Here is a 104,889-nt window from a genome sequence, read left to right as displayed (position 1 = left end):
TTTTAAGCTTTATTGAAGTAAAAATAAAATACTAAGAAAAACTAGGCATAGTAGGAAAATACCTTAAAATTGTAAAAGCTAGCTATGCTAAACCCAAGGCCAACATCAAGGCCACTAAATGGATAAAAATGGGAAGCATTCCCTCTAGAAACTGGAACAAGACAAGGATGCCCTCTTTCACCACTTCTATTCAACATTGTCCTTGAAGCTCTAGCCAGAGCAATTAGATAGAATAAAGAGATTAAATGGATACAAATAGGAAAAGAAGAACTCAAACTATCCCTATTTGCTGATGACAAGACTCTACATTTGGAAGTCCCAAAAACTCTACTGGAAAACTTCTTGAACTCATAAATGAGTTCAGCAAAATAGCAGGCTATAAAATGAAAACACTTAAATCAATTGCATTCCTATAATCAGTGATGAATCAACTGAAAAAGAAATTAGGAAAACTATTCCATTTACAATAACCTCAAACAAAATAAAATATTTGGAAATCAAACAAACAAAAGAAGTTTAAAAATCCTCTATAATAAAAACTACAGAATACTAAAGAAAGAAATTGAAGAACACCTTAGAAGATGAAAAGATCTCCCATGTTCTTGGATAGGCAGAATTAATACTGTCAAAATGGTCATACTACCAAAAGTGTTATCCAGATTTAATTCAATTCTTATTAAGGTTCCAATGATGTTCTTTATAGAAATAGAGAGGGCATTCATGAAATTCATTTGGAAAAATAAGAGGCTCAAAATAGCCAAAGCAAGTTTTAGCAAGAAAAATGAAGGAGGCATAACAATATCAGACCTTAAATTATACTACAGATCTATAGTAACAAAAACAGCATGCTATTGGCACTAAATCAGACATGTAGACCAATGGTACAGAATAGAAGACTTAGAGACAAATCCACATACATTAATTTCATACTAGATAAAGGTGCCATAAATCTACATTGGAGAAATGATAGCCTCTTCAATAAATGGTGCTGGGAAAACTGGAAATCCATATAAAGTGAAATAAATTTGAACCCCTATCTCTCACCCTGCACAAGACTCAACTCAAAATGGATCAAGGACCTAAGCATTAGACCAGAGACCCTATGCTTACTAGAAGAAAAAGTAAGCCCAACCCTCCATCATGTTGGCTTAGGAACCAACTTGATTCTTTCTCAACAAGAATCCTAAAGTGCAAGAAGTAACATCAAGAATCAATAAATGGTATGGAATCAAACTAAAAAGTTTCTTCACAGCAAAGGAAATAAGAACATGAAAAGAGAGCCTACAGAATGGGAGAAAATCCTTACCACCCTCAGTTAGAGCATTAATCTCCAGGATATAAAAAAATTCAAAAAACTTAACACCAGATAACCCAATCAATAAATGGGCAAAGGAACTAAAAAGGCACTTCTCAGAAGAAGATATACTATTGATCAACAAATATATGAAAAAATGTTCAACATCTCTAGCAATTAGAGAAATGCAAATTAAAACTACACTGATATTCCATCTTACTCCAGACAGAATGGCAATTATCAAGAATACAAGTAACAAGAAATGTTGGTAAGAATGTGGGGGAAAAGGTTCACTCAGACATTGCTGGTAAGACTGCAAATTTGTGCAACCACCCTCCACCCTCTAAAGCTATATGGAGATTTCTTAGAAAACTTGGAATGTAACCACCATTTGACCCAGTTATCCCACTCCTCGGCATATACTCAAAGGATTTAAAATAAACATGCTTTTAGTGACATGCCCATATCAATATTCATTACAGCTCAATTCACAAAAGCTAAGCTACACAATCAACCTAGATGCACTTGCAACAGATGAATGGATAAAGAGAATGTGGTACATATACAAAATTAAATATTACTCAGCCTTAAAGAAGAATGAAATTTTGGCATTTGCTAGTAAATAGGTGAAACTGGATACTGTCTAAGTGAAATGAGCCAAATCCAAAAAAACCAAAGGCCAAATGTTCTCTTTGACTCACAGGGTTGGGGTGTGAGATGGGGGTGGGTGGTGAAGGTTCACCCAATGGACAGGGGGTAAGAGGAGAAAAGAAGGGGCTATGGGAATGGGAAAGACAGTAGAATGAACCAGACATAACTTTCCTATGTTCATACATGAATACACAACCAATGTAACTCCACATCATGTACAACCACAGGAGTGGGAAGTGATACTCTATGCATTTGTATGTCAAAATACATTTTACTGTCATGTATAACTAAAAAGAAGAAATTAAAAAATAAAATACTAAATAAAGTCAAATAAAAGTAGCATGTATTCAAGGTATAAAACATGATGTTTTGATAAATATATGCATTGTACTATGATTACCACAATCAAGCTTATTAGCATATTAATCACATTATATAGTTACTTTTTGTACGTGTGTGTGGTGAGGATACTGAAGATCTACTTTCTTAGTAAATTTTAAGTTTGAGTACATTATTATTAACTGTAGTCAACATGTTGCACATTAGACCTTCAGAACTCATTTGTCTTATAACTACAAACCTGCAATATTTTTTAATCAATTATTTTCTACTTAAACTACTTGGAATGGTTGTCTGTAACCAAGAAACCTCAAACCATACAGCTCCTTCTTATTTTCTGATTAAGACCAAATTTACTACCCATTGGGCAGGTAGTTGGGAAGGGCTACTTAAGTCATTCTTGTACTATCTCTGCTGCTCTCAAGCCCAGGGATTGGATTACACATTCAGGGTCTTTCACATTCTTTAGGTATCTGACATAGGAGATGCCTCCCATCTTTCTAGGTAATCAGCTCTCAGAGTTTCCCACTGTCTACAGAGCCCTTATGGAGCTAGAGGCTATTTGCAGCTTTTATTTCTTGTTTGAGGTACACAAATCTTTAACAAGTCCATCACTGCTAGTTAGATTCAGAGGTTGACAATGGGTAGAATTAAGCCTAGGGATGTGTTTATTTGACTAACATAAAACAAAATTAATGCACATGGGACTTAGGGCTTACAACCTCAGGCAGACACAGTCTCTACTACCCCCTTTTGTTTCTCCAGCAGTATTCAGTCTGTCACATCTTGGGAGGATCCTCCATTCTCCTCAATGCTTTGCTCCACACACTCAGGCTATCCAGAGAATCCTTTTTCCCCTTAATCTCCTATGTTAGGTTAAAGATCCTCCAATGTTAGGACTTTAGGTCTAAAAGGATATTAGATTTTAGAAAACAATGGCTAGAGATTTTACTGACTAATCCATGTTTTCTTCCATGCCACATACTTTTCTTGAAGAAATAATTGTGGGAGAAGAAAGAAACCATGAATTGTTGTAGCAAATTAGCCAAGCACATCATCCAGAACAGAGAAGAACCAAAACATAAGAAATTTGGAACACAAAAGGAAAGAAAAAGAAACCATTACAAGCTCAAAGGGTTGGGGACCCTTCAGGTCTTATAGCAGCAACCCTGCCTCACATGATGCAGGCTGCTTTGCCTTTTATCTGTGTGCCCCATCCCAAGGACCCTGACCTTTCCTGGATGTGCCTAATTCCAAAAAAACCCTTCTTTCTACCAACACCATCCACATACTCCCCCCACCCCACCCCAGCAGCTATTAGACATCTGGAGACAGGGCGCGACCTGCTCATTTTCTGAATAAGTAGCAATACTTTAACCTGCCATGACTTTCCCCCAAGTGCCTGTCTGGAAAGGATGATGTCATTAGACATGTAAAGGAAAAAAGAGCCTTTTCATCTTCTAGCTACAAAGCAGAAGGAGGATGCATCTAGGAGAGGGTGTAATGGGGAAGGAGCCCTGAGTGAGAAAGGCCCACTTACTTAGGGTAGCTGGACAGAATGTCTGGGAGTCCCATGAGACACCACTGGGGGAAAAGAGATAGGAGGAAGCTGGGGAAAAGATTGATGCTTTGGCCTGAAAAAAAAATCAGTCTCTTGCTCATGAGAAAATCAAGCAGTTTCCAGCTCTCAATCCTACTGAGCACCGCAGTAAATACAAAGAAGGATAAAGCGCAGCAGCTCCTGCTCCCAGGGAGTTTATTGTTCGATGGAGGAGGCCAGACACATGGTTCAAGCCAGGGGATACCTGGTGTAGTACTGGAGTAGTAAATGGTCACTGAGGGAAGGGAGAGGGAACTGGGATCTGAGAAGGCTTTTTGGAGAAGGGGTAATCTGAGCCAAAGCTTAAGGAATGGGGAGGATTTGGAATAAGCAGGGGAGAGGCATTTTAGTGTGAGGCACCCTGTGGACAAGGTGTGACACAATCAAGGGAAGTGAGCAGGGTCCTGCCTGGCTGAGTAGTGCAGAAGTGGTAAAGAAAAGGTTGGGAAAGAGTAGTGGGTGTGACCTTATATGACGGAGCACCTGGTTTCTTTATCCCCATGGGCCATAAAAACCTTTTAATGCTGTTCATCACAAAGTTAAATGGGATACATGATACACAAACTTGGCATTGCCTAGTCTCCCCACCCCCACCCCAAAATGCTGGTTCTTCCTTCCTGGGCTCAGTTGGTTGGAGACGATCTAGAAGGCTATATGGATTCACCAGAGTTTGTGAGCAGAAAACGGAACTTCAAACCCCGGCAAAGAAGAAAGGACAGAGAAAGATGTGAGAGGAGCTTGAGGAAGGTAACCCAAGTCTGCTGTGACCCGTCTGGTAAGGACTGGGTGTGCTAATGGGGTAAGCTGAGGTCCCTGGTACAGGGCAAGTTCCCAGGATGGGAAGCCTTTTAGTAATCTCTCGGACCCAGCTCAAGGCAGTGAGGTCATGTCTAGAATCTTTTCCTGAAAAGCTCTCCAAAGCCAGCAGGCAGTTGGGTGCCATCCCCTTGGTCCCCCAAGCAGAGGCAGAATGTGTGGGATGGGGATGACTCTTCCTTCCTCCTTACCAATCATCACTGCCAGCCGTTCTTTCAGTCCAGGTGAAATTTAGTAGGTATATTAAAAATGCATCCAGGCACAATAAAATCTAGTTTGAGGTTTAAAATATAGCTTGTCAGATGAGTATTTAGTGGTGTGTTTTAATATGCATAAGTGCAAACCAGAATTTAATGTGTAGGCTAAAGTACACATTAGCAATTTCATAAGTGATTTAAAATTGCAGTGTACAAGAGCAACTTGAGGGGAGGGTGGGTTGAGGGGGGAAAGAGGGAAAAAAAATACCATTAAACTTTGGAATTTTTTTTCTTTACTCCCCTAAATAGGTCCTTTAATAATTCTCAGGAAAATTTGTTATGGATTTTAAAATTATTTATTTATTATTTTGGTTTATGTTTTATTGAGATAGAACTCTCACAACATTAAAATTAACCATTTTACAGTGTACAATCCAGTGGCATTTAGTACATTCAGGGCTCTGCCATCATCAACTCTAATCCAAAGCATTTTCACCATTCCAAAAGGAAACCTGCACCCATTAAGAGGTTAATCCCCCGTTAAGTATTTACTCCCAATTTTCCTTTCCCTCAAAATATTTTGATCACTAATCTACTGTCTATCTCTGTGGATTTAGCTATTCTGTATCTCCCTCTCTCTCATGATTGTCCATGATGTGGAGTTACCCTGGCCATGTATTCATAACAAGGATAGGAGATGTCCAATTCATTCTACTGTCTTCCCTATTCCCCTCCCCGATCCCTTCCCTTCATTCCCCTTTGTCTGATCCAATGGATTTTCTATTCTTCCTCTTCCTACCCTCCCTTGTTGTGGGTTAGCATCCACATATCAGAGAGAACATTCAGCCTTTGGTTTTTGAGACTGGCTTATTTCACTTAGCATGATATTCTCCAGTTTCATCCATTTACTGGCAAATGCCATAATTTCATTCTTCTTTAAGGCTGAGTAATATTCCATTATATATATGTACCACATTTTCTTTATCCATTCATCTGTTGAAGGATATTTAGGTTGGCTCCATAGCTTGGCTATTGTGAATTGAGCTGTTATAACCATTGATGTGGCTGTATCAATAAAGTATGCTGATTTTAAGTTTTTTTTTTTTTTGTATAAATCATGGAGTGGGATAACTGGGTCGAATGGTGGTTCCATTCCAAGTTTTCTGAGAAATCTACCTACTGTTTTCCATGGTGGTTGCACCAACTTGCAGTCCTACCATCAATGTATGAGTGAAACTTTTCCCCCACATTCTTACCAACATTTCTTGTTACTTGTATTCTTGATAATTGCCATTCTGTCTGGAGTAAGATGGAATATCAGTGTAGTTTTAATTTGCATTTCTCTAATTGCTAGAGATGTTGAACATTTTTTCATATATTTGTTGATCAATAGTATATCTTCTTCTGAGAAGTGCCTTTTTAGTTCCTTTGCCCATTTATTGATTGGGTTATCTGGTGTTAAGTTTTTTGAATTTTTTTATATCCTGGAGATTAATGCTCTAACTGAGGGTGGTAAGGATTTTCTCCCATTCTGTAGGCTCTCTTTTCATGTTCTTATTTCCTTTGCTGTGAAGAAACTTTTTAGTTTGATTCCATACCATTTATTGATTCTTGATGTTACTTCTTGCACTTTAGGATTCTTGTTGAGAAAGAATCAAGTTGGTTCCTAAGCCAACATGATGGAGGGTTGGGCCTACTTTTTCTTCTAGTAAGCATAGGGTCTCTGGTCTAATGCTTAGGTCTTTGATCCATTTTGAGTTGAGTCTTGTGCAGGGTGAGAGATAGGGGTTCAAATTCATTCTACTTTATATGGATTTCCAGTTTTCCCAGCACCATTTATTGAAGAGGCTATCATTTCTTCAATGTATGGGTGTCTAGTATGAGATAACTGTATTTATGTGGGTATGTCTCCATGTCTTCTGTTCCTTTGGTTTTCATGTCTGTTTTTGTGTCAATAGCATACCATTTTTGTTACTATAGCTCTGTAGTATAATTTAAGGTCTGGTGTTGTGATGCCTTCTGCTTTGCCTTTCTTGCTAAGGATGCTTTGGCTATTCTCTTATTTTTCCAAATGAATTTCATGACTGATGTTTCTATTTCTATGAAGAGTATCATTGGAATTTTAATAGGAATTGCATTTAAATCTGTATAGTGCTTTTGGTAGTATGGCTTATTTTCCCTGTCATATGGTGTATATGTTTATTAGGTAATGCCTGCTGCTTGGAAAGAATCCAGAGGTTCCAATGTTAGGAGTAAAAATGATAGGTAGTTGAAGGAGAGAAACCACCAGATAGACCCTAACTTTGTAAAATCAATATTGGAAGGGTTAAGGAATGTAGTCCTACCAAGATTTTCTTGAAGGGGCCTTTAACCTTTTCATGTTGTGGGTCCTCTGGCAGTCTGACCGAGCTCTCAGACCTCCTCTCTGTGTAATGTTTTGAACAGAATGAAGCATACATATTACAAAGGAAACCAATTATCTTGAGATGTGGTTTTAAAATAGTCAAGTATCTGGTGATCATTAATAGATATGCTTCTTTATTAACATGTTGAATAATAAGATCTAGCTGTGGTTCTAATAATAATGTAATTTTAAAGTAGTAAGAGGTGAAAATTATACTTTGAGATATCTGCAGCACCATAATGTGATATGAAAATATCTAATTTCTCTTAGTGGCAGATTCACAGGAATTGCTAATAATACCGTGATTCATGGCCTACATTCATAATTAACGGAACATGAATGGAAGCTAGTGAAAACAGCAATAATGTTTTTCCCCATCCAGGCTCATCCACAGACCATGGTTAAGAACTTTGACTCTGAAGTCATATTTCAGCCATGGACCTCTTTGAGAATCTGAGATCATCTCATCAGAAAAATTCACTTATCTACACCTATAAAACTGTATCATGTCTGGCAACTCTCTGGGACCATTTTCTAGTCCATGGACTCAGGCTAAGGGTTCCAGTTCTAGGTGTACCAACAGCCAATGGCACCATCCTTCTTAGGATTCAATGTTCGAATGTCTGAGTGACCTAGCTTGGGTCAGGTGTCTGTTATTTCATGAAAGGAAAGCTGGGCACCCTGATGACACACCCAGTAGATTTCATTTAATAAGGAAGATTGATTTCCCAAAAAGAATTTGAGGAGCTATTATTGAAAAATATGTGTAGGCGCATGGAGTAGAAGAAAAAACAATTTCTTTTAAGTCTCATGGAAAATGGCGATGAGTAATAACTTTTTCTTAATATTTGACACATTTTAGTGTTTCTGAAATTAGGATATGGCTCTCAATGCAGATGTTCTTGATTTACAATATTCAACTTACATAATTTTTTTTGACTTTACAATTGTGTGAAATTGATACGCATTCAGTAGAAACTGTAATTTGGATATTGAATTGGAATCGTTTTCCAGGATAGCCATTGCATACAATACTCACTTTTTTTTTTGTACCAGAGATTTAACTCAGGGAAACTCAGCCACTGAACCACATCCCCAGCCCTATTTTGTATTTTTATTTAGAGACAGGGTCTCACTGAGTTGATAATTGCCTCACCATTGCTGAGGCTGGCTTTGAACTCATGATACTCCTGTCTAAGCCTCCCAAGCACTGGAATTATAGGCATGGGCCACCGTGCCCAGCTATAATACTCAGTTTTGATGCTGGGCAACTGCAGTGAGCTACTGTTCCCAGTCAGCCATGTGATCAGATCACTGATACTCTGCAATGTACTATGTTTCTAAACTGTGATGTGCATTAGGTAAGTTGTATTAAATGCCTTTTTTTTACTTATTACATAAATTATTTTATTCTTTTTAGTTATATGTGACAGTAGAATGTATTTTGACATACATACGTGGAGTATAACTTTCCATTCTTTTGGTTGTACACAATATGAAATTACAATGGTTGTGTATTCATATATGAACACAAAAAAGTTATGCCAGATTCATTCTACTGTCTTTCCCATTCCCATTCCCCTTCCCTTCCCCCACTCCCCATTGCCTCCTGTCTAATCTGGTGAAATCTCCCCTACCCTCTTCTGTTGTGAATCAGCATCCACATATCAGAGAGAATATTTGGCCTTTGGTTTTTTGGAATTAGCTTATTTCACCTAACATGACAGTTTCTTGTTCCATATGTTTACCAGAAAATGCCAAAATTTCATTCTTCTTTATGGCTGACTAATATTACTCTCTCTCTCTCTCTCTCTCTCTCTCTCTCTCTCTCTCTCTCTCTATATATATATATATATATATATATATATATATATATATATATCACATTTTCTTTATCCATTCATCTACTGAAGGACATTTATTTTGGTTCCATAGCTTAGCTATTATGAATGGAGATGCTATAAACATTGATGTAACTGCAACACTAAAGTATGCTGATTTAAAGTCCTTTGGGTATATGCTGAGGAGTGGGATAAAACTGGGTCAAATGGTAGTTCCATTCCAAGTTTTCTGAGGAATCTCCATATTGCTTTCCATACTGACTGACCAATTTGCAGTCCCACCATCATTGTCTGAGTAAAACTTTCCTCTCACGTCCTTGCCAACATTAAAAGCATTTTGATTTACAATATTTTTAATGTACAATGGATATATCAGGATATAACTCCATCATATGTCAAGGAGAATTTGTTTATGTTTATAGTTAAAGAGCCCTTCCTCACCATCTCCAAAAGTACATGTTGCACCTTAGAGTTGAGGATACTCAGAACTGAGAACTAGGGCCTTCACTAGTCAAAGTCATACAAGTTGAATTCCTTGAAGCTGCAGGGAGTATACCTACATCAGTGCCCTTCATGCCATTTTCTTTACATTAATGTGACTCTAGTGAAGTGGCACCCCTTTATTCACAGAAAAGTTTTAACTGGGCTTCTCCAGAAATCTTTACGATGGCTGATTTTAGGACTGTCAGCGAAAGAGTCTATGCAAAAGAGTTCAATGTAGATATTTTCTTTTTTTTTTTTTAAGAGAGAGAGAGAGAGACAGAGAGAGAGAGAATTTTTTAATATTTATTTTTTAGTTATCGGTGGACACAACATCTTTGTTTGTATGTGGTGCTGAGGATTGAACCCGGGCCGCACGCATGCCAGGCGCGTGAGCTACCACTTGAGCCACATCCCCAGCCCCAATGTAGATATTTTCATGTTGCCCTGTTTTACTTGGCCACTGGCTGAGAAGTTACCAGGTCTCCAGGTGCTGGACACCCCCTTATTAGTTTTTCACAAACATTTCCAGTATAGTAGTTTGTAGAAATGTGCAAACAAGGCCTCTGGCCTTGAGCTGGGGCTTCACAGAGATGTCCACATTTTTAAGATAAATTACAAATGGGCTCCATGGTAACAACTGGCAGGGGGAGGAAAGAAAGGGGAGAAGAAGCTCTCCCCTTCTCAGGTGTTGTTCTTGAAGGGTTAACTTGCCCAAACAGTGAAAGAAAAAGCTGCTTTTATATGAACTTCTGCAGACTGTGAACTTCTGAGCCCCTCCCCTTACATGCTGGGTATAAAACTCTGAAACTACTTGAACTCTGGGTTCAGGGGATTGATTGATTATAGCAAAAGCTGTGCCCTCTGAGCCTGGCTGCAGCTAAATAAAACTGTTTCCTGGGGTCTTTGATGCCTTGCCTCGTTTGTCCCTACAACACTAAAGCAAACTTCCTTGTCTAATTTGGCTTTTACTTCATATCCAGTGTTGGATGCACTATTTCATGTTGAGATAAAATTCAATTTCATTAAACATGTGTTTATTGAACAGTGGCTAGGAGTTAGGCTGTCTTCAAGGCCTCCTGAGCATTATAAAAGGAGAATGAGAGTCACCTGCTTTCCAGGAGCTTACAGGCTAGGTGTGGATACTGCACATCACAGGAACCAGTAAAACACCTGGAGTACTAACACAATTGATACTCACTTGGAGTGCTGATTTAAGTGCTGCAGCTGAAGGGAGTAAAGGGTCACAGGGAGCACAGTGTGGGTTGGTAGAGAAGGAAGCCCTGGGGAGCTCCTGTTTCTGTACCTGTGGGAAGGCAAGCCCTAGACCTCCACTCTGATGCACCTAGAAGCTGCATTTCTTATCCTGAACAAGATTCTCCAAGAGATACAGAAGGCTGGGGAGGAGGACCATGTGCCCAGCAGCCTCTTCTCTGGGTCAATACCTGTTTGTTTCTTTGTCCTTGCTTTGTGATCACTTCTAGAAAGGTCTTTCATGATCTCTTGATTTAAAACTAGTTTCCTTTATTAAACTATTCTGTAAAACCTTGCTCTTTTTCTTCAGCACAACTAACATAATTTGGAATTATATGTTTATTTTTCCCTTCACTGGTCTGTGAGCATCTCTAGGGAGGGCAAGGATTGTCTTTTATGCTCCCTTCTGTATCCATAAACCTCAATTTCCTGCATGTATTAAGTGCTCAGTGAATATGTGTGCAGTGATTGACAAGCTAAGCACAGACTGGAAATCTTATCATTGCTTTCTTTTTTTTTTTAAAGAATTTTTTTTATTGTTGGTTGTTCAAAACATTACATAGTTCTTGATATATCATATTTCACACTTTGATTCAAGTGGGTTATGAACTCCCATTTTTACCCCGTATACAGATTGCAGAATCACATCAGTTACACTTCCATTGATTTACATATTGCCATACTCATGTCTGTTGTATTCTGCTGCCTTTCCTATTATCATTGCTTTCTGATGATGATGAAGCTCAGTTGGGGATAAGGCCCTGATTGTTAGGAAACATCTTTTGATGTGCAAAGTGTGACAGACTAACAGGGACAGCAAGTAGCTGAGTCACTAATGAAGATTTTGTGTGTTGCGCATTTGAAAGTTAAGATAATTAAGAAGTATTAATTTTTTTTAGTTTGGAAATATTTTAGTTGGAAATTTAAAAACAGTAACAGAGTATTTACAACCTCTGGAAGAAAGATGGAACTCCCCTGTTCTATTCTAAGCATGCTCACCGTTCTACTTCTAATAGGGCTCTGGGGAGTTGTCACGTTGGCATGGTTCTACTTTCTCAAGTAAAAACCTCTGAAATCCTGAAAGGAGTTAGACGGGCATGAAGACAGACAAGTTAGTCGCACTCTTCCTCCTCCTGAAATAGAAACTTAACATTTACTAGCAGGGAGAACATTGTGAAGAAATTAAGTTTAAAGAGTCCACTGGTGTTCTTAGCTTGAGAACAGGCGTGGCTGTTGGCAGCATGAATTGGGTAGGAATTGCTTCCTCTTTTAGCTGAAGACTTAAATTTCAGGAAGCCAGAGTCAGTGAGCATGAAGATCTTGGTTGAACTTTTCATTAATGCCTTTGTACAAACAAAACCAGAGATCTTAAAACTTCCTTATATGGAATTTCACAGCTTTGTGAAAATCGGTGAGCTCACCTTTACTGTAAAATGAAAAAGGTCTAATTTTATTCAAAGTCTTTCTTAAAAATGTGTATAATATTACTACGGGTGAGAAAAAGACATTTTTATTATACTAGTTGATTTTTATGCAGTGGTTTTCTTCATGAAACTCAGATTCTACCTAAGCATATGAAGTGCATAGGCCAGCTTCTGGGGGAATGGTTAAGTGTGTAGGGCTTAAAACCACACTACTATTCAAATATAAGAAGCTGGAGAGTTTCCTCTCTCAGCCTGGAGCAGACTCACTTCTAGACCAGACTTTCATAATGTTGGCGTCTGGGAATTTGCTGCCATCAAAAGCGGTCAATTTAGAATTTAAACTTTGCATTCAGCCAGGCTTTGATGCGAATTACTGAAGTGTTCTAGGTCACAGTTTCCCTCTTTGTAAAACAGGGTTAAAACAAAACATCCTCTTAGAGTTAGGTAACTCCCCTATAGTTGGTGATCTAAGGACTCTCTAAGTGTACTCACAGGCATGTATGTGTACCCGCACACACTTTGGTCACTGACCAGACCTCAAGTCCAGGTCTTACGGAAAGAGCCAAGGGCCTGACTGTTCCTGACCCACAGACCAGGATGTGGGTTGTGAGAAAGAAATTCTGGTGGTTCATTTTCAAAATCTATTTTAGCCTCAACTGGATCCAATTGTAGCCCTTCCCTTTTGCTTCTCCTAATTCGAAAATTAGCCAATCATGTAGATTGCAAACCTCCCCTGCCCCCTGCCCCAACTTCTCCAATCAGAGTGAAGGGCAACTCTGCTTTAGGTTCCAGATATAAGCAGGTGGACTGCCTACCTAGTTGGCTTGCTAACTGGGTTCCCAGCTCGCCTTTCTGCCAGAAGTAAAGGTTTGCTTTGCCCACCCACTTTGGAGCACTGTGTTTGATTTCTTGAGGCACTTCATTATTTCTTACAGACCGAGGCCTCTTAGCCTAATGTGAGGGCCAAGTAGGTGTGAGGCAGGAAAGGAAACAGGCTGGGGCTATGTAATTGCCATCACAATGACAAAAGCAACAACAATGGCTGATATACTGATGTTTACTGCTTCAAAAGTTGATTTTCTGATGGGCTTGACGCCCTTGCAGGGGGTGCCTGGGTCTCTGAGATTGTAATTTCTGAAGCTTTTAGGTTTTGTGGACCAGAAACATTAAAAACAAACAACCACAAAAAAAAAAAAAAAAACATTTTTCCCCCCAGGGTACACTGGGATTGTCAAATTTTTATTTTGTGAAAAAATGACTAAAACAAAAAACCCAATACACAAGCTATCATGACTACAATACTTATTGATTTCCAAAGTGAACATATTTAGCTTTACTGCTTATTACTCTCATCTGGCCCAAATAGTGAAGACATCTTCAAGGACCTGCAGCCATCAGCAGATGAACCTGGGGACTCTGCTATCGAGAATGGACCACCAGGCCTAAATGGAGGGAGCAGGTTTATGAACTTACACTGCTGATCTCAGCCCGTGGCAGTTGCAGCCAGGCCATGAACCCCATTTCAGTTTTGAGGGTTTCTCCTTCTGCAAACATTCTAGGCACTAAGACTTCACCACTGTAGGTCTCCTCTGCTCTTACTTAAACTGCTTATACAACTTAGACCTCAAGAATAGCACAGCACAGCATGATGTGGCTCATTTCTGATGCACAGGTGATCTTTCCTTATTTTCCTGGGTGTGGGTCCTTGTCCTTTCCACAACACCATACAGGGCAGAGCAAATGACAACCTATACTTATCATATTCTCTTTGTCTTTTTCTCATTCATTCTTACAAAGTTAATGTCACATGGACCGGGTCAGAAGTATCATAAGTTCTGTATTATTTATTCATTTGCTCACTTGTTGGTCTGTTTATTTATTCTATAAATATTCATTGAGAGTCTGTTATGCACCAGGCTCTGTGCTAGGTAGTGAGGATGTAGTGTACAACAGACTAACAGTCCCTTCTCTAAGGGAAGAAGAATATGAGACCAACCAACTAACACACAAGTATGTAACTAGAAAATGTGTTGAGAAACCTTGAAACAATGAGTGTGACAGATGGAGTGGTTCAGAAAAGATTCCCTGAGAAGGTGACATTTAAGATAAGGCCCAAGAGGTTATGATGTGGACATTTCCTGCTTTTGTCATCCTCGGTCAACTTTCCTTTGGCCTGGTAGCAACACCCTAACAATCATCTTGGGGGCTTTCATTCAAGTTATCCCATTCTCCTTTGGCTGATGGAGGGCTTGTGACTGAGGTAGGTCAAGCTGATTTCCTTCCAGGGCTTGAAATCTGCAGCAGAGTGATGCAAGATCAAAAAACTGGAACAGGTTGTTTCCGTGACAGAGGCTTGACAAGGTGTTTGTCTGTTCTTCTTAGATTCTGGAGCCATCCTGATTCTTGACCTTCCTAAAACTTGGCTGAAGACATTGTGAATTACCTGTTTTCCAATATTTTTTTTTCCTGTTTATACTATTCCCTGAATTACTTTCTATTGCTTGTAACCACAGAACTACAGTGGGTTAGCAAAGTGAAGCGTTTGGGAAGGCATATCAATATGTGCAAAAGGCTTGAAGTGGAGAAGAGCTTGTTAGTTTGAGGAACAGAAAGAAGGCAGCAGGGCAGAGCTATAGAGTGGAACGAACGCCTCTGTGGGAGCAAACTTCACCAGAACTCACCAGGTTATGAGGACATATTGAGTTTGGATTTTATCCTAAATGCAAAGGAAAGTTGTAAACAAATTTTGGGTACGGGAAAAATATTTTAATAGCAAAAATGTCAAAAAGGTAAACAGAATGGTTCAACAGTATAAAGACCCTGTTCTGCTCTGAGCTAGATCCAGAACCCTGGGAATCTGTAAGGCTCTTATCTCTCTTTACCCCAGTTTTCTCATCTATAAAATGAGGTGATAGGTTGGATGATTTCATACTTCCCTTCCTTTTCTGATGTTTTGTGATCTATGATGAAACCTTGTTAATAATCTTAATTGTCATCATGGAGTTGACAATAAAGTGGGATAAACACATCCAACCTCCATGTTACTTATTATTTGCGTTCTAAGCAGGTATGTTTAAAGCTTCTGGTAGCTTATAAGCTGATTTTGCCAACCCACTGTCATGTTGGCTGCAAAAGGATTTTGAACAGTTCTAGGCTCAATAACCCATTCAATAAAGAACTCTGAGAGAGTGCATTTACATAAAATGTGATGCTCTTCTAAGCTTAGATGTAGTGACTTCTAACTGAATGCTTCATGACAGAAAAACACTATCAAGAGTACTAATTCTTAGATGAATTTCGCCAAGACTGTAAGTATAGAAATGTCTATGAGTGATGTTATGTATTGGTTATCTGTTGTTGTATAACAAACCACCCCAAAACTTAGTGACTTAAAACAAAAAAATTTTTTTTCTTGAAATTCTGGGGTTGGCTGGGTTATTGTTGGCTGGCCTTGCCTGGGCTCAGTCATGTGGCTGAATTTAGCTGGCAGGTTGCACAGCTGTGATAGTGAGTCTTTCTTTCCTTGGGATCTTCCATTTTTAAGGTGGTTGGACCAGGTTTCTTCACTGCATCCTTAGGGCAGCATTCCAAGAGAGCAAGGAGCAAGACACAAGTGCTTAATTTATCAAATATCATATCTGCCCATGTCTCAGTGGCCAAAGCAAATCACAAGGTCAACATAGGCAGAGACCACACAAGGGCACCTTGACAGGTGTGCTTCATTAGAAGCCATTATTGTAATAAAGTGTGAACTTTCTAAGACTTGCATTGCAAGATATGCAAATTTAAGTTGTAAATTATGGCACTTTCACAAAGATAATGTGTAAATTATTAGGAGTATTTGGAGTCACCTTACTAAGGTATGGAATCCTCCATTAATGGCTCTGCTTTCCTCATAAAATCATTAATTTTTACCAGTGGCCTTGGGAAGTTTTGTACATAACACTTAGAGAAAAATAGCATTAAAATGACAATGGATTAAGGCAATCCACACTGTGATGCTTACTAATTTCACATTAGCCACATCCCATGTTCTTGCATTCCTTCTATTCTAGTATGGAGTAAATTTATATGCATGCCTGTCTCATCTACTAGAGCTCAAACTTCTTTGAGGGCAAAGGCTTAACCTCACTCATGACTGTTTCCCTCAACTTTCTTCCACCTACAACACTAAATAGATACTCCTTAAATACTTGCTGAATAAACTAATCCATAACTGGATTAAACCTCTATCTGTTCTGGGGATTTCCCTCAGAGGTCTCATTTTTTTCCTGGGATCATTTCTTTTTTCAGTGTGACAGATGATGGGATTGAGGTGTAGAAAGCCTGAATGAATGCCCTGGGATTGCAGCCAGGGTCCCTCTGAGGAATGTCACTGCACTTCTGTGTGGACCAGGAAGACAACTTCTTGTAAAACTGTGTTTGAGAGAATGTTTGAAAGAAGGGCAGGAAGAAATTAGGAAGGGGCAGTACACAGCAAGGGCCCTCAATCTGTTTACTGGCTCTGACATCCATAAATTAAGCACTTGTTGATGAAGAGATTGACCACAGAAGCCCAAGTGGAAAATCTGTAGAAGAGAGGGTTCTACAGCTCTTATAAACACCAAGACCTGTTCCTAAGTGTGTAGGGGAGGAGGGGCAAAGGCTTGCTTCCAGGGCTGACCTTGCTGGGAAGGTGATTGTCCACAGGTGAAAAGGCAGCTATTATTATAATACATGTTGCATTTTTTAAAAATCATTGTTAGATCATTAATAATACAAGTAACCTCCATTTGCATACTATCATATACATCAAGAGGAGTGTGTACATCCCTTTACAATGAACGATCTCAATTCTCACAATAACCTTACGAAGTAGGTTTTTTATTCTTAATTTATAGGTGAGATAATTGCCCAGCTTCTAAGTGGTTGATTTGAAACCTAAGTGTGTTTCACTAAAGTTCTGAATAACATTTAGCTCTGGGCCTTGTGCAGCTTTGGTGCTGGTCTGAGGCGAGGAACTGTGAGAGTCCCATTTATTTATGTTAAATTTATGTTAAATTGAGCACACATGTGCACGTGTAATTTACAAAAAAACAACTCTAGGCCAGCATTTCTGACCGCTGGTGGCATAAAACCGAGTTGGGTAGAGAGCAGTAAAAATCTCTACTCCTTTGCTTCCTCCACAAGTATTTATTGCGCACTTCGGAATTCCAGGCAGGACTCTGACCTAGCCTTAGGAGAGAGAGCGGTGAGCACGCTACATGTGGTGTTGCTCCCTTACCCACCCCGCTCAGCGATTTTGTTATCTCGTGGGGGAGGCATCCAAAGAAGCAGAAAATACGTCTGCGGGGTGGGGGGTGGGGTGGGTTGACTTCTGCACCAGCTGCGCGGCGCGGGAGGAAGGGCGCGGAGCCGGCTGGGGTTGTCAGGGCAGACTCCCCGGAGGCAGCGGCGGGCCGGACGGTTCGCGGGTCAGTTTTCCGGGCCCCGAGGACCCCGCTCAGCATTAGCGTTGGGGGCGCGGTGGGGCTGGCGGAGCCGGTTGGGCCGGAGGGCTAGCGGGGCCGAGGCCCGGGTGGCTTGGGCGAGCGTTAGGGTTAGGGCGGGAGGATTCGGCTTCCCGGCGGCAGAGGGCGCCTGGCGCTGCGGTCCGGCGCGCCGGAGCCGCCCGCGCGGGCGCCGAGAGGAGAGGCGAGGCGGGGAGCGCGAGCGGCGGCCACTGCCACGTATTCCCGGCAGTGGCGGCGGAGGTGGCGGCGCCCGCGGCAGGTGGGCAAGGGGTGGCCCGCGAGGGCGCGGGCACGGCGTGAGGCGGACGGGCTGCGCGGGGCACCCTGCACCCGGCGGGGTGCGGCGCCGGGACAGCGCGGTTCCCGCCACGCCGGCTCCGCCTCCGCGGCGGGCTGCCGACCGAGGCCCGGGAGCCGAGCGGGTCCCGAGCGCAACTCGTGCCGGCGGGGCGGGCGGCGGCGGGGGAAGCGTGCTGGGGCGCTCTGCGCACCTCCGGACGCGGCATCCCAGCTGCTTCGGGGCCAAGGCCGGAAAAGTTGGGGCGGACCGGGAGCCCGTGTTGGCCGGGCGGGAAGTGCCGGTGCGGAGCGGTCGGGAGGGCCCCGTTTGGGGAGGCGGGAGACTTGGGGCCCGCGCCCGCAGGGATTGCGGCAGGTGTCCGGCTGGGGGCCCAGCAGGTCTCGGGGACTGTGCGAGGCCCCAGAGCGTGGCGAGCCCCGGAGCTGAGGGACCTGCGACGAACTGGTAGCGCGGAGGGAGCTTTATCCCCTCCCTGCCTTGGCCCGGGGATGACTCGAGGGAGGTGTCAGGCCCAGAGTTAGGGACGACTGTGGAGTGTGAAGACCCGAGAGTTCCAGTAAGGGTGGGCAGGGAGGGAGCTGAGCTTGGCTCCCTCTGCGGCCGGGATCAAGTGCCGCCCTTCCCATCTGCCAGATTCACCTCTGAGACTGCACAGTGTTTTTGTCCTGGGGAAGTTGAGGAGGAACAGCCTGGTGGATGATATACTTAGGGGTGTTCCAAGGTGAGTAGGATTAGGATTAAGCAGCATGAAATCATAACTATCCGAAAAAAGCTCCCATCTCTTCGCATACCCTCCCACTCCATTCCCTGTCCAGTTTCTGCCCACACCCAGGCGCCAGGGTTGGGGTAGAAGCTGCCAAACTGCAGGGCACATCTGCTTATGGGCTTGTGGGTAGAAGACATGGCGTTTATTCTCTAGCTGAGGCTGATTATTTCAGAAACAGGTGGTTCTGAAGAGGCTGAATGCCTTATTAGAACAACCTGTGTGGTGCCCCTTGACAAGGGAGATGACTCATGTTGGTTGTTTTTTCCTCTCAAATAAACTTTGTATTCAAGACACCAGTATACCAGGTCATTTGCAGCAGTGATGCAGCTGGAGACTCAGACTGTGGGCCTCTTGAGCTCTTGTTCTAGCCTAGATGTGTTTCTAAGCAGTATGACCTTGGATGAGCCACTTGCCCTGTCTGAGCCTCAATTTTATCAGTGAAATGGGGTATAAAAAGATACTCTGATGGAATCTTTTTGCTTGTGAGACCAGAGTAGTCACACAAAATAAGCCTGTTCTTACAAGGAAATTAGGAAACATTTAAACGAAAACAGACGAGAAGCAATATTCAAAAAGCAAAACAAAAAGCTGATAATAATTGCATACTAGTTTTACATTGTGATACTGTTCTTATGCAGGTAGTTGGTGCAGTTGGCTGTTTGTCTTTATTATAAAGTTGCTTTGTTTAGAAAATATTACCTGTGGACCTGAATTTTTTTTTCTTTTTTTAAACCTTCAAGACTGGAGTGGATGCTCAGTTGGATTGGTCTCTGTAGGCCAAGAACACCTGTAGGACCTCTCATTCCCATAATATAAATTTTCTGTTTGTTTGATGCTGGGATCCTTATGTCACCACAATTCTGCATCTTTTCCTTTCTGACTTGGGAAATGAGCTGATTCCCACTGCATGTGGCATTTCTGAATTAACCTGGTTTCTTTTCAAGTGAGTATAGTAAATAGGCAAGCCTCAGTGCTAGATGCAGCACGTTAAAAATAACTTGAACCAACAATATGTATCTTTTCCACTCCACCCCTATTCCCCATAGTCCCTGAGCAACCTCTCCTAAGAAATGCTTTGGATGTTAAGGACCATCACAGAATTAAAATAACTGCAGTTAAATAGCACATTAATGGTCAAGTCATGATGCTGGAAGATAGGGAGGATTTTTTGTATTCTATCAACTGAATGCTCTTCTCCTGTTAGTAACTTTCAAAATCCATATTGGGTTTGACCACACTTTTTTTTTTTTTTTTAAATTGTGGTGGCGGGTACTGGGCTTTGAAGCCAGGGATGTTTTACTGCTGAGCTACATCTCCAGCCTTTTTTATTTTATATTTTGAGAAAGGGCCTTGCTCAGTTGCTTAAGGCCTTGCTAAGTTGCTGAGGATGGCCTGGAACTTAATGATTATGATCCTCCTGCCTCAGCCTCCTGAGTTGCTGGGATTATAGGCACCTACCACTGTACCAGGCAACCACATCATTTTCATTTTTTTTTTTCCCCTTGGAAGCTGTGTTAGTGGCTATCCCTGAATTTGAGGTAGTGATAAAATGAAATGATGTCTTCTCCAAGTAAAGACTAATTATGTTGGGTCTTTAAAATATCTATAGTGTGAATGTGTATAATTTACTTTAACTGATAAAAATCATGTTGCTAATAATAGTCACCATTTGAGCCCCTGCCATATATTAGGCACTGTGAAGTAAGAAGGAACATCAGTTTATAGGTAAAAAAAAAGCCAAGTGAGGGCACAACTCTGTATTGTAGCAGGTTTGTACAAGTTACTGATGATCTTTGAGTCCAAGCAAAATTTTGTAATGGTGGAAAAGGAATTCTTAGCTTTCCTACAGGGATGTGGTAATTAAATGAAATCATGTATGTGAAAAGAAACATGTAAACTGTAAAGTACGCTAATGTAGGACATTGTAACATAAGCACAGGAAGTCAAGTGAGAAGTGGTCTAGGGAGTCTGGTAGACCAGAATGAAAATCCTGATCCCATTGCCTTGACCTCTTTGAGTCTGGTTTCTTCATATGAAAAATCAGGGCAATGCCATCTGCCTTATGTGAGATGTATGTGTGAATTACAGTGGGTGTTCAGTAAAGGTTGGCTACTCCTTTGTCTCAGTGGCTTTCACACACTCCGGATAATGGGATTGATCAAGTCTTCCAGTAGGAATTGTCCTCAGGGAAAAAAGGCTTTTAAAGTACATTTTTGTTCTTATAAATAATTCTTCTAGCTTTTGCCCTCACCCCAGTGTATTAAGTAAATATTCTAGTGATCATCTAGTCCAAAAAGAAATTGAATGAAACCAGAAGCCAGAATGAATAGGTCTTTGGCAGGAAGTTGATGAATTTAGCTAGTTTCTTTTTGTTCATGGACTTCTCTTTTTCTTTGTGGACTTCTCTTCTTTTTTTTTTTTTCATTGGACATGGAAAATGCACTGAATTTGGGGGGCTTGGGCTGAAGGAGGGCACTGGAACGGCTATAGTGGGTCGGAGAGAGGCAGGAAGGAGATGTAAGAGTTTAATGTGGCTGATGGTAGAAGCTGAAAAGTTTGACATGGAGAAAATTTCTGTTGTATGTACTATTTGACCAAATATAAGGCTAGTTTCCACCTAGTCCTAAGTAAGATTCTCTTCTGGGACTTTGAAGATTTTTGTGCTCTAGGCAGATTTTGACTGGTTGTGGTGGCATCATAAATGAATTTCCATAGTAAGTTGTATGCAGAAGAGGAAATTAAATTCCAAGAGGGTGTTTGTTGTGACTGATGCCAGAATTTCTCTGAGAATTAATAAGATTCAGTCAGCCTATAAAAGTACTCTTAGTTCTCTGAAGATATTAATTAAGAAATAGTTTTTAAAAAATAGAAGTCTCCTTTGTGAGCCTTTGAGATGTCATCTTCCTAAATCTTTGGAACAAATGAAGTCCAAAACATCATAAAGATATATATTTTAAAATCATTTTCTCCCAAAAGTAATGTTTTCTTATTTTCCTCCTCTTACATGGTTTTGAAAATGAATTAATTTTGGTCTCATTCACATTTTGATAGCCTCTTTTAGATTGAGCATGTGCCTTCTTCTGTGTTAATTCTTGTTCATTCATTATAAAGAGGTGGTTCAGCATGGTGGTGGGGAAGGAGCGGACACGCTGAGCAGCTGGGGACTGACTGGTAGGATTGATCACTCTTGGAGAGCTAGGCTCTTCACAACTTAGACTTAACCTTATAGCAGTTATGAGAAGGTGCTTGTGTTATTCCCTATGTACAGATGTAGAAATGGGACAGAAACACATGCCCAGGAAGTGGTTAATGTTAGAGTTGGCTGTGATCTGTGGGATGCCATAGCCTATGCTTCCATCGAGGCTGGAAAGGCTGGCAAGGCTTTCCTCTGCCCACGATATAGGCCTTGTGTCCTGTAGGTTGGGAGTTTCATTAAGAGAGAAGGTCAGATCTATATTCTGGAAAAATTGCTCAGTGGGCTTGGGGACTATGAAGTGAAGCAGGTGGAAAGTAGAAGAGGGAGGAGTGTATTATTCAGCTTGAGACACCATGAGGTCCTGAATGTAAGACACGAAGACCCTGCCAGTGGTGATGGAACACAGGAGACATGTTGGAATGAGAATGGCTCAGTCCCTTTGGATATTGGGTCTGAGAGAGGGAGGAATCATATCCGAGCTTTTCCTTGTCTGACCTTTCTCATTGCAAAACAATGTCTTCAGCAACTAGAATCTCCTCCTCTGGTCTCTGCTAACAGCTAGAAACAGATGTCTGAGTCAATCCTGAAAGGGCCTTGCCCTCTCTGTGCCTACCCCATGGCCTTATCATTCTTGCCATTCCAAAAGCATCACAGAGGTTGAAATTCAGGCTCCTGGTACCCCATTTAGGGATATGCTGTTTTGCTCATTCAGATTTCATGTAAAAAATGTCAAAGGTAAGAAGCTACCAAAGAATGAAGGCTCCCTGGAATGTGGTCTGCACCCCATTTTTGCCTTTTGACCCAGGGACCCACCACAGTGTTTAGTCCTCAGTTCTGACTATTCCTAAGAGCTGATCTGGCCTAGGTGGGGTTGACTGGGAAAGAAGTGATGGTAGGTGAGTTCATAGGGGTGAGTGGTAGTCTCAGAAGAGGAGTTGAGATCACCCTCTTCCAAAGACTGCAGTGTAGCCGGGTGGACTCAGGTGGACCAGCACCAGAGCACAGGGAGATGGTTGACTGGTATTCTCATTATAGGTGGACTGTCACCATGTCATGGATATATTGTTTTTGTGCCCTTTCCTCCTGTCAGTGCCAGATCCAATAGTAAACTTGCTTTTGGGATTCCTTTTCCAGATTGCATAATACCCCTGCCCTTCATATAGTCTGTTCTGGCTCTGGTCTGGTTGGAGATCAGTTGATCAGGTTCTGACTTTATCAGGGCTGCATTCTTTGGAAGGAGACGGCCGTAACCTGAGTTACCTGTGTTGGACCTGACTGCTTTTCACTATCATTAGTCACAGCCTGTCTCTGCAGGTGAGTCCCTACACAGACTGTACACCCACTTTCTGCTTGATGCTTACTTATTCTTTTCCCTGGAAAGGCGACTTCTCTTCCTTCTTTTAAGGTCACCTAGACTTCTCGCTGTGGACTATTGGGGCATCCATCCAGTTTGTCTGGTAGGAGGGCTTGCCAGACAGGACACATGTTTTAATGGAATAAGAATGTTCTTGCCTCTGGATATTTGCTGTCAGGCTTGTCTCTTGAATTTTATGTTTTAGGCAAAGCCTCTTTGCTGTTTTTCTTTTGTGCCTAATAGTGTGTATGTGTGTGTTGGGGGTATGTGTTTGTTGTAATTATTACTGGAAAGCAAAAAAGATACTTATCAAATGTTCTAATCTACCGCAGTGCTACTGCTCTGGCAAGCAGAAAGAATAAATATATATTTAGACAGGATACCATTGATTTATCTTTCTTTTTTTCCATGTTGTTGCTGTTTTGTTGGCAGAACCATCTGATTTGTATACTGGTGCAGTTTGGATTTCAGTAGTCAGTGTGAAAAGATTCCCGGGCTGCTTGCCGAAGTGGAATGACTCGGATGAGTGGGCTTGGGGGCTGCCAGTCTAGGCTTTCCCTGCCATCCCAGGAGCCTGGCACACAGTGCCTTTGTTGGGCAAGTGGAGTTTGACCAGGCCTTCTCTTTGGCTCTGCCTTGGAGCAGCTCTGTTGGTGGCAATGGGAGGCCTTTCTCTGTTGTGGGGAAAGAGAATTCTCTTTAATGCTGGTTTTGGCTCTTATATAATCCTGTGGGGGTGAGAGGGAGGAAGGCCCCAGACTGGTGAGTTTAGGGGATGACAGGTTCAGGGTAGCACAGGCCTGCAGCTCCTCTAGAACTTTTGCCAAAGTTTTCTTTGCATCCCCTGTTTCCCTCCTTCCCTGTTGATCCCCATCTAGTCTGCTATCAGTGGCATAGAAACTGGATTTTGATAGCCTTGAGTCAGTGCTATAGTATGGCATGGCAGCCTGTTTATGTTGATGGTGCTGCAGTTTCATGTCAGTAAAACTGTTTTGGTGGTGGTGTTTATGATTAGCTCAGTTGCTGTTTTCTTAAATGATATAGACAATACCTGATATATTCTGCTTCATACCCCACCCTCTCAGCCATGTAGTGTAGAATTACATAGAGACATGTCAAGCCCCCTTCACCCTGCATGCTTCCCTGCCAGGTCCTTGGAGATAAACAGCTTCAGTAGTTTCATGCATATCCTACAACTGTTTGTCATGTTTGTCAGCCTGGGTAGACACACACACACACACACACACACACGTGGTTTTTTTTTTATAAGCCTAAATCCAATCACATATATTTTCCCACTATTTGATTTTTTTTCACATAATGTATATATTATATATTAATGTATAATGTATATGTTGGAGATTTTTTATGCATGTAACTCTCCTCTGTTCTCTATTTTGTCTTTTATTTGTCTATAATTCATATGTATATCATAGTTAATGAATTGACTTCCTAGGAATGGACATTAAACTAATTCATGTTGCTATTATAGCTTTATACACACATATCTGAGTGCATGTGTTTCTCTAGGAGTAGATTTCATTTAAAATGTTGCAGCAGTATCCATGCTGTGCTCTGCAGGGCTGTACTGGTTTAAACTACCAAGAGTGTATGAGGTTACCCATTGGTTGCCATTATACTCAGTGAAAGAAATAATCCCGTTCAGTAGCCATGTTAGTGATCACTGGTGAAGTTGTAGCACTCATTGTTAAGCCTCTGGAGCTTGGTGATGAGATTTCAGACCTGAGTGGGCAGGTCCATAGTAACTGTGGAACTGAGCTCACCAGGACCTTGGCTATGCTCAGCATGGTGTAAGCATCATGCTGCCAGGAGCAGTGTGGCACCTAGAAACAAGTGCTGCTGGTTGCATGGTCTCTCCACTTTCCCTGGAGGTTAGGTACAGTAATAGGACTGTTAAATTTTGGTATAATATGCCACAGTGCTCTGAACCTGTCCTGTGGGGACTTCAGGTTTAAGTATCAACTAAGACCAGTCTGTCCTATACTGCTGAAGTAGGAATTTAGATGGGGATCTGAACTGGGAGAGGTTGTGCTAGAAAATCAGATGCTTTGGCTTCTGAGAAAGACTCTGGGAATGTGGTGAGGCAAGATTCCCTGTGGAGCAGGTCTTTCCTTCCAGCTATGCAGTCCTCATTTCCCCCTACTCCTGGCTTGCTGTGGGAACATCCTGACAGTTTGCCCCTTATCTGGATGCTTTGGGAAGAAGTAGTGGTTTCTCAGAAGGCATTTGGGGACCTAACAGTGTCAGTGGAGGAAGCCTGCACAGATAGGCCTATTCTAGAGCCCTCGATGCAGGCCAAGTTGCCCAGTGTGTTTGGCTTACAGGACAACAATATCATTCACCTGTCACCAAATGGGGATAAGAGAGGAGTGTGGTGGAGGCCACCTGGGTTGGAGAGGAGGCTCCAGAGTTTAGCTGTGTTGGAACCCAGCTCCTACCCACCCCATATCGCTATGAGACTTGAGCAAAATTATTTTATTTCTGTGGGCCTCGGTCTCCTCACCTGGAATCTAGGAATACTACTAGTGCCTACCTCACAGGGTGATTGTGAGATTAGAGTAATGCTTATAAAGCTCTTGGCATATTATGTAATTAGTACTCAGTAATTTTAAGTAACTACTTAAAATTAATTATGTTTATGTTCCTTTTTCCTTTTAAAAAAATTGTGTGTGTGTGTGTGTGTGTGTGTGTGTATTTTGTTGTTGTTGTTTTTGATGATACTGGGAACTGAACTCGGGGGTGTTTTAGCAGTGACTTACATCCCCAGACTTTAAAAAAAAAAAAAATCTATTTGAGTCAGGGCCTCACTAAGTTGCCCAAGCTGACTTCAAACTTACAATCTCCCTGTGTCAGCCTCTCAGGTAACTGGAATTATAGGCATGTGCCACCCAGCTAATAAATGTTTTAAATGGATGACTACAGGTTATATTTGCTAAGTATAAAAATAGGCATAGTCAGGGTAACATTGAGGAGGGGAGGTCAGGAGATTAGTAGCCACCTGGAGACAGATGAGGGTTGGAGTTATTAAAGGGGTGAAGGTGGGAGGTTAGGGAGCCTTTGGTGGGACAGGAGAGTAAGTTTGGATATCCCCTCACATACCACTCCTGGTGTGAACCTCCTTCTCAGTGCATACCAAGGCCCCAATGCAAAGGACTTGTCACTGTTTTTAGGTGGATTCTATGCTGGGAGATGCTAGTAGGGTGTCTTCCCTTTGTTTGAAGCAACGGAGTGAGACCTTAAATGGGCAAGTGGCTGCCTCAAACCATAATCTGTGGGACAGGGTGGAAGTGAATCCAGGTCTGGGACTCTAGGGAGTTGAGACTCCTTTTTCTTCCCAATGCTGCCACCCATTACCCATTTTCAGATGTGACAAAGGAGAGCCATAAGGTATTAGGTGTGCTATTTACTCCTCCTGAGGCTTTTTGAAATGAAGTCACTTAAGTGCAGGGAGGGAAGTAGGTGATTGTCCAGCGTGAGACAGCTTTGGGATTCCGACTCGGGCCTGCCTGTCTCCAACCACACTCATGTTCTTTTGCTTCAACAGGGCAGGCCTCAAGTCAATGTCCACAATTGGTTTCGTTCTCCTGGTCACCTGTATTCACGCTGTTCTGAATGTGCATGCATGTATATGATGGCAAATTTATTTGAAGTTCTAATTTGTTTGCTTATGGTTTACTCAAACCAGCTTTTTGAGGTTTGCAAGTTGAATGTGGAGAAGGCTGTACCTAAGGGTGGCAGAGGAACCCAGCGTTTTGGGGACCAGATAGAGAAAAGACCTTGCTCTCAGGAGCTGAGTTTTGTAGCTGAACTTGTGGTCTGCGGGCCTAGGGGAAGTAGAGCACCCAGTAAGGCCTCAACAGAACCTGAACAGAATGTGTGACCTGTGGATAGGTCTGCGACATGAATCTGGATAATATATGTGAAGATTGACTATGCAAATGGGATAATAGTGGCCTGTGGTGTGAAAGGTATTCAATATGGTATGTGATAGGCGCTGAAGGTGCTGCCTTGAATGGCAATCAGCAGAATGGAGACTTCACCTTGGCTCTGGAGGTCTGAAAGGGTTCTCAGAAGAAGTGTAAATAAAAATGAACCTTAGGAGGTAGATTTGATTTAGCCTTTAATCCATGCTGCACTTTAGCAGATAAGGATACCAAGACCCCAGAGGTGAGGTACTGTTCTCTAGTTACTTGCTCGTCGAGAGCCAAGCCTGGATTCTGCCCCTGTCCCACCACACAATTCCTATGTGTTTAGTTCTGATATGGCACTCAACACCTGGTTGGAGTTCAGTATTAAGTATCAAGTGAAAGAACCAGGTCTCAATTCAGTTCTTGACCTGGCTCTTCTGTGAGTGCAGTTAGAACATTAGCCTCTCCATTTTGCCCTGTGTAGGTTGAGTGTTGCTTCCCTGCCTGCCTTCTTTTTTTTTCAGAGAGAGAATTTTTTAACATTTATTTTTTAGTTTTTGGTGGACACAACATCTTTGTTTGTATGTGGTGCTGAGGATCGAACCCGGGCCGCACGCATGCCAGGCGAGCGCGCTACCGCTTGAGCCACATCCCCAGCCCACCCTGCCTTCCTTCTAAGCTTATCTTTATTTGCCCAGAATTCATTTAGCCATTATTTCCTGAGCATCTACCAGGTGACAGTTACCATTCATGTGCTGGGAATTTTGTACTGAGTGAAAGAAGCCAAAATCCTATTTTTGTGGAGCCTGAATTCTGGTGAGGCTGATGGACACTGAGTAATCACAATACATGATATGTATATAAGTTTCCTCCAGCTGCTATAAAAAGAACCAGAAACAATGGCTCCAACAACAGAAATTTATTCTACCACAGTTCTAGAGGTTGAGGGAAATCTCTTCCATGCTTCTGTCTTGGCTTCTGTGGTTACTGGCACCCATGCTGTACCAGTCAGTGGCAACAGCTCTTGTTTCTGCCTCTGCCCTCACATAACATTACATGGGGTTCCTCCACATCTGTGTATTACGGTTTTCCAGAGATACAGAACTAGTAGGAGATTACTGCAACAATATGACCTTATTGTACTGGGGTTCTCCAGAGAAGCAGAACCAATTGAGGTATGCAAATATATAGAGAGATTAAGTATGTTGGCCCACATGATTGTGGTGGCTGAGAAGTAACAAGAGCTGCAGTTAGCAAGTTGCCAACACAGCAGTGCTAATGGTATAAGTTCCAATCCATGTCCAAAGGCCTGAAATTGGGAGAGGAAATGGTGTAAGTTCTAGTCTGAAATCTGGCAGGCTTAAGATCCTAGAAAAGCCAATTTTTCAGTTCAAATCCAAAGGCAGGAAATGACCAATGTACCAGCTCAAGCAGTCAGTTAATAGGGTTCCTTCTTACCTAGCCTGTTGGTTCTGTTCAGATCTTTATTTGATTAATGAGGCAGTTGGGAAGGCAATCTACTTTACTCAAGTCTACGAATTCAGATAGCCACGTCATCCAGAAACATCCTCACAAACACAGAATAATGTTTGGCCAAATGTCTGGGCACTCATAGGCTAGTCAAGTTGACATAAAATTCATCACACTCAACAAACTATGTTTGCACAGACCCTGTTTCCAAATAGGGCCCCATTCTAAAGTTCCAGGTAGGTGTGAGTGTTTTGGACACTCAACCCCAGTGGTGTATGAGAGGGTGTGATTGCTGGAGAGCAGTGCGAGTGCCTGAGCAGAGGGGAGGTGGGTTGCTGAAGGGTGGCCAGGGAAGCCCCTGGGAGAAGGCTGTGTTTGTTTTCAGTCTGGAGGTGGGAGCTGGTGTATGGAGAAAGAGGAACAGCAAATGCAGAGGCCTGGGACCTCCAGATTGCTTAGGGACAGTGCAGTGGAAGTGCAGTGTGGGTGTGCTATGGGGAGGCCATGAGGATATAAGGTCCAAGAGGTCGGGGTTATAGGAGGGGACTGAAGATCAAGGAGGTCCTTGCCTGTGTTTGTTTGCTCTAGAGGGGTGGGAGCCACTCTTGTGGCTGTGAGCACATATAAAGGCAGGATAGAGTGGATCAGCTCATAGTAACTGTTTCTAGGTTTATAAAAATGGTTGGTACTCTGTTGACCCTTGATCCACACTTACTGCCCTTGTTCTTTCTGGATGCCTTTTTACTCCTCTCCTCACACATAAACCAGATGCATGAAAAGTGTGAACAGATGTTAGACAGGCTGCAAGGTGGAGGGCTGCCTGGGGTGTCTTGTGGACACCCTGCCATGAGCTGCAAAGCCTCACTACCGGTGGTGGTGGTGGTGGTGGTGGTGGTGGTGCTCTTTCTCCTCCAGCCCCAGGCCTGCCTGTTGAACACAGTGCTTATGGTTCATGTGCTCATCACTCTGGGCAGATTTAGAAAATGCTGAGGTCAGTGTGTAAGCTCAGTGTGTTCTGCTTCTAGTATGCTTTTGTGTGTAAAGTCACTGAGCTGTGGAAAGAGTTGAGTCAGCTTCCTTGGTCAGTGGGCCACATTTGGCCTTGAAAATACAGGGCAGGGAGTAGAGGCCACAAGGACATGAGGGGAAAGGTAGTGAAGTGTGGTACATGGGCCTGGGACCCTCTCCACCACCCACTTTGTAACTGGCCTCCAGAGTCTTCGCACTTTGTTCTTGGTTGTTCTGGAAACACTTCAGCCTGCTAACAGACATTATCAAGAAGGAACTCCAGATGGAGGTTTGCCCTCAGTGTACCTAGTTTAGGGACTGAAGTTGCTGGGTCAGTTTGATTGCTGAGGGAATCATAACTTCAGATTCCTTGGCCTAGAGCTGAAAGGAAATTGCCTTATCTGTTTGACATGGAATTTCCTCTTTGAGCCTCCAAAGGAAAGGGCCTGGAGCTGAGTGATGAAGGCTCCAACGAATTGGGCCAAAGGTGGGCCTGCTTTTCCACCTCCTGAGTACTGAGTGCCAGGAGCAGCCCACGTTGGGAGGTTATTGGGTGGCATTGTCACTGTGGCCCCTCTGGAGAGCATCGCTTTAGAAGATAATCATGTGTAAGCAGAGATGGAAATAGAATTGCCCTGTGCCAGGAGCAGCTGCTCTTCTGTAGTATTTTGGGAGTTGCCTTTGGGTCAACACGCAGTCTTTTTCCTTCTCTCTCCCAAGCAAAACACCCATACAAAGCCAAAGTTGTGAAGGCTATTCCTAGCTAGAGGGGAACATTACAGATTCATTCTGTGAAAGAGTGATTCCTTCTGCACAGTTATTTTTGGGGTGCTTCCCCTAACACATCAAAAGAGCTTCCGTGGAGGAACTGCATTTAAATTGCACAGCCTTTCGCTGCCAGAGCTGCTCGGGAAGTTCTGACACGGGTGACATCCATCAAGATCTATGGGGTCTTGCTTTGTTTTTTTGTTACAATTAGAACAGAGAGGCCTTGCCCAAGAGTAGGGGCCAGATGAAGCTGCAGGTATTCCCACAAAACAGCTTCTTTATCCCCTGCCCAGGGGTGGCTTTTGTCTCTGTAGGTGTATCCCAAGCACTTAGTATATGAATACTTGTTGACAGGCAAGATCATATTGGATGTGGGCCCTGACATCTTTGTTGGGCTCTGAGCTTGCTGCATGGTGTGATTTAGCTTCTAGTCTTCAGATTGGGGATGGAATGTTAAATTATGGCCTCATCATTGCTGCCTTGGGGGGAAGTCACTTGGCTCTCTGGGCCTCAAGTTATCTCATCATTAACCTGGAGGTGGAAGAATGGATGGAATGAGTAACTCCTTTCTTTGTCTTTCCCACCCACTCTGTGCAGCCCCTTTGCTCTGGCTCTCTGGTCAGTGGGAACTCCTTGAAGACAGGGCTTTTCAAGGCAGAGGGAAGCATAAACTCTTGTTTTGGGCAGCTTGACACAAGCTCATGGCCTTCAGCTACAGTGCTTCTTGATGGGCTTCTTCCTGTTTGGCCAGACATCCAGAGTTCTTTATGGGTAAAAGATGATGGGGAAAAGAGGAGCAGGTGCAGAGGATTAGGCTAAATCTCCACTCCAACCCTGGAGGCTGGTGTCTCCAGTTGCTCAACGTGATCTCCTTGTTCTTAGGTTTCACATAACTTTCTATCCTTTCTTTGAACAAAGGCCCTTTATTTCTAAATGTTTTTATGAGCATTGTTTTTGCAATTACAAGTAAGTCAGAAAAGAATGGATCCTGATTATAAGATTGTATGTACATTAGGGTCTAAATTTGTTAAAAATATCTACATAGGAAAAACACTACAAAAATCATATTTGGTTATCCCTGGATTTGGTATTTTAGGAAATTGTATCTATATTTTTTGGCATTTTCTAGATAGAACATGTATTTTCTTTATAGTAAAAATGATTAAAATTACTGTTAATAACAAATAGCTACTTATTGGAATTTAGTATGTGCCTGACACCATAAGAATGTATCATTACAGTCTTATTTAATCTTGTTATTAATGGGTGAGATAATTTTTAAAAATACAAATGTTAACTAATTTTTGTTATCATGGAAAATATACACAACATAAAACTTAACCTTCTAACCATTTTCAAGTGTACAGCTCTGTGGCATTAAGTATATAGGTTGTAAGATACTGTTTAAAAATTCCTTATTTTATAAACTGAGATTTAGAAAAACAAGTTCCTTGCTGCATTGGCATCCGGTCATTGTGACAAAATACCTGTGTTAAATCAACTTAAGAGGAGGAAAGATTTTTTTAGCTCATGGTTTTGGAGGTTTCAGTTCATGGTCCTTTGGGCCTGTGCTGAGGCAGTCCATCATGGTGGGAGGGTATGGTGGAGCAACTGGAAAGTAAAAAGATAAGCAGGGTCTTTGGTCTCAGTACCTCCTTCAAGGGCATGCCCCAGTGCCCTAATTTCCTTCACTTGGCCACCTCCCAACAGTGCCAAGGACTGGGACCCAAACCTGCAACACACAAGCCTTTGGGACACATTCAGGATTCAAGCTATAACATGAGCCTGAGTTCACAGAGCTAGTAAGTTCCAGAGACTGAATTTGGATGCAAGACAGATACTCAGAAGAAGGACCTCTAGGCTGTCTGGTTTGTGGCTGTTGGAATCCATGATTTTTTTCCTTCCCCTGCTTGCCACTGAGCATAGAAAGACACTCATTGATATCTGTCTCCCCTGAAACTTCTAGGGGTTGAGTTTTGTGTATCTGTCAGGGATGTGTGGCTGACAGGTGCCACCTGTTGATGGATACCAAGGTTAATGCTTTGTGTGCTTCTGTCTTTGTGAAGAAGGTTGAAGTGCGTGGGCTGCTGTGCTGGGAAGGGTATGTGCTAGAAGGTGTCCTGAGTGGGTAGAGAGCAGTGGCTTAGAGCTCAGATACATGACTTGGTCGGGTCTGGGTGCGCCGTGCTGGGTAATTCTGGAGAATGAGCCTTTAACTTGGAGTTAGGAGGTCTGTGCTTCAGTCTTGATTTTACCGGGTGATAGATGTGCTTTGGACTCAATTTCCTCATGTCTAAGAGGGTGATAAAAGTGCCTCTTCTGCTTGCCTCCTGTGATGGTGGTGATGATTAAATGCCCTTATGTTGGGGAAGACTGCTAAGTAAATGACAGGGCATTCAAGGAAGTTTTTGTGATGGGAGTTTTTAGTGTGTAATGGAGATGGGGTTGTCTGGGGCTGACCCCAGAGATCTAAGAAGGGTGGATTTGGATGTGAAGAGTGGCAGTTTGTTTTGCTGTCAGCTTGCTTCTTCTGCTGTTGTGTGGCTGGTGATGTAGTGTCCACTGTCTACCTAGTGTTGTTCTACTTAGTACCGAATGCTCTGAACTTTACTGAAATTTGTCCGAGCCAAATTCCTTGGATTCACTCTGCCCATGGCTCACATTTCCCTTACCGAAACAAACTTTAATTTAGATCATTTTGTAGCTCCACATTGGTTGAACGCATACAGTGACTTTCCCTGGCCTTGTCTGTCTGCTTTGTCTTTACAGCGAATACCTGTCTGCTCTTTTCTCAAATCTCAAGTATCTAAGCATGTGAGTGGGTCAGAAGAAGCTCAGCTTTTTATTGGATCCATTTTGTGCAAGACACTGTAGAACATTAAGATAATGAACTGTCAAAGACAACTACGCTCCCCGTTTCATAGGGAAGATGTGCAGTTTTGAGGATTAGGGATAGGTAACTATAGTCCTTGGTCCTCATGGATAGAGGTACATGTTAGGAATAGTCAGAGTTGAGCTCTTAGCAAGACCTCTGTGACTTTTTGCTTTTTAACAAAGGTTTGAATCAGCTATCCTCAAGTGGAGTTTCTGTCTAGCTAACCTGAGACAGTTTTCAAGTCATTGCTGTTGCAGGGCATGGTTCAACTAACAGGAAGGCTGGGGTTCGTGCAGGGCTCTGCTGAAGTAAACATCTGTCTCTCACTCTCCCCTAGTTTTTGGCTTTGAGAATGGTACTCAAAGACTAATTAGGTCACAGATATCTATTTTGAAACTGATTGAGGCTAGGCTGCATGGACATTTAATTTCCGGATCAAATTCTGATGGCCTGGTTTGCCCAGGGGTTTGGCCGCAAGCACCCTCTGGTTGGCAGTGAGTGTATTTATAAAGTGTGAAGAGTCAGGTGAACAGACACTCCAGTTCTGTAGGCATCCAGGGCAGCAGTAGCCGAGAGGCATTAACACTGCAGGAAGTGGGAGTGTAGTTTTTCCACTCTGCTTTCTTGAGTTTTCTTAAAGTTGTTGATCCTCATTAATTGCATGAAACCATTTCCTTTTAAGGAATCAAGTTTAGTGTTTATCTAACATTAGTTTGTCTCTGCTATAAGTCAGAGTTGTTGATTTACTGTGTGCTGAGCCTTTTGTGCCATTTTTTTCTACCTTACAGAAGAAGAAACCGAGGATCAAAGTGGTGAGTGTCAGTAGCAGGACCTGAGATTGGAACCTGTGCTTCTGAACAGTTTGGCCTTTGCACTATAGCCTGGGGAATAGAAGACATCTTGTCTGGAAATGAGGAGCTCAGCTGAGTTCCTTGGCCTTCCTCTCTGGAGAGGCCTGCTGTGGGTGTTGGGGACACAAGACCCCCAGGGGTGGGGGCAGATGAACCTCTGTGTGGAACTAAAGTCATGTTTCAGTCTGTCACTCTGGAGTGACTGGATTACAAAATTCTCAGTTTTCACTCTTTGTTGGATTTTCTCCTGTTTCACTGTTTTTCTCTCTGTTATGCCCAAGACCCTAGGTGGGTGCAGGGAGGTGGTGAGGCCCCATGAGACCACACAGGTGGTGACAGCATCAAATAGCCACCTCCTGTGTGCATAGCTGTTGACCTGAGCATTCCCCCTCTTCCACTTTCCCTACACTTTTGAGGAGTAAATACGAGTCTATGGAATCGGCATGTGCTTAGTCCTCCACAGCTTTCCCCCACGATGACAGGAATGCTGCTGCTTAAGGTCATTATATTTGTTGATGTGCCTGAGTCTTGGGTAGTTTGCAAGTATCCTCTCATCTAGTACTCCCTGAGAGCCACCACTATCCCCAATTTACAGACAGGGATTTTTAATGGAAGCCATGGACGTGACACTCTTCAGTAGCATAATTTTGTTCATGTTATAGTTTCCTCTGGAAGTTTCCTGAAAAACATCTGAGAAGGTGTTTAAGTCGGCTTGTGGAGAGGGTGAAAGAACGCCTCTTCAGAGTTGTCTGCCGCCTGAGGGGTTCTCTGTCAGGAGTGTCTGGACTCATCCTGGGTCCTCTCTGAGCATTTCTTAACTGTGAGCCAGGCATGGCTACTTAACCTTGCTGAGTCTGCATTCCATAAAGTGCAGATAGAAATAATATCTAAAAGAGGCTGTGGTAAGATATAAATGAGAGAGCATATGTAAGATCACCCAGGGCTTAATTAATGGGTTACTATTTGTCATTTAGTTTTTTAGTCATCATGACTTAGAAAAAGCACAGATCTCAATACTAAAGTTGAGGCCTGAGAAACTCCCCATTCCTAGGATCAAAGGCAACTGACCTTCCCTGCAAACCTTCGCCCAAAACAAGAAGGAGGATAAAGCATAAAGAACCCTTAGTTCAGGTAGAATCTTTCTGAGCCTTCCCATTCATTTTGGTCTTGGGAGTTGCTGCTCTAAACAAATCCATGTTAACCACCTGGCTTCTCAGAAATGCCTGGGCCAGTGGTTTAAAAATGAATTTCCAAAATAGGATTTTGGAAATATTCTAATTGTGCATATTGGATATATCTCGCCTTCAGTGCATGCAGCTTCACTGATTATATAGCTGTCTTGAGGTAACTTTTTCTGCTTGAGGTGACTTTTAAAGGCCCCCTGGCCTCACCTCTCAAAGACCCCCCACTCAAGCATCTGATTCAGACTTTCAACCACCCAATGCGAATTCTTTCTCCCCCTGATTTCCCTCCTTAGTTAAAGTTTGAGTTAGAGAAGTATGGGGGAAATTCCAGAAGAGCCAGGAGAGGGACCTGTGAGTTTGATCATTAGGGATTCCAATTTTGTGTATATTTGCGGTGTGATCTTGAGCAATTCTCTTTACTTCAGGCATTGAGGAACTTGCAGACTGTGGGGGATGTTGGCTTGCAGATGTGCTTGTGCAAATATTGCTGTGGGTACAGACGATTATTCTTTTCTTCAGAGGTTGAGTCTTGGCATGGTGGTGGTGGTAATGGTGGCTTTTAAGTCGTAATGCATTATGAACTAGAAATTTGCAAACCAAGTTTTCTACTGCTAATGGGATTGCAAACAGGATTAAGGACTGGGCCCCCCAGTGTGAGATGTTTCTCCTTGGTCTCCCAGATTTACACCACCTGGGGTAGTTTATTTCAGTTATGTGCATATCATTCTCCTGCCTAGCTTGATAGCAAGCTCTGCAGTGGCAGGGACTTGGCCTGTCCCTGTTGTATCTTAGGCATCTTGTATCAGACTTCTATGTAGAATACAACTGACATCTACTTGAACGATTTGGGATCACTTCAGATGGCAGAAAGAAGGCAGATTAGATTGTCTTGGCAGCTGCAGCTATTTATTTTGCAGAATTGCCTTTCAGTCTTTGAGCGGGCGGAGGTGGTGGTGGTGGGTGTACTGGAAGTCCCTTGGGGCCAGGGATGCTGACTGTGCTCGTCTTGCCTACTGCTGCCACATAGCCAGACTTGTCTCCCTTCCCTGCACCAAGTCCACAGCCTTTCCATTGAGAAACATGGAACCCATCTGTCTTTCTTTACCATTCCCTTTGTCCTTAGCCCAGTACTAAGTACTCAGCTGCTTGGTTGGTCTGTTGAGAACTCATTATTGTTTCCTGTACAGACTTAGAAGAACAGACAGAACCATGTTAAGGACTGTTTGCAGAATATGCTTCTCACAAGGAAATGCGAGTGTGGTCTTGCCCTTGCGTTATGGATGAGGAAAGCAAATTTACAAAATACCACCCCCAAATTGTGTCAATTTGGACTTTAAACTGAGGATACTGGGGAAATAGCAAAGGCAGGGAGGGGCTTTCTCTGAACCTGCCTTATCTGCCTGAAGACAGATCAACCAAAAGGAACTCAAATGTTATGAATCCCCTCCCCTTGGGTCTCAGCAACCAGGGAAGATTAAACTTGTATCACAGGAGAGGAGACCCACAGAAAGGGAACTGGAGAGTGACACCATACCTAGGCATTCAGTTTTTCTAGAAATTATTGGCTCTAAGTTGCCTGCATCTTCCTATGAAGAGGGACTATAAGCTTCTATATCTTCCTGGGTTTTCAAGTATGTACTATTCTTTCTTTTTTAAAAAAATATCTATTTTTTAGTTGGAGTTGGACACAAAACTTCTATTTTATTATTTTTATGTGGTGCTGAGGATCGAACCTAGGCAAATGCTATACCGCCGAGCTACAACCCCAGCTCCTGCACTATTCTATGCATTTATTCCTATGCAGTAAATAAATGTATAATTTTTCTTCTATTAATCTAGCTATGGAAGGTTATTTCATAGACTCAAAGCCTTAAAGATTAGAGGGAGAGTTTTTATTTCCCTACAATACAAAGCATTTGATAGTGAAGAACTGGAATTATGAAGTCCAAGAGTCCTGGGTTTGAATTCTGTGTGTGCAGTGTCTCAGTGGTGTAACTTTGGGTAACTTCCTCCGTCTTTCAGCTAGATATACAAATGGCACCTACCTTAGAGGTATTGTGAGCATCAGGTGAGAAAAATTCTTCAGTGTGGTGATGGACATCTGATAAGCAGCAAGTAAGTGTTATGTGCTGCTCTTGGTGTTATGATTAATATTTAGGATTACGTGACTCACGTTGGGTCCCAGCTGGAGCCAGAACCCCTGCAGGAGTTCTAGAGCTCTAGCTCTGTGATGCTTGTGGATCTTGAACTGAACTTGTAGCTGGAAACTGTGGCTTGGTTTTGGCAGTAAAATGAAGTGGATGATGCAGCTGTGCATGCAAGGAGATGTCCTGAGTTTGTAATTTAGAGAGAACAAAGACTTCCATCAATAGGGAAGTGGAGCTAAGCACAGTGGAATGGAGAATGTGAGGCTTTTCTTGGGAAAGCCAGATGCTCTTTATTTCATCAAAATCAACAGTTTCTGAAAACTGAAGGTAGCAATGTATGTGCTTAGCTTAAACAGGTAGTTTTACATATAGCCCAGTGATATTTTAGTGGACGCTCCAAGATATGGAAAATGCTGACTTCTGCAGTCATCTACTGGGCCTACCAGCACCACTGTGCACTCAGAATTAATCACTTAAAAATATGTGACTTGTTAAAGGTGTATGACTCTGGACAAAAATCCCAAAGGGACTGGATTTTAGAATTGGCCCCTGATTTTCAAGTCTGGGTCTTCTTATTTCTGTTGTTCAGGCTAGAGAATAATCTTTCTTTTCCCCCAAAGTTAATGATTTTGTTCTTTATATCCTTAAGGCTGATTGTTTTTGTTGTTTGGGGAGAATATGATTTTAGATACTGAAAATTACTTAATGGTAATTTTCTGGCTTATACTTTAGTTGGAAATATGAGCCTTCTCCCTTGTTTGGAAGCAGCATAGTTTAGGTCAAGTGTAATGGTTAAGAGCATATATTTTTAGCCAAACTTAGGTTCCTATCTTGTCTGTGCTTCCAACAAGCTGTGTGACTTTGGGCAAGGTCCTTAACCTCTCTATGTTCTATCTGTAAAATGAGCTAAAAATATTATTATTACCTTATAGGTTGTTGAGAGGAGTAAACTGGGTAACATATGTAAAACTCTCCATATAGCATCTTCTAATGAAGTAAATAGATGCTATTACTGTCATTATTGTCAGTATCAATGGAAGGCCTTCCAGGAGATCATGAGTCTGGACCTGGCTTTGCCATTGTTAACAGTTGTCCTGGGTGTGTTGCAGAATCTCTCTGGATCTCAGTATTATTTGAAACAAGGGAGTTGCCCAGACACTACAGATGTGGTCTATTTCAACTTTCTGCCCTCCATGTTGGTTGCCTTGTTCCTTGTCAGCCCTCTAGAGGGGATGCTCCCTGCTAGGATTGAGGAACTCTTTTTTTTAATAGCTACTCTGCTAGCTGTTGGCCCTGAAAACCCTTTTTTTTCCCCCCTTGATTTTATATTCTTAATGTCTTTCCCTCTTCCTGGCTCTGCCACATGACTCTCATGTTTTATCTTTTTTTCTAGTGTATTTCAGATTGAGGGTCTGTCCTCCTGTTGGATTAGAATCAAGGCTCAGCATGGCTGGGCCACCACGTGGGATGTTCCCATCACTTTGTTCTTGGCTTTCAGATGGTTTCTGTTCTATGCTCCCTGGCCTCAGCCCCAGCTCCACCTGCCTCTGAGGCTGAACAGGAACACCCTGTCAGGAGGAAGGAGTGGCTTTTGTGATCCGTAATAAACTGCCTTCTTGCTAGGTTTACTTCCTGGCCTTTGGTTTAGCTTGAACTTTAAAGAGCTTACCAGAGCTAATCTCGGTGTCATTTTATATTTTGTGCAGACTTTTTTGTTAGCTCTGACTTTTGCCAAAAGTGGAGCTGTGATATTAGTCTCTGGCCAGCTGTTGATGTTTCAGGCTTATCTTCAGGTTCTCCCAGACAGAATGCACAATGAATTAATTGAGCTATTTTTCAGTCCACTTCCTTCTAATTGAACACCTGCCCAGTGAGTGCTGCAGCTCACCTCCCATTACCTGATTTGCCAGCTACCCCTGCCCGGTCAGTGTCTTGCTCCTATCAGCAGACTCAGTCTTGTCATTTATAGTTGGTTACTGTGTTCTTCAGAGAGCTTTTTCTCCTTGGCTGAATTTAAAGGTGCCAATGCATCCTCTTTAGGTATAGTCCCTCTGCATTGCCATCTTGCTGCTGCCAGTCAGAATTATTGGTGACTCTAAGCTTCATGAAAACTGCTGAAAGACCAGGTGCATAATGAGGGCACATGTTTCCTGGGTTGGTGTTCTCTCACTTTTCTTTCCTTGATCTCATACTGTTTCTAGCCAGTCGATCTTAAAGTGCTGATGATGGTTTAGACCCAATTAGAAATGATCTTTTAAGGCATAGGACACAAAATGGTGTGTTTTTTAAAAACTGCTGACATTTTTTACTTTAGGGACTTACAGTCTCTAAAGAGAAAAATGAGAAGGAGGGCAAGGGAATCCAGTCATCCCTGATCACAGAATGTGGTCCTTGTTCATGGCCTCTGTTTGTCCTCTGACTGTTTTCTTTGGTTGAAAAGTCTTACCACCAACCATGTAGCTCCTAGTAGAGTCCTGTCTAGGTGTGATTTTGTTGTTAAAAATATCCTGGGGACATAGCAACCCTTTGTTAATTATTCCAAGGAATTGCTTGCTTTAAATTTCTTTTTGTGGTATTCCTGGCCTTTTAAAAAAGTGGTGTACTGTTTGTGTTCCTTCTGCCCAGATTTGAATATATTAAAAAATGGAATGAGAGTAGAAAAAAAATGTTTTTAACTTCTTTGACTTCACTGTGGTTTTGTATTTTGCTTTCAGTTTCCTTTTGACTTTTCCTGGTGGAATTAGAAATTTTCAAGATATTTTAAAGGGGCATGGTTCCTCAAAAAGTTAAACATAGAATTACCACAGGACCCAACAATTCCATCCTAGCTATGTACTCAAAAGAATTTAAAAGAGGGACCCAAATCTTCATAAATGAATGTTCTTTATAATAGCCAAAGGTAGAAGCAACACAAGTTTCCATTGTTGAATGCATAGATATACAAAATGTGATGTATTCATATTTATAGCCATAAAAAGGAATGAAGTACAGACGTGTGCCGCAGTGTGGTAAACCTTGGAAACATGATATAGGGGAGAGAAACCAAACACAAGAGGCTACATACATGTAATTCCATTTTATTATAAGAGATATCCAGAATAGGTACATCATGCCATAGAGACAGAGGGAAGGGGGGGCACTGACTGCTTAGTGGCTGTTGTTTTTCTTTTGAGGTGATGAACATGATAGAATGACACGTTCAACACAGTTGTACAGCCTTGTGAATATCTAAATGTCCCTGAAGTGTACTTTTCAAGAGGGTTTACATGTTATATGAGTTTTGCCTCAGTTCCAACAACTCAAAGGTGCAGCCATATATGTTCTTGCCATGAAAGGCTTTTAAAGTGACACCACATAGAAATTATTCTCTGGTGAGGCCCTTGAATATGGGTATGAGAAAGGAGTGCGGAGTCTGTTGGCCAGGGCTGGGATCTTGGCTTGTCACTCAGCCACCAGGTAAGTGAGCCCTGCATGTGGCCTCATCACTCTGTCTGCTTTTGTCTTCTGTAAAGAGGGCTTAGAAGTAGGTCTTTCCTTTGAGGGTTGCTATGAGAATCAGATGAGATAATGGATATAAAATGCTGAGCGCACTGGCAATGCTTAATAAATATTAACCTTTATCTCAGGGCTGTGGAAAGAGAAGGAAGTGGATTCAGGGATGGAAGCAAAATTTTAGAACTGGAGAAGAAATGGGGATTGATATCAGCCTCTAGGTTTAGGTTAGATCTTTGAGAAAAGGACAAAATCATCCTGTTCTCTAGACTCCTTTCAGAAGTCACCATAACCACTTGTGGCCAGTGCAACTCATGAGGGCTGACTTCTCCCAACTACAACAGAGTATGCAGACACACTGAGGACAGTGCCTGGTGGATGGCAAAGGTTCTGGAAGTGAATGAACCAAAGAAGGAAAAGCTGGCGCGTTCTGGCAGTCTCAGTAAGGCGCCTGGGATGGTGGCCCTGCACACTTCTCTCTGAGCTGCCTGCTCTGCACCAGGTGGTCTTGTCATCTGGAGCTGTCCAAGTCGGCATTGGGCACACCCTAAGATGTGCCCACTTCTTCACTTAGCCTACTGATACTTGCAGGGTTTTGAGATACTGGCTTCGCCTTCATGGGCCTGTTGTGTGTTTCTGATTCCTGCTTTTGTCCTTGGAAGAAACGACCTTATCCCCTGGGCCCAGGTGGACGCTGCAGCTAAGTAGAGGACTGAGGCAACCTGGACCTCAAATGCAGCTTCCATCCTTCAGCCGCAGGGGAGGAGGGCAAGTGGAGTGGCGGGAAGGCTAGACTGACCCTAATGTAAATAAATAGTTTTTATTGCTTCTTATCACACAGTTGTGGAGTAGGGATCTCTAATTTTGGGATACTACTTGATGTAAATAGCTTGTTGATCTCTTTCCTAATTCTGTTTGCACTAAACATCTTTACTGCAAAGTTAGCGCCTTGTCACATATTGGTGGTTCTTCACTGTGGATGTTTTTCAGTTTAATGCCCAAATAACATTGACTGTTGTAGAAAGATCACTGGACTTGAGGTCTGAAGAGCAGAGCTTAGCAGTTACAGGATTTCATTTACTTAATTTGCCCAACCCCCTTCTTCTTTGGGGACTGGCAGATCCCCCCACTTCTTTAGAGGCACTTCCTGTACTCCTTCTTCAACTCTTGGGGCCTACCTAGTGTGGGTTTTGGTCCCTGTGTTCTAGGTCCACTGTGCTAGCCAGGGCTCTTCCTGAAAAAAAAATTAAGTGAAAGGAAGAATGTATTATGAAGACCTGGTGTCTGAAGAGAATCCAAGGCAGTAATTGCGACCATGTAATAAATAGGATGTTAAAATAGGGCCTTTCCCTACTTCTGTTTCTATAGAGACAGCAGGACATGGAGATTCTATACCAAAGTGAATGTGAAGCAGCCTCTGTTTATGTAGAAATTGCAGTGACAAAGCACAGAGCCAGATTTGGACCCTGCACCAGAACAAAAGTATTAAAATGGAGGCCTGAGGATTGATGCAGAGAACTTCTGTCTGTCCTGTTGTTCCCACCATCCTACCAGCCCAGGGTGGGACTGGGGAGAGGCTCAGAGGCCTGTATTTCAAGCCTTGTCTCTGGACTGTTGACCTTGAGGCCAAGAGCCTCTCTGGAGTAGAGATCCTGGAATGTTGCCTGTGGGGAAAGCTGGTCTGCCTGGGTTGGAGGAAGCTGCAGGCAGAGAGGGGACACTTTGACCTGAGAGACCCTGACAGCCTTTGTCATCAAGAGTTCCTCTTTTGCCTCAGCTAAGCAGAAGTGATTTCTTCCTGTAACTTATAGCCACAGGTCCAAAGTGATAAGCATCCTGACCTTCAGTGACTCCCTGAATTTTCTTACTTGTGGCTTTTCTCATGTGCACAGTGAGGTACCTGTAATTGTCTCACAGGTACATGATCAAATAAGTAATGTACTCGAAAGCATAGGGGGCCTATAACATAGGAGACAGGGAGGCTGTCACAGGTTTTGTGATTATTTCATCAATCACCTGATACCAAAGATTTGATAATCCTGCACACCATTGGTTTTCTTACTGCAAATTAAACATTCCTTCAGAAACAAATGATGCTGTTAGCATCTTTTTTTTTTTTTTTAATCGCAGAGTTGCTTGAATTGACTTATGTATTTTTAGGAAATGAATGAATGGCTTTTGATAAATTATGGCCTTTCCAAGCCTAAAAAAGGCTTTTTCTGAGTTCAGTCTTAATTATGTCCTGGGGAGCAGAGAGTGCTGCCTCTGCATCAGATGGGCTGTTCTTCATGTTTCTGTGACAGGGATAATGGTGCTAAAATTTTACAATAATTGTGCATTTATCTGGCTTTGGAGTTCAGTAGCTTTGGATTTGAATGCCGAAGTTGCCACCTACTAAACTGTGCTGTCTCTGAGTCTTGTACTGTCGCCTATAAAGTGGGAATGACTGGGGATTACAGGAGATGATGTACTTGAAGTCCTTAGCTATGTCTGGTAGGGGATAGGTGCTGAACCAATGCACTATTACTATAAAAAATGGTAGTTTCAGAAATAGTTGCAACTAAAGGGTGTAAGTCTAGAAATTATGAATCCAAGTTTAACATTTAATGCCAAAGTGCATTAATATAAAAACAAATGAATCAGCTACTGATGAGTGCCTCCTCAGTGCAAGGGGTGAGGGTAGAACAAATACTGCAGTTGGGCATTGGAGGTAGCCAAGGATTGGGAGCTGGGAGGCTTCCTGGAGATCTGGAGCTGATGGAAAATGTAGCAAGGGAAGCAATGTGAAGAAGGAAACATTGAGTGTGTTCTGTGGAAGGCACCACGTTTTATTTATGTGTGTGTATGTATGGCCTAATTTTTTTCTTTGGTTTTGTCTTTATCTTCTTGATTCCATACCAAGTCTTCTTAGTGTTTCTGATTATTATGACGAAAATCCATTCCCATTATAGATCCCAGAGTGTATTTTCTTTGTTGACTCATTTTCCTCATGCACCATTGGCTTTTTGTTGACCCACAGCTTTAAGTGATCAGAATTCTCCTAACAGATTCTACTTATTTTTGCCTTATTTTAATTTTTCTGCACTGGTAATGGCCTTCTGGAGAGTTTTGTCTTGTTGATTCTCAGCCATTCATCCAGCAGACGTTTATTGAGCACCTGTTACAGGCAATGTACTGGACATTATGCTGGGGAAGTCTGGGGAATGGAAAGATCAGTGAGACAGTGGTCCCCGCCCTGAAGCTGCTTGGTAAGTAGAGGAACAGATGGGCAGACAGACTCTAATTAAAGTATGATTAGTGCTTTATGTTGGTCAGATAAGGAAAGACATTCGGTGGGAGCCCCAAGTCCCTGAGTTCTCTGTGGGCTACTTGCCACTGTTTTTGGTTCATGAGGTTCTCACCTGATAAAGCATTCTGGACATAAGCATTTTGTTGTTAGTAACTAGAGTTGTGATGTGAAATCTCTGCATAGTAGCCTGCTTGGGAGAATGCTGAAGGTTCCTTTTGTCACCTACACCAAATGCTCCTCTAGGCAGAAAGTCTAGATTGAAAGAGAAAGTCTAATCTTCCTTTCCTCCTACAAACTAAAACCTGTTCCTCCTCCCAGGATCCCCATCTCAGAAATGTCATTGTCATCAACCCAGAGGCCTGAGAGCCTTTTCTGCTTTCTCTCCCTCACCCTCATATCCAGGTGTTCAGGAGTCCTGTCAGCATGGGCATGGGTGATGGCGGTGTCTGCCTTCTGCTGCCTCCTCCTTTACCATCACCCAGCTATAGGGACAGATCCTCATTACTGGATTCTGAAATTAATTTAGAGGCTCTTTTCCAGCATTTTAAAAATAAAGAAAAAGAAACAGATTGAAAAACATGAGAGTATGCATAAGGTTTAGTTTTGTTACTTGTGTATAATAGTTTTTTTAAAAAAGGGTTTTTGATATATTGACTTATTTATCTCCCACAACAGTGTATACAGTAAGTTCCATTATTATCACTATTTTACAGATAAGGTAACTGAGACTCAGGGAGGTTGAAAAGCTGGCTCCAGGATGCAGAGAATGCCAGTGTTCCCTGCCAGGCTGCTGCCTGCCTGCCTGCCTGCCATAGACTGTGTCTGCAAGTACTTGTGGCAAGTACTTGTGTGTACATATCCAGCGTTGCAAAGTAAAGCTTCTTACAGGTTGTGGCTTAAAAAAAAAAAAAAAAAAGTTTCTATTTGATAGACCTTTGTGTATGCATTTTATGCCCTCCATGACTCTACACTGTAGCTACAGTAAACTTTTAACATGCAAATCAAATGGTGCCTTCTTCCAATGAGATCTTCAAAGACTCTGTGCTCTTAGAAGTATGAAAGTATGAAATTGGGGTTTCCAAGGCCCTATGCAGTCTGGTCCCTGCCTGCCTCTCAACAATTCTGTTGATTGCCTTTTTGCACCCTGGCCTTTTAGCTCCTCAAATCTGCCAGACTTTGAAAGACCTCAGGACTTTTGCCTATGCTCCTATGGCCTCTCAGACATAAGCTTCCAGAGTACCCTGTACTGCATTCTTGGTAGCCACAAGACATGGTTTCCAGTTAATGTCTGAGGACAGAAAGGGCAGGAGAGCACAGTTCAGCTCCCATCTCTACCCTCAAGGGCAGCATCTGGAGTATCAGTATTTACTAGGTGTTCCATTAGCTATGGGAAATGAAAAAAGAAAAAAAAATCTTATTTTTGGCCAAATTGATTATCCTTGTCAAAATATTCCTTACTCTTTTTCTTCCTGTCTCATCTTTCTCTCAATGGCTACCTTTATTTCTTTGAATGGATCACAATCTTTTGATTTTTTTTTTTTTTCTATTGGATTTTTTTTTCTTTTAATCTATTGGATTCCCAATCTTCCACCTGAATGTAGAACTGCTGACCTACATTTGTTGAGCATGCCCTGGATCACTGTGGGTGGGCAATATGGTCTAGTCCTGGGGCCTCAGATCAAGAGAGCAATTCAGTCAGACAAGCTTCCTGGTAACTGTGTAGGCCTCTGTCATGGCTAACGGTGACAGGGCAGATTATGTGTGAGAGGCACTTGGCGTAGCAATGTTGGCAGTTCAGGAAGCTGGTTGTTTTTTTGACCTTCGTTGGGTCTCCTTGTGCTTGACAGTGTGCCCATGTGATACATGCTGCTTGTACCAGAGAGGCCAAGAAGACTGGCCCAGGCCTTGTTGGATCCATGGCAGTTTTTTACCAGCTGAGCATGTGTAGTTCCAGGACAAAGCCATTCAAATTCCTTTTCCAATTTAAAGTTCAAGTATTGGTGACTTTCAAAACCTTGATATTTGACTTTGGGGAGCTTTCTGGGCTAGGTTCTTTGCTCTTAGAACTCTGCTTTGACCCTGAAGTGGTAATTTATAGTGATATTAGTAACAGCCTCTGTTTATTGAGCATCTGCCCCATGCCAGTCCTGTGCTCATTATCCAGGATGCAGTGGCTCTGCTTCCACCAACCTGTGAAGTACGTGGGGGACTCCAGCCCCCACCATTTTGCAGACGAGGAAACTCAGGCCATATGAGTTTGAGAAAATTGCCAAGGGTTTCTGTTTAGAATTCCCTATAGGACACCTTTCTCAATTTAGTAACAACTATCCTATTAATGGCTTTTTTGATTTAAAAAATAATGACTGTAAGCTCATTGAGAGCCAGTTTTAATAATTGTCTCTTGTCTCCCCTGTGTGATCCATGTTCTTGATTGGTGTAATCAGACTTTTCCTGGTGAGATACTGGCTCAGGAGGTCCACTTCGCTCTGGAGGGGTTTCTTGCTTGGTCTTTCCACCTTCAGTGGTGGGAATACATGTGGCTAGAATCCAGGACATTGCTGATTTTCTCTCCTTGCTACTGTTTATTTCTAAATGCTTCTGTTTGTCTTCTCTGGCTACATTCATCTTCACTCTTTACTGCTGTTGTTTATTGCTCTTTGCTCGCTCCTATATTTTTATTTTCCAGACTTGCCTGAAATGCATCTTGATTTTGTCATCTTTATGTTTTTAAAGCCCTGCACTTTGTTACTGATGGTTTCCCTCATTTTGCAGAATTTTATTTGGTTGCAAGTCATTGTGCAACACCCTGCTTTTCTTCTTTTTCCACCATTAAATTTTAATATTTTGTGCTCCTTTATAGAAATTTGTATTTCATTTCTAAGGTTGTAATAATGGACCTTAAGTGCCCTATGATTTGACTTATCATCGTACTTACTTGTTTTTAGACTTATGTTCACAAAGCAGAAGGCACTTTTATAGAATCCTCACTTTTTTGAAAAGAAAATCCATGCATAGCATTTTGGTAGTCTGCACTGTTTTGGCTTTTATAAGATCATATCGGAGCACCCTATCATGGTGTCAAAGACCACTGGGGTCCCTTTCCCTCCTGCTTCTTACCTCACCTCCATTACTCCCTGCCTCCCAGCATACTACACCAGTGGTTCTTGACACTGGGTTTTACAACTCCTATACTTAAGCTCTTTGGTCTGATTTTTAAGACTTTCATTTATGTGAATTATATATTCACATAATACTACATTAGAAAGTAAATTTGAAAAGATTTTAAATTTTTATTAAATTAGTTTAACTATAAGAATAATAAACCCATTAACATGATAATGTGAATAACATTTTTTAATGAAAAGTAACTTATTTTCAAACTACATTTAGTAAGAAGAGTGAAACTGTTCCTTTTTTTTTTTTTTTTAGATCTCTTTACTGTCTGCCTTAATGGAAGACAGCTGGGGTCTCATAAATGACTTTGTTTTCATTCTGCTGCAGTGTGCAGTGTTGAAGTATGTGCAAAAAAAATCCAGCCTTACCCAGATAGGTAGTTGGAAAAGGGAAGATTTTTTTTTTTTAAATAATCTTTTCAGTTAATTGAGGGCAGTCTTTGAAACTACATCAGAACTTGACAGTAGCAGTTTCTCAGTTTTGTCACAGTGTGAAATCTGAAACCATACGTATAGATTCTTTCTCTCGTAAATTGAAGTCCACTGGTCCATATTGCACTTTGAAGTATCTTTTATGCCTTATTTTGTCATAGAATATGTTAGTCATTTGGAAAATATTAAAATATCACATTTAATATCAATATAGAAATATATCAGAATATCACATTTGCTTATTTTACTACCATTCTTACCTAAACACTTTTAAGTATTGGGATGCTCTGAAACTCATAATACAAAGTTTTCTACATTTTACTCTCTTTGAAAATTCACATTTTACTTTTAACAACAGATGTCATCAGTTTTCCTAGAAGTAGTAGGCTCGCTTTATTCATTTGTTGAGATTGCCTATAAATACTCAAATCTGAATAACCATCCTTTTTCTGTCAGTCATCTTTCATGTAAAGATGGTGTTCCTTGAGAAACGGTGGCATCTGCATCCTGTGGCTGAATCACAGCAGTACTCTTTCTTCCCGGCAACCTACAGCTGAAAAGCTTGATGAATGCTTGCCATTTGTCATGTGGGATACCGAGAGAACGTGAACTAGAGAATAGTTATTTAATAAAATTAAGATTTTTTTTACAAAACTAATAATTTTTGCTGCTCCGTAGAAGACATTCTTAACTGAAATTGACATTAAAAACAAATAAAAAATGAACTTCAAGTGTGTAATAGTGGAAAATACAAGTACTAATATGGTCAGATGCCACTATTTTGATTTATGCTAAGATACCAGCAATTTTACCCACCATTGTTTTTGCACCTTTAGTTCAAATGTCAACACACTTGAAGATAGTTTGACCTTTCAGGATTCCCAGAAAGGGTTGTGGACCATATTTTGAAAACCACTGGGTAAGACCCAGACGTATGTATACACAGTGTTCTTGTTTCTCCTGCCTAGGCTCCATGCCAATTGAACGCACATCTTCACTACCACCTCCTGTGTGTACACATATGCATATATACATAAGTATGTGTTTATATACATGTATGAATCTGTGTTTTTGTGTATGTACCAACTAATATTGGTTATAATCCTGTCTGCAATGGTCTCTTCTAATAGACTGAGCCAAGTTTCATATTTATCTTGGGGGGAGGAACACTGAGTACTATGACTGGTACGGGTAATCACTTGTTCCATGTTAGTTATCTTTATTATCATCATTTTCATCATTATATGGGCTTAATAAAGACTTAAATACTTTTGAAACAGACGAAGAGGTTGGGTTAGTATTCCCATCATTTCTTTAGAACTGGTTTTCTGTGATATCAGCAAGTGAAAGCACAAAAGGATTTGGGGAATGCTCAAATAGGTTCCTAATTGAAGGAGTTTCCAGATTCTTTATTGTATAATGTACATTGTAAATCCTTAAGAGGGGTAGGAGGCAACAAAACAAAGCATTTCTCAAGCTGAATCATTTGTGAACCCTCTTTTCATATCATCACTCAGAGGATTAGTCTTTAGCATTTTCTTGGGAAGTAATCATGCCTCCTGGCTTTTCCATTTTAACAGATGAGGAAGTTAACTCTCCACATTCATTCTTGCATTAAATTTATATTTCAGCTATTTGATGAGTACCTCTTAAGGTAGACACTGCTAAGTGTGGAAATACAATGGTAAGTGGAAAAAAATAGGAAAGTGTTAACACTCTTTGTATGAAGTGGGTGCTTAAGTGGGAGATTCCAATATTCGTTAACTAATCACTGAAATTACCAGTGTTCTGAGAATGGTTTGTAGGAAGAACACATTGCTACATAATTTGGTTTTTGATTGACTTGAGTCTTCCTCTCAACATTAATGCTGGTATCCTTGTGGTTCACATGACTGAAGATCAGTGAGAGGGTCACCTGTTGCCCAACTCCTCCATCCTTGAGTAGCATTGGAGATATGTTTTAAAATGTGAGACAACCTCCATATAGTGCGTGACACATAGTAGGTGCTGTATATGTTGATTATCAAAGTGAAGAATACATAAATGTGTTTAGGAAACCTGGGGCTGCAGGACATACCCTGTACTGTAGTCTTATCACCTCTAACTCCCTGTGTTGTACTGGGTGGACTGAAACCACACAGTGTGTGTTTCATGCTCCTTTGTTCTGACCTGGCCCCATCTTAGAAGGAACCAGTGACCTTCATATAAAGAAATACCACACATGTGCTGTTTTCTATTTTGGTCTAGTATTACCCACATTTAGGGGAAGATGTTAACATTATTTATATGAACAGATTTAATCAGAGGATGTGTTGTTAACATAGTGAAATTGGCCTTTGGACTTATGACTGCCTGGACAGATGATAGCAGAAGAGTTTTGCAATAGAATAGCCCCGGAGTCAGGAATTTTGTAAGGTTAGGGTCATGTGTAATTTGATGTTTCATTCCATGAAGTCACCTACAGAGAAATCGAACATTTACATATTTATTCACTGGTGCTTTTGGTTCTTTGTGTGTAGCTACAGACTGTGGGCTGGATGAACTCTGGGAATACGTAAGATTCTTCTCTCTCCACTACCACATGCAGTCAGGTAGGCAGGAAGACATTTACCATCTCAGGTTATCTTCTTGCTTTAAAGCGTGAAACTCCTTCAGCCTCATTATGCGCTGCCAGAGTCTGAAAACTAATAGGCTTTTGAGAGAAGGGGTGAGTGGAGTCACTTAGAGAAAAACATGCATCTGGGTTGCTGATTATTTCAGGTGTTGCTTGAGATTGAATTAAAACAATTATTAGGGAGTTTTGGATCTCTTGATTTCTAATCTTTGTGATTGAGTTAGAGTTCCAGAAATGTCTTGAATTGCTAATTTTAAAAAAGATAACTTTTTTCTTTGTAAAATAATTCACACTAATTATAGAAATTTGGAAAAATATCAAAACGCATAATGCTGAAAATTACCCATAATTTGACTATTCAAAGATAATCACTACAAACATTTTTGTTGTATTTGCATATATTTTTACAGCATAATTAAGATCATTGTGTATAAATTCTGATTTCTACTTTTTCCATTTAACTTATGAATATTTTCTCCTGTATTGAGAGTAGTGTAGCACAGGAGCTTGTATGAATTGCCTGTCGCGGCTGCAACAAATTTTTGTAAACGGAGTGTCTTAAAACAACAGAAATTTATTCCCTCACAATCCTAGAAGTCAGACATCCCAAATCAAGGTGCAGGCACTCTGCTCTCTTCAGAGGCTCTAGGAGAGAATCCATTCTTTTCCCTGCCAGCTTCGGATAGTTGCTGGCATTCCTTGGCATGTCACCCAGCACTCCAGTCTCCTCTTCTGTGTTCATAGCCACTTTTGTGTACATGAGTGAAGGGAGGATGGGGTTAAAAAAATACAAAACTTACCTTTCTTATGAGGACCCTTGCACTTAGAACCCAACTAGAAAATGAAGGGTATCTCTGTTTCAATGTAACTGACTTAATCATGTCTTCAAAGTACATTTTTCCATATAAAGTAATTGTTACAGGTTTCAGGGTTAGGACCTGATGGCTCTGGGATCATTATTCAGCCTACCACAAAGTGTAAGAGCACACACTCTGGAGTTGACTGTGTGGGCTCAAATTCTAGTGCCAGTTGTGTGTAGTGGCACACACCTGTAATCCCAGCAGTTTGGTAGGTTGAGGCAAGAGGATTGCAAGTTCAAAGCCAGCCTCAGCAACTTAGCAAGGCCCTAAGCAACTTAGTGAGACCCTGTTTCAAAATAAAAACAATAAAGGGCTAGGAATATAGCTCAGTAGTTCCTTGGTACCTACCCTACCTCAAAAAAAAAAAAAAAATTCCAGTGCCATCTCTTAGGAGTAGGATGACCTTGAACAAGTGTCACAACTCTTGGTGCTTCCAATTTTTCAGATCTGTGAAGTGGGAGTAAAAACACCTACTTCCCTGAATTGATATAAGGATTAATTTAATCATTTTCTATTTTTGACAAAATCTGTTTTCAGCTTTTTATGTCATATATGAGGCTGCTATGGATATCTTTGAGCATTCCGTTTTGTTCCATTTCAGATTCATTCCCTAGTGTAGAATTCTGGAAATGGAATCAGTGTCCAAGGGTGTGTACAACTTGAAGCCACTTAATAAGATTGTGCTAAGTCAGTTCCAGCAGGACTGTGCCTATTTCACTCCTATCAGCAGTTAGTGAAGAGAGGGCTGGTTTCACTGTGGCCATGGCTATTATTGAATATTATCATTTAAACATTCCCAGGTACTTGACATAGTCTTTCCTGTAAGGCTGAAGTGTAACATGGCAAAGGGACTTGAAACACAGTGGCTTCTTTAGCAAGGAGGATTCTGAAAGGCTGGAAAACTTGTAATGAGAAATGAAATCCTTCCTTTGTCAAGTTTCCAAATGCCTTCTCCATTCTGTTCTGAAGGTGGAAACTTCCTGAGTGTTTTTGAGGCTAGGCAGTGGGGTGTTGGGGGAGAGGATATTTTAGTAGCAGAGCAATGCTAGATACATGAGGATTTCAATACATAGTTTTGTTTCTGTTTTCAGACTTTACGTATTTAAAATTCTAAGTGTTTGATGGGATGAGGGAGGCACACTTGACCCCAAAACAGTTTGATTTAATCACTTTATAACTAAAGGCATATGAGGCATAGAAGTCTGGAGTGGGAGAGGGCAGCCCCTTCATTGCCTGCCAGTTATCTGGGAGACCAGACCTGCCTCCTGTAGCCTGCTTTCTTTCCCTGGGGAGTCCATTGCAGTCTGTCCTGCCTATCCCTGGACTCTGGGTGGTAGAGGAAGACCAGGGATCCACAGTATGGCTCTACAGCATGTCTGCTCACAGGGACCCACATCAGAGACCCACTGCTGTTCAAGCTATTTGGAAATCAGCATAGTGATTTCATTTTCTCCAGTAGTTAATTGATATGAATGTACAGTATATACAAAGGAAAGCTTTTCACACATGAATTCAGGAATACCTAGATCAGTTCTGGGCTTAAGAGATATATTCGTGTCCTGATTCCTGGAATCTATAAATGTTACTATAACTGGAAAAAATGTTTTTGTAGGTGTTATTAAGTAAGGATCTTGAATAAGATCAATCCTAAGTGCCATCACATGCGTTCATAGGAGGCAATGCAGGGGTCACAGAGAGAAGGCAATGTGAAGATGGGGCAAAGATGGGAATTTTGCAGCCACAAGCCATTGACTGTCAGCAGCCCCAGAAGTTGGCAAGGACAGGGCAGGGAAGGGATTCTCCTCAGAGCCTCTAAGAACATGGTATTACCTGTCTCTGGATTTCAGATTTCTGGTCCCCAGAACTGTGAGAGAGTAAATTCTGCTGTTTGAAATCACTTAGTTGGAGTTTGTTTTGATAGCCACAGGAAACTTGCATACCAGTCTGCCAAGTTCAAGACAGTTCCATGGATTATGTATGTAACTGGGTAGCCATACCATTGTTGTTAAAGCTTAATTTCTGTCCTTGTCATGAATCAGCAACACAGAGTTGGTAGATGGCACTGGTTTGAGACCACCCTTTGAATTCTACAGTTTATTTTCTCTCCCTTGTTTTATGGCTAAGGAATCTGAGAGGCCCAGAGAGAGGCCATGGTAGGGCTGGGGTCGGAGCAGCATGTGTCTTTGCTGCTTGGATGGATAGACAGAGCTGAGTCTGGATGAGTAGACAGTAGAACTGCCCTTAGGCCTGTTCTGCTGGCCAGCTGGTATCCCTGTTCTCTACTCTGCTGAGTGAAAACGGAAGCTCCAGTGAACCCCAGACTCCAGTGAACCCCTGGAGCTTACTATTCAGGAGGCCAGAAAGCAGGGAAAGCTTTTGGTGCCTTTGCTGCAGCTAGGGAGCCAGTAGCAGCAGCAAGCAACTGCCATGTCAAGCTGGGAGGTCATTGAGGACTTTCCATGCATTTATTTTCCAGCCCATTGCTCTAGTGTTTGTGGTAGGGGTCATATCTTCTCTTTAGAGTCTAATTTTAACTTTCTCTTTTCAGAATGGTAATTATTTCTTAGAGAATAGGGACTAGACTCCAGGCATGTTGACTTCTTATGCTGCTCAATTAAGGTCCCAACTCCTTAACTTGGCATTCATGATGACTCCCTTCTCCTATCTAGCCCTTTCCTTCCAGCCCTCTCTTTTGTGTACCTTAAACTCTGCATTTTACCTAAGTCATTGTTCCCCAATGGGACTAGGAGAGGTGAGGTTTTTGAAGCCTCACAGAGGTGAATTTGTGGTTGACTAATGCAAGAACTAGTGGAAAAATATGGCAAGGTGATAGGGGTTGCCATATATCTTTAACATTTTTGATGGAAACATGTTTACATTTACTAAATATACTCAAAGATAGGACTGGGTTTGTGGCTCACTGGTAGAACACTTGCCTAGCATGTGAGGCACTGCGCTGCATGTAAATAAATGAACAAAATAAAGGTCCATCAACAACTAAAAAAAAAAAAAAAAAAAACCCAAAACCAAAAAAAACAACACTCAAAAGGTTGAGCTGCCAGAGGACTGTGGCCATCTAAGCAAACCAGGCAAGACCAGAAGGAGAACTTCCCAGCTGAACTAGCACTAAATGACCACCAAACCAGGGTTAAGTGAAATATTTATTGTTTAAGACAAAAAATTAATTAAAAAGGAAGAAAAGGAAGTGCAGTAAACCAAAAATTACCTTTGAATTGTCACACTTCTTATTTTAGTAATGATGGGCATCATATCATGATTCAGTTGATCCTTGCTTGCTATAGACATGTTTCAGATTCTGCTGCATTTGTATTTTCAATGAAATTCTCACTTGCTTTGTTACAGATAATGCTGGCATCACAAGCCCTTTCCTACTTGGGATCTGGGCCTCCATCTTAATGTTTAATGCCACTGGGATTTATGAATTACTTTGCTGGGTCTACACTCTTGAGTCTCACACATCTCTCTCTTCTTCTCCCAGATATTATGGGACATTAATTCAGGGGCCCATAGTACTTTCTCTCACCTCTTATTTTTTCCAAGGCATTATTCCTTTACCCTTCACTTTTATTTCTATTTATTTATTTATTCTAATTAGTTATACATTGACAGCAGAATGCACTTTGATTCATAGTATACAAATGGAGCACAGTTTTTCATTTCTCTGGTTGTACACGAAGTAGAGTCACACCATTCGTCTTATCATATGTGTACCTAGGGTAGTGATTTCCATCTCATTCCACCATTTTTTCTACCCCCCAAACCCCCTCCTTTCCTTCCCACCCCTTTGCCCTATCCAAAGTTCCTCCATTCCTCCTATGCACACCCCACCCCCAGCCCCACCGTCATTATGGATCAGCATCCACTTATCAGAGAAAGCATTTGGCCTTTGGTTTGGGGTATTGGCCTACTTCAGCAGCCTACTTCATCCATTTACCTGCAAATGCCATGATTTTATTCTCTTTAATGCTGAGTAGTATTTCATTATGTATATATATCATAGTTTTTTTTTATCTGTTTATCTATTGAAGGGCATCTAGCTTGGTTCCACAGGTTAACTATTGTGAATTGTGCTGCTATAAACATTGATGTGGCTGGGTCACTGTAGTAGGCTATTTTTAAGTTCTTTGGGTATAAATCGAGGAGTGGGATAGGTGGGTCAAATAGAGGTTTCATTTGGAGTTTTCTAGGGACTCTCCATAATGCTTTCCAGATTGGTTGTACCAATTAGCAGTCCCACTAGCAATGTCAGAGTATGCCTTTTTTCCCCACATCTTCGCCAACACTTATGGTTGCGTGTATTCTTGATAACTGCCATTCTGACTGGAGTCAGATGAAATCGTAGTTTTGATTTGTATTTTTCTAATTACTAGAGATGTTGAATATGTTTTCATATGTTTGTTGATTGATTGTATATCTTCTTCTGAGAAGTGTCTGTTCAGTTCCTTAGTCCATTTATTGAGTTATTTGTTTTTTTGGTGTTAAGTTTTTTGAGTTCTTTGTATATCCTGGAGATTAGTGTTCCATTTTGTAGGCGCTCTCTTCACCTCATTGATTGTTTCTTTTGCTGAGAAGAAGCTTTTTAGTTTGAATCTGTCCCATTTATTGATTCTTGATTTTGTTTCTTGTGCTTTAGGAGCCTTGTTAAGGAAGTCAGGACCTAATCCTACATGGATGAAGATTTGGGCCTACTTTTTTCTTCTATTAGGTGCAGGGTCTCTGGTCCAATTCCTAGGTCCTTGATCCACTTTGATTTAAGTTTTGTGCATGTGACAGATTGGGGCTTAAATTCATTTTGTTGCATATGGATTTACAGGTTTCTCAGCACCATTTGTCGAAGAGGCTCTCTTTTCTCCAAAATATGTTTTTGGCACCTTTGTCTAGTATGAGATAATTGTATTTATGTGGGTTAATCTCTGTGTCCTTTATTCTGTACCATTGGTCTACAAGTCTATTTTGGTGCCAATTCCATGTTGTTTTTGTTACTATTGCTCTGTAATATTGTTTAAGGTTTGGTATTGTGATGTCACCTGCTTCACTCTTCTTGCTAAGGATTGCTTTGGCTGTTCTGGATCTCTTATTTTTCCAGATGAATTTTATGATTGCCTTTTCTGTTTCTATGAGGAATGTCATTGGGATTTTGATTGGAATTGCATTAAATCTGTATAGTGCTTTTGGTAGTATGGTCATTTTGACAATGTTAATTCTGTCTATCCAAGATCAGGGGAGATATTTCCATCTTCTGAGATCTTCTTTAATTTCTTTCTTCAGTGTTCTGTAGTCATTTCACCTCTTTTGTTAGGTTGACTCCCAAATTTGTGGGGTTTTTTTTTTTTTTGAGGCTATTGTGAATGGGGTAGTTTTCCTCATTTCTCTTGAGGATTCGTCACTGATGTACAGAAATGCATTTGATCTATGGGTGTGGATTTTTTAGCCTGCTACTTTGCTGAATCATTTATTAGTTCTAGAAGTTTTCTGATGGAATTCTTCAGAACTCTAAGTATCAAATCTTATAATTGTCAAATATTGATGGTTTGAGTTCTTTTCATATTTGTATCCCTTTCTTCTAATTGCTCTGGCTAGAGTTTCAAGGACTGTGTTAAGTAGAAGTGGTAAAAGAGGCTATCCCTGTCTTGTTCTAGTTTTTAGAGGGAATGCTTTCAATTTTTCTCCATTTAGAATGATGTTGGCCTGGGGCTTAGCATAGGTAGCTTTTATAATGTTGAGATATTTTCCTATTATCCCTAATTTTTTCTAGTATTTTGAACTTGAAGAGGTGCTGTGTTTTGTTGAATGCTTTTTCTGCATCTATTGAGATGATCATGTAATTCTTATCTTTGAATCTATTGATGTAATGGATTAGATTTATTGATTTCTGTATGTTGAACCAACCTTGCATCCCTGGGATGAACCCCACTTGATTGTCATGCACTATTTTAAAAATATATGTTTGTATGTGATTCTCCAGAGTTTTATTGAGAATTTTTGCATTTATGTTCATTAGAGATATTGGTCTGAAATTTTGATTCCTTGATGTGTCTGTGTTTGGTTTTGGTATCAGGGTGATACTAGCTTCATAGAATGAGTTTGGAAGGGTTTCCTCTTTTTCTGTTTCATGGAATAATTTGAGGAGTATTTGTATTCTTCTTTGAAGGCCTTGTAGAACTCAGCTGTGAATTCCTCTGGTCCTCTGACCCTGGGCTTTTCTTGGTTGGTAGGCTTGTGCAGGACCTTGTGCATGCGAGGCAAACATTCTACCAGCTATATCCCTAGCCTGGTTGGTAGGCTTTTGATGGCGCCTTGTATTTCATTGCTTGAAATTGATCTGTTAACTTGCATATATCATCCTGATTCAGTTTGGGTAGATCATATGACTCTAGAAATTTGTTGATGTCTTTGATATTTTTTATTTTATTACAGTATCAATTTTCAAGATAGTTTTTAATTATCTTCTGTATTTCAGTAGTGTCCATCATGATATTTCCTTTCTTATCACAGATTTTAGTAATCCAAGTTTTTTTTCTCTCTCTCTCTTCATTAGCATGGCTAAAGGATTATCAATTCTATTTATTTTTTTCAAAAAACCAATTTTTTGTTAATTTTTTCACTTGTTTTATTTTCATTGATTTCAGCTCTGATTTTTATTATTTCCAGTCTTCTTCTACTTTTGATGTTGATTTATTCTTCTTTTTCTAGGACTTTGAGATGTAATGTTAGGTCACTTATTTGTTGACTTTTTCTTCTTTTAAGGAATGAATTCCATGCAGTGAACTTTCCTCTTAGTACTGCCTTCATAGTGTCCCAGAGATTTTCCTATGTGGTATCAGTGTTTTCATTTACCTCTAAGAATTTTTCAATCTCCTCTCTGATGTCTTCTGCTATCCATTGTTCATTCAATAGCATATTATTTAGTCTCCATGTGTTGTAGTAGCTTCTAATTTTTGTTTTATTGTTGATTTCTAATTTTATTCCATTATGATCTGATAGAATGTAGGGTAGTAACTCATATTTTTTTTTTTTTATATTTGCTAAGAGTTGTTTTGTGGCATAATATATGGTCTGTTTTAGAGAAGGATCCATGTGCTGCTGAGTAGAAAATGTGTCCACTCATTGATGGATAAAATATTTTGTATGTGTTTGGATTGTTATGTCTTGTTGATGTATGGTTTCCTTAAGCAGTATGAAATGTCCTTCTTTATCCCTTTTGACTAACTTTGGCTTGAAGTCTACTATCCTTTATGAGGATAGAAACCCCTGCTTGTTTACACAGTCCATGTGAGTGGTATGTTTTTTTTCCCAATCTTTTACTTTCAGTCTGTGGATGTCTTTTCCTTTGAGACAAGTCTCTTGAAAGCAGCATATTGTTGTTGTTGTTTTAATCCAACCTGCCAGTCTATGTCTTTTGAGCTTAAGCCATTAACATTCAGGGTTATTATTGAGACATGGTTTATATTCCCAGTCATTTTGGTTTATTTTTGTTATTTAACTTGACTTGGTTTCTCCTTTGATTGGCTTTTCCTTTACTATGGTGCTTCCCTTTGCTAATTATCATTCTCTCTTCGTGGAATATTTTGCCAAAGATGTTCTGTGGTGCAGCTTCCTTTTAACTTTTGTTTATCATGTAAGGTTTTTATTTCATCATCGAATCTGAAGCTTAATTTTGCTGTATATAAGATTCTTGGTTGGCAACTGTTTTCTGTCAGAGCTTGGTATATATTGTTCTAGGACTTCCTAGCTTTGAGGGTCTGTGTTGAGAAATCTGCAAAGATCCTAATTGGTTCCCCCCAATATGTAATCTGATTTCTTTCTCTTGTGGCTTTTAAAATTCTCTCCATATTCTGTATGCTAGGCATTTTTATTAAAATATGGCTTGGTGTGGATCTGTTGTGATCTTGTATACTTGTTGTCCTGCAAGCCTCTTGTATTTGATTTTCCAATTCATTCTTCAGGTTTGGAAAATTTTTCTGATATTATTTCATTGAATTTATTGTTCATTCCTTTGGTTTATATCTCTATGTCTTTTTCTATCTTTATAATTCTTAAATTTGGTCTTTTCTATCTCCTTATTGAAGTAAGCTTTTGCTTCCTGTATTTGCGTATGTAGCTCTTTATCGAAATGATCTTTTATTGCCTGTGTTTGCTCTCTTATATCATCCTTTAATTTGCAGAATATTTTAATTACATACCTCCTGAACTCCTCTGACATTTCTTCTGTGCTGGCCATGGATTTTAATAATGTAGTATCTTGGTTTGTTTAGAGACTTTCTTCCCTTGTTTTTTCATGTTGTTCATGTGTCTTCTCCTCTAGTGGTATGGATCTGAGATATTGCACTTTTTACCTTGTACACTTATAGTGTCCCTGAAGGATTCTAATACCTCTTCTTTAAGGGGAAGATCAATATTAACAGATCCCAATGCAAACAAAGCCTTAAACCAAATAGCTCCTATTATGATGTTACAGTTTTGTAGCAATAGACAGAAATGGTGATTTCAGTAATTATATACAATATAAACAGTAGGTTTGCAAAAGGGTCTACAGTTTCTAATGGTGGATAAAGAGTGAATTTGGGGGTATAGGATGAGATGTTAAGGATTTAGGAGGTGAGGATTAGAGGTGTTAGATCTTAGGAAGTGTGAAAGAGGAATCAAAGGAAGTTGGCTGGTAGCAGGAGAAAAGAGAAAGAGACTATGGGGACAAGTAAGTGGGAAGAAAATAGAGTACAAAAAAATCAAGAAAAAGAAAATAAAAGATTGAAGACTATACAACATAACTGCAATATACTATTCACACATCCCAGTCTTCAGTAGCCTAATGCATGAAAAGTACTTGCTTTCACAAATGTTTGGGATGTGAGGGCAGGAAAAGAGAGAGAGAGAAATGAAAAAAAAAAAAAGAAAGAAAGAAAAGAAAGAAAAACAAATCTCTAAGGAAAATTAAGGGATTGTTTCTGTTGAAGTTCAGTATCTTCTTTGCTTTCCTTCTCACCTGGTAGGTGGGGCTGTCTGTTGTTTGCTGGTATCTCCACCCTCAGGATGGTGAAGGTTATTAGGGTGGGAGGGTTGGTCTTGGGGGTGGAGCTCCTGGAGGTGGGATATAGCTTTTCCTGTTCCTAATTGGAAGACTGCATCCAAGGATCTCCTTTGGAGCCCACTTGTGTGATGTGGATACCTGGTCTTATCCCTTTATATCCCCTGTAGACTGACTCCACGATTCCTGGTCTCTAATTTAGTCTTCAAACTGTTCACACTCACCTCCTCCCTTTCTACTTCCCAATCAGAAACCTCTTTCTCTGAGGTCCTGTTGGACTGTGGTCTGGGGCCTGTGTACCTATTGCAGAGAGCTGTTTTGTATTGGGCAGATTAATACCAGGCTTTGCAAGCTACTGGCTGGCCACATAGCTGCAAGGACTGTGCAGGGTAGTGGCTATGTGCGGGTGGGGGGTGGGGGGGCGCAGGGTGGTTGGAGGACTGTTGGTACCTTAATATTGCTTTTGGGTCCCAGCCAGTATCTCAAGATGGGAGTTGCTCCAACTAAATATGGAGATGGTGGTAGTGAGCATAACCCAAGATGCTGATGAAGGTGTCCCAAGATGGAGGTGTCCGCTTTTAGAGATGGCTGGGCAGTGGCAGTGGGCTACATGTTTGGAGATGCAGCTCTATGGTGTGTAGTGGTACAGTGGGCGGCTGTCTCTTCTCTGCTGCCTGGCTGGGCTTTTACATCCTGTCCAGTGTCCCCAGGTGCAGGCTACCATGTGGAGGGGACTGGGTTGCAGTGTCCCAAGATGGAGGCGACTGGGAGAGTGCCATGGTGGTAGATGGGGGGTCTGCATGGGTGTGCTGGCTGGGCGTCCTGATGGGTGCAGTTGTCCAGGATTCTCTAATAACTCACAGAGCAAAAGTATTCCCACTGCTTGAATCCTAGGTCATGGAGCCAAGGAATGCAACTTCCCTTTAGCTCGCCATCTTGAGTCTCCTTCACTTTCATTTCTTTTTTGAGACCTGACTCTGGATCTCTCATTTTAAAATTGGTGTTTGTTGGTCATAGGAAAGAGAAGTGCTCTCTTGCCAGCTTAAGTTAGGGGATGGTTTGCTCAGGAATGCTTGACCATTCCTGCTGGGAACTGGAGCAGGAATACCCCTCTAATTTAGGGGCTGCATGATTCTCATTCTGTCTGATGGGGACAGGGTGGCTGACAGTGGTGGTAGATGTTCATCCCCTGCCAGTTTCTTGAGGAGGGGAGCCGTGTATTGATAGGGGTTCCAAAGAAGGGGTCTATGGAGGGGTATTCCCTACCCATGTACCTGTTATACCTCTTATTTTAATTTCTCAACAGGAATATTCAAGATACCTTTACTGGAAATCATTTTGCTGAAATTATTGAAACAGTGATTCTTGAATTTGAAGACAAGGTAAAAATTCTCTTATAGGGGAAATTCATCTTTGGGGAGATATAACTGTCTTTGTTATTCCTGAAACGTGCCCTTTTGTGTATGTAATATTTTACTTCTTCTCTCTGGCCATTTTCCTATTTATCCTCAAAGACCTTTTCAGGTGCCTCCCCAGCTTACCTCTGTGTCCTTTGGCTGGTGTCAAATGGGAGTTGCATGAGGAGGGGTCTTGTGGTGGGGTTCTGGTCTTGCTGTGGTTATGGCTGCTCTTCTCTGCTGCCTGGCTTGCCTTTTACATCCATATGAACCCCTGTGCTACTTTAGTCAATGAACAGTTGCATTTTTACCCATCTTTCTGCACCAAAACCTTTTTTGAGTTAAATGAACTAGTTAGCAGATTGCATTTCTCAGACTGTTCATGCACCTGTTAAATATCCCAAAGAAGATCCTTTTGCACTTCATTGGTTTTCTTGGTTACCATTTTCTTGGAAGACTTGTCCCAATCTTTCCTGCCCCAAGGTAATTGCATTTGTCTTTTACATTTGTAAAATGGTTTCCCTTTTGTGTTTCTACACATGTCAGATTTTCTTATTCTACCAAGTATTTGGTCACTTCTCATTTTCAGAGTCAGGAAACAAACTCAGAAGCTCAGTGTCTTGTATAAAGTCACAAGCCAATGTGAACTGAATTCACTTTTTACCTCCCATGTGATATCCTGATTTTTCCCTCTGGAAACTGTGGCAAACTGCTGTTGCCACAAAACCTGGAAGTTCTGTCCTTTACCCACCTTAGTGTTCCTTTCAGAAATAGTCTTGACTTTCTGTTGAGAAATGCAATATAACCCTGGTGTTTCCCACACTCCAACCAGTTAGCTTTCTTGCATAAGAAGGCATATTCCTCCTGGGGACCTTCCAGTCAGTATTGAAAGTGGTTTTTTGCTTTTTTCTGTGAGGGTTTTCTTGAATGCAGGAAATGTATTTTACTTAAATGCTGCATTATCTTACTCTATGAGTAAACTGGATGATACTAAACAAGAATTCAATCAGCTTACTCTAGTTGTATCTAATGATAATGATATTTAAATAAGGCAAGTTGTTCTATCTATCAGTCAAGGTGGCAGAGCACAGTGGGATTGCCATGTGGAATTGTTTAGTTAAATGTGATTTTTTTAAAAAAAATAGCTCGACTTTTAATTAGAAAGCAGATTGTGAACTGACATTTTGATTTGCTTTTGATGGGGAAATTAGAAAATAGACCCATCATAATAAAAACCCAGATTCTAGTCTAGAAACGGGTGTAATGCCTGAAGACTGGGACCTGATTTGGGTAAACCATTGCATGTAAAATAGGCCATCCTCTGTGACCATTTTTGTTGAGAGGTTTTCTTGTACTACCACCTTGGATTAACATTTCCTATGGGAGACTCTATCCTGGAATCCTCTAGATAGTATGGTACTCCCAAGTGTATAAGTGTCAGGGACCAAGACCAAATACTGATATTCCCTTTTACTGGGAATCCTTAAACATCAGCATCAGGAAACTGGGAAATCTTAGCCAGGAAAGGTTATGCAGGCCTATAGTCCCAGTGACTCAGGAGGCTGAGGTGGGAGGATCTAAATTTGAGTCCAGTCAGAATGACCCTGGGCTCAATCCCCAGTATTGAAAGAAAAAAAAGAAAAAATTAGCAAACCTAAAACTTAAGTCTTAAAGAAAGTGTGTCTGGCCACACACTTCTAGATGAAAATACCATTTAACTGTGTTCTTAATCCCAAGGCTGGTATTTTGTTACTAAGGATCATAGTAAAAGCGACTGTGTATGTCCTGACTGAATTTGGTGCCATAAGCTCCTTCTGTGGCCATACCCCAACTTGAGTTGGCACAGTGGTAGGACATTCAAGCACCATGAGAGTTCCCAGTGAGGACCAGGTGCCCATCATTCCACCTGACTCCTCTGTGTTGTGCAGTACTTTTTAATCCTTTTATAGCAGTAAGCAAACATGGCTTTCACTTGGGCACCTCAAGCTTACTGTGTCAAAGTTTTGACTCTTGCTCATCTTCTACCATTAGCCCCTTTCTGGACCTACTTCCTCCCCTCCATCTCATTAAGGTATACAGTTGTTAATTCACTTTTCAGGCTCTAACCTGGGAGTTAAATGTTAATATTTACCTTTCTCTTCCTTCAAATGATCAAGTTCTAACAATGCTTCTTCCAAAGTGGATCTTGAATCCATCCACTGCCCTCCCACCTCCAAGCCAGCATCATCATTTACCTAGGTTATCACCAAGGCCTTTGAATTGGTGGTAGCCTAGTTAATTATTAAAATATACTTGTCATATGATTTCACTCCACATGGTCTACTCAAAACCTGTCAGTGACCTCCTACTGCACTTGGGTGAAGCCCATATGCCCTGCATGGCCTGTGAAGAGGACTGCATGGTCTGGCCCCAGCCTAGCTGTGTACTCCACAGCTCTGTTGGCTTCATATTGTTATAGCTTCTGAGACTATTTCCCTTCACTCTTGACTTCTTTGGAAGATTGCAATGACTTTGATTTTCTAAATGCAATAAATAGCCATGAGGTTCTCAAAGATGTACTTCGAATGGATATTGTGTTTTGGGAAGTAGAATAGGGAGTGAATTATTCCTTTAAATCCCAGAATATCAACTCCTAGAACTCAGGTGGGATGCAATTTCATTTGGAACTTTAATAAATTAATAACAAATGTGTAATCAAATAAAATTATAATGCCTTCTGGTACTCCCCAAGTAGTCCCTCACCTAAATATTTACATATAAAAATGTCCAACATCTTAGCTCAGGAAATCATGAAAGAAATTTGATTTTAGGCTGCTAGTAGAAAAGACTGTTATTCTACAGAGGAAAGGAAAAAAGAAACAAAGCTTAAAAATTAGTGTACAGCTTTTGTTTTAAACACATTCCTTGTATTCTAAAGCCTGCGTGTCATCTTTGCTTTGAGCTTTCCTCTTGTGTGTGTTTGAGGAGGTGTGCATACATAAGCACACATCTCATGCATGAACTTGGTTAATGACACTCCCTCCCTCTCCAGGCCTTCTATTCAAGGTAATTAGTGGGAAAACTGAATTCCAACTGGATTTTTGTTGTACCATGACCTCAAATTAAGATAACTTTTCTACGATCTTGAATTTGAAATGTTTTAGGTTCTGATTTGTGCTTCCTAATGAGTTATAGTAAAGATTGTAATGAAAATATCAGACAAGGTGATCTTATACTCTTAATTGTGTGGTAAACAGGGTGGTCCAGATTCTGCCAGATGCATGGAAGCACAGATGTGGACCCCTCATTCATCTTGGGGAGTAGAAAGTCATGTGACCCTTGAAATGGGTCTTAGCAAAGTGTTTGTCAAGTGGGAGGGGTTGGGAAAGAAGTGCATGTGGGCATTTCAGACAGCTGTGTAGTTAGGTGGCCAGGGAAGTTAACCAGAGCATGTCATGCCCAGAAAACTGTGAGGAGGGTGGTAGGGCATGTGGCGACAGTCATGGGGGGAGGGTAGTAAGCACTAAACTATGGGCTAGAGCCAGATTGTGCAGGACCTTCTTTGGGGACCAGGTTGAACAGGGGTTTTGGTTTTTATTCCACAGGCCAGAAGAACACCACTGTAGAATTTTATGCTAGTGAGTTGCTAGATCAGATTTGTCTTTTAGAATCAGGATTCTGTAGACATGAACAGTACTCCTTAAGACCTCCTGAAGGGTGGTGATCCTATTCTGATTTTTCTGTCAGTCTTTTTATCAGTTCTTGTGGATATAAGACTCAAAATTCTGGGCTCACAAGTATAAGACATGACTGCAGCTAGCTACCAGTAATCATAAAGATGTGAAGTTACCGAAATGTGATTGGTCTTGTTAGTGCCCTGCTGGAGTTTCTGGATGACTCTATTCTGTGTTCCTCTGGGAGGCCAGGACCTTGCTGTGCTTAGCACTGTTGTGTCTCTGGTCCCTCTTAGCATGAACACTCTGCTTGGAGTTTCTGCAGATCTTGGAAACAGCATGCTATCAGGGCAGTGTCAGTGAGGCCATGAATTTGTGACAGTTTGTAATGGCTGGGAATCTAGATGCTTAATTATCAATTGCTGTCAACTTGGCTTTCTCATTATTAGCTTAACATGATTTAGTTGGTTGTTAACCCTGCAGTATAGAGTAATGTGTATGTATGCCAGGGATATTTTTTTGGCTAAAATGTTTCCAGTAACTAGACTTTTAATGTATGAAGTTTAGGTTAGTCATCCATACCCATTTGCTAAAGAAGAGGTATACAGCTCTCACCTCTGCTTCTACAGTGATTTTCCATTTCTTACCACACTGCTTTTTGCTGGTAATAAGGGAAAATGTGTGGGATAGGCAAGTTGTGGCATCCTTTACTCTGCCTCCATGAACAGTGGTTTTAGGATTTAGAAATGTTTGCGTCACTTAGGGCTTGAGAAAGTTGGTAAGCTTAGGAGGGAAACACAGGTTAGCAGGCTCTTGCAGAAATCCTCATGAACAAAGATGAGAGCTAAACATGGGGCTGTGGGGATGAGAGGATGGGGGACATGTTTGAGGGAGTGGTGGGATGAGGAGAATGTAGGGAAGGGAAGGTTAGGTTCTGAAAACCCCAGACTTCTTTCTTAGGCAGTGTTAGTGAGAGGAACAGGCTCAAATCAGTGAGCAAGTGCCAAGATGGGAAGCCTTGGAAGTAAGTGAACATCTGGCTTGTTCTCCTACTGTGCACCAACAGAAGTGTGACCATGTGGGATGTGTTTGGGAATCACTGTTTGGCTCATCATGTGCAGGGCCTTAAAGGCCAGGCCACATCCTCACGGTGTTGTGTTGGCAAGGGGGAGCCATGGAGACTTGGAGGCTTTTTAGTTAGAACACCAACATCAGATTTTGGTTTCATTGAAATTCTTTCTGGCGATTAAGAGTTCGGGAGGCTGAAGGCATTAGGATGAGGGCTGATGGGGACTCAGTGGTGGCAGAGGACACACAGGCAAGTGATTATAGTGTCTGTGCATGCTTTGTTTATTTGGGTGTGATGGGATACAGATTTCTAGAGCTGTACAGGGGGGAATGATTGGCCCCTGGTAGCTATGACGGAGTGGGGGAGTAGCGAGGGGAAGATGGAGTCCGAGTCAATGTGGCAACAGGGCTCACCTGGGTTAATGGTGGCACCATGGTGGTGTGTGTGGACTGAGGTCATCACTGACCTGGATATCTTTGGGTACCTAGATGAACAAATGGTGAGATCAGTAAACCTGTCTTCAGTGCTCAAAGGCTATCTGGTGCTCTGCCCAAATCGTCCTCACTGACTAGGCAGTTTATAAGTTAGCTTTAAGTCCAACAAACAAGAAGGAGTTTAAATTAAAGATCATATCACTTTGTTACTGACAGACTAACTTCAACAACTCTTCTTTGTCCAACAGGGTTATTCTCCTTTCCCTACCCCAAAGCCCACTCTTAGGAGACTTCAGAGAACACTGAGACACTGCTGGGTAAATATCTGATAGAAGCTTAGCTGTGTTTTGCAGAATTTTTCAATTTTGTTGGGAATCAAAGGCCTATAGTGATGTGTGAATGATAAACTGTGAGATGTCAGCAGTGGGTTTGCAAAATGGCTTCTGGATTAATCATCTCAGCCACTCACTTCTCCCTTTTGCTAAGCACAGATCTGCTCTAATTGCTCTGGCCCTCCTTGCTATTCCTTGAAGCCTCTCTGGGCCTTTTCCTCCTTGGCACTCTCTTCCCCTCAATCTCCCAGCTTGTGCCCTTATTCCTATTGGGCCTCTGCCCAATATCACAGCACATCCCTACTGTACCACCTTACTCTGCTGTGTCTTCCTTCATAGCATTTGCCCCTTGACATTTTGCACATTTATTTGTTGTCTGTGTCCCTCAACTAAAGTGAGATTCATGAGATCAGGAACGTTGTATGGTCATTTTTCCATCTCTGCCACCAGGACATATCTCTAGCATATTGATGAGATTCCTTTGTATTTGGTGTATAGTGAATGATCCAGTGGACCAGTCGATTAATCAATCTGTATATTCACAACAGCTAATCAGTGTCTGGCATGTGGTGAGTGATTAGTCCCTAGCACTTGGTGCTCAGCAAGCATTAGTTGAAAAAATGAGTGGATGGGCATCCTTCCTTGCCAGTTTCCCAAGACTGATCCCTAGTCAGGGTCAACCCTGGTGTCTTTATTGGAGGAAGACCCAGACATATGTAGTCTTTCGTGCATCTGCTTTTCCTATTGGTAAATTCAGTCAGCCTCTTCAGTCAGTCTTCCTCTCAGTGTGTCTGTCATCAGCCAGGCTCTGTAATTAACGTACTATAATTTAGCTTAGGGATGGATTTTTCATTTTAAAGATGCTACAAACAACTGGTGCTTGTGATATCTTGATTGTTAATGAAGTTCGTGCCTAAAAGAATATGAGGGCTGTTTCAATGTTTGGGAGGAAGGGGCTGCTAGCCCATGCCTGGCCAGGCTGATGAGTTCTGGCAAAGTTGCATTTGTCTAGCTCCAGGGTGCACTATAAGGCACTGGCGTGGGGGCAGAGCCACAAGGTGAGTGTGGTATGTCTTCCTCAAAGGTCACATTTTATCCAAAGATTTGGAAGAAATGACATTTAAAGAGTATTAAAACAAATGTGGATATATATTGGAAGAGAATTCAGCATAGCTTAGTAGTCATGAGCAGGCTGTAGAACTAGACTGCCTGGGTTTGACTCTGCCCCACCCCCTACTGGCTTTGTGGTTCTGGGCCAGTTACATGATGGCACCTCTGGGATGGGAGTCTTTTGACAGTGGAACTAGAAACACAAGGATGCCAGGAATCAGTTGAGAGCCATGAATGGCTTCATCACAGTGTATGCACATTATAAATAAACGAAGCTTATGTTCTATATGATTACTTGACATTTTAAGATAGCAGAGAAGACTGATGAATTTTTATTCTTATGTCGGCTGTCCCTCAGAGCTGGCCTCTGGAGATGGGTAGTCACTCACCTCTACATATTTCAGGTGGAAGTTAGAGAAGCTTTGCCTTCAGTAAACACAGCAAACACAGCTTGCATGCTTCATGAATTCATCCCTCAACCTTGCCTTAGTCTTGATCTGCCAGAGTTAAGCTGTCATTAGTGAAAGGATAAATTAGTGATGCTTACTTAGAGTGCCTGCTGTCCTAAAGTACCTGATTGAATAGCAGATGAAGGTGAGGGTATCTGTGAGTTTGGATAAAGAATTGCCATCTAAGGAATGACAGGGTTTAGAAGAGCTTGTTACTTTTCTGAGCATGTTCACACATTATTACCATTACATTCTCATAACATTTTATTCATTAAGGTAGAAAAGACTGTCAGAGTAGTAAGAGACATCAGCTCTGAGGTCCATCTCTCTTTTATCTAATTTTTGAATTTCATCTCTAGCATCCCCTTCACCTTCACAACTCTGCCTGGTTTCTTCAGAAATTGAGAGCTCCCCGCCTCAAAGGCAGTCCAGTCTGGCTCCCTATAACTTCTAGCTCTTGGTTCGAGATCTGTCTTTTAAAGCCTCAACTAAATCGAGCACTTCTTTAACATGTAGCTCATACCCCTTTTGATACAGACCTCTGGACTTAATGTTTCCACACCTTCACCCAGGCCCCATGCTTTAACTATCAAGTGTATTAAATCAGTGAGATATAGTCCTCACTATAGCAGGTCGTCTTAGTCCTTTGGTTAAACTCTGGGTCACACCTCATTGGCTAATGGTAAAATTACTCTGACCAGTTGTGTGTGTGTGTGTGTGTGTGTGTGTGTGTGTGAATCTGCCATCTCTATTGGTTTTTAAAAATTTTAATGTTTTTATTAGTGTATTATAGTAATAACATAATATTGAGATTCATTTTGATATGCATGCATGGAATATAATTTGCTCCACTTTGGTTTCTAGTCTTTCCTCTTTTCCTACTCTTCTCCGTTTCTCTATTCTCCCTCCTCTACTGGGCATGCTTCTATTCATTCATAGTTTTTTTTAAAATTGGTGTTTTATAGAAATAGATATACATAAAGGTGAAATTCACTGTGGTATATTCATATATGTACATAGCATAATTTGGTCAATTTCATTCCACTTTCCTCCCTTTTCCTACTGCCCCCCCCCACCACTCCCCATCCCTTTCTCTACTCTGCTGATCTCCCTTCTATTTTCATGGCTTCCTTTCTTTTCCTCCCTTACTCTGGTCTAGCTTATGAGAGAAAACATATGAAAGAAAACATTGAACTCTTGATTTTCTAAGTCCAGCTTATGTTACTTAGCATGATATTCTCCAGTTCCATCCATTTCACAGCAAATACCATAATTTCATTCCTTTTTCTAGCTGATTAAAACTCAATTGTGTATATTCCTCACATTCTTTATCCATTTATCTGTTAACCTGCACCTGGACTGGGTTATTTTTTTTAACAGAATAAAACAAAATAACAGAGTATATAGTGGAACATATTTGTAAATTTTTATTTCAATTTATGTTGTGTTTGTTGTTATATAACTGTTCAAAAGCCATTTTGGGGCTGGGAATGTAACTCAGTGGTAGAGTGCTTACTTAACACACGTGAGGCCCTGTGTTCAATCCCCAGCACTATGAAGAAGAGGAGCCTCTTACAGAATTTCAAGCCATTTTCTTCTTATTTAGTCATCATCTTTGTGCTTTCCATGGTTTAATTGCTTCAAGTCAACTAGTTAAAAACAAAGTTGTGTTATTCTCCAGGTAGCTCAGAACCTAGACATATTCTTACCAAGCAATAAAGCATCTGATTATAAGTTGGCCTGAGAAATGTGATAGTAAAATTTGAACAGAAAAGGGAGGGGTGGGACTTAGAGGAAGCCACAGGACTGAGAATTCAGTCGTTTTCTGATCCTGAATTCTGTGTGTTGGGGAACAGAAAGCTGTGGAGAGGGGAGATTGTCCTAGAGGGGTCACGTGAGTTCTTTGACTAGCAACAGGGTATCTCTTTCTTCCTTCAAAGCACTGCCTTCACTTAGCTTCCAAGATTCTATGTCAGGTCCTTTGCCATCGCCATCATCTTTCTCTCTCTTCCCTGCTGGCCTGAGTCAGTCTAAGCTTCACCTCCTCCCTACCTGCACCTGTGCAGTTGGCCACCTTGCTTTAAGATGTGTGACCCTACCCTCAGGTGGGCCTATGCTGTGAGCCAGACACACAGCTCTCTAGGGCATTCATGTCCCCACCTGGACAGCTATTTCATGACTCATCTCTCTTCAGTCTTCCAACATCTCCTGGCCTCCTAAGCTGATGATCTTCTTCCTGTACTTATTTTTTTCACATGCAATTATTTTGCCATTACTCCTGGTAATGGTGATGAAAGCTAATGCTTACATTGTACATAAGACATACCAGATTCTGTTCTCATATATCAGAGAACAGGTACAATTACTAACCCTGTTTTTCGGGTGAGAAATCTTGAGTCACATAAAGATTAAGTGACCTGCTTGTGGTCACAGGGCTGATAAATGGAAGAATGTGGATTTGGGCCCAGGTACTCTGCCTCTGATTCCTCAGTGTGCTCTCATTTGCTGAGTCTTGAGAAGGGTCAAAAGCTCTGGGTCTCCAGTCTCTCTGCTCCACTGCCCCATCCACCAGCACTGTTTCTCAAAGTTGCTAAGTCCTACTGTGACCAAACTGAATGGTCAGTTCCTTCTGTTAAAGCATCTCCTTCACTTAGCGTCTAAGATACCGTGCTTTTCCTAATTTATTCCTCACATACCTCTTACTGGTTACTCTTGACTCCTCCAAAGCTGAATACTGGATGGCACCAGGGCTCAGTCCTCAGAGACCTGTCTGCACTCAGTCACCAGCCTCTCAGCTTTATGTGCCCACATCTCCTGAAGTCCTAAATCCAGCCAGTACTCCCAGAATTGCAGGCACAAGCATCTCGTTGCCTGCTCATTGTCTCCACGGGCTGTTAATAGACCCTCACACCTGGCAGATCTAAACTCCTGCTTTCCCCACACTCCAGCCACTTCCTCCTGCCAACCCCAGCTCTATTATTCCATTTCCCCAGGACAAAGTCTTTAGTTTGTTTTCTCGTTTTACACTCTATTCCATTCTGGGTAGCTGCCTCCTTCAAAGTGCACTCAGTACCGGCCCACTTTTCATGGTATCTGCTGCACCAAGCTTTCTCATCTCACCTGAGGGGGTCATTGGCATCTCCACTGAGTTTTTGCCTCAGTCTTTGACCCCCCTCATTACAGTCAGTTGTCTACACACAGTTCTTATAAAATGTAAGTGTCTGTGGCCCCTGTTTTGTCCTCTACCTGCTTCCACTCTGACTTCTCACTCACTTCCACTCTCTTCAGCATGGTTTTGTAGCTGTGCCAGGGATGCACCACCCAAGGGCGTTGCACATGACTGGCTGGTCTGCCTGCCTGGAAGGTCTTCCCAGGAATCTGCACAGCTCATTTCCTCACTCCCTTCTCTCTCTGGTGCAGGGTCCCTTTCTCATGAAGCCCTACTTCATCAGTTAACTCCTACATGTGCAGCCTCTCATAGCATCTCATAGCACCATCTGACATATAGTCTGTTTATTTATTGTCTGTCTCCCTACATTCCCTGTGAATAAAGAAAGCTCCCTTACATAAAGGCAACACTTTTACCATTTGGTTCATAGCTGCATCCTCAACATTATCCCCTGATGTATTGACATGCTCAAAAAAAAATTTGAATGGTAGGTATTTTTATCCCTGTTATACAATGGCATAATTGAAGGTCCAAGAGGCTAATTTAGTTAGCCAGCATCATGAACCTTACAATACCAGGATGAACCCTGACATGCATTTAATTGCTCCATGTGCTCCTTTTTCTTGTTAAGTAAGGACAATAAGCAACACACAGAGTTCCTGTGAGGATGAAATGAATGATGCACAGAAAAGCACATTGCAAACCCCAGCATGCCAAAGAAATGTTACTTATCTAGTTTATTGAGAACCCTGGCTTTTCATGTCTATTATTCAGCAACTCACCCAAAAGTCCTTTGTGTTCTCAGATTTTTTATTTAGAAGTAGTTGATACTGCCATTGCCAAAGTTTGTATTTTCTTCTTCCTTCTGTCCTTGGTATGAGGCATGTGTGTCTGCTTCTGTCTGTAGCTCTGATCCCCGTACACCCAACACACACACTGACTGCAGGTCTAGGAAAGCTTCCCAGACCTCTGTGGCCTGTCAGTAGTAGGGGGCAGTGGAGCTAGCATCTGTCAGCCTGTGGTCATTTGTTCCTATATGTGTTCCTGGGGAGGGCACTTGTGCTGTCAGTAAGTGCTTAGAGGGTGTCAGGAGTCACGTCTTGCACAGCACACCTGGCAGTCTGCCCACCCCCTGTCCCCACTTTGTAGCAGAGTGGAGTGAAGTGATCACAGGCCCATTATGGCTAAATACCAAGGACATAAAATGAAGCAAGCACACTTGATGGACTGCAGAGCTGCTGCTCCCAAGAATGGATTTTATGTCTCCCTGAACTCAGGGCAGCTTCTCTGGGCTGGTCACATAAAGCATGGAACAGTTTGGCCTTTCTCATGTTTCACGTTACTGTAATGACACAGCTACAAGAAGAGATGGCAGTGATCTCCCTACATTACACCTTCTTGTGTGTTGATTTATTTGTGTTCCTGATTTTGAAGTAGAAGAAAAATGCAGTGATTTTCTTAGGTAGCATCTTAAACTGTCTTTTCCGATCACAGGAGAGCTTTGGCACTTAGGGGGATAACATTGAGAAGAGGCCAACAGTCTGCTCCCTGGGCCTGGTTACTATACTCACATTGATTGTGTGCTGGGATGTAATTGATGATCCACAGTGACTTAACATGGACTCTAGGCCAGGTCAAGCTGTTCTTGGCAGGCACTTCTCCAGTAGCCTGTGACGTCCTTGGCGGCCTCAATGCTGTTGGCCCACACAGTGTAGGGGTGGGCAGAGAGAGTTGCAACTTCTGCTGGGTATCTTCAGAGTAGCCAAGCCCATACTGAAAATTCAGACTTAATGCAAACACATCCTTTAACTCTGGATGACTGCCTGGCCTGGGGTGTTCATGCAGCAATACCTTCCAGAAATCAGGACAGGCCTGATTTAAGGGACTGGCTTTACCTGCTGCCAAGTGACACAAGCCCTCTCACACTTTTTGTGTCCTTACCCTCTGGAGCTGATGGGCAGGAATAGGTCCCTTGGTCCACAAACTTTGTAGGGGTATCTCAAGCCACTTAGAAGCAACTGTGTGGAATGGAAGCAGCACAACTTCTGAGCCAGACAGAATGGGGTCAGGATCACAATTGCATTTACTGATCAGCTGGGCCTACAGCTCTAAGGCCTCTGTTTTTTCACTTGCACAACGGGGATCAGGGTGCTGTGGGGCTTGTGTGTTTATAGAGGGCATAGTCAGAACTGACAGGTAGTGAGCACTCAGGAAGCAGTAGCTGCTGTTCTTAGTGGTGGGGTGATTGGGAGGCATGGTGGAGTCACACATAGAGAATGGGTAACCTTTGGATTCAGATCTGAGTTCAAATCCTCATTCAGTTGTTCATTTGTTAAATACTTAATGCACTCTTATTATGGGTTTTCATTGGAGTTGAGATGGTGCTGGTCCCCAGTCTTTGATCTTGGGAAAATCAGTGTATTTCTCTGAATCTCAGTTTATGTAAAATAGGTGCAATCATATCAATCTTGTATGACTGTGGTGAGAATGAAATATGTATTTATTTATAAGTGGTACCTAGTTTATTATTACAGATTTTATTTTCTAACTCTGTGGTCTGTTGCTTAAAAAGAACTGCTTGTCTTAAACTAGTCCAGCTTTGATGCGCAATGCAGCAGATGTTTGTTGAGTACCTGTAATGTGAAGGGCATCCTGCCAGCCCCAGGGGAATATTGTTACCAGCAGGACACATTTGCAGTCCCTGAGAAGGGGGTGAGGGTTAGAGGCTCAGCTAGTTAGGCAGTGGCCTCCAGCCAGTGCTGCAGTAAAGGCATGAGTTGAGTGCTGAAATATCATTGAAGGTGGAATCATATCTTCTGCTTAGAGAGACTTGTGAAGGCCTTGCACAGGGTTGCTCCTGGATAAGAGAGACTAACAGCTAGATAATGGTGTACAGGGAGGAGGTGTTTCAACAGAGATGTTGCATCAGCAGAGGTACAGGTGCATGTGCAGGGATCACAGGTGTGTTGACAATGGTGGGACACTTGGGGTGTGATGAGCTGGTTGAGCCTGAAATGTGCAAAGCTTACAAGAGGGCCAAATGTGGTTCTCCTTATTGCATGGGACAAGCACAGTGCTGTCCAGAAAAAGTATAATTCAGGCCACTCATAGAATTTGAAAATTTTGGGGGCTGGAGATGTGGCTCAGCGGTAGTGCGCTCGCCTGGCATGCGTGCGGCCCGGGTTCGATCCTCAGCACCACATACCAACGAAGATGTTGTGTCCGCCGAGAACTAAAAAATAAATGTTAAAAAACTCACTCTCTCTCTCTCTCTCTCTCTCTCTCTCTCTCCTCTCTCACTCTCTCTTTAAAAAAAAAAAAAAAAGAAAATTTTTCAGTAGCCACAGTGAAAACAGGTGAAATTAATTTTAATTATTTTATTAAACTCCATATTTCAAATATTGTTCCCACATGTAATCTGTATAAAATCCTTATAAAACATTTTACATTCTTTATTTTAGTGCTGATCCTTCAAAAGCTGGTTTGTATTTTATACAATAGCACAGCTCATTTTGGCTTATAGCCACTTTGCAAATGCTCAGCAGCTACATATGGTGATGACCACCATATTGAACAATGCAGAATAAGCAGGTCTGGGATGGTAGGAGTTGGGAAATACATAATCCTGAGCTTTCAATCACTAGTCTGAACCAAACTTTTTCCATCAAACCTTTGAACACATCTGCCCAACAGCTGATTGGTAACTCACCAAAAAGAAAAGATTGGGAGATTGTGTTACTCACGGGTTATGGAGCTCTCAAAAAAAAACCAAAACAAAAAAACAGTCTCCCCTCCACTGGACTACTCTCTGTGGATAGCAAGTTTCTGTGTGCCATTTATTGTGTATCTGGTATGGCCTGTTGATGTCATATGTTATTTTTGATTTTTCAATAACTTTACAATGCAGGGATTTCCCCCCCCCCCCCTTTACAAAGAAAGAAAGTCAGGACATTTAGTACTTTGCTAAAAGTCTTATGGTTAGATGTGGCAGAGCTGAGGCTCAAACCTGTTTTCAATCCATGTTCTTACCTTTTCTCCTGTCTCCCTAATAGGATCTAATACTGTATACATTTTGATCTGCAAGTTAGAAAGAAGTTCACATAAAGACTCAATGAGCATGTGTGTATCAGTATGCACATAGAAAAAGACTGTAAAGCAGTAATCAGAGAAAAATCATGAACTTAAAAATTTCTGTGTTAAAGGATGTGTGTGTACCCTCCTAGTCTCCTGCCCACATGCAATTGGAATGTTTCAGTGCTGACCAGTTGCTATGGGCTCACATTGATGGGGGTGGGGCATAGTGGGTGAAGTTTCATTAGAACCAGCTGGAACTCCAGTGTTTATGAAGTTTCCGTTTCCCTGGTTAGGGCTAGAGGTAGTGGGGTGACCAGACTGTGCTCACAGCCATAGCACTAGAACTCAGCGGTGGCTTCAGCGTCCATCCTGTTCCATCTGCTTACTGAGAAGAAGCCAGATGGAACTGTGTGAGCTTCACTTTTTGTTTCCTGTGTGCAAGGGGCTGGTCAGCAATGGAGTGTCCCCATGATGGACAAAGGGCAGGAAGATATGTGGGGTATATTTAGGAGGTTGATGACTATAAGCTTCAGGGCCAGACAAATGTGGGTTTGACCTTTGGTTCTGCTCCTCCCTTATTTTGTGACAGTGGAGGTTTGGATTCCTCATAGTGAAGTTGGAGTGGTCCTTTCAGTAGGGCTGTGTGATCAGTGTAAGGTACACAGGTCCACTGGAGCCAGCTCACATTGAAAGAGAAATTTGCCACAATAATCTAAGGACAAGAGCCTTATAGGGACTGGACTAAACCGTTAAGAGTGGAGTTGAAAGATAAGCTTGGAAATCAGTTCTCTGCCTCTCATCTCCTCTCACCTGGCTTACCTGTTGTCTCCTACATATGGCACTTAATGGTTTCCCCAATGCCTGCATCTTCACCATCTCCAAATTGGAAAAAAGTACCTGGAGGAACTTAGGCATATCTCTTTAACTTCAATTTTTTTTAGTGGTACTTAGATTCTTGAAGTTGAGGCGCATGCCACCCATTTCCAAGGTCTTGGCAGAATCTGCGTGAGCCATCCCTGGCCTAGGAGAGGCTGTGTGGTCCAGTCAAGAAGGCCAGAGCCTATGGAGAAATGGTCTCCAGTCCACTCAGGGGTGGAGTGTGGGCAGTAAGGATAGAAGAATGTCAGCCATGAGGACCAATTCCTCTGAGTTTGCTTTCCCTCTCTCCAAGATGATTATTTTGTATTCCCCTTTTTCTTAAGGCTGCCTCCCAACCCCTCAGTCTGAGCTAAAGCCCTCAACCATTTCATTAAAAAAAATTGAAGCCTCTGTCTCTTCCATGTGGCAGCCCTTGCTGTCTCTCTCCCCGACCTGCCTTGTACTCGGGTGTGCTTTTCCTCTTTCCCAGGTATAAGTGTCCATTGTGTTCTTACCCCTCCTAAGACACCCACCCTGCATTCTCAGCAGCAGGGTTCTTCTGATCTACTAGACCCCTCACACATCCTCTGATTTCTCTCATTACTTAAAGTCAGGAAACTGCTTTTGGCCACATATTTCTTCCAACAGAACTTCAAGCCAGCTGTCTGCCCTGTGCTGCTTGAGGTGCTGGCCTGCTAACTAGCTATCACAATTGCCACAGTTGTAAGGTTCCAGTGCTGCAGTGGGAGTCAGTGGCCAAGCACAGTCGGCTGATGTGTTTTCCATAGCAAAACTTTCTCAATGAGAAGCAGCATGTTTATTTACATTCTGGCTCAAGCTCCTCTTCCCAGATAAGCAGTGAACTGCAGGCTGCATTCAGTGGTGCATCTGAACTCTCCCTTTAACTCACTTGAAGCCCTCATGGTAGGCTCTACTTCACTGAGTCCAGTAGGTCCTGCTTTTCCTTCATTTTGGTTGTCTTTTTGGCAGTGACCTCTTGATTGTTAGTCCCCTTGATACCATGTTTTCTTCTTGCCTGTTCTCCAAGTCTCCTTTGCTTGGTGTCTTCCCACCTGTTAGTTTTTGGATCTGGAATGTCCCCCAGAGTCTCATGTCCTGAAAGTCTGGTCAGTCCCCAGTGCAGCAAGGTTCAGAGATGGGGTTTTTAGGCATTGATTAGAGCATGGGGACTCTGACCTCACCATAGGGTTAATCCACTTGATGGATTCATCCATTGAGCCAAATGGACTACTGGGAAGCAGGACCTAGTTGAAGGAAGTAGGTTTCTGGAAGTGTGCCTGAAATGGTTTATCTTCTCCCTGAGACCCTTCCTCTCTGTTTCCTGGCTATCAGGAACTGTGCAGCTTTTGTCCATCATGTCCACCCCAAAGAAATTGAGCCAGCTGACCATGAACTTAAACCTCTGAAACTGTGAGCTAAAATAAGAATTTTTCTCCTAAGTTGTTCTTGTCAGGTATTTTGGTCACAGTGACAAAAAACAATGCACCACCTGACCTGTAGCTAGTAGGATGCAGGCAGGCAGGAGGCTTTGGCCTGGGCCCCTTTCTCTAACTATCTTAGTGTAGTCATCTTACCTAATCCAACAGCTAATGACTTCCAAATATGGATCTTTAGCCCAGTCCCAGGTCTTGACTCACTGGATATTTCCATGGTGGTCTCCAGTACATATCCTCACATGGACAGGTGTGAACAGAGCACTTAATGTTCTTTCTCAAATCCACTCTCCTCCTCCCATGTCCCATTCTCTCATTTTATGAGTTGAGATCACAACCCGTCCAGTGGCTCAAGCCCCAGAAATTAAGACTCATCTTGATGACACCTTTCTTCACTGACCCTGTCCCATCCATCACTAAGGCCTACAGTTATACCTCCAGCATAGAACTTCATCCTCTGTCAGCACTGACCCTCCCCCTAGACTGCTACAGAGTGTCCCCTTTTATTCACCTAGGGTATACTCACCACTGACCAGCCAGAGGGAGCTTTTTAAAACCTGCATCTCCTTGTATCAAGCCCCTAAATCCCTTGTACTGCTCTTAGAATGAAGCCACATTCTTCATCATGGCCTGCAAATTTCTAGGGGAACTTGGCTCCATGTCACCTCTGTCCCTCTTTTCCTCATTCCTCACTCCTGCAGTAAGCCAGCCCCTTCCTGGCACTCTTGCAGCTTCTGTCCTGGCTGGTCCCTTCATCACAGGCTCTCCCTTTTCAGGTATTTTTTCAGAGATGCTTTCCGTTGTTGCTCCCCACTCCTCAGGTGAGTTCAGGGAGTCTGTCCACCACAGCCTGATGAAGAACGCAGAATTTAGACTGTTTGTCCTTTAAGTCCTGACCATCCCCAGCAACTCAAGACTTTTTCCAAGTCTCTGGGAACTTGTGAACGCATCTTATAAATGTCATGAGCTGGTCACTGTGGAGGCTGGTGCCTTTGAATACCAACTGCACATGCGTGGGAGGATGCAGACAGCAGCTAAGGGAGCAGGATGAAAGTCAGGCCGGCACTATTAGCTGGAGTGGCCAGGTGCTTGTTAACACTGGGCCATGGTGCTGCCTGCCATTCTGCAAGGCTCTATGGGAGATAGCTGCAGGGTCTGACAGGCCATTAGCTCCACAGGGAAATGGCCATGAGTCAGAGTACTGGTAATGGCTTGTTGCTTTTTAAACAATTTTAAGAGGCTTTGTCAGGAAGAGAAGGGACTGTGGGATGCTGTCCCTTGCTCAATTAGAAGCCATGAGTTCTATTTACAGACTGGGTGACCATGGGGAAGACATTTTTCCTCTTTGGCCCTTGTTTTGTTTCTCTCTATAATGAGGATCCTAAAGCTTGTCCATCTAACTCACAGGACATTTGGGGCAAGTTCAGTGGTGCCTTCTCTGTGCCACAGTCCACAGTCCTGTTAGGATGGACACTACCATATGACCCCTCCCAGGTGGTGGCCAAGACTTACAGAAGCTCTGAAAGCTCTGCTAGGGCCACAGCAGGGTAGTTGGTGGCGATGTCTCTGGCAGGCAGAGCTCAATGTATGTATGCATTTGCTTTTCAGATCTTCAGTCATCCTTTAAGATAGAAGTTGTTCTCAAGTTTAGATGGTGACATTGAGGCTGAGTAAAGTCAAGTGACTTGCTCAGAGCCATTTAGCCAATAAGTGGTACATCTGCCTTGAATTCAAGTAGGTCTGAAAGTTCTTTGGAAGACATGAAAAGGAGAATTGGTTAAGCCAGGGGTCCTTATTTTATACCTATACTGCAGGCCTTAAGGAAGAGAAGAGGTTTATTTGGCCTCACAGGTTTAGACCATGATTGGGTGAACGCACTTTTTCTAGGCCTAGGTGGGGTTGGTGTAGCATACCATGGCAGCAACAGTGCATGGCATAGCAAAACGGGCTAATTTCTGATGGGGAAGCAAAAGATAGAGAACAGGGCTAGGGCCTCACTATCCCAGTCGTAGACATGCCCCCAGTGACATAAAGGCCTCCCTTTTAGTTCTACCTCTTAAAGGTTTCAGCATCTCCCATGAGCACTACAGGCTGGCCAAGCATTTAATACATGGACCTTTGAAAGACATTTCACATCCAATCTACAATATTCTGTTCCTGCCCTCAGGGGCTTAAGTCTACTTCACAATGCAAAATACTTTCAGTCCCTCTCTGAGTCCCCTAAGACTTATTATAGCATAGCCCAGGAGACCACCTCCACATTCTCTTCTGAAAGGGCAGACTCTTAGCTATGAGCCCCATTAAAAAAGCAAAAAGAAGGTTAGATACTAGGTAAATATGCCCATTCAAGAAGGGAGGAACAAAAAAATGGCAAGAAGTGATTGGTCCAAAGCAAGACTGAAACCCACCAAGAGCAAACATTAAATTCTGTCTCGGTCCATCCTCTAGGGCACACTGTGGTGGAATATGGACTCCCTGGGTCTGGGGAACTCTACCCCTTCAGCTTTGCTTGTTGCTGTCCACATGGCCACTCTCTTGGGCTGGTTTGCACACTGTCTGCATCCTTCCTCAGTAAGTGTTCCTTGTTCTTACCATCTTTAATTTCACAGGTCTATCGCAGCTTTGGCTTCACTCTCACAATTTCACTCATTGACCTGCGTTTTAGTCAGTTTAGCATTGCTGTGACCAAAAGACCTAATAAGAACTACTTAAAGGAAGGAAAGTTTCTTGACTCATGGTTTCAGAAGTTTAGCCCATGGTTGGCCAACTTCGTAACTCTGGGCCTAAGGTGAGGCAGAATATCATGACAGAAGGGAATGCAGGAGAAAGCAGCTCAGGACATGACAACCAGGATGAGAGAATTTCATTCACCATGACACAATAAGTACCCCAAAGGCATGCCCCATACCTCTGTGACTTACCTCCTTCAGCCACACCCTGCCTGCCTACAGTTACTACCCAGTTAATCCTATCAGTCAGTATTCACATCACAGATCAATATTACATTACTCTCATAACCTAATCATTTCATCTCTGAACAGTATGCATTGTCTCACACTGAGCTTTTGGGGACACTTTATATCTATATCCCAACACCCTCTCAGGGACTACTGGTGGAACACTGAGAGGATGTTAGGATGTAGATATAAAGAGACCCCTGTCCTTTCCTCATCCTCTCTTGAGACCCCTGTCCTTTCTTCATCTTCTGAGCTCTGCCTGCCGGAGACATCTCCACCATCTCCACCATCTCCACCATGCTGCCTGAGCTACTAGGCTTTGAAATCTCTGTAGCAGCCTCCATAATCCCATCACACTTGCATTCTGCATGCCTGCAAAACCAGCATTATGTTGACTGTGCTAGGGTTTCCTGCTAGCAGGATCTGCACCTTGGACTGCTTAAACCAGGCTGTGGCAGTTTCTGAGTGCCTCGATGGCTGAATACTGGATGATTTCCAAGGTGTTCCTGGACAAGCAGGGCTCCCCAGGGCTCTCTTCTCAGAAAATGGCCCAAGAAAGTCTTTGAAACAAATCTCAATTTCTGCAGGTTTGAGCTTGTTTTGGCTGCTGCCTTGCTGATTCTGAGATGCCCTCCAGGCATCTTTCTTGTTGTACTGGTGCAAAGCATTTGGCTTCTTTTTAATGGTGCTAATCTCTCTAGCAACCAGGTCCTCCTTGGCTGTACCTTTAAATGGGTGCCTTTTTTGGCCAAACTATGAACATTTTAGATCTTTCAGCTCTGCTTCTCTCTGTTCCCAATTACCACTATATGTTTGGTGAAAAGCAGAGTAATAACCATGCTGGTGCCTGGCTGCTGTGTTGCCTTGAAATTTCCTCTGCCAGATTAGTTACCTTTGAGGTCTGCCTCCCACAGAGTCTCAGGTCATGGACAAAACAGTCATATTCTTTGCTGTTGTGTAGTAGGGATTGCCTCTAGTCTATATAGAATAATCATTTCCAGCAGAACTCTCATCAACATAGCCTTTCTCTCCACATTCTTATCAGCATTCTGATCTCCTGCACCTTCACTAGAATGGCTCATTGGGTTCTACTTACAGCATTCTAGGCTTTCCCTACCTGCTTGTTCAAACTTTTCAAAATTTCTCCTGCAAACCAGTTCCAAAGGCTCCTCTACATCATCTCAAGTATAGTGACCACCACCACACTTCTCAGTACCAATTTTCTATCTTTGTCACTATAGCAGATGTCTTAGATAATCACCTTATAAACAGAAGAGATTTATTTTGGAAGTTGCTGTCCATGATTGGGTATACTCCTTGCTTTTATGCCTGATGTGGGAGGTGGGCAGCATAACTGGTTACTTTGTGGCAGGGAAGCAAGAGAGGATGAGGAAAGTACAGGGGTCTCACAATTACCTTCAAGGGCACCTGAAGACTGCCATTAGGCCCTGCCTCTTAAAGGTTCCTGCACCTCCTTATAGTTCCATGGGCTGGGGATCAGGCATTTCAGATCCAAACTATAGCATGTGTGTGCTTGTGAGCACTTTAACATATTATTATTAATTTCTTTCTGATAGAAATTGTACATTTGCCCAAATGGTGTTTCCCTAAACTTTAATATTTGCTTTTGGCTGCATTGCATCATTCTAGCACAATAATCATCTCACTGTAAGATATTCTGCCTGATTGTGGATGACACACAAAAATACTAGAGGATCCATACGTGACCAAAGGAGTGGTAAGAGATTGGGATCCCATACAACAAAACAGGAAGTCAGGAAGGTATCCAGAAGAGCTTTCCTGACTCAAAATTGACATTCTGCCACCTAACATGGCCACTCAGGTGTAAATGTCATCTTTCTCATTTAGATGATAAGCTACCCACTCCCCTGGCCCCTGAGCACCTCCACAAACCACAGAATTTTACCATAAGAGAATCATAGATGAATAGATGGTGAGGCGCAGCCAGTCCCCCTTCATTGTTGGTGAGACCCATCTTCCACTTCCTGCAGTGCACCCTGCAGTGTGAGCTCTGAGAGGACAAAACCCAGTCCCTAAGCTTCATCCTGAGTTCCTAGATGGTGCTCAGCACACAGAAGATGCTTGGGGTGGGGGGGTTGGATGGTGGGGTTAAGGAACAAATGAAGAGACAAAGTGGTTGTTTTTGTTCTCAGAGACCCCCATGGTTTCTGTGTTTTAGTCAGCTTTTTCGCTGCTGTGACCAAAAGACCTGACAAGAACAATTTTAGAGGAGGAAATGTTTATATGGGGAGCTCACTGTTTCAGAGTTCTCCGTCGGGGGTGGGGCTAAACATCTGGGCAGAAGAATATAGTAGAGGAAAGCAGTTCAAGATGAGAGAGAGGAGGGAGAGGGAGAGACAGACAGAAAGTACTCATGCGAAGGACAAAATTTACACCCCAAAGGCATGCCTCCAGTGACACATCTCCTCCAGCTATACCCTACCTGTTTACAGTTGCACTCAGTTAATTCCTATCAGGGGATTAATTCACTGATGGGGTTAAAGTCTCATAACCCACTCATTTCACCTCTAAACCTTCTTGTATTTTCTCACATATGAGCTTTTTAGGGGACACCTCACATCCAAACGATAACAATTGGCAAGTGCTTTTCTTACCACATTTGCCTTTAACATTGTGATTTCTTTTTCTTTCATTCAATTTGTTCTTGATCATAGTTGTTCTCCCTACAGGAATCTCTCTCCCCGTCTTGACTACAGGAGTGTGGACCTTTCTTCACGGCCTCTCTGGACACACTGTCTTGCATCCTCCAGGAAAGATGCGGCAGCTCAAAGGGAAGCCCAAGAAGGAGACATCCAAGGACAAGAAGGAGCGGAAGCAGGCCATGCAGGAGGCCCGACAACAGATCACCACAGTGGTGCTGCCCACACTGGCTGTGGTGGTGCTTCTGATAGTGGTGTTTGTGTATGTGGCCACACGCCCCACCATCACCGAGTGAGCACCTGGCTGCCAAGGACTCCTTGGGCAGGGAGGGGGAAGCAAATGAAAAATGGCTTTCATGTGCAGAGATGTTCCTGCTGCTGAGCTCTAAGCAGGAACACCCTGCTTCTCTGGTCTTTGACTTGATTAAAGTTTCTCCACTTTTCTTGGGAGGGAATAGGGAACGTTTTATCAGTAAACGTGCCATACACCTTATGGTCCACTTCATGTGCCTTTCAGACTTCAAAGCAGTGTGTGTGTGTGTGTGTGTTTCTCTCATAAATCGATATGTAGCTCCACCTGGTGAGAGGAGGACTTTGGGTCATGAAGCAGCTGGAATCAGTGCTCACCTCATCCCCATTGTTTGGAACATGCCACTTCCTACACGTGTTCACAATTTCCAAAGGGACTGTATGTCTTCTCTGTGCTTAATGTGATTTGAAATATGTTGACTCAAAGTGAAATATTTATTTTTTGAATAAAGGAGATAATAGCCTTAAACAGGATGTTTCTCTTATTTTGCCAGAAGGCACGTCTGTGGGTTCCTTTCCTGAGCCTTGCCCCTTTCTCCACTTTCCTCTCCCCTGGGGCTGGCTGTACCTCCCTTCACTCCCTATTCTTCAGCACTTTCAGGAAAATGATGCTCTTCTGCTAGAACATTTTAAGATTGTGAAGGGAGTCTTGAGAGGGGCGGAAAGTGAGTGTTAATTGACTTGTTTTAGCCATGTGAGAGTTCTAATTGTAATATGACCTCAACTGGTTTTATACCAGTTAGCCTTTCCCACTTAAATACTGTATTTGCAAACAGCAACACCAAGCAGTGCTGTAGGTAAAGGTCAGGCTTGGTTTTGTTCTTAGTTGAAAGGATGCAAATTGTTGGCATTCCAACTGAGTTTCTAATGCAAATTGGCCATGCTGGATGTGTTGCCTCATTTTATTCTAGCAGCATGGTTCTTGAGGTCCTGGTCCCTGATGGAGCAGCCTCTTTGGAAGTCAGATTCAGGTTACTGTTCTGAGGGTGTCTCATTGCTCTGTCATTGCTGATTATAGAGAGATTTGTGCATGAGAGAAGTGCTTTTGTAATCTCAGTGGCTGCATGACTTGCTCACTGATGACACAGGCTGCTATTGGAGATTTGGGGCCTCTTGGAGTTAGTCTCTCAGGAAGAGGAAAGGAAGGACTCCAGCAGATGTTCAGAGATCCTGAGACTGGGCGAGGCTGACAGAGCTCTGAAAATATTTATCAAATGCAGAGGCTGCTAGCATAAAGTTCCTCTTAGGTTTCTATTTTCCTTCCCCTTATATTGTTCTATTTTGAGTCTTAGTACTTGTTGGTCTGGGAAAAACTAAAAGCCACTTCCCCAAAGACCTGCTCATTCAGGGGCTGGAGGGATGCACCTATTGACATTCTCTAGGGTACTGGCTGTCCCCTCCTCCCAAAATGGATGCTGTGAGGACAAAGCCAGGATAGCCTGTCAACTAGTAGAAAGACTCTGGTCTGCATGTTTTCTGACCTGCATTTATTTCTCTGCCTACCGCTCAGAATTTTGCTTATTTAACCCCACTGAGCCTCAATTTCCCTGTCTGAATGGCTGCTAAAGTCACTTTTAGGGAGGTGAGTCATGTAGTAGAAAATGAGGTTCTAGAGTAAACCTGGGTTTTTATGTAGATTTTGCTGCTGAAATTTCTGAATCTATTTCCTTGTGTGAAAATGAAATTATCTTGGCTCATATGTTTGCTGGGAGGATTTAATTCAAATAGTGTATTGGTCAAGCCAAGTCCCATGTCCAGATGTTGTTACTTCATAAATAATAATGATATCTTAGCATTTGTTTTAATCCGTTTATTTTTCACACAACCCTATGAGGGTAGGTACTATTAGTACTCAGTTTTACAAATGAGTACTAATGATGCAGGACAAAAAAACTTGGCCATGTCACAGTTACAAGTTTTTTGTTTCTTAAGCTTTTGTTATTGACAATTTCTAACATGCACAAAAATAGAATATATAGTATACCTCATGTCCTCACTGACAGCTTCTGCAAATACCAACACATGGCTACCCTGCCATCCGTCTGATGCTTCCCACCCAAGACACCCCATGGGCACAAACATGGGATTCTCTTAAGGCCAAACAAGAGACGGGACTTAAACCCAGCCAGTCTAGCTCTGGAGACTATTCTCTATCATTAAATCTATTGCTTTTCAATAAATGACTATTTCCTTCTCTCCACTCTTCTTGTGGAGAAAAGAAACCTTTACTTGCCAGGTGTGTTTGACCTCCCTTACCTGGTAACAGTCACAGTGAACAGCCTCAGATGCATCTTTAGACAAATTGAGCCTTCCCTCCGGGGTATCTTAACACGGGGCGCAATTTGCTTTGTTGCTTGGAGAAGAGAAACCTTGTCCTCCTAGCTACTGAGGAGAAAGATCTGTTCTGTGGGCTCCTTAAAACATTACAGTGTTCTTGGCTTAGAGATTTTGAATAGGACTTGAGAAGAGCATGAGCTTTTTGAAGCAAAGATGTTTATAAATCAGTCACTTTGTAGCCAAACGACCTCAGTCAGGCCCCATAAACTGTGCTGTAGTTGCCCTACATCAAGTAAGGTTAATTTTATCATCTAGAGGATGATGGGATGATAAATTGAAATATGGAAAGGGCATAGCACTGTGCCTAGTACATTGTAGATGCTCAGCAAATGGCCATTTCCTTCCTTCCTTGCCAGTGTGTGTAAAACCTCATACAACATAAACGTAGGCCTGCTGCCTAAGGCTTTACCTGGCAGAGTAACATAATACTACACTGTATAATAGATCCGTTGGGTGCTTTTGAGTCTTATTTTCATCACTATTTTCCTCTTTTTTTTGTCCTTTGGGAGGCCTAGTAGATTTGAACTGGATTTTCCGAAGGCAATTACTAGGCAGGCTTGGTGAAGGCAGCCTGAAAATGGACTTTTAAAGTTAACACAACTTTGATGTGAGCCACCTCCTGGCAGGAATGAGATGCCAATTTACTGTGGACTTGCTGGGTAGAATTTTAACAATTCTCAAGGTAAATAGTACTCTCATGTGGGTGCACTAGGTAATGATTTGAGACACTAGCTTCCAAATTATTCCCAGTTATTCAGTGGTTTCAAGGCAAAACTGAATGATTTATTAGGAGTTTCACAGAAAGTCATGCTGAGGTTTCTGCAGTAGGATTTGGGACTCTTGGCTTTCAGTCCTCATTACTGAGGCTAACATTTCTTGAGCATATTCCAAAAGAGAATTTGGGTTGGAAACAGAAATAGAAACCATTGTCATTGCTTTAGAAAGTGTCGTTTGATGTATTTTTTTAAAAAAATTATAATTCTAAGATGTGTGTGTTTTTGCCTATTCTCTGGCCAACCCAAATCTTTGTGATTCACCATTGTAGTCACTTGGGGTGTGAGACCATGTGAAGAATCCAGACCCAGTCTGCCTCTCAGTGTGACATTGGTCAGTCTTCTATAGGTATGTTGGGCTAGATTCTCATAAGAGCTCTTGTATCCCAGAGAGTCTGTGAATGTAGAGTTAATAAAGTCCCTACCTGAATGGATGATCAGTGTAGAGCTCAAGAGAACCTGCAGCTCCTGGGAACAGGAGATCTGTGGATCTGGGTCTGAATCTGAGACAGCAAAGTTTAGTTTGACAGGCTCTGAGACCACCAGCTGTAATTCCTTCCCTGTCAGCTCAAGGGCCAAGTAGCACGCACCCACCCATCTTTCATGCATCCTTTATGTGGTCATAGGAAGAAAATATGCACCCAGACTCATCTATAAATCGGAGATGGCAGCACTTGAAATCTGTTGCTGGGAAAATCAAACAGATGATTGTCCCTCTCCGCCCAAAGGATTCATCATCATTTACTTATTAGAGGTAGAAAAATAAGTAAATCTCTTAAAATTGTGGCTCTTAGACTTCTTTGGAGAAGTCTACCGTCATATTTATGTGCATTTTCTACAACTCTGCCTTGATACATGTTGTGTGTCTCCTGATCATATGCCTAAGAATAAATGAGGTTTTTTTTTTTTTTTCAGGAGCCATGTCTAATTCTGTGTTCTCAGCAGTCTTTGCCACAGACTATTGCTTAAACATTAGAAACAAGATACAGAATCTTTGGATCAAGGAAATATATGAGTAGCTTCTTCTAAATCCTTCTAGAATATAAGCACTAGAATTGAAGAAGGGTTTACACGTCCTTTGGGTTCTTGTCCCTTTACACTTTGCTTTAAATATCAGGCAGAGCAGTTGTGTACGTGAGGCTTGCCTCACTCATTCTATTGGGCCCTAGTTTTGTTTTTTTTTTTCCCTTTATGGATATTTGTGTAGTTCAATAGGCAGTACTATTCTGAGTATTTCCTCATTACTGTTCACGGCAAGCGTCTCTGATTTTAGTGTACTTTAGTGGGGTCATCTGTGTTATCTTCCTACCTGCCTGTTCTTTGGAAAAGAACCGGTTCTCTTCAAAAAGCTTTTAATCCCTTTAGTTGTTGAGTAATGGTTTGAGGAACATAGAGCCAAGTAATGTCATGGTTAAGGCTTCCCCTGACCTTGGCATTTATTCCCCCTGGTTTCATGAAGGTTGTCTGTGTTTGAACTCTCCCTGGTAGAAAACTTTTTTCTCCAATTTTTGAATATTTGTTTTCAAATTGAAACAGAACACAAGTGGTCACATGCTCATCACTTGAGCTCTTTTGGAAAGCATATTAAGTCTTTTGGGATCAGACCTAACTCCCAAGGCACCAACTGGTTTAGAATGGAATAAATTAAGAAAGACCACTCTGAACTGCTTTTGCAAAACCCTCCACCTTGAAGTACTTCTGCCTCCAACTATATTACTGGCTCCTTTGAAGTCCTGCCCAAGTCTGTTTCATTCATCTGGATTCTAAAGACATTGAAATTTCTGCCTCACACAGTCTTCCCAGATTGGATTTTAAAAGACACAGCAATTGTTTACAAAGACATATTTAAAGCAAAGGTGTACAAAGATTGAAAATAAAAGATGGAAAAAATTATGGCAGGCAAATATGAACAAAAGCCATGGCATCAGTTTTAACATTATAAAACAAGGTACAAAGGATGACATATACTAGTAATACAATTTTAAAATTAAATCTATGGCTGTGGATAGGTAGGTTGATAATATGGTAGGTTGTTTATATATATAATATATATACTATATATATAAAATATATATAAAGTATATAATATATATATAATATGTAAAGTGAAAGACTATTGGCAGAACTATGAGGAAAGTACATTAAGTTTAGTTGGAGTTTGTATGATATACCTTTCAGAAGTTGATAGATCAAGCCAGCTGAAAGGAATAAAGATGCCAAATATTTGAATAATAAAAATTAGCAAGCTTGAACTGGTAGATAAATATAGATCTGTTCACTCAACTGAGAATGTACATTTTTTAAGAACTCACATGGAACATTAATAAAAGTTGGCTTAATTTTCAAATTTGAAAAATATAAATACACAGATCAAGAAATTCAATAAGCTGTAAGAAGGATGAACAAAGAAAACCACATGTAGGTATCTCAGAGTCACATTTTTGAAAACCAAAAATAAACTGGTAGGTATGGAAATCCGACAGGCTTCAAGCAACACCTACCACATACTGAGGAGAAAAGGCCCAGCTCAACAGCTCTCTTGTGTTTTTCTGTGTTACATTGTTTACTTCAGAGATATTTATGGTGTAGTAATATGTGCCAGGTACTGTTCTTGGCACTGGCATACACCAATGAGAAAACATACAGCATTCCTCTCCTTATGTAGTGTGCTTACTAGCAGGGGAAGCGAACACACTAGAAGGTAACACAAGCATTTCTAAATCTGGAAAAATTAGGGACTACATTTTTTATGAGTATTTTATGAAGAAACTAAGAGTATAGAGCCAAATGAGATAAACGGAACAACAGCCAAAGAATGTGTGTAGGGTTTAGAATGAACCCTTTTATGGTCATATTTCTGAAGTTATGGTTTCAGAAACACTGTCACAAGTTGGAGGTGACAAAAGATGGTAGAAGGTGGCATAAATATGCTGATTTCTTACCTTTTTATTACCATCATGTAAAATGTCTAATTTTGGTTTCAACAATTGTATCGAACATGTTCAACATCAGTAATCATCAGAGGCATGCAAATTAAACCACAATGCATCGTCATACCTGTTACAATAGATATTGTCAAATACTGATAACCATAAAGGATAAGACACAATAAAGGAAGCACAAGTTCTGCACAGTCATACAAGTCGTGTGTGTGCTATATGTGTGTGTTTTATATATATATATAACACACACACATAGATCTCACAAGCTATATATAGTCATGTGTTGCTTAACAAGGGGATATGTTCTGAGAAATGTGTCATTACGCCATTTTGTCCTTGTACAAGTCTTATAAAGTGAACTTACACAATCTAAAAGGACTATGATGTCATGAAGGCAATGTAATCTTATGAGATTACATTGTTATACATGGCCCTTTCTTGACCAGACAAATGACAGAAACATCATTATGCAACCCATGAACCTTGTAATTTATTTTAAACTATTGATTGAAATAGTATAATGTAACATGATGGAAGAAACAAGACCAAACAGCTGTCATACTTGTAAGGGTAAATACCCTGTATATACTTATTTAAAGAAAAAGTCAAATTGGATTATAAAAGGAAACCCAGTATATGCATTATTAGAAAGATATACCTTAATGTGAATTGAAAATGAAAGAATGGGCAAAAGTATATCTGTGATGATCTAAGAGGAAAATACCATTAAAGGAGAGCTCAGAAGAAAGTTTACAGCTTTAAATACTTAAATCTGTAAACATGAAAAAAAATGAAGTTGTCAGGAAAACAAAAAAGCACATGTCATGACCTATCAGATAAAGTTGAATGGGAGCAAAAAGCATAGAAGAGATAAAGGGTGCATTACGATGATAAAGTTATAATGAGGATCTAAACATTTTGAATGTGCACCAGTGAAAAATTTGTTTCTAATAGAGATTACAGGAAATTCAAGGAGTGACAGAAACCTATTAGTAATGGAGACTTTATATCACCATTTTCAGTCCATGACAGGGCAAGTGAATAAAACATAAGTGTTTAGAAGATGCAAACAATGTAATAAAATACATATCAAATTCTGTCCCTTAAAGCAAAGTCTGTGAATTTTTTCAAGTTCCAGAAACATCTACAAAAATTATGGTATTTGTATACTTTTAAAAATTGTTTAATTTTTATTCTAATTTGTTATATATGACAGCAGAATGCATTACAATTCATATTCCACATGTAGAACACAATTTTTTGTATCTCTGATTATACACAAAGTATACTCACACCATTTGTGTCTTTATATATGTACCTAGGGCAATGATGTCTATCTCATTCCACCATCATTTCTACCCCCATGCTCCCTTCCTTCTCCCCCAACCCCATTATGAGTCAGCCTCGTTATAACAGAAAACATTTGGCATTTGTTTTTTTGGAATTGGCTAACAAAGCACTGTATTGTCTAACTCCATCCATTTACCTGCAAGTGCCATGATTTTATTCTCTTTAATGCTGAATAATATTCCATTGTGTATATATAACACATTTTCTGTATCCATTCATCTAGTAAAAGGCATCTAAGTTGGTTCCACAGTTTAGCTTGTATACTTTTTTGATGTTAGTCTACTTCCTCTAAATTGTGAGCTTCATGAGATGGGAAGGTCTGTCTTGTGAACTATATTTGTCCAGGAACTGAAAGAAATGTTCAATAAACATTTTTGAATAAGCAAATGAATGGATAAATTAACAAAGGAAAAATATGAATGACCAGTAAGCTCTTGAAAAAAAGCACAACTATATAAACAAAGTTATTCTTGTTCAAATAATAATAGACTACCATTTTACCCATTAACTTGGCAAAAGTCTTAAGTAACAACATACTTCAATATCTTTTATACAATTCTTGTATAAAAGAATACCTAGATTGTCAACTCTGAAAGGTGTAGAGAGGAACAGGAAATGCTTCTTCCCCCTTCTCATTTCCCTTCTGCAAACATGCAAGGTAAGTTACAGCCTATAAGGAATGACACTACTTCATGTTATGTCAAGTTCTTAACTTCTGTATTTTCCTGGGTGGCATTTCCCCAGGCAGACTGGCATACTCTCTTAATAGACCCACATAGAGGTCAACTGACTCCTGAACTGGGTTCACGGGGCATCTGCTTAACTGCTCTTGTCCATGACTGTCAGTCTGCCTGCCCCACTCTGCTGCTATCCCCCAAGAGACTGTCTCCCCAAGGCTGGTATTTAACTTATTGCTGACAAGTAAATTTGGGGCAAGAACCCAGAGCACATTTTCATTTAAAAATGAAGGTGTATATTTTGTGGTTAGATTTTCAGACTATTCTACAAAAACTTATTCAAATTTTGAAAAGATCCCTAGAGAGAACCTGGTTTAGTCTCCTACCTCTTCCTTTAGCACTTGGATAGATTCACATTATGTATCTAACATCAGGAGAGTCTACAACTGAAGGAGGTAGGCTCCATGTGCTGTGTTAAAAGAACAAAATAAATGAACCAAAAAAGAATAAAAAGGATTTGAAGATTCTATATCTAAATATGGATATCTTATTCACTGTTTTTTCACCTTCAAGTTATGCTTGAGATTCAAACACTGTCTGATATTCTTTCACCTGAAGTATTGAAATGCACTAATCTCAGCTTCAATCAAAATGGTGATTTGCATCCATGTGCAAGAAGTATCCATGAGAGAGGAACCCATAGTCCAGCTCTTAACTGGCTAAGAAGAATGACAAACCCGCATATCATGTTGAACCCTTATTGCCCCATTAATTCCTAATGCCTTAGTTCGGATTATCATTATTTAATATAAAGACTGAATAAATGTGCTTAATGATGATGACTTGAATACATGCTCCCTCCTAATGATAACAACAGAAAGAGGGGAAAGAAACATAAATTCTCACACTAAAGAGAAAGGAAGCTGAAGTAAGAGCTAAATCATTTGGGAAGATGGAAAGCAAATGCGTGAGTGATAGTTGGCTGAGCAGACCTGAGAACACTGAATTATGAGCTGCAGTGGGAGCACCCACGAATCAACCCACCTTTCACTGCAGATCCTCACAAGGCTCAGGAATTGACAGAAGCAGATTCTTTTGGAAGTGATTGTGAAGATGGAGCTAGAAGAAAGAAGATTGATGGAAAGTCCATCTAAAACCTCATTAGAATCCCAGATTCTTTCTCCAACCTTGGCAGAAGGCAAGTGATTCATTTGCAGAAGGTAACACAGGGTCTTCTGACAGGGCACAAGGTATAGTTGAAGGAGGCAGACTTGTACTAAAAATGTGAGGCTCAAATGATGTACATATCAAATACTGATTCCTAACCTTTTTTTTCTTACACCTGGCTATCAGAATGTGGCTAGGAGTCTTATACCCTTAGATGGAAAAGTAGAGGCATCTCCTCTGGGGAATTTAACATGTCCAAGAAAAAGGACATAAAGACACTGAAGCTAACCAAAGAAATGATCTGTTTGGGTTAACCTATAGTAATGCCTCTGGTCAGTAAGTTCCATCAGGCTCACCTGTGAATACAGAGCCTTTCAGTGCCCTAAAAATCAAGCAGACAGGTGAGGATAACAATACACTTTTTAAACAACATAAGCAAAATTCGCAAACTAAACAGCAGGAAAAAGGAAATAGAGACCATAATGAAAGGCTGAATCATGATTGCTGTGTTGGATCAAGTAGATTTCCTAATGTGAATGTAAATATATTTTAATATGGTTTTAAAATTATGTTTCTGCTACACAGTGGACAAAACAGGTTGTGAATGGAAGGGCTGAGAAAGTTAAAACTCAATATATACAATTCAAATAGAATTCCTGTTCAAAGGACAATCATAATTACCTATCCCATTACAGACTGAATAAAACAAGCACCAGCTTCCATGATGTAGTGGGACCCCGGATGCTGGAAAGCAGTGTAGGAGAGGCAAGCAACTGGAGATGAGCTTGCAATGCTGATGCTAAAACAATGGCGTGATCCAGAGGACTGAAGATTTCAGTCCCAAAGGAGGTTACACAGCCACTGCTTTTATCCCCTCCAAGTTAGGCTTGGGAGTGGACACCAGCCCTCCAGAGCACCACAGTAATTCTAAGAATGAGTGACTGTAAATGCATTTTAAGATCTCCGATTATGGTTAGACTTCTGCATTTTTTTAAGTATCTAAAACACCCCATTGAATGAACACATAATGTTTCTTGTTTGCACTAAACGCTGTAATTTAAACTACTACTGCCTGTGGGCCAAATCCAGCCTGCCACCTGTTTTTGAACAGATGGGGAGCTAAGAATAGTTATTTCTTTAAAATTAAACTTTTTATTTTGAAATAACTGTAGATTTACATGAAGTAGTAGGGAATAACACAGAGATGCTATGTACCTCTCCCCTAGTTCCCCCCTTCCCCAAGATTAGCCTCTTTGAACCTATAGTGCAATATCCTAGAATCCCCAGAACATTGGCACTGATGCAGTTAAGATGCACAGCTAATCATGCAGGGTCTCTCCTGGTCCCCCAGAGCTCCTGATACCCACTAATCTGGTCTTTATTTCTACCATGGTGTCATTTGAAGTACATTATTCCAATGGAATAGTATAGAATGTAACCTTTGGGACTGACTATTTTTTGTTCACCATAATTCTTTGGACAGTCCTCCAAGTCTTGCTCATCAGAAGTTTGGGATTTTTCTATTGCTGAATAGTACTCTATTGTATAGCCATAACACTTTGTTTTTAAATTAATCTCCCATTGAAGGATATCTATATTGTTTTTAGTTTTTGACTGTATTCAATAAAGCTGCTGTGAACATTCACATAAATCTTTTTTTGTGAATGTAAGTCTTCACCTCTCTGGGATAAATGATGAGGGGTACAAATGTTGAGTCATATGGCAGTTGCATATTTAGTTTTAAGAACTTGGCAAGCCACTTTTCAGAGTAGTGGTAGCATTGTACATTCTATCAGCAATGGGATCTCGTTTCTCTGTGTTCTTGCCAGCATTTGATGTTATCATTATTTTTCAAAATTTTAGTTATCCTGGTAATGTGTAGTGATATCTTGGATTATGGCTTAATTTGCATTTCCCTAATGGCTAATAATATTGGGCATCTTTCCTTGTGCTTATTTGCCACCTGTATATTTATTCTCTTCAGTGAAATGGGTCTTTACATTCCCTAACCATGTTCTAATTGGATTAATTTATTTATTCCAGGTTTATTCATTATCATTTATTTATTACTGAGTTTTGAGAGATCTTTATACATTCTAGATGCTAGTCCTTTGTCAGATATGTGGTTTTGCAAACATTTTCTCCCAGTAGTTTTTTTATCATTCTGTTATCAGGGACATTAGCAGAAAAAAAAATTTTTTATTTTGATAGCTTCCGGTTTATCACTTTGCCTTTTTATGGGTTGTGAATTTTTCCCTTGACATCTCAGAACTCTTTGCCTAGCTCTGGACCTCACAGCTTTTATCCTATGTTGTTGTCCTAAAATTTTCATAGTGTTTTATATTTACTGTGTAATATATAGTGATAAAATGATTCATTTTATATAACTAGCTAATCTTGTGACTTGTAAGTTATATGAATGTTAATTTTTATATGAAGTATGAGACTTAAGTCAAGATTCACATTTTTGCCTACAGATGTTCAACTGCTCCAGCACAATTGATTGAAAGATTATTATTCTTTCATTGAATTGTTTGTACTTTTGTAAAAAATCAGTTGGGTATATTTATGTGCTTCTGTTTCTTAGTCCTTCATCAGTACCACACAGTCTTGATTGCCCTCCTTAAACAGATGGTCCCTGTCTTATCATGATTCAAGTGATGATATTTCAACATTATGATGGCATGAAAACATACCGTACCACTATTGTTTTTTATTTTTGGTAGAGTATCTAATAACTTACATATAGGTCGTGTAAGGTGACTTTATTCAACTGTAGGTCATATGTTTTGAGCATATATAAGTTAGGCTATTAAGCTATGAAATTTGGTAGGTTAGTGTATTACAGGCATTTTCAACTTAGGGTATTTCATCTGATCATGGATTAGAACAGAATCCCATCATAAGTAAAGGAGCATCTGTATATTAAGTCTCAAAATTGGGTAGATTAGATCCTTTCATATTACTTCTTTTTTCAAAATTGTTGTGACTATTTTAGTTTCTTTAACTTTCTATATATTCTTTAGAATAATCTTGTCTGTGTCAATCAAAAATTTTGCTGGGATTATGATAGGAATTGTGTTAAACTGGTATATCAATTTTGGGAGAACTGAGATTGTTACTATGTTGACTTTTCCAGTCCCTGGTATGTCTTTATTTTTTCATCAGTTTTTAACAGTTTTATAATATATGAGTACTGCACATGTTTGTTAGGCTTACACCTGGGTGTTTCATTTATTTGAGTGGTTACAAATGGATTATATTTTTAATTTCAATATTCACATATCTGTTACTGATACATAGAAATATAATTGATTTTGTATGATTTTCTTGTATCACATGGGCTTGTAAGTTTATTTACTAGATTTAGGAATTTATAAAAATAGATTATTTGTGACTTTCTATGAGACAATCACATCATCTACAAATAGGAAAAGTTTTGTTTCTTCCTTTCTGGGCTATGTATCTTTTATTGTTTTTATTCTTCACTTATCACACTGGCTAAAACTTTTAACACTGTGTTGAATAAGGGGTGAGAATGTACACCCTTGCCTTGTTTTTTATTTTAGGGGGTTTCACCATTAAGAAAAATGTTAACCATAAGTTCTTTGTAAATATTCTTTATGAAATTGAGGGAGTTCCCTTCTGTTCCTATATTTTATGAGAGTTTTTATCATGAATAAGTTTAGTTTTATAAAATGCTTTTTCTGAATTAAATGATATAACCATATGATTTTTCTTTTATAGTCTTTTCACATCTTTTGGTGGATTACATTGATTTTTTTGTAGTATTGAACCAGCCTTGCAGCTCTGGAATAAATCCTACCTAATCCTGGGATATAATCCTTTTTATATATTACTGAACTGTGTTTGTTAATATTTGTGTTAAGGATTTTTTCATCATATTACACTTTATCTTAGCCGAAAGACCAGGAAGCAAGCAATGGTTTTTGCATACACATGAGGAATTTTGGGGTTTTTTTTCTCTCTCTCTTCCCTTATTGTCTTTGTCTGGTTTTGGTATCATGATAATATTTTTTTTTCATGAATGAATTGGGAAGTTATTCTCTACTATTTTCTGGAAGAAGGTATGTAGAATGTATGTTAATTCTTTTTAAGTTTTTGTTAGAATCTTTTTGTGAAACTATTTGGACCTAGGGATTTCTTTTTTGGTAATTTAAGTTTATGAATTTAGTTTTCTCAATATTTTGGGGACTTTTCAAATTTTCTGTTTCATATTGATTGAGTTGTAGTTATTTGTGTTTTTCAAGGAGTTAGTCCATCTAAACTAAGTTTCCAAATAGGTATTTGTGTTTGGAGCATTCCCTCATTATCCTTTGCCCTCTGCAGGGTCTGCAGTGAGAGTACCTGTTTCACTCCTGACACTGGAAATTTGTACCGCCTCTTTTTTTTTTCTTTGTCAGTCTTGCTAGAAATTTGTCAATATTATTGATTTTTTTAAAGAGACAGCTCTTTGTTTCATTGATTTTCTCTAGTTTTTCTGCTTTCAATTTCATTGATTTCTACTCTTCATTATTTCCTTCCTTCTGCTTCCTTTAAGTTTATTTTGGTCTTTTTCACCCCTAGATTCTTGAGATGTGAGCTTAAATGATTGGCTTGAGACTTTTTCCATTTTTTTCATATATGCAATTAGGGCATAAATTTCCCTCTTAATACTAGAGATAGGGTGGGAGGGTCCTCACCACTAAGCCAAAAGTGGACACCTTAACCCTTCACTAGGCTTCCTCTGGCCCCAACTGGTGGAGAGGGGTAAGGTTCCCTGTTACCTCCCATGGTCTCCCGCAGGCTGCTGAGGTGGATGCCTCTTCACTGCCGTGCTGGCCCCTCTCTGATGCCTCTGGTGGGTTGGGGAGAGAGTGGAAGTCCAGGTTCCACCTTAGCCTTTGAGGGTTTGTGCATGGCCACAGCTTTTCTGGTGGAGTTTGTCTGTGTTGCAGTGATTCTTATCTAATAGTTTCCTGTCTTTCTTGGTTTTGCCTTGAAAGAAGAATTTTCCTGAGGCTTTTTTGTTTGCTCCTGTTGCCAGCTTTATCAGCTCCAATTCTGGGATGTTTGGGTGTGTTAGTTGCTAGGGCTGCTATAGTAGAGCACCAAAAACTGGGTGGCTTAAGCAACATAAATTTATTGTTCTACCTTAGCCTTTGAGAGTTTTGGAGGTTAGAAGTCTAAAATCAAGGTGTGGGCAGAGTTGGTTCTTTTTGAGTGCTGTGAGGAAGAGTCCACTTCAGATCTCTCTTCTTGCTGCTGGTAGTTTGCTGGCAATATTTGGTCTTGCTTGCCTTGTAGTAGCGTCACCTTGATTGCTAAGAGCCATAGCCAAGTAGTATGATGCATGGCATTTTCGGTTGAAAGGTGATGCCAGCAAGCCATTGAGATGATATGATTATGTTAAGATCTGCATTCATATGGATATTAAACTCTTGCTGTCCACCTCAGCCTGCTAAGGGACTCCTGGAGAGTTCCCATTAGTTGGGGAAGTGCGGTAGGAGAGAATTTCGGAGGAGGGACTTCCTGTTGGCGTGTGGGTCCGGGAGAACGCCGCGTGTGTGGGTCGGTCGGCATTTTCCCAGGAGCGTACGGGGCATTGGCGGCAGTTTCAAAAATAAAGTTTGTTCCTGCTTGAGTGGCTTGTGATTTTGTGCCTAGCCAGACTGCGGCAATTGGTGGCCCGTGTGGGGGACGCCTGAAGCTTGGAGGTAAGCAAAATTGCTCGCCCCTGAGGGAAGGCGACAGAATGGGTGACCATTTCAAAAAACAATGTGTTCTTGTTTTGATTTATTTTGTTTTTGTTTCAAGCTGCCTATCCCTAGAACTTTCTCAGGCAAACTGGGAAAAATGGTTGGCTCAAGGTTTGAAGTTGTTCAGCCCTGAGAAAGAGAAAATTGATACAACAATTTTTTGTTCCGTTTTTGTTTCATTCTGTTTCGGTTTTGTTTTATGTTATCTTATTGGGTTGCGTTACCTTTATAGTAGATTAGAAATTAGTAAAAAACAAACCGAAAGACTGTTAAGTAAATTGTTAGAGGTCCAGACTATGGTAAAAAACATGTTAGGTCAAGCAAAAGATAAGGTCTCTCGAGCTAGTCAGACAGAGGAAAATTTAAAGGAAGAAAGCTTAAAGGACAAACAACCATCAGGAGGGGAGCTACAACAGGAGGCTGCTACTAACTCTGTTCTATCACCAGAGAGCGTAATTCAACCAACAGCTCCATCTATAGAGACAACTGAGTGGCCCTCAACCCCCGTTATGATAGTCGGAATCCTGAGGCAGGACCTCAAAGATTAGCATGCCCTGTACTTGAGCAGGCAGGAGGGCAACGAATTCACCATGCTTTAGATTTCTAAACAGTGAAGCAATTAAAGGAGGCTGTAACAACCTATGGTCCACGAGCACCCTTCTCCATAAGCGTGGTCGAATCCATTACCAACTTGGACATGACGCCAGCAGATTGGGCTAACATGTGTCGATCTGTGCTAAATGGAGGACAATATTTGTTATGGAAGGTTGCCAATGAGGAATTTTGTACGGAGACAGCTAGGTGAAATGCAGTAGCCAGTTACCCTCAAAGAAATCTAGATATGTTGTTAGGAAAAGGACCTTATGAGGGTCAACGGCAACAAATTGAATATGATCCTGGTGTATTCACACAAATTGCTGTAGATGCGGTTAGGGCATGGGAAACTTTACAGGGTCATGGAGATTTACAAGGACAATTATCTAAGGTAATACAAGGAACTAATGAATCTTATGCTGAATTTGTAGATAGGCTTATTCAAACAGCTTCCAGAATTTTTGGGGATACAGAACAAGCAATGCCACTAATAAAACAACTGGCTTATGACCAAGCAAATCGTTGCTGCAGAGAGGTCATTAGACCATGGAGACATGAAGATTTAAACACATATATTAAATTATGTAGAGACATTAATGAACAAGGGCAAGTCTTGGCAGCTGCAGTACAACAGGCTTTAGATGCCAGGACAAAAACATGCTACAATTGTGAACAAACAGGACATTTAAAAGGAGTTGCCCCCTAGGAGGAGGGTTTAACAAAGCTAGGTATCAAAGGAATAGAATACCGGGTAATTGCCCACGATGCCATAGAGGGAGACATTGGGCTTATGAATGCCGTTCTCAAACCACCATAGAGGGTATTCCATTATCAAAAAACGAACAAGGACCAAGTATTTACCCATGATATGGTGGAGAAAGGCATCAGGCTCCATTGCCAAAAAATGGACTGGGGGGGCCCAGTACTCCGGGGCCCACAACCACAAATATACGGGGCAATGGAGGAACCCACCATCAGGGTAGTGCTCAGGACACATTATCCATTAAATCCCTCATCAGACAAACTAGAGGGAGCGCAGGGTTAGACATCTGCACCTTCGCCAGAGCAGTACTAACTCCAAAGATGGGAATTCAAATAATTCCCACAGGAGTAAAAGGACCTCTTCCCCAAGGAACAGTAGGCTTATTATTGGGACGCAGTTCTTCTACACTAAAAGGACTATGATAAGTCCTGGGGTAATAGATTCTGATTATGAAGGTGAAATAAAAATTATAGCTAGTTCTCCAAGAGGTATATCAGTAATTTCACCAGGAGATAGAATAGCACAGTTATTAATAATACCCAGCCTGCATGATAAACTTTCCAGTCGTACTGTAGAAAGAGGTTCCAGGGGATTAGGCTCCACAGGTGTGGATTGGGCTATGCTGTCTTTAAATTTAGATTCTCGCCCAATGCTAAAACTAAATATTCAAGGACATGAATTTAATGGGCTACTGAACACAGGAGCTGACCTTAGCATCACATCTCATCAAGAATGGCCAAAACATTGGCCTTTACAACAAGCCACTCAAACGCTTCGAGGCCTAGGAGTGGCAACTAATCCCCATAGAAGTGCAATAGTATTAGATTGGAAGGATCCTGAAGGATGTGAAGAAACTATACAGCCATATGTATTGGATCATCTTCCTATAAATTTATGGGGACGAGATGTCCTAGATCAATTAGGTTTGACATTAACAAATAACATCAATCCTAACGCGCCCACTACTAGGGCTAGACAAGGCTTTAGGAAAGAAAAAAGATTAAAAGAACAAGAACAAGGTATAAAAGCACCAATTCAAATAGATCAAGGAATAAATAGACATGGATTGGGTTTTCAGAAAGGGCCACTGAGACAATCAAAATTACTTGGAAATCAGAAAGACCAGTATGGGTTCCTCAGTGGCCCCTGACTAAAGAAAAGATACAAGTAGCCCATAACCTGGTCAAACAACAATTAACGGAGGGACATATACAACCTTCCATATCTCTCCATAATACTCCCATTTTTGTCATTAAAAAGAAATCTGGTAAATGGAGATTATTGCAAAATTTAAGAGCCATTAATAATGAGATGGTTATTATGGGACCTGCTGAATTAGGGATTCCCCAATTGTCTGCTTCACCAAAAACCTGGTATGTTTTAGCTATAGATATTAAATATTGGTTTTTTTCAATTCCAATTCATCCTGAGGATAGTCCACGTTTTGCATTTACTATCCCTGTACTGAATCATGAAGGTCCTGATCAGAGATATGAATGGAAAGTACTCCCTCAAGGGATGGCTAATAGTCCAACTATGTTTCAAATTTATGTTAACAAAGCAATCCAGCCACTTAGAAATCAAAATCCTGAACTACAAATATTTCACTATATGGATGATGTATTATTGGCACATAAAGATAAAAAAAAATTGCTAGAATGCTATGCCACACTTACATATTTATTAAAAAATTATAATCTAGAGATAGCAATAGATAAAGTACAATTAAATCTTCCAATTAATTATTTAGGAGTTCTATTATCCTCAACCATGGTCCGTCCACCAAAAATTCAAATACGAGTAGATCAACTCAAATCACTTAACGACTTTCAAAAGTTATTGGGAGACATAAATTGGATAAGGCCTTATCTAGGCATACCAACAGGAGAGTTGGGACCTTTATTTGATATCCTAACAGGTCCATCAGATCCAAATTCACCCCGCATGTTAACGCCTGAAGCAAGAAAGGCATTAAAAATCATTGAAACATATATGGAAAATATGCATTTGGATAGAATTGATATAAGTTTGCCTTTATTATTTATTGTACTACCAACAAAAAATATTCCTACAGGAGTATTTTGGCAAGAAGGTCCATTATTGTGGATACATTTATCTTATTCTCCTAACACTATTCTTAGTAGGTATCCTGAGGCTGTAGGACAATTAATACTCAAAGGAATAAGAGCAGCAAAGGGAGTGTTTGGGATTTCTCCCAATAAACTTATTACTCCATATGCTATGGATCAAATTGATGAGTTAGCTAATGAGTTAAATACTTGGGCAATAATCATGTGTAAATCTAATGTTTCATTTGATAATCACTTACCATCTAATCCTTTGTTGTCTTTTTGGTCTTCGCATCCTGTAGTTTTTCCAAAAATGACAAAAAAAAAAAAAAACAAAAAAAAAAAACACCCTCTCATGAATGCTCCAAATATATTCACTGATGGGTCAAATAATGGTACAGCAGCAGTAGTTACCCCTGATCAAACTTTTACATTTTTAGTACCCAAACAATCAGCTCAAAAGTTAGAGCTTAATGCAGTATTACAAGCTTTTGTGATGTTTAAAGATTCTGTATTTAATTTATTTTCTGATAGTCAGTATGTAGTTAATGCTATAGTATCCCTTGAAGATGCTGGTAGGATTTCCTCTTCCTCTACTGTTTTCTCTTTGTTTTCCACTATACAAAGTCTAATCTGGGACAGAAAAGATCCATTCTTTATAGGACATATCAGGGCACATACAGGATTGCCTGGAGCCCTTAGTTTGGGCAATAAATTCACAGATAAATCTACACATGACATATATATTTTCTCCACAATAGAAGAAGCTATAAATTTTCATAAAAGGTTCCATGTCAATGCTAATACTTTACAAAAGTGTTTTAAAATAACTAAGGAACAAACCAGACATATAATAAAACAATGTCAAAATTGTGTGACGTTTTTACCACAAGTTAATTTTGGAGTCAATCCTAGAGGATTGATACCTAACCATATTTGGCAGATAGACGTCACACACTTGCCAGAATTTGGAAAATTAAAATATTTGCATGTTACAGTTGATACTTCTTCCGGATTTTTGATGGGCTCCCTTCATGCTGGAGAAAAAACTAAAGATATTATAGCTCATTGCTTATAAAATTTTGCCACTCTGGGTATTCCAAAAATGTTAAAAACAGATAATGGTTCTGGCTATACCTCTAGCTCTTTTAAACAATTTTGCTCATCATTTGGCATTACTCACATAACAGAAATTCCATACAATCCACAAGGACAAGGCATAGTTAAAAGAGCTCATCAAACTATTAAAATGTACTTATTAAAGCAAGAAGAGGGAATTGGAAAGGGGTATATATCCCCCAAAGATAAACTTAAAATAACCCTTTTTACTCTAAACTTTTTAAATTTGGATTCATCAGGGCTTAGTGCTGCGGAAAGACATATGTATCCAAAAAATGTACATAAGCCTAAGGTACTTTGGAAGGACATTCTAACAGGACAATGGAAAGGTCCTGACCCAGTGATTGTCTGGAGTCAGGGTTCTGTTTGTGTGTTTCCACAGGGAGAACAACAGCTGATTTGGATTCCAGAGAGACTAACCAAAGCAATTTCTACAGACCAAAAAGAAGATGATTTGACTCAAATCCATAACAGCTGATATCCAGAGCTCCAGCTTGGCTATTCTTACATCTGTGACAGCGATTAACCAGAATGCTTTTTTCAATATCTATTTTATTATCGCCTTTTCCCACATCATAAAGTTCTATTTTATTTTTGAGCTCATACAGACCTAGGTTAATGTTTTGCTGATCAGTTCTATTTTTTGACTGTGGAGTTTTTAAACATTGCAATGGAGATTTCACCTATGTAAGCTACAAGGCCTTTACTATTGTCTTATGTGTTGTATGTTTGTGTGCACACTTCTGTTTTGTGTTGTATGTCTGTATGTGCGTATGTCCATATATCATATATGAGGAGTGCTCATGTATAAATGGATCCTAATTTTTTTATTCACGTGATTTTAAT

General features: G+C 41.2%; 1 long non-coding RNA gene across 2 annotated transcripts; it reads left to right on the top strand.

Moving 5' to 3' along the window:
* Positions 1-17,958: 17,958 nt before the first annotated feature.
* LOC113187975 (uncharacterized) lies at positions 17,959-84,949 on the top strand. Of its 2 annotated transcripts, XR_003301482.2 has the most exons (4): positions 17,959-18,051; positions 61,854-61,929; positions 67,349-67,417; positions 84,215-84,949. It is a non-coding gene; the product is annotated as an uncharacterized LOC113187975 (long non-coding RNA). The 2 variants fall into 2 exon arrangements; XR_003301481.2 differs by lacking the exon at positions 67,349-67,417.
* The last annotated feature ends 19,940 nt before the right edge of the window (positions 84,950-104,889 follow it).

The sequence above is a fragment of the Urocitellus parryii genome, chromosome 4, assembly GCF_045843805.1.
Source record: "Urocitellus parryii isolate mUroPar1 chromosome 4, mUroPar1.hap1, whole genome shotgun sequence".
Taxonomy (NCBI): domain Eukaryota; kingdom Metazoa; phylum Chordata; class Mammalia; order Rodentia; family Sciuridae; genus Urocitellus; species Urocitellus parryii.
This window is presented reverse-complemented; position numbering and strand designations above follow the sequence as displayed.